Source organism: Canis aureus, chromosome 23, assembly GCF_053574225.1.
Source record: "Canis aureus isolate CA01 chromosome 23, VMU_Caureus_v.1.0, whole genome shotgun sequence".
Classification (NCBI taxonomy): domain Eukaryota; kingdom Metazoa; phylum Chordata; class Mammalia; order Carnivora; family Canidae; genus Canis; species Canis aureus.
Genome location: NC_135633.1, coordinates 21,123,063 through 21,238,372, shown reverse-complemented (window position 1 = coordinate 21,238,372; position 115,310 = coordinate 21,123,063). Strand labels below are relative to the sequence as shown.

Below are 115,310 nucleotides of genomic sequence, written 5' to 3'. Positions count from 1 at the left end.
TTTCTTGCCTCAAACAAGGTTGATATGGGCTCAACATCTAGGTGTACCCTCAAGCTCTCATGCACCTGAGGAGCTCTGGGACCCAGTACAGGTGCTCCAATGCTTGTGAATAAGCTCGCTTTGGGGTTTGGGGCCAGGGTTACTTATCAGACTACTGGCCAATGTGAGGGAGCTCAGGTCTGTGTAACACTATTTCAAGCCTGAGGATGACTTTCCTCAACTTCAGATTTCTCCCACGCTACCAAACTCATGCTTGAAAAAGCTTTACAGCTCCCTTTCTCCTAAGGGCAGAAGTCCTTCATCATAAGCCTGAACAGCCCAGTGTGACCCAGGGCTGCCTCAGCTCTGTAGTCCTTCTCTAAGCCACTCCCCTTCCACTTTTCATTCCAAACTGAATTCCTCACAAGTCCTCTCAGGGCTTTCACAAATGCTGGCCTCTCTGCCTAGCTAGCTCTTCTCCCTATTCTTTGCCTGCCTGTGTCTACTTGCCATTCCTGTCTTGGTTTTCAGGGTGATAGCCCATCTCCACTCCAGTCTGGGCTAGATGCCCCTCCTCTGGATTCCCATAGCTCCCTGAACTTCTGTATCCTAGTACTCATCACTGCATTGTAGTTGCCTGGTTACTTGTCTCTATCCCCCACTAGGCCATAAGCAATGTGGGAAGGGACTGTGTTTTATTCACGGATGTATCCCCAGGGTCTAGAGCAGTGCCTGGCAAATAAAAGCACTCAGTAAATATTTGCTGTATGAATGAATGGATGATGAAGGTCAGGGGGCCCAACCCCCTCCAGGTCCTGGGCTCTTAAGATCATAGCTATCTCGGTGCTGGCCTAAAGAGCAAATAAGCTTTGGCTCCAGCTGGGGCTGGGGGAGGAGCAGGCTCTCAGACTGCTCCTGAAACCTGTAACTTTGGTTATCTGGCCTCTGCTTTTCTGGCTTGATAGGATTTGGGTGTATGATTAGACTGAGCATTTCTCCACCCAGCCCACCCTCCTAGAGCCCCCCACAAATTGACCTCACTGGGCCTGCTTTTATGAAAGGTTTATTCCTAGTGCTAGGTCCCAATCTTCCAGGGCTCTAAGCACAATTAAACTGGGTGGGTAGGAGAGGGGAAGCCCATTCAGATGCAGGGCCAGAAATGGGGCTCCCCATTCTCCCCACCCCTTTGGTCCCAGTCCCCCCTTCTCTGCAATGGGGACGCATAGAGGAGGGACAAAGGGTACTGGAGGCAACGTCATTGGCCCAGGGGAGCCCGAGAAGAGCTGCCATTGGCTGACAGGGCCTTTGAGGCTCTGCCATTGGTCAGGGGGCACACCCCAGGAGCTGGGGACAGGCCTGAGGAGTGATGCCATTGGCCAAGGAGTGGTTTTGTCATAGCCTTTGGCTGTGGAGTGGAAGGAAAAGATCTGGGAATGAAGCCCAGAGGCCAGGAAGATAAAGGACAGGGCAACAGCTGCTGGCCCTGCAAGCCCCCTCCCTACCCACAGCAGTGTGGGCAAAACTGGGTGTCAGGCCCCAGCCAGGGAAACGGAACCCAAGCCAGAGGGCAGGTGGCAAGGGAGGTCCCATGTCCAATCTCCCCCACCCTGGGACTGCCTCTCCCAATGTCCTTCTTGATAGCCAGGGTTGGTTAGAAGCAGCTCACTGCTCCTCTAGCCAGGAGGGTTTCTCAGCTCCTGGAGGCCGCAGCTTGATGTTGAACTGCTGCAGGGTCTGCTCCAGTTGTTTCTGATTCCCAGCAAAGTAGGCTGACACGGCATTGTGGAAGAGCAGCAGCTGCTTGTGCATCACCTTGATCTGGGGGTCCAGCAGGGTCAGCTGAGACTGAACTCAGATGCCCTTCTTGAGCCTGAGCCCAGACCAGGGGTAAATGGACTCTGCTCTGATGGTGCTTTAAGGGTGGGGGCTGACCTCCACTAAGGGAGTCAAAGGATAAGGGTAAATCTGATGGGAGAAACCTGATTTGATTTGCCCAGGCCTGGGGTTCTGGTACCTCAGCTCAAGGGACGATTTTTCCCCAGTTATGTTCCTGGGACCAGCAGTCAAATCCTCCAACAGAAAAGGGCCAGGGACTAGAGGGTGGGTAACTAGAAAGGTCCAGGAATTAAAGGGGTTGGGGGAAGATCCCACCCGTAAGCCAGGCTGCATTTCCCCATCCAGTGATGGGGAGGGTCTTAGGGGTAGGTCAGTGTTACAAATGGGAAGGCGGGCTAGGGTCAAAGGGGTGGGGTTGGCACCTTGTTTTCTTCCAGGAACTTGAGCTTGATGGCCACATCTCCCCGCAGCTTCTCATATTTGTCCCGATGGGCCTGGAAAGTGGCCTGGGCACTCTCGAGTCGACCACGCGTCCCTGCATCCCGGGGGCCTAGGCTCAGCTCCTCTAAGTCTGTTCGGTAGGCATCATATTCCAGCCTGGGGAAGGGGTGATACAGGCTGGTCTCCACCCCTGTGTCCTCCACACATACTCTCCTTTCCTTCCACAATTTTTATGACCTCAAACTTCCACCCATGCCAGCCAACTCCCAAAACCCTGGGCCCTGCTGGTGCCCACACCTGGCAGCCTCATACTGTTTGACAGTCATGAGAGTGTCTTCCATGGTCTTGGTGACCAAAGTGTTGATGCTAGAGACAAAGAAGTTCACAGCCCCTAGCAGTGTCTCTCCATTCTTGCACAGCAGCTTCTGTGTCTCTGCATTGTAGCCAAATTCCTCCTGAGGGCAGAAGGGGAGGATAGGCCTTGAGCAACAATTCCTACCTAACTAAAGCTATAGGGCCCTCATTCCCCTCCTCCCCCAGAAGGAAAAAGCCATCAAAACTGGAACAACCAAGGACTGCTCCAGCAAGGCTCTCTTAGCCAGAAAGTTATTGGGGCCACCCCGGGGATGGCTGGGGTAGGAGTATGGGAGTGGGTTCTCAGATAAGTTCACAGGACGAGAACAGGGAAAGCTAGTGCAGCAGGCAAGGGGCGGGGAGGGGGGCTCTGATTAGGCCGAGCACCGATGCAGAGAAGGGTTACTTGTGAGGCATCTAGTGTGCCGCCTCCCCCACCCCTCCAACTTCTGAACCTCTGTACAAACCCTTAGGCTGCCTCCACAGGTGAGTGCTGCTGGGGGTAGGGCTGGGCCTACCCTGGAGGGGTTCTCCCTCTGGGCTGCAGGAGGGAGGGAGGGAGGCTGAGGGCTGACTGCCTGGGAGGGCCCGGGCCCAGTCCCCCCACCCTCTTTGGCCTGACCAAGGCACCTGAAGCTCTGGGGACTTCTGGCTGAGGTCAGCAAAGGCGTCACCTAGTGCATGCTGGGTCTGCAGCAGGCTGTAGAGGTGGGCTGTCAGTGCCCGGCCCAGCTGCAGGACACTCTCATACTTGCGCTTCGTCTCACGCAGCAACTCAATCTGCAGCTCTAGCTCCAGGTCCACAGTCCGGGAGCCTCGGCCAAATCGCTCTGATAACAGCTGCTTTGTGCACTGATTGGGAAGTGGGGGAATAGGTCAGAGACCCTAGCACCCTGCCCCCCCAACAGGTATCTACCCTAGCATCCCAAGGCTCCTCGTCTCAGACAAGGATGGGAGAGTGGAATCTGGAAGATGGGGAAAAGGTACCCAGGGGAAGTCTGGGGAAAGGGAAAGGTGCTTAAATCCCACCTTATATGTGTTGATGCCCCATTTCTTGACGATGTCAAACTTTTCTCCAGCGATGCCCCGAGCCACCTCATCTCCCGGGCCAGCAGGAGTGGTACTGTGAGATGGATGGCGGCCAGACCCTAAAGAACCAAGTTCTTTGACACCAGCCTCTCTGATATAACCAGACATCTCTGTGGCTCCACCCATACTTCCCACCGACCCCACCATGAAATGACTTTCCACCGACTTCCCACCATGAAAATGACTTCTCTGAAGTAGCAGAAACTAGAAATTCTCCTACTCACTAGGAAGAACTCATACCTTGTGCCCTGAAACCCAAATCCCAATATATATCTGGCCTCCTCCTGAGATGGTGATGGGGGCTGGAGTGGGGGGAGGGAGGGAGTTGCTGATGTACAGGGGCAGAGAAAACAGAAGAAAATATGCTGAGTATTGGGCGGGAGGTCAAGGATGGTGGGTTCCTGACAATAGGAAATCTCATTGACGTTCTCATGTGGAATCCTAGTCAGTGTGAAATTCAGGGCTATTTGCTTCTCTAAACTTGAGAGTCTGAAGCAAAACTTTGAGAAGCTTCAGAGTTCCAAATAAGTCTCAAGCTCCAAAGCAGGAGAACTTCTGCAAAACAGTTCGTAATGTGATTCAGGTGGTGGCAGCAAAGAAAGGACAAATGGACACATCTCAGGGCTAAATGGCAAGCGGGAGCAGTTGGACAGCCCTAGGCTCTAGCCTTGGGCTGAGTAGAGTCCATTGGGCTTGTACTAGCAAGAGTTCCCAAAATCTCCAGACATAGTTCAAGCTATCTTAGGCATATCCTATACTCCCCAGAACCATTCCACTCCCTCTGTCCATTCAAGCTTCCTGTCCTGTTCTGATCATTCATACCTGTGGGGATGAGTCCATCACCAGAGCCCCCATAGCCACCAGACACAATGCTGGTTTCATTGAGGTTGGGTCCTGACACCATCACCTGCTGGAGGTCCTATAGGCCAGAGAAGAGGGGGGCTTCAGGAACATTGGGGCAGCTGAAGCATTTGGGGGGTGAGAACAAGCTTGGATTGAAGCATCACAGAGAGAGCACACAAGGGAAGTCTGCATAGAATCAGAATGAAGATATGTAAAGATTGGAGGGAGTTAGATAAGTTAGGGGAAAACTCCTGGAATGGGGTGAGAGCCCAGGGCTTATGATTTTGGACTCCTAAATTGAAACAATATGGAGAAGAATCAAACAGAAGCACCTGCTCCAGCCCATCATCCTCAGGAAGCTGCCCGGCTTCACCGTTCCCGTGGATGGGGATCTCCATTGTGGCTGCCTTCCCTAGGATCCCGTCCGTCATGGCTAGGGAAGGGATTGGAGTCAAAGTCTCCACCCCAGCGCCCTGCAAAGCCCAACACAGACAGTTCTGGAAACTAGCCAGTACTCCCGAAAGAAAAGTCTCCCCCACCATTTCAGAGATTTTAGAGGTTGTCCCAAGACTTGAGTATCCTGGGGTTCGGCCACCACTCCTTTCTTCTCGTAGATATGTATTTCTCCCCTCCAGGGTGTGTATCTTTCCACATGCACACCCAGGTCCCCAGTATCTTCTCACGGACCCCCAACCCCACCAGGACTCAGGTGATCACTCATGCGTTCAACCATTCAACAGACTACTATTTGAGGTCACAGCAGTGGCCAAGGGAGAGAAAGTCTGTGCTGTTTTGGAACTTACCCCCATGCAGCTGTTTCCTCCCATCAGATTAACCCCTTTCCAGGGCTCAGGAGCCTACTCCTCCCGCTCTGGTATGTTCTCCATTGCTTGGCCTCTCACACTCCCTTAGGGTTGCTTCCCCTTTCCTTCAGGTGGTCTCTCCCTCCTCCATCCCATGCACCCCCTCCTCCTGCAGCCCTCCCCCTGCAGGCCCTAGTTGAATCAGTTGGTGTCCGTTCTTGGCCTCTGGGAAAAGCCACATTTTCCCAGCACATAGTGATCCCTTCCAAAGTCAGTTATGTCCCCCAGGTGTGTTAGTCCCCGCCCCCCCCCACCCCACACCTGGGCATCAGGTGTGTCCTCATCCTTCCCCAGGGCTCTGTAGCATCTTTCCCTCGGGGCAGGCTCGTGCATTCAACTTCCCCTTGCCCAAGTATGTCCTTCTCACCTCGGGCCGGGCCGCTCTTCCCCTCAGGGCGCCAGGCCCGGGCCGCGCGGGGACCTCGGGCTCCAGTTCCCGTCGCGATCCTAGCAGCAGGTCAGGGACTCGGCGGAAGTGACGTCCCCTCCCGGGCAGAAGAAGCCGGCCACGTCGCAGACTATAAGGGCGGAGATGACGTTAAAGCCAGGGGCGGGGCGATCCTTGAGGCAACCCCTCAGTCCCCGGGGAGCCAGGAGAGGTCACTTCCGGGGCGTTACCAAGAGGCTGTGCGGAAGTGACGTGCGTGCGCCGGTGGCGCGATGGAGCCGCAGCAGCAGCAGCTGCAGCAGCAGCAGCAGCTGAGGAACGTGAGTGGGTGCTAAGTCGCGACGGGGCCATCAGTTCAGCTGGCATCTTCGTCCGTTTGGCTGGAGGGCGGAGGGTTGGGAACGTCGCGCTCTGGCGCGCCGTCCTGGGAAACCTCGAGGGCGCGGCCTCGAGGTGCCCCCTTATCGCTGGGCTCTTTGTCCCCTTCTCTCCTAGTTGCGGGACTTCCTGTTGGTCTACAATCGGATGACGGAACTCTGCTTCCAGCGCTGCGTGCCCAGCTTGCACCACCGAGCTCTGGACGCTGAAGAGGTTAGGTGGGGTTCGCCGTAGACTGTCCCCAACCTCCACCGCCCCTACCTCTGGCCCGGGCCTTTCCATGACCCTTGTCCCTTGGCTAGGGATGGGACGGACACCAGTGGACACCAATGCTTCACCCTGTCTTCCTTCCAGGAGGCCTGTCTGCACAGCTGTGCTGGGAAGCTGATCCATTCCAACCACCGCCTCATGGCCGCTTACGTGCAGCTCATGCCGGCTCTGGTACAGCGCCGCATCGCAGACTACGAGGCTGCCTCAGCTGGGCCAGGTGTTGCTGCAGAACAGCCCGGAACCTCACCATCAGGCAGCTAGGAAGGGAGGCGCTGGATGGACCCTCAAACTGAAGGAGCCAGTGGACCTTGGGCTGGATGCAGCCCATATATAGAGTGAGGGGTTGTCTGACAGCTGGGTAGTATTGCTCCTTTTCTTGGAGCCAATAAACCCACTTTTGCACTGTTTGATTTATGTTCTGGGCAGGGAAGCTTTGCTCGCTTTATTGGCCCCATCCTTTATCCTGTCAGCGCATATCTGTTGGCTTCAGCCCTGGCAGTGGAGAAATTGGCTTCTATGTGTAGAAGGAAAACCTCAACATTTCCTGGCACCTGGTTAAAACAAGGCCTGGGGGTACAATTTTTTCTTTTGTAAAGAGTTTATTTATTCACGAGACACACAGAGAGCGGCAGAGACATAGGCAGAGGGAGAAGCAGAGGCTCCCTGTGGGGAGCCCGATGCTGGACTTGATCCCAGAACCCCAGGATCCTACCCTGAGCCAAAAGCAGACGCTCAATGGCTGAGCCACCCAGGTGCATCTAACTTAATTCTTTCTTTTTTTAAAGATTTTGTTTATTTATTTATTTGAGAGAGAGAGAGAGAATGAGCAGGGGGAGGGGCAGAGGGAGAAGCAGACTCCGGGCCTAGCAGGGAGCCAGATGCGGGGCTTGATCCCAGGGCCCTGGGATTATGACTTGAGCCAAAGACAGACACTTAACCAACTGCACCCAGGCACCCCTGTGGTACGATTTTAATGTTAGTAATAGCAATAGGAAGTTGGTTCCTGCCCAGATGGCAGAGAAAATAAGAGCTCTTCTTGTTGTCCTTCACTTAAATCTGACTTAATGGTTTATTTGTGAGCTGGGTGTGCATTCATTTATAACTCTTTTCATGGGCTCTAAAGAATTCTCCTAAATTCAGGGGAAGGAGGAGATACCTAAGAATAACAGATCAAGAAATCACAGGGTTTTTGTATGCAGTGCCTTCTGGAAAGTCAGTAGCCCCGTAACTGAAATGAAACCTGTAAGATTTCGGGGTGTTCTGGAACTTCAGCCATTTTCCCAAGTTGTTATTTTCTTATTATTTTCTGTCTTCCCCAGGATGAGCAGTAAAGCTTTTACACAAAGAAGGTCTGTGTGCTTGTCTTCAGGAGCAGTCAGAAAGGGGGAACTTGGAGGACCATATTCTACAATATAGCCAGACCCAAGGAACAAAAGCTCAGGGGAGAAATAGATGATGATGGTTATGGGGAAAAAGATAAAACAAATCCTTGGGACCTCTTTATCGTTATCTCCAAGTCTATAATCTAATTCCAGCTCTTCTGTCCTCTACCCATCATTGTTTTCATTGTCCCGGTTTTGTTATTTCCATGCTGAGCCTCTCTATCTTTCTCTCATTTATTGCCCTCATAAAATTTACTTGTGCCACCATTCTAAATGGCCTATCACCCCATCACCGCATTTTCTTGCCTCCCTTGTGTCCTTTTTGTATCATTCCAGCTGTTTTACCTTTTCTGTTCTTCTGTTCAGACTGCTAGACAAAAACACAGCTGTGTAATGAGTGGCACTAACCATTCAAGGTCTCCAGCGTCAACCAACAAGCAACCCTTTGTGGCTTCCTGGTATATTTTTGTCTCCAAATCACCAAGGCAGTTAGTTTACACCTTTACTGCTCTTATCCCCCATTTCACGTTCAGCTATCCTCCATCAGGGGACCATGTTTCATTTTTTACGGAGGAAATGGAAGCTCTTAGACATTGGCTCCCATAAAACTCCTTACAACTACCCACAAAGCAGACATTTTTTCCCCTATGTGGATCAGGAAGTTGAAATTCTCTAGTAGCAGACTTTATTAAGATACAGATTAAGATATTAATCTGTATCTTAATATTAAGATATTAATATCTTATTAAGATACAGATACAGATCTGGCTTTAAAATCCATGCACTTTTGGGCAGCCCCAGGGGCTCAGTGGTTTAGTGCCACCTTCAGTCCAGGGCGTGATCCTGGAGACTGAGGATCGAGTCCTGCGTCAGGCTCCCTGCGTGGAGCCTGCTTCTCCCTCTGCCTGTGTCTCTGCCTCTCTCTCTCTTTGTCTCTCATGAATAAATAAATAAATAAATAAATAAATAAATAATCTTTTTTTAAAAAATAAAATCCATGTACTTTTTATTACACCAGGCTGCCTCTCAAAATATCCATTGAGCCATCTGATTTGTATGGGTTCCAGTGCTGGTATATGTCCTGCTTTATCTCAGCCTTTTTTTTTTTTTTTTTTTAGATTTTATTTATTCATGAGAGATGTAGAGACAGAAGAGAAGCAGGCTCCCTAGGCTGCTGCAGGACTCGATCCCAGGACCCTGGGGTCACACCCTGAGCTGAAGGCAAATGCTCAACCACTGAGTCACCCAGGCATCCCTATTTTAATCTATAGCAAAACTACAAGTAAGAGATATTATTCCCCACTTAATGGATGAGGAAGCAAGAATCCAGAATGTATCAGAGCCCCATGTTTACGTAGTTACCTCTTGAGAAAAGTTGCTCCAAATAGCTTTTCATCTCTTTAGTTCCTATATCTTCAACAGATGGTTGCTAGGAATGTACAAGCTGCTGACCAGGAAATTCCCTACTGAATGGGTTTGTGTCTACTCATTAAAATTTTCTCCTTGGAACGTAAAACTTCAGCTAAAGCAGCTTGTGAACTTAACCAGTTCCAAGACAGGAATGGAGACCTTGAATACTGTGCTGCTGGTGGGAGGACTCTTCCGTGGACATTTGCGTGTACCCTTGCAGTAAATTTCCATTGCGAATCATCTGTTTCCATGTCACATAATTACTACTTGCTGGAGAAGGGCTGAGAAAGATCTGTCTTGACTCTAGAGGCTATGTTCTTTGAATTTCCAGAATTTATATTTGTTTGCTCATGTGCACCCAGCCTGTCCCTAGGGATGAAAAAACAAGTATCCATCCCTTAAGTTTTTAACCTCTTCTTCCCTCTCTGTTTATAAATACGTTCAGTACGTAGAAGAACTCTACTGTTGCTACCTATCTCCTGTAGTCACTGACATCTTCCTCAGGTCTCATCATAAAGTGACGTCCATTGGCGTAATGAAAGCAGTGTGATGTTTCAAGCACGACACAAGAATTTTTTTTTTTTTTAAGATTTTATTTATTTATTATGAGAGACACAGAGAGGGAGAGGCAGAGACACAGGCAGAGGGAGAAACAGACTCCATGCAGGGAGCCCGACATGGGACTTGATCTCGGGTCTCCAGGATCAGGCCCTGGGCTGAAGGCAGCGCTAAACTGCTGAGCCACCTGGGTTGCCCACGACACAAGAATGTTAACAAAGCTTTATCCCTTATCACATCATTTTGGAGACAGAGTTGATGTTCTTGCCATTGTGACTTCAGAACTTAACTGCCTATTCCTTTGCAAAATCAGATTCCTTTGGGCCTATTGAACTATACTACCCTTCCTCATTACTGGTCCTTAGGAACCACTGCTCTCCTACTTTCCTCGAAATGGCTAGCCCTTGGTTTTCCTATCAACCCCTTGGTACTTTAATGTTACTGGATAGTCCATTCAGTATTTTGGTTTCTCAGTCCCTTTTCTCATTCTTCAATAATTTCCACTCTGTCTTATCCACCCACTCCCTTAGCTATGTCCTAGCCATTGTCATTTCCCCCAAACTGCTCCATCTTTAATACACTATTTACTGACTATTCCTTCCACTTTGTTTATTGATTTATTCCTTTACTATTATTCTTTGGTTTTGCTGGAGCATTCAAACCATTGATTCTACCTTCATTCCATTAACACCTCTGTCTTTAGATTCCTATCCAGCTTAAATTCCAGTCATTCTCTTGGAACAGGCTACTCCTGTTTTTTGTCATCTCTTTGTTGGACTCAGATAAAATGAGGTATTTGTCTGCCTGCATTTGGACAGCTAAAAGCTGAAGGAAATCACTACAGAGCAGATTTATATCACTGAATTTGTGGTTACCAGCATCAAATGGAGTCTCAACCCCTATAATCCCACTAGATTTTTCCAGTCTCCGATGCTCTCTGCAATGACTTTTTTGAATCAATATTCTTAAGCCTGTTATTACCCTAACTATTCTCTTCAATTTTGTGCAGGTAACTTTATTTTTTAATATATAGGTAAAAAAAAAAAAAAAAAAAGCTGACAGTTGGGAGCTACCACAAAATCTCACAACAAAACTTGGTCACCCACCTGTATCTGCATCTTTCTCTCATTCCCTCCATCTAAGCAGGGCAAACATGCCAATGCCTATTCCTGCTCTGAATTCTAGTCCTTCTTTGGGAATCTCTGACTTTTTCCTATTTCACTCTATTCTCACCATCGTTCAAACATGCTAGAAACTCCCCTGTTACAACAAACAAACCACTTCCTTTATTCCTCTCTAGGTACTATTATTTTCCACCTTACAGCTTAACTTCTTAAAACAGTTGGATACTGTGGCTCTTCCCATTCCCGTTCCTCCACCCAGTCTATTTTGACATCAATCTTTATTCTATTGAAATTGTTCTTGATGAGGTCACCCTGGCCCACCAAATGACTTTCATATCCCTGAATTCAGTGATGATTTCCCAGTCCTCACTTACTTCATTTCTCAGTAGCATCTGGTAAAATGGACTAGTTCCATTGTCAGTCTTTCACTGGTGTCTGATTCCACTCATGGTTCTACTACTTTCACCACAGCTTCATAGCCTCCTTTGAGGATCACCTGCTTCCAGCCTTTACATCTAAAGGTTTCTCTAGGGCCTGTTAGACATTTTTCTAGGACAGTGTCCTCCCCACTCAGCTTCAGTTATTCATGCCTCCCAGATCTCTCCTCTGAGCAACTTGATTGACATTCCCACTTAGATATCTCAAAAACATCCCCAACTCAAAGGTTTTCCTCATCAGCTTTCCTCCAATACCTAGTACTTTTCCAGTTGCAGAAGGTAGAAACCTCACTCAGTTGCCAAATTCCATCTGTTTACATTTTACATTTCTAAATATCCCCCTTAATTCGGTCTGCTTCTCCCCATTTTTGTAATCTTCCAACAGGGTCACTGCAATTGCTACTTTACCTCACATCCACTTCTGTGTCTCTCCAATCTATTCTCCAAACATAGGTCAGAAAACTGATGCTTAAAACCTCACAGTAGCTTCCCATTCTTTTTTTTTTTTTTTTTTTTTTTTTTTTATTTATGATAGGCACACAGTGAGAGAGAGAGAGAGGCAGAGACACAGGCAGAGGGAGAATAAGCAGGCTCCATGCACCGGGAGCCCGACGTGGGATTCGATCCCGGGTCTCCAGGATCGCGCCCTGGGCCAAAGGCAGGCGCCAAACCGCTGCGCCACCCAGGGATCCCTAGCTTCCCATTCTTAAGATAAAAATACATTCTACACATGATCTTTGAGACCCTGCATGATCTGGCCCCTGCCCACCTCAGCTTTATCTCATCATTGATTATCAAACACGAGACTCTCAGTACTGTTTGTTGTACTGAATTGCACCACACCTCACTTGCTCCCTCCCTCTCTGCTCTAAGCACATTGCCTCCAAAGTTCTTCTGTCACGTACTATTCATTCTCAGGGCCTTCGCACCATTTCCTGGCTTGCGGTGCTTTCCCCTCACTTTACCTACTTAACTTCTAACGCATTCTTCATGAGTACTTAGTGTGAATGCTCTTTCCTCAAATAACTTCTCAGACTCCAGATCCCATAATTCCTCATGTTTGTGGCAGGTAGCAGTTCTAACAGTTGATAGTTCCTCATGAGGTCACAGTTCATGGCTGAATTGCTCACTGTTGTATCCTTATCACAGTGGCAGCACATAATATGTGCTTGGTAAATATTTATTGAATGAACATCTTTCAGTTTCCTCCCAGCTCAGTCTGGGAGGAAGAGAACGGCTTTATATCAGAAGAGACAGAAATGATTCTGCATTTAACTTTTGACCGTTTGCCAATGATTTAGAAGTTTTTCATTCCTAGTCTTACTGGTTGGTATCTTGTCCTTAATATTCACAGATCACTCAAAGAAAGGGATATTACCTGGGTTGGTCTGACCTAACCACATGAACTTAAAAGCAGAGAGATTTCTCTGGCTGGTTGCAGAAAAGAGTCCAAGCTTGAGGGGCACCTGGGTGGGTGGCTCAGTCAGTTAAGTATCTGCCTTCAGCTCAGGTCATGATCCCAGTGTCCTGGGATTGAGTCCCATATTAGGCTCCCTCTTCCTGGAGAGCCTGCCTCTCCCTCTCCTTCCCACTTGTGCTCTCTCATGATCTCTCTTTCAAATAAATAAATCAAATCTAAAAAAAATATATTCCAAGCTTGAGAAGGTTTTGAGGCACTGTTGATGGCCTGAGGATGAATGTGCCATATGGCCAGGAAGGTGGGTGGCTTCTAGGACCTGAACATGGTGCCCAGTTGATGGCCAGGAAAGAAACCAGGACCTAGTCCTACAACTGCAATGGCTCCAATCCTGCCATCAAGAATAATCTTGGAAGAGGACTCTTCTCCAGGGTCTCCCAATAAGAACTCAACCCAGCCAACACCTTGATTTCAGGTTTATGATACCCTGAGCAGAGAACCCAACCAAGCCATGCTGGACATCGATCTACAGAACTGTGATAAATTGGTGTTTGTTTTTAAGCTGCTTTGTTTATGGTAATTTGTTACACAAGCACAGAAAACTTGTATGTGTCCAACTTTGGCTTTTATATGAGGGAATGAGATGTAAGGCATTAGTGAGTTTTGAGCAGAGGAGTGACAAGAGCTGCCTATATTTGAAAAGGGTCACTGGCTGCTCTGGAAAGAGCAGATAGGAGGGGCAAGGGTGGAAGGAAGGAGTTCAGTTAGAAGGCTATGGAATAATCCAGGTGAGAAGTGACAGTGACAGGCAAAGGTGATGAGAAATAGTTGGATTCCACATAGATTTTGAAGCTATAAGCCAACAGAATTTGCTAAAGGATTCAACATGGGATATAGGGTAAAGTGGGAAGGAAGAGAGGGAGAGAGAAATCTAAGATGACTCCAAGGTTTGACCCCAGTAACTAGAAAAATAGACTTGTCATTTTGGGGGATGCAGTAAAAGAAGCAGATTTCATTTGCCCTGGGGAGAGGGGTGGTAATTAGGAGGCTGGTTTGGATATTTTAAGATTTTAAGTTTGAGATATTTATCAGATATCCAAGTAGAGCCAATAACCAGGCAGATGGATATACAAATCTGAATTGCATGGGGATCCCGGGGTGGCTCAGTGGCTTAGCGCCTGCCTTCAGACCAGGTCATGGTCCTGGAGTCCCGGGATCGAGTCCCACATTGGGTTCCAGTCCCACATTGGGCTCCCTGCATGGAACCTCCTTTTCCCTCTGCCTGTGTCTCTGTCTCTCATGAATAAGTAAATAAAATCTTAAAAAAACAAAAAAACAAAAAAACAAAAAAAAACAAGGCTGGATTGCAAAACAGAGGTAAAACCCTATCATACATACACTGAATTTTTTTCCCTTTTTCTTTACCTCCCTCCCTCCCTTTCTCCCTTCCTCCCTTCCTCTTTCTTTTCCTTGTTTCATCATTCAGACCTTCCCACCCCCGATTTTGGCTTCCTATGATCAAGGATTTTGTCTTATTGTGGGTTTTCTTGAGGGGGACAGTGAGGTGGGGTTGGTGGATATGTGGATGGCGTTTGGGTAGGGTCCCAAAGACTTAGCTTGTTGGTACCTGGTGCTAGTGTAGGCGCTCAATGAATAGATAGGCACATGGATTATACCTTCCCACGATGCCCTCAGGATTGTTACTTCCCCAAATCAACCGTGTCATTCGTTTTCATACCCAGCCAGGCTGATCGCCTATGCCCAAGTTGAGTGGGCAGCCAGCGGGTTTGGCCGCGACGCCGCCCTTCCCTGCCTCCGCCCTAGCCCCTCGCCCCGCCTGTGTGTGACCCCGGCCAACAAGGATGCCGACCCCTCCCCTTTCCGGCTCCTCGGGTGTCCCAGCCGCATTCTGCTGTTCGTGGGTAGAGGCTCGGGCCTTTCCGGACCAGACCGGACGTCTAACCGTTCTAACAGCCATAAAGGGATGATGGAGCTGCGGGTGAGTCCACAGCTTGCAATCCACTTCTCTTTGCCTGGAGACCACCCTTGCCACCGCCGCCAGAAGATCCTCTCCTCCCACACTCCCATGCCCCCCCTGTCCTCCTCCCGTTCCTCCTACCCTACCTCCTCCTCCTCTCAGTTTTGTTTGTCCTTTGCCATTTTTTCCTCTGGCCACTCCCCCCAACCTCATCTCCACCAAGTAGTCCTCAACAGCCCCCCACAGCCCATGGGCAGATGGGACAGGGCTTTGTTGCCTCTGAGTGATGACCTGTTTCTCCCCTTCAGGCCATTGCCAGGCTCCACTCCCAGTGATGGTTCCCTGCTGTTACAAGGTTGTTTGAGTGAGCCCTTTCTGGGTGCTTGTCACTTTGTCTCTGCAAGTGATCACTCCTATGAATGCCAGTCTCTGTGTGGGCAGCTGTGAGTAGAGTGAGCCTCTGCTGGGGACCCAAGTCCCGGTTCACCAATTTCTCCAACAGGCAATTGGGATGAAACCTCACCAGCACCTCAGTCTCTCTTCCCTTCCATTGCCTACTGTTCCCCTTAGGCCAGGTGAGAGGGATTGTATCCTGGGTGGCGGGAAGGAACTCTTGCGCAAAGTGGGCTGCCACCTCTGCCCTGGGCCTGCTTCTTGCCAGTCTTTGGGGAAGCTGTAGGGAGAGTTGTCTTCTGCTGTTCTGGCTCTGCCTGCAGCTCCATCCATTTTCCCGTCCTAAGTCACTCCCTCCCTCTTTCACCTTCCCCCTAACCCCTTAAACCCTGACCATCCCTGGTCCAGAGCCTAAGGCCCCTTCTCTTACTCCTCTCCTGGGCTGGGCCAAGCAGGTGAGACCCAGCAGCCAGGAGCCTGGAACTGGCAATCAGAGCCTGAGCAGTGGGCAAGGTCAGTTCGACAGCAGTTGAATGCCCAGCTCCTCTTGGCCTCAGAGCCAAAGAGAGGTTCATCTCCTGAAGAGGCATTATCTGAAGACCTTGAATCCCAGCATTCCATCTATGTTCCAGACGAAGAAAAGCAGCCCTGGGACGGTCAGAGGAAACAGAGGCAGTTCTTAAAGGCAGTGACCCAGTCACAGCAGCCCACAGTGCTGGAGCTCCTGGTAGCTGAGCTCCAAAATCTGTTCTCAGCTGTGCTGAAGGATGGCAGTCCTGCAGCTTGGCACTACCTGCATGCAGTGTTGCGTCTACTGCCTCCATATCGTGCATTACTTGTTGGTCGCCTTGATTTGCTGCCCTTCCTGGAACAGTTGTCCCACTGGGCCCCCTGGGTCCAATCCCAGCTCCAGCTAGACCTGCTAGATGCCATAGAGCAGGCCTTTCCCCCAGATACCTCTTTGCTAGAAAGTGCCTCTCATATTGAGTGCTGTCCCCAGAAGCAGAAGTTCCATCATGGGCCCCCACACCCAGCCTGCCCTTTTGTACAGGCCCGGTGGGGTGGGCAGCAAGTAGGGGAGGAATTGGCTACATGGCTGCGACCATTGACACTGCCTGAGCTACAGCACAGCCTGGGTATTGTTGGTGCTCAGGTGGCCCTGACAGAGACCTGGTGGGTAGATGGCCTAAGCCTTCTGCCCTTGGCACTGGCAACAGACATCCCTGTACAGTATGAAAGCCAAGGCACTGACAACACAGCGGAGGAACCTGTTGGAAGAAAAGAGACTAAGTAAGTGAGGGGCCCAGACTGGGGCTTTAAGCAGAGGAGAAAAAGAAGTCAGTGTATGGGTGTTTCTAGGACTTGGATGTCCAGAACCAGCTCAGCTCCCTGTTGATTTTAAGCATTAGCCTGACCACAAGCCATGCTGGTTGAAGCTGCTTCTCTCTTCCTTTTTGTCTGCTAATAAACCAAGTGATCTTAGTGTTCATCCTCATTGGGCAATGCAGAAATTTGTGAAAATCAAAAGTCAGCAATAAGGAAGCCAAGCTTCAGAAAACAGCTTGAGTTTCCAGAGTGTCATTCTTTCTCAGATGGTGCTAGAAGCTTCCTGAGTTCTTTCTCTTACTTATTCATAAACACTGAGCCTTGTCTCTGGGCCTACCTAATGTTGGGTGCTGGCTTTTGGGTACAGGTCCTTCTCTCAGGGTGCCTTTAGGTGAGTGGTGATCTAAGGGCCTTCCCACTCATGTCTATGTGAGGTAAGCCAGCCCCAAAGCAGATTAGAGTTGGCAACACTGCCAAATGGGACTTTCATTCTGACCCTTCCAGAGTCTTCCTCCTGTGCTAGTGTAGGTATCCTGGCCCCTTGAATTCTGATTGTTTCCCCCAGTCTGGCTCTTGTCACTCCTTTCAGAATTTCAGAATGCCTGCAGAGACCTCCTCTTCTGAGAGTTCTAAACTCTAGCATGAGAATTTCCCCCCATCCTCTGGCCTGATTGTCTAAGTGCTTTCCAGCTTGTCTAGGACACTCATTGTCTGGGAAGAATGGTAGCTTTACCTTTAAACTAGGTTGGCTTCCTCAGTTTTTGCTTTAAGTTTATGGATGGGTCAAAGTTTTCCTAAAGACTTGGAGCCATAATGGTAGACAGATAGATAGGCTCCTGAGGCCCTGATGGAACAATTTATCTCTTCAATACTATCAGCAGACTCTTTAAAAAGACCTGCCATGTGCTCTGAGTATGATTCCTTTCCTGGGAGAATGTAACTAAAATGATAATGGGCTGAGATGTTGAGAGGGGTTAAGTTCTAAGCCTTCTCTTTGGACTTGGTGATAAGCCTCTGAGGCCCAGCTAATGTGGCTTAATTTGCACAAAGTTCTCCAGGCCTGTTCCCCTAGGCATCTGTTCATTCAATAAGTATTATTGGATCCCCAGTATATTTCAGGAACCGCAAGATGCTGGAGATACAGAATTGAACAAGACAGACTCAATCTCTTTCTTTGGGGGTTTTACAGTTTAGTTAGGGGAACAGATATTAAGTTGGTACCAGTAAAATATAATTACAAATTGTAATAAGTGCTATAAAACAGGGAACACTGCCTTTCCCCTGGCTACTCCTCTGGGTGCATGCATGTGTATATGTGTGTGTGTGTGTGTGTGTGTGTGTGTGTGTACAGGTAGGGGAAAGCACATCAGAAGGGTTTGAGTTTAGATTGGAGTTGTTAACAAAATATTATGCAGGTTATAAGGTGAAATAAGAGGAAAGTTTCAAGGAAAAGGAAGCAGTCAGTAGTATTAAATGCTACTGAGGCAAGTAAGACAAATCTGAAAAATGTTCATTTGTTTTAGTAACAAGAAGTTGATGAGAGTGATTTATTTCAGGGGAGTTTTTTGAGGCAGAAGCCAGATTTTAGTGTATTCAGGAGCAAATGAGAGATGAGGAAGTAGAAATCACATATTATTATTCTTTCATGAAGCTTGGCTTGAAAGGGAGAGAGATAATAGGATAATAGTGGTGTCTGGATAGGACTCTTAAAAAAAATGGAGAGATGTTCATAGCCCTTCAAGCAGTGCTTGAGAAGTGGGTGTTCAATCAATATTTGTACAGTGAATGAGTAAATATAAGCTAATAGTAAGAAAAGGAAGAGATTGAAAATACATCATGAAGAGGTGATCAGAGATCCATAGCACGAATGGAGGAATAAGTCTTGGAGATAATAAAGGACATTGCTTCCTCTCAGGTTGATTAGGATGGGATTAGGATGGGAGTCTGTGCAGATAAATGTGTGGGAAGGCAGCTGAATTGAAGGAAGTTAGTTCATGGCCAAGAGCCTCAGTTTTCTCTGTGCAGAGAAGGAGGCAGAGAAGGGGATAGAAAGAGGCCTGGCAGGGCTGGGCATGAGGGTAGGTAGAAGCCTGGAATAGCAGCCGAGGAGTCTGAAAGAGAAAGCTGCCTGAGGACTCATATGAAGACATCAGAGCAGAGTAAGCCCATAGTTGAGATTAGATACCAGGAATCCATAGAGGCGCTGATATTTCTGGTTCCTCAGTCTTCTGAGCCAATTTAGACCATGTAGCACTTTAATTGTTGAGGAAATGAAGCTTTAGTAGCTATTATACCATTAAAATATCCTGATCTAACATCAAAGGTACAAACCCTATCGTTGATATGAATTTTAAAATACGATTACACTGTTATCCCTGGGGTTACTTGTTCTGTTGCTCTAAGTTTGAGTCAATTAGTGACATTGGTATACTTGACTAGTTAATTCTAAGTTTAATTATTCAGATTTTTTGTTTGTTTGTTTTGTGCTCTGAGGTGACTCCAACCAAAATTATTAGTCCAGGTGATTGGTTTTTGGTTTCTTGGATAATTAATTTTCATACCAGTTTTGTTGGCTGGTATTGTGGAAAGGTGAGAAGATCGAGAGTACTGGTGCAGGCTTGAAAGGGTCAAAGGATGCATCATTGGATTCTAGCTAGAAAGGAAAAGATGTGAAACTAGAAGTTAGGTGGTGATGAGGGAAGAGCAAGAGTCACAAGCATGGGGATCATGCAGAATTGGAAAGCAGGCATAATGGGGGCAAAGATAGATCTAGAAGGTTAGGAAGGTTGCCACTGAGGAGAAATCCAGAACTGTGGGCTTGGAAGGTAAGGAGTTGGGAAAACAAAGTATTCCCATTACTTTTACTCAGTATTAAGTAATACTGACTTCATAGTTATTACAATAAATCCAGAATGATTATTCACTTATCAGAAAGGGAAGGGTTGCTCATATATAGGTCTGTGTGAATGTAGCTGTTTGACTATATTTGCTCAGTATGTGAATACCTTTGGGTATAGATGGTAGACAGGCTCTGAGAATACCACATCATATCCTCTTAGGTACCTGATCTAGCTCCTCTTTTCACCACTAACAGTGGCAACTTGGTCTCTTTTCTCCTGATTTTTTATTGTACAGGTCTCAGCTTGATCCAGAAGTTCCTGGGAAGAAGACCTTCCAGAAGAGAAGCACTGTCTTCTCACTTCAGACTTCCCTCCTGGGTAGCCAGGTGATGACCATTCTGAAGACTGAGAGATACCTGAAGAAGATCCACTTCCTCTATCTCAATGTAGCTCCCAGCCGGTACTTTAGGTAAGAGCCTATGTCAGACCCTTTCTTCTCTGGCCACTCCCTGGTTTCTGCCTGTGCTCTCTTCCCACACATTTATCTGCACAGACTCCCATCCTAATCAACCTGAGAGGAAGCAATGTCCTCCTCTCCATACGAATTCCTCTCTGGCTGCTTCTCTGTCTTCCAGTTTCCTTCTTTCTTCCCTTCTCAGCCTCCTCCTTTCCATTCTGCACCTCTGCTTTGCTCCCCTTTGCCTTCACAGTCTTTGGTCTTAGTCATCCTCTTCTACTTTTGGCTCTGTCTTCTTTATTCTGTCCTAAAATGATAGAAACATTTGGTCATAGCCTCCGAAGGGAGTTTAATGGTGCTCTCTTCCAACTCCAATGCAGGAATCAGGTGTTTGAATCTTTACAGTGAGGGGAAGCTTTGAGGTTGCCAAGGTATCTCATTCCTTAGACTGAACCAAAATCTGCTTTCTTTTAACTTCTATCTACTGGTCCTAGTTTTATCTCTAGGACTATAAAAACAAGTCTCCTTCCATATGACTCAGGAGGCATTAATTTTCTTCTGTTAGTTCTAAAATTTACATATTTTAAAAAGCCCTATTCAAGTCCCATCTCTTCCCAGGAATAATAATAATAATAATTACCATTAAGTAAGTTTTTCCAGGCATTGTGCTAATAAATACATGATGTATTGTTTAACCTTCACCTACCAGGTAGATGCTATTATTATTTCCATGCATGAGATGAGTACCCTGATGCATCAAGAGGTTAAATAACTTGTCACATAGTAAGTGGTAGAAACAGGCAAACCTAGGACTATCTTAACCCAAAAGTCCATGGTCTTTTTTTTTTTTAATAATAAATTTATTTTTTATTGGTGTTCAATTTGCCAACATACAGAATAACACCCAGTGCTCATCCCATCAAGTGCCCCCCTCAGTGCCTGCCACCCAGTCACCCCCACCCCCCGCCCTCCTCCCCTTCCACCACCCCTAGTTCGTTTCCCAGAGTTAGGAGTCTTTATGTTCTGTCTCCCTTTATGATATTTCCTACCCATTTCTTCTCCCTTCCCCTCTATTCCCTTTCACTATTATTTATATTCCCCAGATGCATGAGACCATATACTGTTTGTCCTTCTCCAATTGACTTATTTCACTCAGCATAATACCTCCAGTTCCATCCACGTTGAAGCAAATGGTGGGTATTTGTCATTTCTAATGGCTGAGTAATATTCCATTGTATACATAAACCACATCTTCTTTATCCATTCATCTTTCGATGGACACCGAGGCTCCTTCCACAGTTTGGCTATTGTGGACATTGCTGCTAGAAACATCGGGGTGCAGGTGTCCTGGCGTTTCATTGCATCTGTATCTTTGGGGTAAATCCCCATTAGTGCAATTGCTGGGTCATAGGGCAGATCTATTTTTAACTTTTTGAGGAACCTCCACACAGTTTTCCAGAGTGGCTGCACCAGTTCACATTCCCACCAACAGTGTAAGAGGGTTCCCTTTTCTCCGCATCCTCTCCAATATTTGTTGTTTCCTGCCTTGTTAATTTTCCCCATTCTCACTGGTGTGAGGTGGTATCTCATTGTGGTTTTGATTTGTATTTCCCTGATGGCAAGTGATGCAGAGCATTTTCTTATGTGTTTGTTGGCCATGTCTGTGTCTTCCTCTGTGAGATTTCTCTTCATGTCTTTTGCCCATTTCATGATTGGATTGTTTCTTTGGTGTTGAGTTTAATAAGTTCTTTATTGATCTTGGAAACTAGCCCTTTATCTGATAGGTCATTTGCAAATATCTTCTCCCATTCTGTAGGTTGTCTTTTAGTTTTGTTGAAAAGTCCACGGTCTTAAGCAGTATGTCATATATCCTCCCAGAAAGCTTTATTTCCTGCATACACTGCTCTCTTTCTCCTGAGCATTTATTAATGTAGCACTAATGATCCATATCATCCATGCATTTACTGATCAATTAATTAACACATTTTCACTGAGAGCATTGTGCCAGTTATTAATCAATTGTCTTTTGGCTCTAACTCTCCTCTCTCTGCATGGTATTGGGGCTGAGACTTTTTGGTCTGACCTCCTATTAGATTTGATTAGTAGGGGGTGCTAGAAGGAGACTGGGCAGCACGATAAAAGAAGGACATTTCTCTTCCCCTTTCTTCCTCTGTCAGCATTGGTCCTTTACCTTGGCGGCTGCAGGCACCTTCTGAATTAGCTTCTTCATGATTCTGAGCTGGCTGGCACCTTCCCATCAGAGTTCTGCATCTTGACTACACGGCCCTTCCTCCAAACTAAGTAGCAGCCTAGCTGTGTCTCTTAAAAAGTCCAGGTCCACACTCTACAAGCCCTTTCTCCAGGCTCAGAGCTTCTGAGAATCCAGTTACCTTCCCTTTGTTTCTTTAGTTCTGGGACTGGCATCCATTATTGTATGTGTGCTGTCTTAGTGTTCCCTTTTAGTTTTTCATTTCTTTGACATCTTAAAAATATATATATATATATATACTCTCTATTAAATTCACTTTGTTGAAATGCCCAGTTTGGTTTCTGTTTTCCTGACTGGACCCTTACTGGTATCATGAAAGAAATTGAGCCTCAAATATGGGATTCTGATATTGATTTGGTAATGTCATTGGCTTTGAACAGTACTGAGCTCTCTGCTGATGGGATATAGGATACTAGTAATCCATGACACATACTGACATAACGATTAATTTTTTAAATATATTTTTTATTTATTTATGAGAGACACAGAGACAGAGAGGTAGAGACCCCGGCAGAGGGAGAAGCAGGCCCCACGCAGGGAGCCTGATGCAGGACTTGATCCTGGGTCCCCAGGATCAGGCCCTGGGCCGAAGGCGGTGCTAAACAGCCGAGCCACTGGGGCTGCCCGACATAACGATTAATTTGTGGCTGAATGTGATGAACTACCTACTGATACCCAGTGGCCACCACACTTGATTGACTGGCAGGAATGGCAGTAATGGTGGCAGTGTGGGATGGGACAATTACTGACTGTGGCAGAGAGCTTACACAAAGAAAATTAGAATCTTAGAACTTTAAACTATCAGCTCAGAGAAGCAGCACAAACAAAAATAATTAGGCACATAGAGAGACAAGAAGCCATAATCAAGAGAACTAAAAAGGCAGTGAATAATTATAGGATCAACATCTGCCAAAGAAGGGAACTGACTGAAGTGAGCTTAGCATTTGGTGGTGCCTTTCCCCAAACAGAGATGCATGTCAATTCCAGTATCAGCAATTGTGTGTCAGTCTTACTATCTGTTCCTAAAACACTGAGAAGAGGAGCTGAGCTTTTGGGGCACACACCCAGGAGGGACATGTTTTCTGCTTCAACCTATAATGTGGCCAGGGTCCCAACTCAGAGCCTGGGGCATTTAACTTTTAGTTCTCTGATGTGTTCATACAGATTATTTTCCTATATTATCCACTTATTTTGCCTTTTTCTAGTTGTCCTCAAGTAAGAGTGTTACTTCCAAATTTCTAGTGCACCATCAATAAAAGTAGAACTCTGGCATTTATTGTTTCATTTTGTTTATTTGTCATGTAACAGGTTTTTTTTTTTCCAATGGTTTGAATTTATCAAATTTTTCTTGCACTTATCCTAGAATTTTTAAAATTCTAATATTTAAGATACAGTGTTATATGGGTTTTTGTCCTAAGTGTTGATTCATACTCAGAAAGGAATTTATTCCTTCACTTCCTTAGAGCCTTTGCTCAATTGTCACTTCTTCACCCTTTGTCCTCCCCTGGCACTGCCAATCTCCTTTTCCTGTGCTTTTCTTCCCCTCTCATTTATTGCATTTATCATTTTTCTTCTTTAGTATAATGAAAGCTCTATCATGGCAGAGATGTTTGTTTGTTTTGTTTAACAATGTATCCCAAGGGTGTAGAACAGTTTGGTGTAGAGACTCAATGTTTGTTGAATGAATGAATGAATCAATTATCCAGAGTAGGAACAGATTTAGAGGCAGTAAATTATGAGTTCAGTATAGAACTTGCTATGTTTCATTAAGGCATAGAGTTTGAGATGTTTTGGAAGTAGCTAAATACTCTCTAGCATCATTTAATACTCTGATCCAAGCCCTTTGAGAGCAAAAATTATGAAGTAGTTATTTCTATGTCCTCATCTCCAATCACAGTACTTGGACAGAAGGGAAACATGATCAATGGTTTAACTAAACTCCATGAAGGCATTAAAAAGGGGGAAGGAAAGGAACTTTTAAAGAAAGGAAAAAAGAAAGAGAAGCATTCATTAAGAAGGTCATAGGGGAAGGAATGACTCCTTGGGAGAGCCCGGGATCAGTTAGGATAGGAGGCTATTCTATGGGAAGCTAAGCAGCCCAGTGGTTAAAAGGGGTGGCTTCAATCAGATAGATTTTGCTTTAAATCCTATATTTTTCCCTTAACTACCTTAGGCGAAGTTATAACTACTCTTTGTTTAAGAAAAAATAGTTTGGGAGAAAGAATACTTGGGAAAATCAAGTCACTTTGTCAGAAAAGAAACAAAGTTTTTATATAACTTGATTTAGTGAGTTCATTCTGAAACCTATCTAAATGCTCTTTTTTTTTTTTTTGGCTTGTTTTAAAGATTTTATTTATTTTTATGAGAGAGAATGAGCAAGCATGAGGTAGGGGGAGCAGGAGAAGGAGAAGCAGACTCCCGGCTGATCAGGAAGCCCAATGCAGGACTCATCCCAGGACCCTAGGATCATGATCTGAGCAGAAGGCAGACGCTTGGGATCCCTGGGTGGCTCAGCAGTTTAGCATCTGCCTTCAGCCCAGGGCGTGGTCCTGGAGACCCGGGATTGAGTCCCACATTGGCTCCCTGAGTGGAGCCTGCTTCTCCCTCTGCCTGTGTCTCTGCCTCTCTCTCTCTCTCTCTCTCTCTCATGTGTGTGTCTCTCATGGATAAATAAATAAAATCTTAAAAAAAAAAAAAAGGCAGACACTTAACTGACTGAGCCAGGAGCCCTAAATGCTTTTTTTTTTTTTTTAATAGATTTTATTTATTTATTTTGGGAGAGAGAGAGGGTACATGAGAGAGTGTGAGCCAGGGGAGGCATAGAGGAAGAGGGAGAGAGAGGATCCTCAAGCAGACTCTCTGCTAAGCTGAGAGCCTGACATAGGGCTTGGTCACACAATTCTTGAGATCATGACCTGAGCTGAAATCAAGAATTGGATTCTTAACTGACTGAGCCACCCAAGCACCTCTCTAGTTCTCTTAAGTCATTTGCTTAATAATATATTCTAGAAAATTGAGAGAAGAGATAGAAGAGGGCCATTTTATCTCTTAGACATTATAGGTGTAGGACCTGGGACATAATAGCTTTTAAAGGATTCTAAAATATATTTAATGCTTAAAAATATTATTGGTTCCAAGTTATGAAAATAAAACTGTAAAATAAAAACTTATAAATGCTCTACTGAATGTGCCCAAACATAGCATTATGCTAACTAGTCTCCTGCAACTAGATACAACTATTGTGTAATTCCATATAAATGGCATTTAGTCTGGGATGTAGATGCATTGCACTGAAGTAAGAGAACTTAGTAGGATTTTAAGATGACTCTGGAGGTACTTGTCCAGTGCTCTAGGGTACAGTTTTCCTCTTAATTTGCGTGTGTCTAGTCTTCTAGTTGCCCCCTGCTTTTCCCCAGTTCCTCAGTTACTCCAAACAGCACCCCCTAATGATCTCTCTGTGTTATTTCAGTACCTAGAGATATACGTGTTTTATCATTTCTAGGATGTACTTTTTTTTCACATTTTAACATCTCTGAAGTTGTGATGCATCATACAAATTCATGAAGTATCACATTGGCAGCATTTTAAATTTTATTGTTTAATTTTTTTTAAATGCTGGAGCTTACAACTAATGGAATCTTAGATTTGATGGGATGTAAAGTATCTGGATCTGGAGATATGAACTCCTTAGAACTGGCTAGGTGCCTTTTTACTTTTTCTTCTCTATCTTTGGCTTCCATTTCTTCTTCTTCTTCTTCTTCTTTTTTAAAGAATTATTTATTTATTTGAGAGAGAAAGAAAGAGATCAGGCATGCACATGAGTGAATGAGCAAGGGGAGGGGTAGAGGGAAAGGGAGAGTGAAACTCAAGTGGTCTCCACATTGAGAAAAGAGCCCATGCTGAGGCTCGATGCTGGACTCCATCTCAACCCAGAGATCAGGACCTGAGCCAAAACCAAGAATCGGGCACTTAACCGACTCTGCCACCCAGGTGCCCTTGGCTTCCATTTATTCTTAATAATATTTGTTTCCTCTTTTTAGTTTGAACATCATTCTACTGTTTCCCCTCTTCCAACCTTCCTCTGCCTTCATTTCTGCTTCCATGTTTTCCATCTCCAACCTTCTTTTGTCCCTTCCTGAAGCCTCCACAAGTTCCCAGGGCTCCTGCTGATCAGAGCTCTTTTTAAAAGGCCCTATAACCTGGTCGTGGTGCCACCAAAGAAGGTGAACCCTGAGCACTACATCTTCTCTCCCTTTGGGATCCTGCACATACATCCTGTGGAGGGCAGTGAGACAATAACGCTGGGTACCTGGCACCGCCACTCCGTCCTCTGGCAGCAGCTCCAGTTCATTCCATTCTTCAAATATTGCCTCTTATACAAGGCCTTGGCTCGGTAGGTGATGATGGTCTGGGATTTGGGGACCAGTGTTGCAGGGAGCAAGAGCATGTTATCACTGCCCTCTGATTTGTAGTTGGAAGAGGAGTGTGAAGTTACAGGGACTGCAGCGGTGCCGAACTTTCCTAGAGAAGCATCTGCTCTTGGCTGTGCCCCACTTTGGAGCTGGGCTTCTGCATATTAGCAGGTAAGGTCTGCAAACACAATGTCAATAAATGTTTTGAAATTATTTTTACAAAAAGTAGTAACATGGTTCTTGTAGAAATTTTGGAAAATACAAAAACACACAAAGGGACAAAATCTTTAATCTGACCACATATAAATAACCAAGACAAACATTTTGTTAGTCTTTTTTTCTATCACATATACAAATTTAGTCATACTTGACATATTGTTAAGTAACCAGTTTTTTTCTGAATAATGTATTCTAAGCATATCTTCATATAATTATGTATTCCTACATCAACTTGCCCCAGATCATACAATTATTAAGTATTGCATCTGGGGATATAACTCAGGTGTTTGAATTCAAATTCTTTGCTTTTTCCATACTCTCTTCTCTCTTGGATTCTTTCTTTCTTTTTCTTTTTCTTTTTTTTTAATTTTTATTTATTTATGATAGTCACACAGAGAGAGAGAGGGAGGCAGAGACACAGGCAGAGGGAGAAGCAGGCTCCATGCACCGGGAGCCCGATGTGGGATTCGATCCCGGGTCTCCAGAATCGCGCCCTGGGCCAAAGGCAGGCGCCAAACCGCTGCGCCACCCAGGGATCCCCTTTTACTTACTTTCTTTCTTTCTTTCTTTCTTTCTTTCTTTCTTTCTTTCTTTCTTTCTTTTTCTTTCTTTTTTGGAGTGGGGGGGACTTAGTGATTCCTATTTTCAGTACTTTTTTCTTTTTCCTGTACTTCTTAGCCACTTCTAATTATTTTCTGTGAGAGAAGTTGTAAATTCAAACATCTACAGGGCCCAAACAAAGGCTTTGGAAGAAAGGCAGTGTATTAGGTGCAAGACATTAGGGGGTGTGGGGAATGCAATCTGGAGACTACATCTAAATAGGACAATCACTACTCAGTTCCAGTTCACTGTTGCCTCTGAGAATATGGGTATAGCATGCCAGCCACCTTATCTTTTTTAGGATTTCCTGGAAATCCACATTTTGTTTTAAAGTGTCTTAATTTTACCTAATTAGCTCATATTTTTATTAAAACAGTGTGCTGGACAACTCTTAGTGGAATATATGAAAGCATGTTCAGTCTGAATTTGACCCATGGGCTACCAGTTTGCAACCTTTACTCTAGGAATCCTCTAGTCTAGCCTAATTATCATGGTATACTTAAAAGCATGATGGCTTGGAGGCTGGACAGATCTGAATTTAAATCTTGAATACTAGCAAGGGACTTTATTCTCTGAGCCTCATTTCCTGATATGAAAACTAGGGATGAAGATTTCTTCAATGCCTCTAAATAGGTTCTAAATAAAATGACACCCATTATGATCATCCTCTGCTTATTGGGTGCCTTTTGGCTTGAGGTATTTTTAGAGATGTGCAGTTTTGGGGGAGGGTGGGGAGAGTAGATAACAGAGGCAGATTTTTCTCAGGGATGCTCAGTCCATGTTAGATAAGTTGGAGGTTCATCACCTTTGATCCTAAAACTCATCTGTCCATCTAGACTTTTAGGGCCCTTAGCTTCCTCTATTCTAAGGAAGAAGCCTCTGTGGTTTCTCCTTCTAAGTCAGACCTTGGGATCTATTTGACCCTCTCCTAGCAGAAAGGTCACTTAGTACAAACATTTGCACAAATCCCAGACCTTTCCCAAAGAATTCCCTAGCCAGCAACTTCCTCAGCTTGAATTCTTCCAAAGAACAATCAAGAGGAAGGAAGCTGTTATTGTAGGTCACTAGGAATATTATAATCTTTCTAAACTTTTGCTTATTCTAAAGTGGGCTAGGCTGGAAAGAGGTCAAAGGTGTTCAAGGAAAGAGGGCTGAAGGGGGCAGCTGGGTGGCTCAGTGGTTGAGCATCTGCCTTTAGCTCAGGTTATGGTCCCAGAGTCCTGGGATCAAGGTCTGCATCAGGCTCCTTGCAGGGAGCCTGCTTCTCCCTCTGCCTATGTCTCTGCCTTTCTCTGTGTCTCTCATGAATAAATAAATAAAATCTTAAAAAAAAAAAAAAAAAAAAAAGGTAAGAGGGCTGAGATGCTGGCTCTGACCAGCTTAGCCCTTGATCCCAGGCTTCTGCAGGAGCTGCGCTCTGTACCGTGGCTTCCCCAAGAGCCCAATCGAAGCTACAAGCTGCTGGACCTACAGCGGGCTCTAGCCAAGGAGAACCACAAGGCTCTGCGGCTGCTCCATCGCTGCCTGCACCTCTGCACATCCATCTTTCAACTGGTAAGAGGCTCCAACTTACTGTGAACCTTTTCTCCAAGGTAAGCTTGTCAGAATTCCAGCATCGTCTTGGCTTAAGCTTCTCCTGGGATCCCATGTGTGGCCTGGATATTGCATTTGGCTCAGAGCCATTGTCCTGTCCAGCAGGACAGCGGAGTGGATGGATCAGTTATATAGATGGGCAGAGGCTTGGACTCAACCTTTTCCCTAAGGGTTGGTCATGGCCTTGAGCAGGAAGGGAGGGAACATAACAATAATTTTTCTTCAGTTGTTTGTGCCAGGGGCATTAGGGAATTTGAAAGTTGAAATCTGGATCTTTTGTGCTGCTGGGCTTATCTTTGAACCTATCTTGAACCTTTGGCAGGCCACTGTGGCTGTTAGTGGCTGTTAGAAGCACCCAGTGATGATGTCCTTCCTAATTATGCCTACTTTGCATTTCTGGGACATGCCCCCCGCTTAGGGTTCCTGGAGGTCCTGGTGTGTGTTTGTTTTCATCACTATAGTTTGTTGTCTGCCAGGTGGGCCTGGATATTTTCACAGTTCTCTGGTTGATCCCCACCTGCAGTTAGTCTAGTTCTGAGAGAAGGGGCCCACCCAGATTTTGTGAACATGGGAAATAATGGAAAGAAGGCCCCCTGTAGATTGATACAGGAAGATGGCTTTTAGCCTCCAGACAATAAAAGGCTGACCTCCCATTGCACTAAGCTCAAGGGGACAGAATATGGGGGTGAACTGTTCCATGGCCTTTCTCTATCTCCTGGTTCCTAAATCCCACCTTTGTTTTAATGTCACAAAACTATAATTTTTGTAATGGTCAGTAGTTTTTGTTAATTAAGGTATAATTTACATGCACTAAGGAAAACAAATTTTAAGTGTTCAGTTTGTTGAAATATTTGTATATATATATATATATATATATATATATATCCATGTAACCACCACCCAGATAAAGATATAGAATATTTCCAGCACCTCAGCAAGCTCCCTGGTACTTCTCCTGTCAATAACCCCACAAAGGTAACCACTACTCTCATTTCTGTCACCATAGATTCATTTAGTCTGATTTTGAGTTACATATAAATGAAATCAGCATGTCTGGCTTTTTTTTCCCAGTCAACATTTTGTTAGTGGGATTTATCCATAATCTTCTAGGTAACAGTGGTTCACTTTTTTGTATACTATGTAATATTTCCCTCTATGAATGTACCACAATTTATTCTTCTATTGATGGACATTGGAGTTTGTTCCAGTTTTTGCCATCATGGGTAATGCTGATAAGAACATTCTTGGACATGTCTTGATGGACATAAGCATCCATTAGTTTGGAGTATGTATTATTCCAGGAGTAAAATTTCTGGAATAATATATATGTTTTGCCGTACCAGACAGTTTTCTAGAATGGTTTTACCAGGTTTATATTCACCAATGTAGGAGATTTCCAGTTGCCCTATGTTCTCATAAACATTTGGTATTGCCAGGGGTTTTGATTTTAGCCATACTGTCATACAGTGGTATCTCACAGTAGTTTTAATTTGTATTTCTATGATCACCAAGGTTGTTAAGCGTCTTTTCATGTATATTGGTTGTTTTGGTACCCACTTCTGTGAAGTGTCTTAATTCTCTTGCTCATTTTTAATTGGGTTATCTTTTTTCCTATTAATATGTAGGAGTTCTTAATATATTCTAGATGAGTCCCATATCAAATATATGTATTATAGATATTTTCTCCCAGTCTGTGGCTTGCTCTTTTCCTACTTTAATGTTATCTTTTGATTAACAGTTCTTAATTTATTTGAAGTTCATTTTATCAATCTTTTCTGAGTGGTGCTTTTGAGTCCTGGTTTAAGGAATCTTTGCCCACTCCAAAGTCATGTAGATATTTTCCTGTTTTCTTCTAGAACTTTTATTATCTTTTCTTTCACATTAGGTTTTTGGTACATTTCAAATTAATTTTTATGTATGGTGTGAGGTAAGAATCAAGTTTTATTTTTCCCATTTATTGAAAAAACTATCCTTTACTCACTTAATTACAATAGTGTCTTCTTAAATAAAAGACTGTATGTGTGGATCTGTTTCTAGACTCTCTTCTGTCCCATTAATCTATTTATCTGTCTTTTTTTTTATCTGTCTTTTTAAAACTTATTTCAATTTAAATTCAATTTAGTTAACATACACTTATTAATAATTTCAGGGGTAAAATTTAGTGATTCATCAGTTGCATATAGCACACAGTACTCATTACATCACATGCCCTCCCTAATGTCCATCACCCAGTTACCCCATCCCCCCCACCCATCTCTCCTCCAGCAACTCTGTTTATTTTCTAGAGTTAAGAGACTCTTATGGTTTACCTCCCTCTCTCTTTTCATCTTATTTCATTTTTCCTTCCCTTCTCCTATGATCTCTTTCTGTTTCTTAAATTCCACATGATTGGAATCATATGGTACTTGTCTTTCTCTGACTTATTTCGCTTAGCATAATTCCCTCTAGTTCCATCCACATTGTTGCAGATGTCTTTTTGTCAGTGTCACATCATCTTAATTATTGTAGCTTTATGGTATGTCTTGATATCTGGTATTATAAGTCCTATTACTTTTTATTACACAAGATTTCCCTGGCTATGCTAGGTTCTTTAAATTTCCATATAAAGTTAGAATCGGCTTATTAATTTCCACAAAATAATTTTGCTGGGATTTTTTTATTGCCTTGCTTTTTTTTTTAAGATTTTATTTATTTATTTGACAGAACACACACACACAAGTAGAGGGAGTGGTGGGCAGAGGGAGAAGCAGGCTCGCTGATAAACAGGAAGCCCGAGTGGGGCTCTATCTTGGGACCCTGGGATCATGACTTGAGCCGAAGGCAGCCGCTTCACCCACTGAGCCACCTTGGTGCCCCTATTACTTTGCTTTAAATTTGTAGGTCAATTTGAAGGAGAATTGATATCTTAATAATATTTTGATTTCCAAGTCATAAACACGGATTTCTTCATTTATTTTGATTTCTTTAGTTTCTTCTACTAAGGTTTTATAGGTTTCCTGTAGAGGTCTTGAATATATCTCATTAAATTTATTACTAGATATTTGATATTTTTTGTTGCTATTATGAATGTTTTAAAATATTATTGTTTCTGGGATCTCTGGGTGGCTCAGTGGTTTGGTGCCTGCCTTTGGCCCAGGGCGCGATCCTGGAGTCCTGGGATCAAGTCTCACGTCGGGCTCCCGGCATGGAGCCTGCTTCTCCCTCCTCCTGTGTTTCTCCTCTCTCTCTCTTTCTCTCTCTCTCGTCTATCATAAATAAATAAATAAAGTGTTTAAAAAATATATTATTGTTTCTAATAGTTGCTACACCATACACAAAAATTGATTCATGATGGATAAAAGACATAAGCGTGAAAAGAAAATCCAGAAAGCCTTCAGGGATCCCTGGGTGGCTCAGCAGTTTGGCACCTGCCTTCAGCCCGGGGCGTGATCCTGGAGTCCCGGGATCGAGTCCCACATCAGGCTCCCTGCATGGAGCCTGCTTCTCCCTCTGCCTGTGTCTCTGCCTCTCTCTCTCTCTCTCTCAATCTCATTCTCTCTCTCTCTCTCTGTCTCTCATAAATAGATAAATAAAATATTTTTTTAAAAAGCCTTAAGAAGGCAATGTAACATTTTTATTATCTCAGGGCTTCTTAAACAAAATATAAAAATGTAAACCATAAAAGAGTCAAGATATTTGTCTATATTAAAATTAACTTTTTAAAAAGCACCATAGAAAGAATGAAAAGACGAGCAAAGGTAGAATGTAGAGCCACTTCCTATGCTGCTGTGTGGAATGGAGTGGAACTTGTCCCTGTTGGCAGTCACCCCAGAAAGGGGAGGTGATATAGCGGAAGAGAGGATGGGTCATCATCCCAACTGGTAACTGAATTGTTACAGAAGCAGGCTTGTACTCTGTGCTCAATAAAAGCATGCTGCTGCCCATTAAATTGTAGCATTACTAAATAGCTAAAATAGATTTGAAACATTAAATAAATAATGATATAAAATGTGAGCATTTGGTGGATAACCTTTATCAATTTTTAAGGATGTTTCCATCAATTTTTTGTGTGCTAAGAGGTTTTATCATGAATAGATCTTAAAATTTGTCCAGTGATTGTTTTTCTGCTTCTATTTAAATGATGAGAATTATTCTCCTTTAGTCTAATATGGTGAACTGTCAGTGTTAGACAACCTCTGTATTATCGGGATAAACCCATTTTCTTTCTCTCCTATATAACTTTTTATTTCGATGTAAATTCAAATATATTAGGAGAGTTGCAAGGATAGTATAATAAACTCTCATCTACTTTTTACCTAGATAGTTTGTCTCATTTATCATTTATGCTTTTTCTTTCTCTCTGAATGAATACATTGTTTTCCTGAACCATTTGAGAGTTTTAGGTTGGAGATACTGAGTTCCTCTACCCTTAAATATGCCAGTGTGTTTCTCTGAAGAGCAAGGACATTTTTTTTCCATAACTCTAGTCTAATGCTCAAAAAATTCACTTTGATACAATTTTGTTATCTAACCCACAGTCCTTGTTAAAAATCTGCAAATTCTTCCAAGAATGTCCTTTATTACTATTTTTTTTTCTTGCTTCAGGATTCAGAATCATTGCATTTAGTGGTCATTCCTCCTTAGCCTGTTTCATACGTTACAATTTCTCTGCCTGCTTTTTGGTTCCTTGTCTCTTAGTGGGACAGCTCTTCAATAGGGTCTTCATTCCAAAGCTGCTTCTCTCACCACATCAGACCAAGAAAAGCCTTAGCCTTTTTCTGGGCAATTTCCCCTTTTCTGTTTTGCTTCCCTCTCTCCCTTAGATGTTTGTTTCCTGAAGATCATTCCTCCAATAAACCACATTTTCCTAAATTCCTGATCTGGGGAACCTAGTCTAAGAAAATTATATTAGATCAAGTTCATTCATCCTTTTATGCAAATATTCTACAGCCACAATAACTTTTCTTATCTACTTTATCTTTCAGTTTCAGAGAAATACATGTTAAAACGCCCTCCTGTAACTATAGATTTGTTAATTACTCCTTGATATTCTTTCGCTTTGCAACATGTATTTCAAAATCATGTTATTGTGCATGCAGGTTCATAAAGATATTTTTTGGTGACTTTATTGTTATGAAAAGGTCTTCATTCTTGTTATTTCTTTTCTAGTAGAGTTCTCTTTTGTTTGATGTTAGCAGTATCAAGTTTTTGCTACATCTCTTTGTTTCAACCTTTGTTATTTTATGTGGATCTTTTAAAAATAGTTGGAAAACATTTAGTCTGAGAGTCTATGTCTTGCAATAGGTTTATCTCATTTATTATGATTACTGATAGGCTTGACTTATTTTTCCCATCTTTTTTTTTTAAGATTTTATTTATTTATTCATGAGAGACACGCAGAGAGAGGCAGAGACACAGGCAGAGGGAGAAGCAGGCTCCATGCAGGGAGCCTGATGTGGAACTTGATCCTGGGCCTCCAGGATCAGGCCCTTGGCCTCCAGGATCAGGCCTTTGGTTGGAGGTGGCGCTAAACTGCTGAGCTACCCGGGCTGCCCTATTTTTCCCCATCTTATTTTGGTGTTTTCTACTTTCTATGATTTCTGGTTAATTCTTCCTTATGTTTCTTGTCGTTTGTTGGATTGCTTATGTTTTTGTTGTCATCTAATTGTTTCAATGTTAGACGTTTCATTTCTCTCATGGTCACCCAGGAACCCCTCAATGCCTATTGATTCTCCTTAGTTTTAGAATCTCGACTTTGTTTCTTTTTGTAGACTGGTAGCTGGAGGAAGCCATGTAACTCAGTTCTGGGCAATGAAACATAAGTGAAAGTCACCGTGAAAACTTTTAAAAAGAGGCAGATATCTAATTGGAATGTCTTTTTGGGCATTTACTTTTGTCTTATTGCCTGACCCTTGGATGAAATTTCTGGTGTTAGAGAAGCTATGAAACTCACACCACAAAAGGACAAAAGTCATATTTAAAAAGATGGAGGAGAAGGACCATAAAAAGAGCTTTGTTCTGATTGATACTGTTGGGCCAATATGCCATCCACGGATTTCTTATTGCATTAAATAAATCAATAAATCAATAAATCTTTTACTTGCTTAAACTATACTGCATATATAAGATATTTAAACTAATGCATATGTACGATGTTTATACACCTGCCCAACAGGTGTAGCTGTTCCACTTACATTTTTTTTAAAGATCTTATTTATTTACTCATGAGACAGACACAGAGAGAGGCAGAAACATAGGCAGAGAAGCAGGCTCCCTGTGGGGATCCTGATGTGGGACTGGATCCCAGAACCCGGGGATCATGACCTGAGCCAAAGGCAGACGCTCAACCCCTGAGTAACCCAGGTGACCTTGCTCCACTTACATTTTTATAACAATGTTTTTTTCATCTCTTTTTCTAAAAACTCTTAATTGTAAACGCCCACTATGACCAACATACCTGATCTCTTTTCCCTACTCTGTGTTTTTTTTTCCCTATAGCCCTTATCATCTTTTTACATACAATATACATTACTTATTAAGTTTATTGTATTTCTCCCACCCCACCCCCACCTCCAAAAGTATAGGGATTTTTATTTGTTTCATTCACTGCTCTACCTCTAGTGCTTATTACAAGTTATGCCATATAGTAGGAGCTCAGTGAGTGTTTTGAGTGAATGAATGTCAAGTGTAGATTTGCGTCCATGTCTTTCTCCCAAGCAAAATAAGAACCTTACCCCTCTTCTGGCTTCCTTTCTCACCTCTCTTCCTTTCCTCAGCCTCCACCTCTCCTAGTATGCTTATGTTAAGATTTCCTAGAATTTAATTCTGAATTGTTGTGAACATTCTTGTTTCCCAGCCTACTCATTTAGACTTGAAAATATGTTTTACAAATGTCTTTGCTCATCAAAGCTTCTTGTACTTCTGGTATTCATTTTCCTTTCTCAGAAATACACTGTTGATGGTTTTTTTTTTTTGTTGTTTTTTTTGTTTTGTTTGTTTTTTTTTGTTTTTTTTTTTACAGAGAGAATCTGTGTATGCTAAATTTTTGGAGTCTTGGTATATCTTAAAATGTCTTTATTCATCTCCAAAACTTCTATAATATACTGTGGCTAGATACAGAATTCCAGGTTTAAAAAATTTCCTCAGAACTTTGAAGATATTGCCCCTTCGTGGTGAGGTTTTAAAAATGTATACTGATTATATCCTGGTGTAGTAATTATTGTTGTTGTTTGTATGGTTTTATCCTAACTGGCACTCATAAGCCCTTTCAGTGTGAGTGATACATTCTTTTTATAAACAGTTGCTGTGGAACTACCTGTACCAGACACTGTGTTAAGCAAAGAGAAATGAAAGAACATGTGCCAGAGGCCTCTTCCTCAAAGAATTTACAGTGTAGTGGAAGAGTCACATGAGTAAGCAGATAGTGGTGATGCACTGGACTAAGGGCTATGAAGTGGGAAGCACTGAGTATGGAGGGTATTTCTAGAGCATGGAAGCAAGTCAGAGGGCAAGTTTGTGCATGATGTATAGTGTAGTCCTCAAGTGCCTTATGTATGGATTTCAGAAGACTAGGATTTGAACTCAGAGTGAGTAGAATATAATCCACGTGCCCCAGTTCTAATCACAGGCTCTACCAAACATCAGAAAGGACAGGAGAGCATCAGGGACAGTAGGTCCATCTGGCCAACCATATCTTCCTGGTGTCTCCCCTCTGTTGTTGTTGTTGTTGTTGTTGTTGTTGTTGTTGTTGTTGTTCTTCTTCTTCTTCTTCTTCTTCTTCTTCTTCTTCTTCTTCTTCTTTTTAAGATTTTATTTATTTATTCATGAGAGACACAGAGAGAGAGGCAGAGACACAGGCAAAGGGAGATGCAGGCTCCTTGTGGGGAGCTCAGTATGGGACTCAATCTCAGGACCCTGGGTTCATGACCTGAGCCAAAGGCAGACGCTCAACCCCTGAGCCACCCAGGTACCCTCCTCTCTGTTCTTCAACAGGACAAGTCCAGAGAGGTGGCAACTCTTAGCAGCCCATGTAGGCTCAGAAGCCTCCCAGATGTGAGAAGGACCCACAAAGAGGCTCTTAGACTTTTATCCCACATTCCCCACCCCTGATAGAAAGTGTCAGTGCCGAGACAGCTTCCACTGTCACATATGGAGTATTATGCTAGTCAGCAGGCCATGCCTCCCAGGCCTACTGATTGGAATCCATGTCCTGGAATTATTGCTGGGCCTTACTTAGCCAATCCTTCTCTTTCTCTGTGTGATTTCTGCATTGTGAACCTCTCCGTTGACACATGCATAAATTTTCTATTTGAGTTCTACCCTGGGGGCTTTTGATACACAGGCCTGGCTTATCAAATTAGCAGTGTAGCCTCTCAATGTGTGTTCTCCATTTTACATCTTCTCTAGGCACTAAAAGATTTCAGGGGCTGATCTAAAAAACATCCCTCCACGTGTATATCTAGGTACTAGATTTCAGGCTCTGAGATCTGAGAGTTTTACACAGGCCAGTGGGTGGCCAGTTTGTTCTCCATCCCCCTTCAGTTAGTTGTCCATTCTCTGTTCTGACAGGTTCACGAGGATACGTATCACATGCAACAGGGCCTACAGGAGCGAGTGAAAAACTGCAAGAGGATCAGGACAGACCAGCGCTCCGTATATCTTCAGAGGGTACAGTGCCAGCAGCTGGAGCAGAAGCTGAAGCAGGCAGAGTCCTGGTTGCTGCGGCTGGGACATTTGGCCCGCCTAGTAGACTACATGATTTGCCAGAGCCTTGTGTCTATCATAGAGGAGGAGATAACCTCCTTTGTGGCCAACATCCTACAAGTGAGGTGGTGGGTGGCATGTGTGGAGGTGGGCAGGCAGTCAAAGCCAGGTGGCCGGCAGCAGATACTGACATGTAGCCCCACGACCTCTCCTGACCCTTCTTTACAGGCCCCAAGGCAGAAACCTTTTCTCTCAGCCCAGCTGGTCTTTGACAATTGTGGCCAGCTGTCCCATGAGCCATGTATTGAAAATATGATCCAGATTCTAACTGGGGGCCTGCAATCTGTCAAGGCCTCTGTCCTGAAGGTATTCTGGATTGGGCAGGGGGCTAGATGTAGGAATTCCCAGTTCCTATCTGTGTAATTAGACATTCTCAATCTGGTCTGAACCCTCACTGGTTTCCATTTCTGCCTCCTCTACATACCTTGGCCTGAAGGTAATGCAGTCTACAGACCTGAAGACCCCCTGGGACTCCTTGTATTCTGAAGGTATTTAAGTAAGGAGACTTAGGCAGGGGGGTAGGAAGAGTGGAAGGAGGGGGAAGGGCATGTGCAGAGTGCCAATGGCATGGGCCATCAAGTCAAGCCTTGGGTATAGATGGAACAGCTGTAACCTGGGTAGTACACACAGGTATTGGGGGCGGGGGTTAGAAGTGTGGATATGTGTCTTTGCTCACTCATGCATGTGTCAGTGTGTATGTGTATGCATGCAACTGAGTGGAATGAGAGGTTTATGAAAGAATGTGAGTGAGTGCATTGTCCTTCCTCTGGTTCATCCAGGCTCTGTGAGGCTTTTCTCTAATGTAATGGCATTTTGTTCCTGTTAAATTTGATTTCTAAGTTAATTTTGTACTTGGTTGAAGAACTCTGCTCATTTGATATTTGGTTTATTTCATACAACTCTTTTTCATTTCATATAGGATAATCCATTAATATTATTGAGCCATTATGGTTACCAGTTATTACTGGTTATCAGTCCTCAAACTTGTTAACCATCAGGAAGGAAATACATCTTCACATTTCCTTTATTTGGAATACTAACTCAGTTATAAACAAAATCATTATATGTATTCAGTCACATCTGACATGTAGGTACTCCCCCTGCCCCTTGATTCAACTAGCGTTTTCATTAAGATGATTAAAAGACATGAAGTCAATTTTAGGAAATAGATGACAAGGGAGAAAAAGGTTCATTGAAAGGAGCCCATGTCTTTTACAGAATACACCAGTTGGGGCACATTATTTTCTCACATGAATCTATGTTAATTAATACAGACTACTGATATTTGTTTTACATGGTACAATGGAAAGAGAAAGGGCTCTGGAACCAAACACATTAGTTTGCTAACCTGTAAAATGGGAATAACAAAGTCACTTAACTTGCAGGATTAAAAGAGGTAAATTGTCTAGTATAGTGCTCAGCACATAGTGATACATGCAACAGATAGTAACTTCTTATTGTTACTAGTATTAAAGACGAGACGAATGAGATATTTCACATTATTCTCTAATTTTATACTAATTTATATCTTGGTATGCTGTAGTATTTTCTTTTGATCGGCAAAATAAACAAAAACCTTAAAACTTTTATTCTAAATTCTAATGAAAGTAAAAAATGTTTACCTGCAGTGTCTTGGGTTGTCCCTTCTACTTTTAAAAGAGCACCATGACTGATGTATTTGAGGTAAAATGTCCTGATGCTTGTAATCTTATTTTCAAATGTTTTGGGGGATAGAGAGAAGGAAAAACAAAGTAATGTGGCAAAATGCCAATAATTATTGAATCAAAGTGGATGGATAAAGGAGTTTGTAATACTTTTAAACTTTTCTACATATTTGAGTTTTTTCAATATCAAAATTTGAAGGGAAAAAAAAGATTAGCACAGAAAATCAGAGTAATGGTTCATGGAAGAACCAGAACCAAAGTTCTGATTTAATGTTTTTCATAAGTTTTTTTTAAATGAAAACGGTATAGTATTTAATAAAAGCAAATATCTAGCAGTTAAAACACAACTAATAATTTTTACGAAATGTACATCTATCTGAGAAATCCTATATGAGGCAAAATTTGTATGGCATTTTAACCAAATTACAAAACAATTTCAGTGCCTTTATATATACACAAAAATATGAGAAATCAGCCCCTTACAGTAGAAACTTACACACTGACTAGATTTTGGTCCCTAGAAGAAGACCCAATCTATTACTAACAAAACAGTTGCAGCATATTCTGCAGTCTTAGGCTGCATTCTCCAACATTTTCCAGAGAACGGTCTTAGTACTAGAACATTTTCTACCCAAAAAGAGATGATCAGTATTGTTACCTGATGGCCTTACAATCTTATCAGGGATTTTCTGCAGTTTAAAACTGGGAAATCACAATCAGATAATGATTTTTCTCATCTGGCAGGCGTCAAGTTCAGGAATTTAAAGGTCTTACATTAACTTTACCAAGATCAGTGTATCTTTTTGATATTTGTATTACATTGAGAAGGAACAAAGGATTGCCCCATAAACTCTTTTGTGTATATTTTGGTTGAGATGGTGTTGAAGTTATCTGAGAGATATAATGCAGAGAAGGAAACTGTCATTACTATTTTTTTTTTTGCCAGGGGGCTGCATGTGGCAGGGAGGGTGTATTGGCAGTGTGAGGTATGAGCAGTATGACCAACAAGAGAAAGAATAGAGGTAAGCAGTATAACAGTGAGCGGATTCATAGATGAAGGAGAAGAAAGACTTTTTCTTGCCGTCCTGTGAATAAGAAATTCTCAAGAGATGAAAAGTTGTATAAATATGTCTGACAAGAAACTTTGCTACTCTAGGTAAAATGTCTGAGCAACCCATTCAAGGAAACCTACAGTAAAGGTCTATATTATTTGGTTTTTCACAGTTAGGTCAGTACTTAAAAATGCAGCTCCAGGGACGCCTGGGTGGCTCAGTGGTTTAGCGCCTGCCTTCAGCCCAGGATGTTATCCTGGAGACCCGGGATCAAGTCCTGCATCGGGCTCCCTGCATGGAGCCTGCTTCTCCCTCTGCCTGTGTCTCTGCCTCTCTCTCTCTCTCTCTCTCTCTGTTTCTCATGAATAAATAGATAAATAAATCTTTTAAAAAATGCAGCTCCAGTTGACTTTTATGTTTCTTTGATTTAGTTGATACCAAACTTCTTATCATAAGCAAGCTTTACTTTACTCTTACGTTGGCTATGAAGTTAATTAGTGATTTCTGTTTTGCTTTGTTGGGATATTACAGTCACCAAGTTGCATTAAAAATATACCAGGTTAAAAAATGCATATACCAGGTTTTCTTTCCATTGCTCAGAATCACACATAAATCGACTGTACTGCACCATATTGCTTGAGTGTTCCTGTAGGTCTTGGCACCTTGAATCACAGTTCTTCAACCTCATCTTGTGTTTAGGAGCTCACAAACCAGAAAGTTACCAAATTCAAAGGCAGCAAAGATGTAGCAGCACCACGCTTCACTGAAATGGAAACTAGAAAGTCAGGAGCCTTGCGTCTCAAATTGCTGCCTATCCTTTTATCTCTACTTCTCTCTCTGTTGCTTCCCAGTTTCCCTAATTCACTAAACTAGTGAATTAGGGAATTCCCTAAAACTAGCTATCTCTGTTTCCTTTGATCTTTCTGCTCCCTTATAACTTGCTTCCAAATGACTCTCTATGGTACCAACTCCATCCTTGACTCTATGTGATCTTTTAGTTAAGTTTTCCTATATATGTGACTGACTTATTTCAAATTTTTGAGATGAGGAGTATGATTGATTCAGCCTGTCCTCTAGAGAGAACCACATATCCATAAGCTCTGGCAAGGGGAATGGGTGATGGTACAGATTAATTGGTTTTAGCCATAGGTAAAAGCAGATCCTCTTAGAAGGTCATGTGTGGTGGAGGAGGCTCTAATCTTCAGTTATGCTTGTATTGGCTATAAACATTATATAAGCCTAAGTGTGCAAGTTGGCTTTGGATAACATTTCTAACTCAGAACTAGCAAGCAAAAGTGGGAACTGACTGACTCTCATAACTAAGGAACACATGGATGCAGATGGATTTAGGGTTAGCTGATTTAAGGCTCAGGAAGTGTCTGTCATCAAGGCCTTATTACTCTTTCGTAGTCTTTTGACCTTGCCTGTGTATTTGAATTCTGAGTCACTGAGAATGCTTTCAGCTGGAAGTAAGAAGACCTAAGAGTAGCCTAACAACAACAACAACAACAACAACAACAAAACAATTATCTCCCATAACAAGAAGTTTCCAGATAGACGCTCCCAGGGTTCATTCAGTGGCTCAAAAATGTCATCAAGTACCAGGCTCCTTACATACTTCCCCAAATCCTTTCTGGGTTTAGCTGTAGGTAAGGGCAGATTCTCTTAGAGGTATGTATATGGTAGGGGGGGCTGAATAGAAAGTTTTTTTTCATCCCAAGGCTTATTGCCTCATACTTGTAAGACAGGCTCTGGCTCCAAGCATCCAATTCTTAAGCAAGATCAAGGAAAAGGGGAGGAACATTGGAGGGAGCTCTCTCCTTGCCTGACTCTTACATTTTATCAGGAAAGGAAATCTTCCAGAAACTCTCCCAGCAGACTCACTTTTACATCTCATTGTAGAAATCTAGGTCATGTGGCTACCTCCAGAAGCAAGAAGGGCTTGGAAATCAAATGGCAAACATTTCTAGTTTCTCACAGAAGATGGGCTCTACCACTGAGAAGAAGGGAGAAGGGAATAGCTATTGAGTAGTCAGCAATACGCCTTCCCTGGTGCCTTCTTCCATTCTCAAAACCTGGCAAGCAAGAGAATTACCAGCATTCTTTACAGCATCATTTCACACTATATTCTTTCCCTTCTAAAAATTTATATTAAAAAAACCTTATTTAATTATAGTTCTACAAATAACAATATATTTAAGCTAACCAGCAGTCTTTATGTTGATCAGTCTCTCAGCAATTTTGTCTGAAGCTCATTCTCTATTTAGATTCTTTAGGAAGGGCTTGTGGAAGCAAAATTTTATTTCCCTTTTTTCCTGGATGACTGAAACATTTTTTTTCTTTTTTTCTTAAATTCAGTAATTTCAGTAGACTATGTCTTGTTATTGAACACTGTGAGCAGTATTCTCAAGTATGCTGTCTCAAAATGTAGTTTTTGTCTTTTAAAGATTGTTTGAGAGAGAGAGCTTGCACATGAGTAGGGGGAGGGAAAGAGGGAGAGAATCTCAAGCAGGCTCCCCGCTGAGCTCAGAGCCAAATGCAGGGCTCCATCCCAGGACTCCGAGATCATGACCTGAGCTGAAATCAAGAGTCAGCTGCTTAACTGACTGTGCTACCCAGGCACTCCTCAAAATGTAGTTTTATGTCTTTTATTGCAGGAAAGTTTTCTTTAATTGAAGTTTTTTTAGTATTGATCTCTTCCCTTGTCTTGGATTTTTCTTCAGGGATTCCTGTTATATGTATACATCCTTACCATCTATACCAAATATTCATCCCTTAATCTTGAAAGTTTAAAAAAAATCCCTTTTTCCTTTTTATTTAATAGTTTTACTTTTTTTGCCTTTTATTTCTATTAAGGCATTAACTGTTAAATTTATTTGCTCTTAAATTCCTTTTTAGTTACGTTTCATTCTGAAATGATTTTTTTTCTTTTATTTCTAATTCCTCCCTGAATTCTATCAAAAGATTTCTGAATTTTTCTAATTTTCTAATGTGTTCTACTTTCATGACTTCCATAATTTTTCTAGTGTCTTTTACCTTGTTTTGCAGTGGGCTTGTTTTGATCTTGTTTCTTGACATGATCTCATTGTCCCTAACGGTGTTATTCTGTCCTTATTCTTTTTCCTTACAAAGATTTCCTATGGGTTTGATGTTGGTACTTTTCTGTTTCTCACCTTTGGAAAACACGTGAGCTTTTCTAAACTTTTCTAAAATAAAAAGTTTGAACTTTTTAAAACTTTTCTACACTTTTAGAAGGAGGTGAGGTTCAAAATGACTTTCTAACCTCTCAGATTCCTTTTCAATTGTTTTTTTTTTTTAAGATTTATTTGTTTATTCATGAGAGACAGAGAGAGAGAGAGAGGCAGAGACACAGGCAGAGGGAGAAGCAGGCTCCATGCAGGGAGCCTGACGTGGGACTTGATCCCATCCCAGGAGTCCAGGATCACGCCCTGGGCTGAAGGCGGTGCTAAACCACTGAACCACCTGGGCTGCCCCTCCTTTTTAATTGTTTTTCGGTAGTGTTCAAAAACTAGTGGCCAGCTTTCTTTCTTTTTAAAGATTTTATTTATTTATTTATTTATTTATTTATTTATTTATTTACTTACTTACTTACTTATTTGAGGGAGAAAGAGAGAGAGAACAGCAGAGGGAGAAGGAGATGCAGACTCCCCTCTAAGCAGGAAGCCTGATGCAGGGACTTGATCCCAGGACCCTGAGATCATGACCCAAGCCAAAGGCAGACACTTTACCAACTGAGCCACCCAGGCACCCAGTGGCCAGCTTTCAGATTTCCTGGTTCCTGTTTTGCTCTCCCACTTTTGTCTGAACTCTTCTTTTTCTCTCTTGCTTCCATTCTGCTCAGTTGTAATTTCACCCCCAGCAGTTTTTTCTTAGCGTCAAGCTCTGTCCCAGAAGGGAGCCCTGGCCAGTTGGTTTCAGGAGTTTCGGGCATAGACTGCTTCAGCTCCTATAGACTTTACATCACCAGCTCTTGGAGTGGACACATTCCCTCCACTCTTACCTTCTGTTCTCAGACTGGCCTTCTGCCTTCCAGGAAATGCCCATGGAGTATTCCAATACAAACTGTTTTCCTAGTCTTAGTTCTGTCAGTTGTCTCATTGCTCCCCTCTGCTTCCTTCCCTACAAACAGCGATGCCATGTAAGTCTTGAGTGTGTAGGTGCTTTGTCCCCACTTACTTGTGTTTTGGGATTTGTAAAGATCTCCTGCTTCCATTTTCACTAAAATGTTGTTGGGTCTGGGATTTTACTGTCTAATTGTCACTTTTATGTCGTTTTACATAGGAACTTGGGAAAGATTTCAAAACAACACTGTCACTTCCACCATTTCTCCAGAATCTCTCTCTTTTTTTTTTTTAATTTCTTTTATTGGAGTTCAATTTGCTAACATATAGCCTAACACCCAGTGCTCATCCCATCATGTGCCCCCCTCAGTGCCCGCACCCAGTCACCCACACCTCCCTTTCCACCACCCCTTGTTCGTTTCCCAGTGTTAGGAGTCTCTTGTGTTTCCAGAATCTCTTCTGGCATTATTTATTTTATTTTATTTTTTATCTTTTTTTTAAAGATTTTATTTATTTATTCATGAGACCTCTGTCAAACGAAGAGAGAGAGAGAGAGGCAGAGACATAGGCAGAGGGAGAAGCAGGCTCCATGCAGGGAGCCTGACACGGGACTCGATCCAGGGTCTCCAGGATCAGGCCCTGGGCTGAAGGCAGACGCTCAACCGCTGCGCCTCCTGGGTGCCCCTCTGGCATTATTTTTAAAGGATCATTCTTGATGTTATGTGGGGCAGAGACTATAAAGCTTTGGAGGCAAGAGCCCAAAGCAGGGAGACAAGTCAGAAGCATATTGCAGCAATGCAGCGAGATCTGCTGATAGCTTGGAGTAGAGCAAGGGGGTAGGTGATGGTGGAGGTGATGAGAGGTGGTTGGATTCTGGATATGTTTTGAATATAGACTCGATGGATTTTGTGTTGTGTGTGGGGGGGTAAGAGTCAAAGATAACTCAAGTTTTTGACTGGAACAACTGGAAAGATTCAGTTTGCATTTGCTGAAGTTGGAAGACTGTAGGAGGAGCAGTTTGGGGTAAGGGAGAAATCAGAGCTCTTTTTGAGGTGCATGTTAGACATCCAAGTAGAGATATGGAATAGGCAGTTGTTTAAATGAGATTGGAATTCAGGGAGAGATGCAAACCAAATATAAATTTGAGAGCAAATAGATGGTATTTAAAAACACGAAACTGGATGAGTTCTACTAGAAAGTAAATACAGATGGAGAAGAGATGAGATCTGAGGACTGAGCCTTGGTGGGGGAGCACTTTATTTTTAGGTGTTGGTACTGTGCATCTAATTTCTGAACATTTCGATGCTTTTCCCCCATTTTGCACAAAGTTTTAACACAAATAGTGAAATTGGCAATTAACCAGTTTCTAAGGAGTTAAAGGGGGGAAGCCAGCCTCAAAGATATTCCTTGAGGCAGATACTGAGGACTGCCATGCGCACCATCTTTGTTATCTCCTCTGTTCTGCAGAGGCTAGAGTTCTATGAACTACATTTCCCAGACCTCCTTGCAGCTAAGTGTTGTTTGTGATTTAGATCTGAATGAGACTTCAATTCAGAACTAAGGTAAGAATGGGAAAGAGACAGCATATATGCCAACCATTCTGCTGGAGGAGATCGTAGCAGAGGTAGTATGCTTTTGTAGCTGGTAGTGTGGCAGTGACATCCCAATTGCCAGGCAGCACAGAGCCATAGATGCTCAGCCTAGAGTATTTTTGTTTTTCAGTTCTTCCAACTATTTGCAAACCATTTAATATTCTATAATAATTCCCTACTGCTTATACTAACTAAAGTAAATTCTGTTTTCTGAACTTGAACCCTAAATAATAAATTCCCTCAGTGGGTCTGTGTTTGTGATATGGATGTATGTGTAGACTCAGGAGCAAGGAGTGTGTGTGCATGTGTGTGTGTATGTGTTTATGTGTGTGTGTGTAATGTATACACTCACATAGAGAGAGAGGTTGTGTGGAGGCCCTGCAGGGTACTCATGGACGATTATGGCATGTGCCCCACTAGAAAAAGAAGAGGAAGAGGAAGAGGAAGAGGAAGAGGAAGAGGAAGAAGAAGAAGAAGAAGAAGAAGGGAACACAGAATTCGTGATGCCCAAACTTCAGGGCCAGCCCAGCGAGGCTGTGCACATCTTCTGTGGCCCAAATATAGGATTGGTGTGGCCCTGGAAGTCTCACACAGTTACTCAAGCCTTGGAGGTCCGTGGGTACCAGCTGGGGGGCCAGTTCTTGCCCTTCAACTTTAAGCAGCTGCAAGAGGACCTGGACAACAGTCCCCGAATCCAGCAGGCACTGACTATGCAACAGACCTTGCTGGAGGTGAGAACAGAGGTTTAAGGAGGGCAGTGATAGGCACCCACCTCTGCCCTAAGCACCTTGTCTGTGCCTAGGGCATGCTGCGGGAGGTGAAGGAATTCTGCAGGGAGCATCACTGGATGACAGGCATTCACGAGTTCCTGCAAGCCTGGGGGCCTCAGAAGCTGGAGTCCTTGAGAGGTTGTCCTATCAAGAACTACGTAATGCTGGTGAGCTGCCTGAACGTTTGGCAGACCCGTGTCTCCAATATACCTAACAAGTTAGTCACAAAAGGCAGATTGATGCTGCTGAGCTGCCATCATGTACAGTTAGAGATGGGTGAGTGCTTTTTATCTTCTTTCCTTCCACCTTCCTTATCTTATCCACATGGCCCTCCTTGGGCTTGGAATGTCCTCCAAGGACTTTTGGTGAAGGCCCCTCATTGGACCTATAGAACCTCCAAAGAGCCAGGTCTCAGGCCCTTCCCTTTGCAATTAAAGGTATGATTATTACAGAAGATAGGCTCTGCTCATTCCCCATACTTTTTAGGAGTTACATTTCTGTCACCTGACACCTTCTATTTTTTTGGCATGGAAGTAGTTCAAACCAAATATGACTAAGAAAATCTTAACCTACTCCTTAGGCTAGTGTGCTCAGTTTCTTTGCAGATATTCTTGGGAATCAAGAGTGCCCCTCTCCACATGGAGCAGTCAGAATTGACACTATAATCTGCACGTATAAAAAGTTATTCTCTTTAACTGTTATTGTCCTACTCTGTAGTCCCAACTTCTGCAGATGACGGAAGAATGTATTCCAATTGAAAGTGAATTCAGGCTATTTTGGGTATTTGGTCAATTCAAAATTCATTCTAAAAAAAAAAATTCATTCTACAGATCTAGGTTGTTTTTATTCTCAAGTGCGCTCTGCTCCTCTTCCCCTGCAAGGTGGCATCTGGCATTGGAGAGAGCTGCTGGACTGTAGGCTTTTCTTTGCTGGCTTCTGTCAACCGTCGCTGAGATGTAGTACATCCTGCCTGGTCTCTGGCCTCCTTTTAACATTGCTGCTTCTGGTGCGGCTGTGACCTAAGCTGGTGTAACTATGTGTGTTCTCTTGGCTAGTAGGAGCCCAGAGTGTCTGCTTTGGTGACTTTGCCCTGCATTGGCTCCTGATGGCTTTGCAGATCCTTGTGATTTTAGTGAACCCTTCACCTAGTCTTCATCTTAGGCTGGCCGGCCCCATAGCTTCTGCTTCAGGAACCTACATAGGAACCCATCACTCCTCTACATAGGAACTCATCAGGCCCACTGGTTATTAACTCTCCTTGTCTTCTGTATCCCCTCCCATTTGGGAATTGTGGAGGACTTGGGAGCAGCATTGTATTTGGTCCTCTTTTTGCCACAATGCATTAACACACAGACACTCTGAAAAGTGGTATCTTCCCAAACTTCCACATGGAAAGTGGAGCTCAAGCCCACTGTGCCATCTGTTTCCTCTTCAACCCATCTCAGTTTCCCTCTTGTCTCTATGTACCCATGCTAGGCTAGAGCCCAGTTGTTGGTCTCCCTGGGTTTCTGAGAAATCTGGTTTAAGACCTAGTTTCATTCCTTTGTTTTTTTCCTTCCTTCCCAAAGGAAGGCTGTCTCAGGCTACTAGTAAAGTGTCTCATTGCTTACTAGTAAAGTGTCTCTGCCTAGAAGCTGGACTTAGAAAGTCTCACAGTAGGGTAGATTGGGAGGCCATTGATTTGTTCTTCTAGAAAATATTGATTTGTTTTCTCACCTAGCTCGCAATGACCAATAGTGTTGGCTTCCTGCAAAGAGTAGATGCTATCAAACCCATGGCCCATGCTTACTTTCCTTATGAAGGTGGGTGGCCTTGGGTGGCCCCGAAAGAGCTTGCTTGAAAATGCTTGCCTGCCTTGCCCTCCTTGTCTTTGCTCTTCAGCAGATGAAAGCACATGCCTAATTATACATCGTTTAGGCCGAAGAAATTCCCCATACTTCCCTCCACCCCACCTAAATGTACAGGGGGTTCGGGCTGGCATGGCAGGAATAGAGAGGGCCTATGACTGGCCTACTTGGCTTCTGACCCTGTTTTGGGCAGGCTTTGCTCCAGCGTTATTTAGGAAGTCTCTGTTCTTTCTAGTTTGTTAGATTCTTGGTCCTTAAGTCCAAGATCAACTGGCCTCTTCAAGAAGAACAGATGGAGAGAGAGCAAGATGGGGTTCAGAATCCTGGGTCTGCTTTTCACTGGTTTATGTGACCTCAGATCACTGAGCTTCCGTTCATTTGTTTGTAACATGGAGATAATAATGTCGTCACTCACAGGATTATGACAAGGAAGAGTAAATGAGGTGTTATTTGCAATGTTTCTAGCATTGAAACAGGCATGCAGTAGGTGCTTCATTTTTTCACACTTAACCTTATTCCCCTCTGCCAACCTCATCCTTCTTGTGATCTAATCTTGTCTGCTTATCCTCCAACGCTGTTCCTCTTCTGTCTGGACTTCCTTAACTGTGAATGACATAATTATTCACTTTTGTGAGTTAGTGTTCATCCTTTAGTCTTCCCTCTTCCTTACTCCACCACATCCCACCTGTCACCAAATTCCTTCCTTCCTTCTGCTTCCTAAATACCACTCAAATCTGCTTTTCCATCCATCTCCAATTTCTGCCCCCCAGCAGCCCTGGTATTTTCGATCTAGTGCTGACTTATACCATACGATGTCGCTGTTGAGCTCCTCTCTGCCGTCACCTGCCCTGACACTGCTGGTGATAGCAATAGCCTAGCTACCGTGATAGGCCACAGGGCTAGTTTGGAAAGGGATAAGTTCTCTTCCTTGTGTTCTACTCAACCTCAGGTGCCCCTCTAGGGGCTCCCTCTCTCTCGGTTTTCTCAGTCTCAGCTCTTGGTATTGAGTCCCATTGGTTATTTCCTTCAAGGCTCCAGAGGGTCATGCCCAGTGTATTTCCATAATCCGTGGAACCAGGCTGTCTGAGTTTGGATCTTTGCTCTGCCACTGTGTGATTTTTTTTAAAAGATTTTATTTATTTATTTGAGAGAGACAGAGACAGAGCATGAGCAGAGGAGAGGAGACAGAGGGAGAAGGAGAAGCAGACACTCCAGCAATTGGGGAGCCCAGTGTGGGGCTCGATCCCAGGACTTTGAGATCATGACCTGAGCCAAAGGCAGATGCTTAACCTACTGAGCCACCCAGGAGCCCCACTTTTTTAAGCTATTATTTAAATCCCAGTTAGTTAACATACAGTGTACTATTAGTTTCAGGTATACAATATAGTGATTCATCACTTACATACATCACCCGGTGTTCATCACTACAACTGTGCTCTTTCATCCCCATCACCTGTTTCACCCATCCCCCACCCCCCACCCACCTCCCTCTGGTAACCATCAGTTTGCTCTCTATAGTTAAGAGCCTGTTTCTTGGTTTGCCTCTCTCTGTCTTTTTTCCCCTTTGCTCAGTTGTTTTGTTTCTTAAATTCTACATATGAGTGAAAGCATATAGTATTTGTCTGTCTCTGTCTGACTTATTTTGCTTAGCATAATACTCTCTAGCTCCATCAGTTTTGCAAATGACAAGATTTAATTCTTTTTATGGCTGAATAATATTCCATTGTGTATATATACTACAGCTTCTTTGTCCATTCATCAGTCAGTGGATACTTGGGTTGCTTCCATAATTTGGCTATTGTAGATAATTCTGCTATAAACATTTGGGTGCATGTATCCCTTTGAATTAGTATTTTTTGTATTCTGTGGGTAAATACCTAGTAGTGCAATTGCTGGATCATAGGGTAGTTCTATTTTTAACTTTTTGAGAAATTCCATATTGTTTTCCAGAGGCTGTACAGTCTGTATTCCCACCAACGATGCAAGAGGTTCCTCTTTTTCCACATCCTTGCCAAGACTTGTTTCTTTTTTTTTTAATATTTTATTTATTTATTCATGAGAAACACAGAGAGAGAGAGTCAGAGACATAGGCAGAGGGAGAAGCAGGCTCCCCTCAGAGAGCCCGATGTGGGACTCAATCTCAGGACCCCAGGATCACAATCTAAGCTAAAGGCAGATGCTCAACCACTTGAGCCATCCAGGTGTCCCAAGACTTGTTGTTTTTAATGTTATTAATTTTAACCATTCTGACATGTGTGAGGTGATATGTTATTACAGTTTCGCTGATGATGAGTGATATTGAGCATCTTTTCATGTGCTATCTATATGTCTTATTTGGAAAAGTATTCCTGTCATCTGCCCATTTCCTTTTTTTAAAAGATTTTATTTATTTATTCATGAGAGACAGAGAGAGAAAGAGGCAGAGACACCGGCAGAGGGCGAAGCAGGCTCCATGCAGGAAGCCCGATGCGGGACTCGATCCCGGGATCCGGGGGTCACGCCCTGGGCCAAAGGCAGGTGCCAAACCGCTGAGCCACCCAGGGATCCCCATCTGAACTTTTTTTTCTTTTTAAGAGTTTTATTTATTTATTCATGAGAGACACACACACACACAGAGAGAGAGAGAGAGAGAGAGGCAGAGACACAGGCCCCATCTGCCCATTTCTTAATTGGATTATTCATTTTTGGAGTGTTGAGTTTTATAAGCTCTTTATATATTTCCGATACTAATCCTTTATCAGATATATCACATGCAGATATCTTCTTCCATTCTGTAGGTTGCCTTTTAGTTTTGCTTATTGTATCCTTTACTGTGCAGAAGCTTTTTATTTTGATGAAGTCCCAATAGTTCATTTTTGTTTTTGTTTCTCTTGCCTCAGGAGACATTTTTAGAAAGAAGTTGCTATGGCCAATGTCAAAGAGGTTATACTGCCTGAGTTCTCTTCTAGGATTTTTATGGTTTCAGTTCTCACATTTAGGTCTTTAATCCATTTTGAATCCTTTTGTGGGTATGGTATAAAAAAGTAGCCCAGTTTCATTCTTTTGCATGTGGCTGTCTAGTTTTCCCAATACTATTTGTTGAAGAAACATGTAGAATGAATTTAAAAGTTTTCCTTCCTTTTCTATTTCTTGGAATAGTTTGAGAAGAATAGGTATTTTTTTAAAGACTTTATTTATTTATTCATGAGAGGCACAGAGAGAGAGAGAGAGAGGCAGAGACATAGGCAAAGAGAGAAGCAGGGAACCTGATGTGGGACTCGATCCCGGGCCTCCAGGATCACACCCCAGGCTGAAGGCAGGCACTAAACCACTGAGCCACCCAGGGATCCCCAAGAAGAATCGGTATTGACTCTTCTTTAAATGCTTGGTAGAATTTGCCTGTGAAGCCAACTGGTCCTGGACTTTTGTTGCCACTATTTGATATTGATAATATTGTTGAACCTCCCTGAGGCTCAGTTTGCTTATCTATAAAAAACATGGCCAAAAATATTATCTACCTCGAAGGGTTTTTGTGAGAACAGTTCTGGAACTCTGTATTAAAAGGGTTAATACAGGCAAAGTAGTTGACATTCTTTTTTTTTTTTTTTAGTAGTTGACATTCTATATGGAATGCAGTAAGCAAACATACTATACTGTATTTCATGCTATACTCCATATCATACTACTTTTTTTTTCTTTTTTTGTAAGTAAGCTCTATGCTGGACGCAGGGCTTGTACTCATGATCCTGAGATCAAGACCTGAGACCTGAGCTGAGATCAAGAATTGGACACTTAACTGATTGGGTCAAGCAGGCACCCCTGCATATCATATTTCTATATTGTATTTTGCTGTTCTTTGCATATTTTAACATCTCTGAACTTAAAAGGTGTGTTATAATTGATGGCATGCTAGAGTTTAGATGGCATTGCTTTTTTCTTTTGGTGTGGTGCTTCTTTTTTTTAATCTTTTTTTTAAAGATTTTATTTTTATTTTATTTACTCATGAGAAATACAGAGCGAGAGAGAGAGAGAGAGGCAGAGACACAGGCAGAGAGAGAAGTAGGCTCCATGCAGGGAGCCTGACATGGGACTCAATCCCAGGTCTCCAGGATCACACCCTGGGCTGCAGGTGGCGCTAAACCACTGCGCCACTGGGGCTGCCCAGGTGTGGTACTTCTTATAATCAATAATATCTTAGTGGTGTCAGTGATTTGGTGTTATTCCTGCCCTTAGAAATAGTGGAGATGTTCGTATCACCAAAGGCAGCCTCCAAGATAACCTTCTAGCCCCATATGCACCTGACAGCTTCTTTCTGTTAACCCTTAAAAACAAAAAAGGCAGATTACACATTGTCCTTGGTATCTCTTCTCTCAGAGTAGAGCCACTAAGACTCCTCAAACAGAAAACTTTGATCCCAATAGGGCATTCTGCCATTCATGAACATGTCATTCCCATGCCTTTGCAAGGTGTGCTATTTCATCTGCTTGATGTGCCTTTGCTCTTTGGAGCATTACCTACTTGACACACTCAACTCCATTGTTTCCTCCCAGAGGAGGCCTTTCCCAGCCTCCTCAGGCCTCCTCTCCTTTCACTATGTCAGGCTGAGGGCTCCTGAGCCCTCACAGAGCCTTTATCACACGGTTTGTGATTGTTCATTTGTCTGTCTCTGCCACCATACTGTCAACTTCTGAGGGTGGGAACACTTCCTGTCTCACCCACTCACCCTGATCTCCTGGTGCCCAGCACAGCCTTTAGTAGGTGTGGAGAGCTGTGGACAGCACCAGTGAATAGCAGCCCTGACCGGACACTAGGCAGGGGTCCAGTAAGTGCTCACTGAGTGAGGGAATGAGTTCATGGTCTGACTTCCCTTTCCCCCTTCCCCACTCTGGACCCACAGCACTTCCCCAGCACCCCTTCCCTTTCAATAAACCCCAAAGACCTAACTCTCTCTTTTCTTCAGAATCCAAGCTGGATAGCATCAGGAGGGACATTCTTACACATGTGCAGAATGAGTGCCGGACCCGCAGTCAGCAACTAATAACAGAGCTCAGGGATTTCATGGAGGTCTTCCAGGGCATCAATTCAGACATTCATGCCATTGCACGGTGCTCCCAAAAGGTAGGCTCCTCGTATCTTCCTTTTCCATCTTGCTCACCTGCTCAGCACACTTTCTTCAGGTCTCTGGTGAGCTCCCAGTGGGCCCCGATACTCATGTATGTGATCTGCCCTTACTAACCCTCACCCTGTTCTCATGGCCGTCAGTTTCCTCAAGTCAGGCAGAGGCCCTGGCATAATGAGAGACGTGGTTCTGCTCTCTGTGATGGTCAGCAAGAGATCTATTGCCCTGTCAACAGAGTAATGATTTGGTTGGGAAGAGCTGTGCTGTCTTGACAGAGACCTGGGTCAGATGGGATCTGATCCCATTGTGCCCCTGATCCCAGTTGGGTAAAAGGAGGCTGCTAGGGTCTGGAGCCTCTAGAAGGCAGGAGTGCCCTCAGGGATAAGCCCAAACTGGTGTGCAGGGTTGTGGGGGTCCTGGTCTCATGCTGTAGCCCCTGCAGTTAAACGAAGCCAACGAGCAGTACAACATGCTGGAGGAGCGCATGGAATACATACAGTCACTCCACGAAGTCATCCGCAACCACTTTAGCCTCTTTAGTGATGAGAATGAGGCCCTGGACATCTCGGTGAGAAGGCAATTCCTGAAGTCACCCATGCCTCCCACCCTCCTCCCCGATGCTCGCTTCTTGACTGCACTCTGCTTGCCCCACAGCTCCTGGATGTGTGGGAGGCATTTCAATTCGAGAAAAGCCAGGCCTCAGAGTTCCTGCTCAGCAAGCGATATGCTATCGTGCCCAAGCTGCAGCAGCTGATAGCAGCAGCATTGGTGGAGCTGGAAGGCCTGATTGACAAGGCCCTATCTGGCCCCTTCATGGACCCAACACAAGAGCAGAGGAGCACTGAGCGCCAGCTCATCTCCCTGGAGCGTCAGTTCCAGAACACAGCCAGCCACCTCAGTGAGCTGCACCATGCCTATGCCACCTTCACTGGTACTGAGGATCCCTGCCCTGCCCCCACCACTCTGTGATAGACCCTCCAACTGAGATAAGGGTCCTGTGTCCTGAGAGTCCCTAGGAAAGTCTTGGGAATCACATAGCTTCATTTTATTTAGTCTCACTTATAAATGAAAGTTGCAGGACAAAATCTTCATACATTGGCTTTGTCGAGGGTTGTACATAGGGCAGGGGATCAGGGTGCTTACAGTCTGGTAGGGGAGGCAAATAAGTGAACATTCCATTAGAATGTGATGGGGTTAGAGGGCTAGAAGCCTGAGCAAGAGAAATGTAAATGTGCCCTCGCTGTAGTTCTTAGCCTATTCAGCCCAGTTCTGTATTAGCTGGCAGGGTCTAGAAAAAAGGGTCTTAATAAGCCATAGCCACTGTTTCCAGCCAATGTGGTGTAGAGGGGCAGCTGCTGAGATTCTCGCCCATAGGAAGAGACCAGGACAGAACTATTGGTCTTAGCCCTCTGCACAATGATTCCCTAGACTAGTTCCCTTCTGCACATAAAGAACTTCGTGGGCTTGAGTTTCTTTTCTTAGGTGCAGTCACTTTGATCAGTTACTTTTATCCCCTGGAAGGTCACATTGCTTCTGAGTTGCCTCTTGGCCAACTACCAACTATTATCAACTCTGCCTGTGGGCATCCCCAGCCCCAGGGCCATTAGGCCAAATGTAAAGTAGAGGACACCCTGAACCATCCTCAAGCAAAGGGCATCTTCTTTGGCCAAGTATGGAGAGTATCCCCTGGTCCCATACTCTAATTGACATAGACCCCAGACCTTGAACTTTCCTCTAGGGACTGGGGATGTTGGTGAAAAAGCAGAGTGGGGGCTCAGGCCTTGTGATGCCAGGCCCAGGAAACCCCACAGGACTGCTGTTAGTTCCTTTTTCCATCCCTGGCTCTTCACCAAACTCTCAGTTTTTGTTAAAAGAATCCAGGATCTTAGAGCTAGGTTATTAATACTACTCATTATTTTCCATTATGTATGTTTTATTTTACTCAAACCTTTGACCTTTGCTTAGTTTGATAACAAAGCTAACAACTATTTTGACATCTAAGGTTTACTGGTTTTGTTTACCCACTACCATTTTTGTTTTAATTGAAGTATAGTTGACAACCAATGTTACAGTAGTTTCAGGGGTACAATATAATGATTTGAGAAGTGATTCTGTACATTATGCTGTGATGACCACAAGTGTAGCTACCATCTGTCACCATACAATTCTATTACAGTACCATTGTTTATACCCCTATGCTGTCCCTTTCATCCCCGTGACTTCTTCATTCCATAACTAGAGCTGAATCTTCCACTCTCTGTCACCCATTTTGCCCAGCCCCTTACCCCCTCCCTTCTGGCAACTCTCAGTTTGTTCTCTATATTTATGGGTCTATTTCTGCTTTTTGTTTGATTATTCATTGGTTTTGGTTTTTTAGAGTCCATATATAAGTGAAATATGGTATTTGTCTTTATCTGACTTATTTCACTTAGCATAATACCCTCTAAGTCCATTCATGTTGTCACATTACTATTTTTAGAAATATCACATCTTTTCATTATTTTCATTCTTAAGTGGCTGTAATATTTCTTTTGAGTATTTTTTCTAAGAAGGAAGTTTTAGGTGTTAAAAATTTTAAGCTCTTTATGCCTAGAATGACTTTATAAGGTCCTTATATCACAGCTTAACTAAATATTGCATTCTGGAGTCACAAAATTTTTTCTCCAAACTGCATCATTGCCTTCTGATAGTTGGCACTATGGGTAAATATGATACCAATCTAATTTTTTTCCTGGCTAGGTAATCTGTTTATCAGTTATTTGATAATGGTTCTTATTATATTTTCTGTGGTTTCCTTCCAGAATTCATACTTATATGTTGGATTTTCTGGATCTCTTCTCCATTTCTTTAATCTTCATCATTATTCATTCCTTTATTCTGAATTCTGGAGAAAAATCATGAGCTGGTCTTATAAACTTCTACTCTCTGTAATTTCCATTGCATTTAAAAATGTGCACATGTATGTATTTAAGATTTTATTTATTTATTCGTGAAAGACACAGAGACAGAGGCAGAGAGAGAAGCAGGCTTCCTATGGGAGCCTGATGTGGGACTCAATCCCAGGACTCCAGGATCGTGTCCTGAGCCGGAAGGCAGACACTAAACCACTGAGCCACCTAGGCGTCCCATGCACACATATTGTTTGTGTATGCATGCTTATATGCATGTGTATATGTACATGAATGTGTGTATATGTGTATATAAACCTGAGTAGAAAAAAAAACCTGAGTAGATCTTAGTTGCTAAGATAATTGCTTACTAGGGCTCCTCAGAGAGTGGATGATTCCAGGGCTACCACAGGATAGATATAAGATAAGCCTAGGATATTTTTTTAATCCAGAAAGTAAGAGAGTAATAAATTCCTTTAATAAGTGATGGGAACATGTCACAAGGACACAGAAGGATGTCAACTGGCCAAATCTGGGACAGTTTGAGCACCAAAGTACAAAGTAAACTATTGGAAAAATAGGAATATATGAATGTATTATCCATGCTAATAATAAATAAATACATAAATCAATGAGGGAGAAATGAGGACTTGCACTTAGAGTAGAATGGCAGGAGTCAGCTGGTAAATGGGGAAGGAGAAAATCTGGAGGGAAAAATCATCATTTTGTAAACATTCTGGTAAATATTGAATCAGGTAAGGATCATCAGTGGATGTCAAATCTGAGGGCAGATTTGATGAGGAGTAGAACATTTGCACATTCTTAGAGATTTCCTACAGAGACTACTTATTAGTTGGAAGGGAGGAGAAAAAAAACTAGCAATTATTTAGTGGAGAAATTGGGCAACATTTTGACCAGGTGATCAAAGGTTAACATCACCAATGAGGGAGAGATGGAAATCATGTTCCTCCAAGACATGGTACCCAGAAGACACAATACTTATTCAGTAGTCTAGCTGAGAATGTATAACTTCAGTTGTGAAGAAAATCAGGAAAGTTCAACATTATGAACTTTCTGCTAACAAAAAAAGGAGAAGGGGGTCGATATACTTAAAAAATATCTATTAGAAAATATAAAGGATGTGAAGATTGTTCTAGATGAAAGACGTTAAAGAGACATGACAAGTGAATGTGGTACTTGATCTTGGACGGACACTATACTTGAGGGGAAAAAATGCTATATAGGACATTATTAGGTCAACTGATAACATTGGAAAGGACTGTATTAAAGTATATCAATGTAATATATATTCCTGTTCTTAGTAAATACACATCTGAGTGTTTGGGGATAAACAGGGCCATGAAATATGTAATTTACCTTTAAATAGTTCAGAAAAGAATTATGTGTTTGTGTATACATATGCCCATACACACACAGAGCATGTAAACACAAATGATAAAGAGAATGGGCAAAATGTTAGCAAAAGGTGAATCTGAAGAAATGGTATGTAGATATTCTTTTTACTGCTTTTGCTTGCAACTTAAAAAAATTTGAAATCACGTAGTGTCTGGGTGGCTCAGTCAGTTAAGTGTTGGACTCTTGATTTTTGGCTCGAATCATGATCTCAGGGTTGTGAGACTGATCTCTTTGTCAGGTTCTGCATTCAGTGTGGAATTTACTTAAGATTCTCTCCCTCTGCCACTCCCCTCGTCCCCTCCACTCCCATGGTCTCTCTCTCAAAAAAAAAAAAAAAAATTGAAATCACTTCCAAATAAAAAGTTTTAAAATGCAGTGGAATTTACTGTGTAGATACCACAGCAAATGTCTGTCAGAGGATATTTGCTATTAATCCTCAAGACTGTCTTTCTCATGTGTCTGGAGATAATAGTGCCTGTTCTTTCTTACAAAGGAAGTTCTTCACTTGTCCAGTATTTGATGTTGAGACAACTGCTATCAAAGATTATTTGAGTTTAGACAAAGGAAGATTGGAAGAGTTTAAAATTACTATCTTTCTTTTTTTTTTTTTTTGGTCAGATGAGAGCTCTGATAGCCTGATAGTGATTCTAAGCCTCTCAGTATTCTGATCTCCACAATGGATGATGCTTACACATGTAAGATGCATAATTCCCAGCATTTGGGTGTTATTTTATCATTTTTTCTCTCAAGAAAGTATATTAGAATTCAAATGAATGAGAATGACAATTTTACTGCAATATCCTTGAATCTTGTCTGATGTCTCTTAAGTTACAAACCTCAGTACTATCATAATTATGATTATTTTAAAAGATTTATTTGAGAGGGAGAGCATGTAACTGTGTGGGGGTGGGGTGGGAGCAGAGGGAGAAATTCCCCAAGCAGACTCCCCACTGAGTGCGGAGCTGACACAGAGCTCCATCTCACTACTGATGAAATCATGACCTGAGCCAAAACCAAGAGTTGGACACCCAACCAACTGAGCCACCTAGGTGCCTCCTCAGTACTATAATTATTAACTGCAAATTACCTTTGACACCTGTCTCACAACTGAATATAAATTATTGGTCAAGAATTAATGCAGCAGCTTATGAGATGAAGGGAGGGAATAATGACAAGAAATACACAAAATAGGAAAGTGTCACCATTTATCCTTTATGGTCCTCTATGGGACAAATCATTTTCATATGCCTCTCACTGGACTTATTCATCTGTCTAACATATTATATTTGTTGAGTGCCTATACTGTGCACTGGGCTTGCAGTATATCAATGGGCAGATAACAAATCACCTGCCCTCACATTGTAGCTGGAAGAGAAAGACAACAAATAGTAAATGTAAAATACAACCAAATTATGGAGTATTTTAGAAAGTGACAGGTGGCATAGAAAAAAAGAATAGAGCAGGTGAGAGGTGTTGACAATGGAATATTACTCAGCTATTAGAAATGACAAATACCCACCATTTGCTTCAACGTGGATGGAACTGGAGGGTATTATGCTGAATGAAGTAAGTCAGTTGGAGAAAGACAAACATTATATGTTTTCATTCATGTGGGGAATATAAATAATAGTGAAAGGGAATATAAGGGAAGGGAGAAGAAATGTGTGGGAAATATCAGAAAGGGAGACAGAACGTAAAGACTGCTAACTCTGGGAAACGAACTAGGGGTGGTAGAAGGGGAGGAGGGCAGGGGATGGGAGTGAATGGGTGACGGGCACTGGGGATTATTCTGTATGTTGGTAAATTGAACACCAATAAAAAAAAAAAAAGAAAGAAAGAAAGAAAATGCCAGAGAGGGTAGATAGTTTGTAAAGGCTTGGGCTACACAGGCCTCAAGCAGAAGGACTTGAATTTGGTGAGGGAATGAAGTATATGATTCTCTGAGGAAGAGTGTTCCAGAAATAATGAACTGCAAGTCAGAGGCCCTCAGCAGGAGGGAGCATGCCTGGTGCACCGAGAAACTGGAGAGAGCCTGGTGTGGCTGGAGCGGAGTCAGTGAGATGGAGGCTAACAGAAGAAGAACCCTTCTCTTTTGCTGCCATCACATTTTCCCAGATAGTCTTTCCTTGGAAAACCTGTATTTGGATGGTCCCCACCTACATTGGACTGAACAATTTTGGCTACCCCACCCCTGGCATTTTCAAGACCTTCATTTTGGCCATTAGGAGCTCTTGACTGACCACTCCCCATCATGCCCCTTCTCCACACACAGCCCAGGCCTCAACCAACCCTATCCCACAGGGGACGAGAGTCCTGTGCCCTTGCCAGTCTGTGGGACCCGTCCGATTGTGCAGCAGCAGCGCATCTGGCACCTGTACCGAGTCATCTCGGAAAACATCAGCGAATGGAAGTGCATGGCTTTTGCCAAGGTGCTGATGCCCTTCCTTGGAGTTCCTGCCTGAGGGTGGAGTCTGTGGGGATAGGTGGGGAAGGGTCTCCAGCTGACAGTGAGCCTTTCTCCCTACAGTTCAGCATGACTATGGCCCAGGAGAAGACCGATGGCTGGCTGACAGAGGCAGCCCGGATGAGTACAACCCTGGGACTGCACAGCCCAGTTCTGCAGCACTGCATGCGCATGCTGGAGGAGTTTCGCAGCTACCTGCCATTACTGACCAAGCTCGGCAGCCTCCAACTCCAGAACTTTCAAGCCCTTCTTCAAGGTGTGTTTTGGGTAGAGTCAGGGAGGGGAAGGGAAGGACTTGGGGATTAGAACAGTGTAGCACCTGGATTCCCTGCTGCTGCTGGAGGCAACACCTGTCCTCCCTGGATTCCTCCTTGTCTTACCCCCACAGGGACTAACATTTCTAGTCTCCTGCACCATCATGTGGGTCCTCTCTGCTGACTTGGACTAGACTAAGGCTAGAGTCTTTGCTCTGGTCTCTGTGTTGTGCTCTGGACCCTACGTTCTGGATTCTTAGCTCTATGTTGTACTTTCAGATCTGCTATCTAGGAGCTGGGCTGGGCTGGGCTGGGCTCAGGGCTGCAGATCTGGGACTCTGGGATATAGACTGTACTCTGCCATACACTGGGTGTTGCTCTGACTTCTCCCCTTTACCTCCAGCCCTAGGGCTAGGCAGTCTCCACAACATGGAACTCCTAACACTGGGCCAGCTGCTCAGTTGTCCGCTGCTGGAATTTGCAGATCGAATCAATCAGGTGGGGCCCTAAGGAATTGGTCAAAGCCCAGGACCTATTTGCTAAGCTCTAATAGATCCAGTTAAGTCCCAGCAGCCCCTTGTGACAGGGGACCGAGGATACTGGGTTATGGGTGGGAACGTGGGAGGTTGAGTTTGCTGTCCTGTTTGGAGGGTGTGGGCAATCTGATGGGTGGTTTCAGACGCTGACTGAGTGTGTGCCCCACCCCCAGAAAGAACTGAGTGGCAGCCCCAAAGTTGTGGGCACACAGGATAGCAGATGTTCCCTGAACACCTGCCCTGTTCCAACTTGAACTGGTTAAGGTAGTGTCTCCTTAGCTCAAACCTTGCAAAAGAGTGAGTTTCAAGGCAGCAGCTTTAGGTCAAAGTATGCTGCTGCTGACCTGCCTGAAGCCAAGCGGGCCTGCTCTCCATCTCTGACACTTCCACTACCCTGAGCCTTGGCCTTTGAGTCCCAGCTTCAAGACTAGCCCCTGAGCCATTATCAGCCAGGGCTGGTTCCTGAGACCCAGCTGTTCCAGATCTGGCAGTGTGAAAATGAAAGAGTCCATGCCCAAGAAATCCTCCGGCAGCTGCAGCAGGGCTGGGAGACACGCCAGCTGCGACTGATCAACTTCATCCTGCACGTGCCCTATGAGCCCCCAGCATCGGAGCACTCCAAGAAGCACGAGGTCCGCAGCCCCCAGTGGGAGGTGGTGAGCCAGGACAGCGGCACCTTCGTCCTCTCAGGTGAGAGCCAGCCGTTGGGGCCCAGGGATAGCCCACTGCCAGGGGCCAAATTCATCCACCATGTCCACCAAGCTCTGTGGAGCTTCTCCAGCTAGCTGCCCATCCTTATCGGGCAGCAGGAGACCTCAGTCTGTCCTGAGACAGTGTCTTCCATGGAGCTTCTTTTAAGTCTTGATCTAGGGAGCTCCCTGCTCCCTCCCTCCTGCCCAACACCTGGCCTCTTCAGCAAAGGTCCTCCCCTTTCTGGGTGTACTGAGCAGTACCTCATGGTCACGTCTTTCCATTTTCTAGTGCTCTTTCCTCTAGATTGCATCCTGATGTGATCTTTTTGCCCCACTCATTCACTCTTCTGTCATTCCTATATCAAGTTTCCCTGCCTTCTCTGAGCCAAACGCAGGAGATGCTGAGGTCCACAGGCAAAAGTCCCCAGTCCAGTGAGAGAGGACAATGGAATAGAGATGAGTGCATGATGGAGAATCTACTAAAGGCAGTAGAATCTCAGGAAGAGGACCACCTTCAAAGGACCAAGGAGAGTCAAGAGGAATCTTCCCTTCCCATAGGCAAAGTCCTCATGTTGACTCCCAAACTCCCAAAGGAGTTTGCCAAACTTACAGGGAGAGGAGGGCATTCCAGGCAGAGGGAACAGCACAAGCCCAGCCACTTGAGATGGTACAGTTAGGGAATTGCCAGTAGAGGAGAAATTCTCTCACCCAACTCACTTGAAACCCGACTGGCAAATTCAAAGTTAGTTAATAGGGAGATCATAAAATATGATATATATATATATATATATATATATATATATATATATATATATATATTACTTTAGCTTAAAACATACAAACATACATTTATTTACTAAACTTTTAGCCTAAAGACAAGAGCTTTACTTTGATTTGCAGGCAACTAATACAAGTTCCTCGCTGCTTTTCTTGCATTAATGCAATGTCTACTGTTTCCGCTTTCAGTTTCTATAAAGTCGAGCAGTGATGAAGACACTTGTGATGTTGCTGGAGTCCAGAATTTTTCTAGATTTTATTATAATTTCCCATTTTTTAAAATTGGCCGGCTTATACCTAATTTAATACCATGTTTTTATCACTCACCTTTACTGAAGGCTTTCCATTGTTTCCATAGAATCAGCAACTCTTGAGGTGCCTGGGTGGCTCAGTTGCCTAAGCATCTGCTTTCAGCTCAGATTGTGATCTCAGGGTCCTGGGATCAAGCCCTGCATCATCGGCTTCCCTGCTCAGTGGGCATTCTGCTTCTCCCTCTCCCTCTGCCCCTCTCCTCTGCTCATGCTCACTCTCTCTCTCTGTTTCAAATAAATAAAATATTTTAAAATATTTTTTAAAAGAACTAGCAACATATTTCAGTGGTTAACATTAGATTAAATTGTGTAATTACGATTATAACTTACTGAATAGGCTTGTAAACACACTCTGATTCTAGGTGAGCATATTTTTCAAGACTAGCCCCTGAGCCATTATCAGCCAGGGTCTTCTAGAGAATGCCTGGGAACTGTGAGTTTCAGTTTGGGTCTTCTAGAGAATACCTGGGAACTGTGAGTTTCAGTGTAATTTGGGTAATAGTAACCCCTGCCCTTGCCCCATCTGACTACTAGCTCAGGAATCCACTTCCTTAGATTACAGCAGCCTGCAGGATTCTATCCAGGAAAGTCTTCAGATGTTGTTCAAGATCCTGGCCATCCAAAAGTCAGGAGACTTAAACAAAATAGCTTTGGAGTGGGTGACCATCATGCATAGCTTGAGTGAGTATAGGCCTCTAAGCTGGGGGAATGGATGGGACCTGAGGTGGAATGGCCTGGAGGTTTGGGGTGAGAGGTGGGGGTTGGGTAGGGGAAGATCAGAACAGAGTGAAGATCTCCTTCAGAGCCACTTCCTGGGCTCAGATGACCAGGCGAAAGTTTATTCACGGTGAAAGTTTGCTGTTTTCCAAACAAGGTCCCTGGGTCCTACTGAGTATTTTTTTTGGGGGGGGTGGGCACCCTGAGAGGTCAGGCCCAGCTGGACTCCTTTTTAGAAGCTAGAACCCCAGTCTCCCTCCAGTGTTCCTCTGGCTGCTCATACAGGTGCTCTGCTGAAGGTGTGGGTGATTTTTCAGCAGAAGTGGATTTTTCTGAATAAAGTTCTGCACGAGATGAAGATTGAGTTTCCTAATCCTGACCTGGTAGGGAAGAAGGGTGAGGCAGGTGGACAAGGGCTACTGCATAATGGGGCTCGGGGTAAGGAGGGAGAGCTGACTTTACTCTTATCCCCTCTCTCACCGCAGAACTCCCGGTTCAAGGCCATGGATGATCAGTATCGGACCCTGATGTTGATCTCTGTAGGTGACCCCTTGGTTCTGTCACTTATAGTGCCGAGTGTCAAACGGAGCCCTCATTTCCAAGGCCAGCAGCTGCAACAACTGCTGCAAGCAGGCTCAGTGGAGCTGGAGGGCATCATTATGGCTCTGAAGAGCGTGCTCTATCGGGTGTGTACTCATTTCCCCCGCCTCTTCTTCCTTAGTGATAGTGAGCTGGTGGCACTGCTGGCTTCCCCACTGGAGTCGTGTGAGGCCCAGCTGTGGGTACGACGCTGCTTTCCTCATGTGCATGCTGTGAGCTTCAAGTCCAGCCCAACCGATAGAAACACAGGTGACCGAGAGTCAAGCCCAAACACATCCACTCAGATGGAGGCAGTGGCAGTGCTTGGGGCAGGTGGGGAGGAGGTGAAGCTGCCGGTGTCCATTCCTCTGCATCCAGATCTCCCCAAATGGCTGGCCTTTCTGGAGAATTGCCTGCGTTCGGCACTGGTGCACATGTTGCAGGACTGTGTGGCATCCCGTCTTGCTCTGGGCCCATCCCTAGATGAGACCTTCAAGCAGCTGCCCCAGAAAGGCCAGCTGCCCCCACAGCTATATGTCCACCACTGGCTCGACCTAGTCCAGGCCTTCCCATGGCAGTGTGTGCTGGTGGCAGAGGAAGTGGTATGGTGGGCGGAGATGGAGGAGGCTCTGCTTGAGGGGAGGACCCTGGCCATGGTCCCCATGCATGTGTGCAAGCTTGAGGCACTGGTACATTTTATACGGGCCCAGAGGGCCTCCCAGGGTGAGCAGTCCCTGCCTTCTGTCCGCCAGACCAGCCTGCTCAGTGCCCTGCTGGTCATGGCAGTGACTCACCGAGATATAGCACAGCTGCTGCAGGAGCACCAGGTCAGTGATCTGAGAGATTTCCACTGGGCTCGCCAACTCAAATACCACCTGGGTTCACCTGACGCCATCCCCCAGAGCCCTCTGCAGAGTCTCAAGACTATTGCATCTACTGAGACTTCTCCATCGCCAGCTGCATGTTGGATAGACGTGCTAGGCCGGTCCTTCCTGTACAATTATGAGTACCTCGGTCCCAGACTAGGGTCTCTGCCCAGCCTGCTGCCCGAGCGGCCAGCCCTGGTACTGTTATTAGCCTTGGAGGAGGTAGCCTGTGGAACTCTACTGGGTCCTGATGGAGTGGGCAAGGCAGCCATGGTGAAGAGCCTGGCACAGGCCCTGGGGCGCCAGCTGGTGACGATGCCTTGCCTGCCTCAGATAGAGGCCCAATGTCTGAGCAACTACCTGAATGGTGCCTTGCAGGGTGGTGCCTGGCTGCTGTTGGAAGCAGCTCAACGCCTGCCCCTTGGCTTGCTCTCTGCCCTGGGCCAGCGCCTAGCTGAACTGCAACACCTCTATGCTCCACTGTATCAGGAAGCCTCCAGAAGCACCAGCACTGTCGACCCCACGCAACCCCAGGTCCTCGGCAGTGGCTTATTTGAGAAACATCATGTATATATACGCCTTGGCTATGGTTCTCTCCTGACGCTGCGTTCCCTGAGCCCTGCTGTGCCTGCCAACCTGCACTTGCTACTGCGGCCTGTGGCATTGACACTGCCTGACCTGCAACAAGTGGCAGAGCTGACCCTACTGGGTGCAGGGATGCGGGATGCCTCCCGCATGGCTTCCCGCCTATCTAAATTCTTCTCCCTAGAGCGTGAGCTGGTGGCTGCACCTCTGCCTTGCCGCCTGCCGCTGCTCAAGCAGGTACTAGAAGACATGATACAGGATTTAAATGCAACCAAGGACGAGTCCAAGTCCCTAGCTGTGATTGAGGAAGCTGCCCTACTGCGAGCTCTGCTACGTTCACCACTGTTCAGCATCCTCAAGGGTACCCATCTGCACAACCTCCAAGAGTTGCTCTGTGGGCTCTTCCCTAATGCCAGACAGGTGCTGGCGGAGCCTGTAGCACATACACTGAAGAAGCCACTGCTGCTGGAGGAACTGCAGCAGATAGGCCTCCATCCCAGCCCTGAAATTTTGGGATCCTTGGAGCAGCTGAGACAGGCTCTGGGCCAAGCTCTGGGGGTTTTGCTCCTGGGCCCTGCAGGCAGTGGCAAGACCACTTGTTGGCACAGCTTATTTAAGATCCAGAATCGGCTGGCAGCCAGGGAGGACACCTCAACCCAGGGCTGCCAGCCTGTGGAGATCTCACACCTGTATCCCAATGTCCTCAGCCCCCAGGAATTCCTGGGATGGCTAGAAGGTCCCTGCTGGCACCATGGCATCTTCCCTAGGCTGCTTCGGACAGCCAGTCCATGTCAGACTGTGGGCCCAAAGGAGCCACCACAGGAATCAGGTGGGATCCAGCACTGGATAATATGTGACGGGGTTGCCAGTGCCACTTGGATGGACTCCATCACTTGCCTCCTGGGCGAAGTCCCCCAGCTCAGCCTCCCCAATGGTCAACAGATAGCACGACCCCCAGGTACTTTTCTCCTGATGGAGGTGGGAGATGTAACAGGCATGTCTCCCGCAGTGGTGGGCCAGTGTGCCCTAGTCTGGTGTGGTGGGGAGCAGACTTGGAAGGATATGCTTAGTGTCCTGATGGCAGCCCTGCCCCATGAGTACCACCTGCAGCTCCAGACAGTCACTGAGCTCAACCACCTTGCTGAAGTGCTGGTGCCAGCAACATTCGGATTCCTCACCCACCAGGGTGCCAGCTCCCTGCTGCAGGTACATGGGCAGCAGGCCATTTGCCCAGGCGTGGCTGAAGTCACCAGCCTGGCCCGTGTCTTACGTTGTCTTCTTGACCCCCACCTGCGCATAGATGAGAAGGAGAAGGCACATATCTCAGGTGAAGGGAAGGGAAAATAAGGGATGGTTTGGAGAGAAGGGGCTTTAAAGACAGCTGGCATATAGCCAGCACCTACAGCATGGCTTCTTTGGTGGACTTGGGCCTGGGGATCGAAAGTTGACAGTGACAGAGCCAGTCTCTATGTCTTCCCTCACCCCCATCCCACTTTTTCCTACCTCGGCTCCTATTCTGACCATCGTGACCTTTGCAGAGGACCTCAGCTTTAGCGATCCTATGGCCCAAAGCTGCAAGTCCTCCAAAAGCAGCTCTCTGAACCTGCCTCAGGTTGACAGTGATGATGTACCTAATCAGCGCAAGGAGCACTTGCTGGCTGTCAGCAGCTTTCTTTTTGCATTGATCTGGGGCTTTGGAGCCCACCTTCCCTCCAGGTATCTGCGGGGGTGGGGGTGGGTGATACAGGAGGGCTGAGATGGACTGGCACATAGAAGTTAAAAGCCAGGTGACATCACTGTCGGGGGAGGATGGAATTGTGTGAGTGCGTCACAAATGGAACTGTTGTAACTGTCTGACATTTTTGCCTGTACGTCCATCTGAACAGGCTCTGGCCCCTCTTTGATACCTTCTTGAGAGATTCTATTAGTTGCCTCTCCGACTACCCTGAGCCACCATCTTCAGCCTTGGTGTTTGATCTACATGTATGCCCTGAGACTGGGACTCTGGTCCCCTTCACTGGCCATTACCTGGGCAGCCGCATCAGGGGAACTCTGGGCACGTTTAGCCCTTCTCCACAGGTGTGAAGACAGCGGGGCAGCAGATGGGGTCAGGGCTCAAGGAGGTATCCTGGGGAAATCCATGTTCTAGGCCCACCTGAGGCCCACCTGCTCCCGTTCTTTGATATGTTTTCACAATCACAAGAATATGTGAAGCGCTCTGCAAGTGCAGCTCTAAAACAAAACCCCTAGACTTTGCTTTCAGCTAGATTACTGTCCTAAACTGGCACTGCCCCAGTAAGCCCTGCTCCTGTCCTACAGACTGAACGGCTCTTATATGTGGTGGACCTGCTTCTGTCAGAGGGACATCCAGTGATGCTGGCTGGAGAGGCAGCAACAGGGAAGTCCACCTTTGTGGAGATGCTAGTGGAGCCACACCATTCTTACACGTGCAGCCCCATCCACTCTGCCTTCACTCCCCTCCACCTTCGCCTGCTGCTGAGTCAAGGGGTCCAGGGCCAACCACAAGCTGCCTCACGGCCTGGGCAGCACCCAGATTCTAAAGGCTCCCTCCTCTTCCTGCTGGAGGATCTGCACCTGGCCGCTTCTGGTAAGGAGCTGAATAGAGGGAAAGACAGAGTCATTGTGATCTCTTGAGACTGTAAAATCTCAAGCAATATTTACTGACTCCCAATTAGACACCTACAGACCAAATCTCAGCATCCCATTCTTAATATCTTTTTATTGTACATATGCTCCTGAACAATCCTACTCCTCTCATGGCCTTATCCACCATCTCTGTGCTTTGACTGCTAAATCTTTATCCCCAGGTCAAGCTTTTCTTCTAAGCACTAGACCTGCTTATCCAACTCCTTACTGTATATCTCTACCTTGTTGTCCCATTGGCACTTCAGATTCAACTGTGAACTCATCATCTTACCCCTAAACCCTGCTCCTGTCCTCTGAGTCACTAGTACAACCATCTATCCAGTCACTTAAGCCAGAAATCTTGTTGACATCTCCCCATTTCTTACCAAAGTCCTTTCACCATGTCTCTCAATTTGGCATTCCAAATCTCTCTCAAATCTTTCCACTTATTTCCATTCCATCTTCCCTGGTTCAGACAGTCATTAACTGGAACATCAGTGAATTCTCTTGCAAGGTTCCTTGCAGTGAGGCTTTCTTCTCTAGGCTCTTACACTCTGTACTCTAACTGAACTCAACTATGTACAGGCATTCAGTAAGTCAAGCTCTCTCTAGCTTCTGGGATTGCTGTCCTCTCTGTCTTCCCTACTCTACTAATCTGGCAAAGTCTTTGTTCTTTACAAATAATCTTAGTGTCTTCTCCAGAAAACCTGAGCCTTAGGTTAGATACTCATCTTGTGTTCTGTACAAAAATCTGTGACAACCATGGTTCTACTATTATATATTTGTTGATCCTTTCCATGATACTCTGAGCTTCATGAGAAGAGAGATTTGTCTTATTCATTTTGATTGACTCAACAGGAAGTAAGTGCTCAGTAAGAGTTTGTAGAAGCAAAAATTAGAAAGGAAAGGAGAAGTTGTGATAAAAGTTTGGGATATTGAAGTTTAAAGTTTCTCAAGTGGTGGGCTTCTAGATAATGACAGGTTTGAATATGGCCATGGGAATGGGCAGAAATGAAGTATAGGTACAGGATAATGGAGTCAAGGAAGTCAGTGGATTAAAGCATTAGCTGGATTGTCCAGTTAAACACAAGTCTTTTATGGGATGTAGAAAACTTGAATCAGGATATACGTACTTAATAATAGTAGGTACAATTAATTGAGGACTATGTTCTACATGCTTTATCTAGGTCATCTTTAGTGTTCATAAAAGCCTAGTAAGATGGAGATTTGTTATGATCATTTCAGAGATGAAGAAATGAAATATTTTATAACTTGTCCAAGACACTTTAGTCAGTAAAGTGTCAGAACCAAGATTAAAATTTAGGTCTGCTTAGCACCAAAACATGTAATTTTCTACAACTATATGATTTGGGCCTTTCAGTGAATTTGCACAAATAATCAGATTGTCAGTGGAAAATAGAAAGGGTGAATTCAGATCTGTGAATAGCAGCTGAGAAGAGATTTCAACAGGAAGGTTGCAAACATTGTAAGCAGTGTTGTGAAATGGCAGTGTTACACAGCTGGCAGTGTAAAAGATATCCCAGGGTGACAGCCACCAAAACATCTAGTATAAAATTAAAAATTAATAAACATACAACAAAACAAAAAACTGTGACCCACTATCTAGAGAAAACAGTCAAATAAAAACTGACTTTGAAATGTTTTAGAAGTAGAATCTAGCAAATATTTACAGCAGCTATTACAGCTAATTATAAAAGTACTAAGCTACTTAAAGAAAAATATGATCTTAATGAATAAACACATAGTAATCTCTGCAAAGAAATGAAAACTATTAAAAATAACTAAACAGAAATTTTAGAACTGGAAAATGTAATAACTGAAATGAAAAATTCACTGCATGGTTTAATAGATTGAAGATAACAAAAGAGTCAGTGAATCCTGAAGAACAGAAATATACTGAATATTAATAGAGCTTCATACACACACACACACACACACACACACACACACCAGGAGTTCCAAAAGAAAAGGAGAGAGAATAGGGCAGATCCACCCTTGGGGAGCAGTGAGTAAAAATTATACTATTATAAGGTTCTTACACTCATGAAATGTGAAATAGGAAGTGGGAAAGGTCAGGTATTAAGTGTGAAGTGGCACAATATTACTTATAATTATCAATATATTGAGGAGGCATATTATAATCCTAGAAAAATCACTAAATAATATTAAAGTATAATTTTAAAAATATATTTTAAATGTAAAAATACTTGTTATATAAAAGGAATCAGAAAATGAACAATAGAGGAATTAAAAATAAAAGACGATTAGAAGACAAATGGCAACATGATGTGGGGACATCTGGGTGGCTCAGCGGTTGAGCGTTTGCTTTCAGCTCAGGGTGTGATCCTGGAGTCCCGAGATTGAGTCCCACATCAGGCTCCCTGCATGGAGACTGCTTCTCCCTCTGCCTACGTCTCTGCCTCTCTGTGTCTCTCATGAATAAATAAATAAAATCTAAAAACAAAACAAAACAAAACAACCCGGCAATATGATGGACTTTATTTTTTTTTAAGATTTTTGAGCTAATTTGAGAGAGAGAGCATGCACAAGTGGGGGGAGGGGCAGAGAGAGAAGCAAACTCCCCAATGAGCAGGGAACCTGATTTGAGGCTCCATCCCATGACTCTGAGATCATGACTAAGCCAAAGGCAGACATTTCTGACAGCCAAACCAGGTGCCCAGAATGATGAGTTTTAAACCAACCATATGAATAATGACATTAAATGGAAAGTCCTAAGCACTCCAAAAAGTCCTTCAAGACAAAGGGTATTACCAGAGATAGAGAACTAGACATCTCCTAATTAAAAGATTTAATTGAAAAAACCCGCAAAAGTCCTAAATGTGTATGTACCTGAAACAGCTTAAAACTATATAAAGAAAAAAATGGATAGAAATTAGAAATAGCAAGACCAAAAATCATAGTAGGAGATTGAACATTCCTCTCAATAATTGATAGGAGAGAGGAAATAAGGCTATAGATCTACATACTACTATCAACTGTTACAGAACATCATAGTCACCAACTACAAAATGCACTTTCTTTTCAGGTGTACATGGAACATTCTCTAAGACTGATGATATGCTGGGCTATAAAATAGTCTCAAGAAATTGCAAAGGGTTAAAATTTATAGAATATTTTCTCTGACAACAATAAAACTCAACGACAATAAACCTAGAAAATTCCCAAATTCTTTGAAATCAACACACTTCTAGAGGTGCCTGGATGCCTTAGTTAAGTGTCCAACTCTTGATTTCAGGTCATGATCTCAGGGTCCTGAGATTGAGCCCTCATTAGGCTTTGTGCTGGGCATGGAGACCGCGTAAGATTTTCTCTCTCCCTCTCCCTTTGTGCCCTACACCCACTCTCACTCACTCTAAAAAATAAAGTAAAATACACTTCTAAATAACTCAACCATTCCAGAAACTACATGATAAATTTAAAAATATTTTGAGCTTAATAATAATGAAAACAAAATGTTATCAAAATCTGTGGACTGTAGCTTAAGCAGTATATCCCCAGAATGCAAAGTTGACTCAACATTCAAAAATCACTATAATTCATGACATTAACAGAATAAATGAGGAAAAGTGTAGGATCATCTAAGTAGATAAGAGAAAGCACTTGATAAAATTCAACACTATTCATGGTAACGTTCAACAAACTAGGAATAGAAGGGAGCTTTCAGTTTGATGAAGAACATCTATTAAAACCTACAGCTAAAAAATAAATAAATAAATAAATAAATTAATTAATTAATTAATAAACCTACAGCTACTTACTTAATTGGTGAAATATCACACATTTTCAAAGATCAGTCACAAGGCAACAATGTCCACTTTCACTGCTTCTATTCAATATTGCAGCAGAGACCCACATCAGTGCAATAAGAAAAAGAAATAAAAGCCTTTAAAATTGGAAAAGACAAAGTAATACTGTCTCTACTGGCGTACAACATGATTTTCTACATAGAGAATCCTAAGGTAACAACAATAACAAAAAACAACCCTACAAAACTGCTAAAAGTGAATTTAATTTAGCAGGGTCAGGGTATCTGGGTGGCTCAGTCAGTTAAGCATCTGCTTTCGGCTCAGGTCATGATCCTGGGGTCCTGGAATTGAGCCCTGCATTGGGCTCGCTGCTCAGTGGGGAGTCTATTTCTCCCTCTCACTCTGCCCCTTCCCCACCTCATGTGCTCTCTCTCTTTCTCAAATAAATAAAATCTTTAAAAAATAATTTAGCAGGGTCATAGGATGCAAAGTCAATCTATGAAATCATTGGTATTTCTATAACCTAGTAACAACATTTTATTTTTATTTTTTAAAGATTTTATTTATTTATTCATGAGAGGCACATAGGGAGAGAGGCAGAGACTTAGGGAGAGAGCCTGATGTGGGACTCAATCCCAGGACCCAGGATCATCTCCAGAGTCACAGGCGGATGCTCAACTGCTGAGCCACCCAAGCATTCCCTAGTAACACAATTTTAAAATACAGTTTAAGATATCATCTGAAAGCTTAGAATATTTAGGAATAAACTTATTAGAGATATACACTGAAAATTACTAAATTTTGCTAAGATAAAGGAGACTCAAATTAATGGAGAGATATACCATGTTCATGGATCAGAGGAGTCAATATCATTAAGGTGCTTACTCTCCCCAACTGATGTATAGATTCAATGCAATGTCAATCTAAACCTGAGCAGGTTGGTTTTTGTTTATTTTGTAGAAAATGACAGGATTGATAAACTCATTATGAGACTTATGGAAACACAAAAGGCCTAGAAGAGCCAAGACAACTTTGAAAAAGAAGAACAACGTGGAAGGGCTTACAGTAGTTATTTTAAAGGCTTATTATACAGCTATAGTAATCAAGAGAGTGGGGTATTGGTATAAGGACATAGATATAGACAGACTAATGGAAAAGAGAACCTGATATATGATATATGATGATATATGGTCAATTGGTTTTCAACAGTTGTGTCAAGATAATTCAATGGGGGAAAGGATAGTCCTTTCAGTGAATGGTGTTGAAACAACTACCTATCTATGGGGAAAAAAAGGGAACCTTGAATTCTACCCCATGATATACACAAAAATTAATTATAAATTAATTAAAGGCCTAAATGTAAAATCTAAAATTATAAAACTTAACAACAAATGTTACAGAAAAATCCGTGTGACCTTAGTTAAAAGCAATGATTTCTTAGGACACAAAAATTGGATTTTAGGAAAATTAAAAACCTATGCCCTTCAAAAGACACTGTTAAGGAAATGAAAAAATAAGCCACAGACAGAAATATGATACACATATCTATCTGACAAAGGACTTATACCCAGATTGCATTAAAAAGCTCTTAACTCAATAATAAACTCCATTTTTAAAAATGGATAAAAGAATTGATACTTCACAAAAGAAAGATTTGTGAGTGGCCAATAGCATATGTTGAACAGTATTATTCTGCATAGTCAAAACCTGGAAACAACCTAAATTCCCATCAGTATGTCAGTGGATCTACAAATTGTGGTATTTTTATAATGGAATATCACTCCAATAAAATGAAACACACTGATGCACACAAAACATGGGTGAATCTCAAAATCATGCCAAGTAAGAGAAGCTAGACGTGGTAAACTACATACTATATAATGCCCTTTATGTGAAGCTCTAGAACAGGCTATGGGGCACCTGGGTGACTCAGTTGGTTGAGCATCCAACTCTTAGTTTTAGCTCAGGTCACGGTCTTGGGGTCATTGGATCAAGCCCTGCTGTCTAGCTCTGGGCTCAGCTCAGCTTGGAGTTGGCTTGGGATTCTCCCTCTCCCTCTGCCCCAACCCCTGCTCATGCTTTTTCTCTAAAATAAATAAAATAAGATGCACCTGGGTGGCTCAGTCTGTTAAACATCTGCCTTTGGCTCAGGTCATGATCCCAGGTCCTGGGGTTGAACTCCTGCCTTGCATTGGGCTCCCTGCTCAGCAGAGAGTCTGCTTCTCCCTCTCCCTTTGCCCCTCCCCTTGCTTGTGGTGTCTCTCTCTCTCTGTCAAATAAATCCTTTTATAAAATAAAAACTTAAAAAAACAGGCAAAGGTAATTGATAGTGATAGACATCAGATCAGATAGAAGTTCCTGAGACAATGTAGTGGGGGGCATTGACCGCAAAGGGTCACGAGGAAACTTTCTGAGATGATGAAAATGTTCTAAGTATCATGAGAGGAGCAGTTACATAGGTGTATACATTTGTCAAAACTCACTGAACTGGAGATCCCTAGGTGGCTCAGCAGTTTAGTGCCGCCTTCAGCCCAGGGCGTGATCCTGGAGTCCCAGGATCGACTCCCACATCAGGCTCCCTGCATGGAGCCTGCTTCTTCCTCTGCCTGTGTCTCTGCCTCTCCCTGTCTCTATGTCTCTCATGAATAAGTAAAATCTTTAAAAAAAAAAAACTCACTGAACTAATACATTTAAAATGTGTACATTTTATTTTATATCAGTCATATCTTAACATCGACTTTATAGAAGTACACATGTCATAACTCCTCCCTCTGATTATGATGACTTCACTTTCCCCCTATTGTGGTCAGATCAGGTTTCCATCCATCTCAGCTTCCAAACCCTTCTTCTGTTGATAAATAATTAGTCACAGAGGTGGGATTTGTGGGGAGAAGAAAGAAGAAATTACTCACTTTTAGGGAGAGTGTGGGGGAAAGAGATCAATTTACTCAGACATGACCACGTCCCAACACATCAGGTGTACAGAATTCATGTAGAAGCCTGTGTGTGCCAGAAGTAAAGCCAGTGGAGCAGGGATAGGAGGAACAGAGTAACACTGTCACATGCACCCCTGTGTGTCCTTACTGTTGGTCTTCGTGTCCCACAGACCCACAGAAGAGCTGCCAGCCAGTGTTGGAGACTCTGCGCCAGGCCATAGATGGCACGGTCTATGCCCACCACACCCTGGAATTGCAGACTCTGCAGCCCACAGTCAACTTCCTTGCCACTGCCACAGTGCCAGGCTTCTGTGAGCGCCCGCTGTGCCCACGTCTGTTTAGACTCTTCACAGTGCTGGCCCTGGGTAGCATGACCCAGGCCATGCTGCTGAGCAGGCACACACCTAGCATCCAGGCCTGGCTTGAGCGCTTTCCGTCTGTGGAACGGGAGGGGGTTCTAGCAAAAGCTCTGGTCCGGGCCTCCGTGGAGGCCTGGGAGGCTGTGCACAACTGCTTTCTGCCTTCCCCCCTCCACCCACATTACCGCTTCTCCCTGCACTCTGTGAGCCAACTACTGGGCAGCTTGCAGCTGCTACCAACCAGGATGGGTTCCCGGGGATTTCTGGACTGTCCCAACCATCAGGAGCACTTGCGCCGGGTGTCAGGCTTGCGTGGCACCCGCCTGACAATTATGATGGCCATGCGCAACATGGTACGTCTTTGGTTGCATGAGGCACAGAGAACTTTTTGTGACCGGCTGGACAGCCCTAGGGAACGCTCCTACTGTGCCAACCTGCTCCTAGAAGTAGCTCAGAGTGTCTTCTGCTGCAGGCCGGCACCCCAGAACAGGGGCAAAGGCTATGAGGAGGAGGATGAAGAAGAGGAGGAGGAGAAGGTACCTGAAGTGGAATCTGAGGGGGAGTTGGCCCAGTGGGAAGACTTAAGCAACAGCGGCAGTGAGACAGAGGAGGAGGAGGACCCTTATGGCCTTCAGGTCACCACGGGCTCCCCCTCCAATGATCCAGGTCTAGCACCTTCCATAGCACCAGTAAAGAGAGAGACCACAGAAGGTATAAACCAGGAGGAAGACACAAAGTCTTCTGGCTACAAACTACAGTTAAACAGAAACAAGAATTGGTGGCAGAAAACATCCCAGATAGACCTGGCCTCACCCCTTTTGCTACCAGTGCTGCTACTACGCCCCCAGGAAAAGCCCTCAGACCTAGTCTTCAGTCAGGAGCTGATACTAGGATCCAACTCTGAGAGCCCCAGCTTGTACCTGGAACGGCAGTGGGAGAGCCTGGAGGAGCAGCTGTCCACTGCAGCAGCTCAGCTGAAGCTGAGCGCCCACCTTGCCCGATGCCACTCCATGGCCGAGCACGTGGCCCGCCTGGTCCGGGTGCTGGCCAGGCCCCGGCAGCATGGCCTATTGCTCTCAAGGGCTCTGGGTACTGGGCGCCATACTGCCATCACTCTGGCAGCTAGCATTTATCAGGCCCGCCTCTTCCATCTGCCGTCTGGCTCAGAGGAGGCCATTCTCCAGTGTCTACGGGATGCCAGCTGGCATGCTGGCATGTTAGGCCAGCCAGTGGCCCTGCTGGTACCCAAGGGTGTGGATATTACTACCCTTCATCGTCTGCTGGCCCTGGCAACCTCAGGCAGTTTCCCTGACCAGTATACAGAGGCAGATCTGGACAGCATTGAAGAACATCTCCCCAGGGAGAACCTTAGTGTCAAGCAGAACATCAAGAAGGAAATGCTGTTGCAGAGGTGAGGCCAAGAACGCCATGCTAGGGGCTGTTCTGCTCTTGCTCTATGCTGGCCAAAAGGCCAAGATGAAATCTAAGAGCTGCTGTGAGGGCTCAGAAGATCAGGGCTAAAGGGGTCAGGTTTGGGACTGGGGCCTAGATGGGCAAATCAGGATAAAAAGGGAGGACAGTATCTGAACCCTTGGCCCACAGGTTCTATCAGCAAGTCTGCAACCACCTGCACATGTTCATCCTGATTGGAGATGACCAGGCCCATAAACAGCTGCCCTCCACCCTTTTCCTGAGGCTTCTTCAATTGGCCATTGCTAGCATTGACCGCTATGAACCCTGGGACCAAGACTCCCTGATCAGTGTGGTCCAGCACTACCTGGAGAGTGATCATAATCTATCCGTTGATGGTGGTGAGCCCTTTTTACCTGTTCTCACTACTCCTGTCAACCAGGTTTTATTGAAGATTCAGGTCAGTCTCTCTCTCTCTCTTCCAAGAACCTAGTGATCCCCTTCACCTTTTCTGCCCACCTTCCTGAATCAAAAAAGGGTCCCTTTTCTTTCCCATTCTCCCACAAGTTCACAGCCTAAAACCATGCCCATTTCAGACTCCTTGAAGTACCCAGACCTCCAGGCATCAGTTCCCAGTGTGGCCAAAGCCATGGCTCTCATCCATCTCTCGGCTGCCAGCTACCATGGACACCTATGCCCTGAGTTGCCACTCGTCACCCCCAAGACCTTCCTAGACTTTCTGGACACCTTCATGCTGTTGCAGCAACAGATGACTCTGCAAATTAAGAACAAGGCCCAGCGGTGAGTGGCCCCATTTCCTGCACTGTACCTCCTGCTTCCTTGGGCCCACTTACATTGTAGGTACATTGTATCTCCAGGATCCAGAATGCCTTGGACAATCTGAGAATGCTGATTGAAAAGCACAATGCCTACACCAACTATGTCTTCAACTTGGAACAGTTGCTGAAAGGCTCCCACAAGGTAAAGGGGGAGAAGATTATGAGGTATGCACACTAGGGTCAAAGCAGGAGCCCAGCGGGGGACTTTGGAGGAGCCAACCAGCCTGAACCTTAGTTCTTATCTCCCGAGAGTACCCCTTTCCCCAGGGAATCTCTTTAAACCCTGCTACCTCTTCCTTTAGAGCTTAGGCTCAAAGTTCCCCGTGGCACAGCTGAGACCAGACTGATTCTTCTAAACACATGAAATCCCAGTGTCTGCTTCTGCTGTCCTTAGTATGTACTTTGACTATGGGAAGTCCAATATACTTCCCAAGATCTCCACAGGTTCCCATCAGGGACAGGGCAGAGATTACACTCTGGTGGTTGCCTCTACACTTACCCATTTTTCTCCTGGATTCTCTATCATGGCTCATTGGCACACCTCTTATAGTCATCCTCTTCGCCCGTACAGCTTTATCCTTGTACCTCTTCCTACCACAAAAGCAACAACTATACAAGGCCCACATATGCACTGGGGAAATGTGGATGGGTGATGGAAGTCAGGCAATTTTTATTTTAGACCAAAACCAGAAAGATGTTGGAATGGTACACTAGACCTCAATGTCCTGAACTTCATTAGTCACCCTCCTCTACAGGGCATTCCCTAGCAGCCAGTTCTCTTTTTCTCACCTCTTCCTGTGCCCACTCCACCGTATTATTCAGCTACCCCACCTTTTCTTTAGAGCTCCTCCAATACAGTTCTCATGTAACAAGAGAGAATTTTTTTAGTCTAAATCTAAGTCCCATTTTGTTTTTAATAAGAGGAATTCTGAAATAGCTCTTCTTTTTCTTCCTGCTACATAAGGCTTTGATGAAGATTCAGGGCTAACTTCAGAGAACTGAACTAGTGGGCAACTCATACACAGACAAATGCTTCCCTTCTGCTGGGCTTTCAGGCCATAGAGCTCCCAATGCCTAGACTGTCAGGGCTATCACCTAGTACTGCACAACTCTAGAAGCATGGCTTCCATTGTATCTACATGCATGGCTGTCATCGTGTTCTCTGTAAATGCTGTTCCCTAGAGTTCTCATAGTAATGGTGCCCTCCCACCATTCACCACCAAGGATCATTAGCTTAGACGGAACCTCAAGACTCACTTGAGGTTAAAAAAAAAAGTTCACAGAGGGACAGGATTGCCCTCTCCCGTGTTTTCCAAATTCCAGTTTCTTGTCTTGGGTCCTACTATTTCCCAGGATAATTAATAACAGGAATTATTTATCTGGTTTAAAGATGCTATTATTTTTTTTAAATGCTATTATTATTTGATCCCACGGTCAGTTATATCAAAGGACAACATAAAAAGCCCAAAATCTAGATAAGAGATGTTCATAGTAGGGGCACTTGGCTGGCTCAGTAGGAAGAGCATGTGACTCTTGACCTTGGGGTTGTGAGTTCAAGCCCTGTGTTGGGTTTTAGAGATAACTTAAAAATAAAATCTTAAGAAAAAAATGAGAAAGAGATGTTTATAGTGTCAGAGGCATTCAGTGTCAGATCCCTTGGCTGTTCATTCAACGGCCATAATAGTGTATACTTCTTTCAGTGTTCCCCACTCCAGGAAATGGCATCACCACCCACTTAGTTAAGCTAAATCCCAGGAGTCGTTCTGGAGTCATCCATCTCTCGTTTCTCTCATATTCAACTGGTTCATTTATTCATTACTGTACTCTACAAAAATTAATTGAACTCCACTCTTTTTGTCTACTCACTCATTAGTATTTATGTCCATGCCTACATCTAGAGAGATAGATAGGTTGATAGAATCCTTGCTACAACTTTCTGAGGTGGCTCTCCTTTTCCTCATTTTGCAGATGAGAAGACTAAGATCCAGAGAGATTAGGATGAGGATTAAATGAAATCTTACATGGACAGCATTTAAAAGTGTTAGAACATAGTAAGAGCTCAATAATGATAGTTCCTTCTAATAAGAAAGATAAGGCACTGTACTTGCCTTCATGGTACCTAGTTTACTGGAACATATAGCCTCATCCAGGCAATTACAAAACAGTACGTTACGACAGAGAAAGTCCAGGGCACTCTGAATTATCAAGACTTTCTGGAGAAAGCAAAGTGCCACAATGAGTAATGTGTAGAATATGGCAAGCACTAAAAAAACATTCCTTAAATATGGAAACAAAATGTAGTGCACCAAAGTTGATACCTGGAGGTTAGCGAAGATTTGGCATAAAAGGGGGGTGGGTCTGGGGAGGGTGTCACAGGCTGAAGTAAAAGCACGGACAAAGGCCCAGAAGCATGGGAACATGTGCCACATTGGAGGAGCTAGAAGTCAGGAATGGCTGGAGAGTAGGGTGTTGGGGGAGGAGAGAAATGAGGTTGGAAAGTGGAGTCCAGGCCTCCTGGGCACAAAGGCCTCATAAAGCAACTGGGAGAATGGCGAGTGTTCAGGAACATGATGATGATGGTATTTGGCTGGGGCATGGAGAACGGAGTGGAGGAAGGGGCTTACAGGCAGAAGTTGAGACAGCCATGAGGGAGCACAGGCTCAGGCAGAGGAGCAGACAGGACAGACATGTTGGAAGTAGAACTGAAAGGCCTTGAAGACGGGATGGGTTCAGGGGAATAGAAGGGATGGAGTCATGGTAATAATAGGTTTTCTTCTTTGGGAAACTTAGGTGTGTTTTGCCACAGTTCTCTGAGACGAACAGGTGAGGAGGTGAAGAAGATTGCAAGAGATCTGATGGGGCATAGCCAAGACACTGTTCATTTGTGGACATGTGAAGTCCAAGAGGTCTGTGAGGCATCAAAGAGGAGATTGCCACTAAGTAGATGGATATATGGACATGGAGCTCAGGAAAAAAAATCTGACTTGAGATAGCAATTTGAGAGTTGTTAAAATACAAGTAGTAATCAAAGCCATGAGATTAGGGAGAGCATGTAGATGTGCAGAATGAGAAGATGAGGAGGCCCTGAAACATTGCTGAGGAATATTTAAGGGATGGTAGAGGAAGAAAGAGCAGCCACAGTAGTTGGAGAAAGCCAAAGGATAACATGGGGTAATGAAAGTCAAGGGAAGGGGCGCCTGGGTGTCTCAGTGGTTGAGTGTCTGCCTTCGGCTCAGGGCATGATCCCAGGGTCCTGGAATCGAGTCCTGCATCGGGATCCCTGGAGGGACCCTGCTTCTCTGCGTATGTCTCTGCCTCTCTGTCTCTGTCTCTGTCTCTGTCTCTCTCTCTCTTTGTGTGTCTCTCATGAATAAATAAATAAAATCTTTAAAAAAGAAGAAGGAAAGTCAAAGGAAGACAGTGCTTCAGGAGGTGGGGAACTGTCTTCTGTGACAAATGCCACTAATGGGTTAAGTAAGAGTATACCAAATAGTTGAGCACATAGGCCTTGGAGTCAGACTGCCTGGGCCTGTGTGGCAGATCAGGAGAAGCAATCATCCCCTTGGAGCTGCATTGCCAGGTATGTAACTTATAGACCAGTAAGGGACTTATAGTCCCAGGGCTGTCTTTATCTGGGGCATATATGGAGTTCAACTTGGTCATCCTGCCTATCAAATGAGGAGTATGCTGGAGCCCCAAGTCCTCAGGGCTCCCTTTGGGGTATTTCCACCTGGCCCAGGAACTGGAGCTGCATAACCTGGATCTCTATTTACAGAACCTCCGAATACTTCAGCAGCAGCTAGACAAAGGCAAGCTGCTATTCAGGCAGCAGCTGGCAGAGTGTCAGCAGCAGGAGAACCTCATTGAGAACCTGACCAAGCAGCGGGATGCCCTCCGGGATCAGTATGAGGCTTTCCTGGAGCAGGTGGGCTCTTCCTGCTGCCTGCCCTGCACTGCTCCTCCCTTTGGGTGGGGACCACCTTTCACAGGATGATACCCAGAGGAGGGAAGGGGATGACTTGTCATGGCGTCTCCTGGGGGAGGGGACATAGGTAGTAAGATGGTTTGGGGAATTGTCCCTCATGGGAACTCCTGGGAAGAAGTGATCCCTCCTGGCAACACCTTGAAGGAAGAAGACACTCTGGGAACTCACTTCAAGAGTGCACATCTCCTCATTTAGATGGGCAAGGCATTCCTGGGTCCTCTGAGCCAGCTGCAGGTGGCTGACTTTGAGGAGATACGGAGCTATCGAGCACCACCAGAATCTGTGGTCCAAGTGACAGATGCACTGTGTGACCTGTTCCACTGTGAAACAGGCTGGGCCAGCGCCAAGCAGCTCTTGTGCAGTGAGGATTTTTATCAGGTAGGGAATGTGGAGCACAATGGAAGAGGAGAGTGGAGGCCAAAAGGGGAGACTCAGCAGAGGGAGGCTGTTGGGGCAAGGTCCATAACACCTGTGTCTGCCCTTACCCCTCGTAACACTTCTCCAGGAGCTGGTGTTCTTCCCCAAGGAGAAGATGACGGACTCAGAGATGATCAAGTTAACCCAAGCTCTGAAGGCTCCAGGTATGACTGATGCAGCTCTGCGGGCAGTAAGCGTACCTGCGGCCAGGCTGGCAGCCTGGCTCTGGGCTGTTCTGCGCTATGGGCTGGCACAGCGCCGAGGACTGCCCACGGGCCTGCTGCTGCGGCAGATAGAGGCCACCCTGGCTCGGGAGCAGACCCGCCTGGGCCACTACCAGTTCCAGGCCCAGGAGATCATAGAGCACAATTTGGATCTGGCCAAAAAGCTAGAAGATACCCAGACTTCACACAACCATTTGATGGAGAAGCTCAGTCAGGCTCAGTGTGACCAGTATCGCAAGTGGCCCATCAAGGCTGCCCTGCTCACACCCATGCATTCTTGGACTACAGAGCTCCAGGTAAGGAGCCCCTTCTGGATTTCCCTCCAGAGTCCATGTCTGTACCACTGTCCTCAAACCCTCTGATCCTCCCTGGGCCCTCCCTGCCATGCTTTCTTGCATGCCCTGCCTTGCTCCCTCTCTGCCTGTATCCTCCTCGCTGGCCTCCATGCTCTCTGCTCTCCCTTTCCATGCTAGAAGTTGAAGGGGCACTGTGCCACTGTGTCTGGAGACGCCCTTCTGTGTTCGGCTGCCATCGTCTACCTGGGTCCTTTCCCGCCACTGCGGCGCCAGGAGCTACTAGACAAGTGGCTGGCTCTGTGTAGGGGCTCTCAGGAGCCCCTGAACCCAGATGATGTGGCCCAGGTACTGAAGCAGAAGCAGAGATCAGTTGTCATGCCACCAAAGAACCCCCTGCTCTCCACACGCTCTCCCTTCAGCCTTCTGTCCTTGCTGAGCTCCGGATCTGAACAGTGCCAGTGGGACCGGGACCTGAAGCCCCAGGCGAAGTCCGCCCGCTTGGCAGGCCTGCTTCTGCGGAGTCGCACCCACTACTCCAGTTGTCGTTGGCCTCTGCTGCTTGACCCCAGCAACCAGGCCCTCATCTGGCTGAACCCACTACCTCTGCAGGAGACCAGATGCTTGGCCCCAGGTCCCACTGAGTGCAGAGGTAAAGCCAGAGATAACGTACACAATATTTCTCGGGCATCTGAACTGCAAGCACTCTCAGCCGCATGTGGTCTTCTCTTTCCTAATGAAGACACTAAGTTTTTGTGGCCAGGGTATCCTAGACTTCCATTGGCCTGTGTGATATTAATAAATTAGGTCACATTTACACCTTGGGGCCTATATTGCAATGATTCTGAATCTACATGGCTGATGTAGATGTCCACGATCTTCCACTTCCCTGGTCTGCCTAGCACTCTTAGAAACTTGGCCTACAACTCAGAGCCTTCCTTACTATCCAAATTTATCCTCAGTTCAAGAATTCTGAGGAAATTTTTTTTAAGATTTTATTTATTTATTCATGAGAGACATGGAGAGAGAGAGGCAGAGACACAGGCAGAGGGAGAAGCAGACTCTGCTGGGAGCCTGATGTGGGACTCCATCCCGGTACTCCGGGATCACACCCTGAGCTGAAGACAGATGCTCAACTGCTGAGCCACCCAGGTGTCCCGAGGGGAAATATTTCTGTTAGCTCTGTCTGGAGCAGAGACCCACTTGGGTAGAGTGTCAGAAAGAGGTGTTTCTTAGGGGAAGGAAGCAAGTGTGGCGTGTAGGGGAGGGGGAAACAGGTGTTTATTTCCCAGAAGGAGGGGTTGAGAGTTTCCCTGGGGAGAATAATAGACATCTACAATGGAAGGTATATAACATGGCCTCTTAAATCAGACTCTTTGGGTCAAATATCTGTTCTTTACTAGCTGTGCAAAATGAGGCAAAGTACTTAATCTCTCTAAGCCTAAATTTATTTGCCAATAAAATAAGCCATCTTAATTATATTAATCTCATAAAACATTGTATTAAGTAAGATAATTCCTGTACAAGGGGTTCACAGAGTGCCTAAAAATAATAATTCCTCAAAAATGTTAGTATCACTAATATATTACTACATCCATTATTCCATTCCATCCCTTGGCTAGCAAAACTCTCCATTTTGGCATACCCCATTACAAAAATGCCCACTATACAACTATCACATGTGTAACTATAAGTGAATTTACCCCCTCTCTAGTAAGAGACACTCTGAAGAAACATCCAGCTGCAACATCCAATTCTGAGTCTACAAACTTTGAACGATGTTCATGTTCTTGATCAGATCTACATGTGGCTCTTTGTGATTCTATAACCTAAGACAGAGTACATGCTAAATCTCATCCTAGTAACTCACCTGCTATGCAAAGTGAAGCAAAATCAAATGGAGATAACTACAGTAAACTTCCTGTGTAGAAACTGGGTAAGGGTGAGAAACCCATACTTGTATATTAGCTTTAAGCTTGTACTGTGTAATGCCAGACAGCGATAGTAAGGTAAATGATTAGCATCACTTCATTGGCTATAGAGTAAGTTCTTGGACAGCCACTTTGTCCTGGGTTCTGATGAACAGCATAATTTTCCTTGTCATTGTCCCCAGGGCTATCTACAAAAGGAATATTGGGCAAGAGTCCCCTATTTGTAGCTGTTCTGCCTTACATATCCACTTCCTATTGGAATGAGATGGGGGCTTAGGATTTGCCTTAAAATTAAGCGAATGTTGATCACTTGTTACCAGATGGTGGGTTTTCTAGCTAATTTCTTTAAATCTCTTATCTTTTCCCTTCAGATTTCATTTATAAGGATTTTATTAGCTATTAACCAATGCCGAAATCTTGGTATATTCGCATTCTTGAATTTAAGCCCCATTTTTTTGACTTCTCTCTTAACACTGGTTCTGGGGGCTCTAAGAATGCCACTGAGTCTTGATGTAATTGTCATCTATCTAAACCTTGGCCTTCACCTCAGAGCTGTAGTAATAAAATAGTCTAAGTAGTGAGCTTAGGCTAATCGGCCATGGAATATAACCCCTATTACTAGGAGCTGTATCCAAATCAAAAGGGAGAGGGATACTATTATGTTTGTCAAGCAAGGAATGCAAAGAGAAAAGTGCTTGGGATGGACCTGGAGAATTAGGCTTCCCTGATTTTCCAGGCTCTTCCAATAGCCAATAATTTCCTATTCCATGCAATATAATGTAGAAAATCATTTTTATAAATCAGTAAGATTCATGAGTATCTGATAATCGGTGTCTGAAATTGCTTGATATAATCAGAAAGGAATTTTCTTTAAGTATTTTTTTTTTCTGGAGATTGTTCCTCTCATCTAAGTGGAGAAGTAGCCAGCATGCGTTCTACTAAATCCACTGAAGTGGATATGGTCCAAATCCCATGAGATAAACCAACTTCTTACCTACCACATAGTCTAGTGAGGAGAAGAAAAATCCTCATTGTCCCTCGCCACCACTAACTCACTGTATCAGTTAGGAATGCTATCACTATCAGTAACAAAAGCCCAACTTACCATGGCTTAAGAAATAAAGAGTTTAGGGACACCTGGGTGACTCAGTGGATGAGCAGCTAGCTGCCTTTGGCTCAGGGTGTGATCCTAGAGTCCTGGGATCGAGTCCCATATCGGGCTCCCTGTGAGGAGCCTGCTTCTTTCTTTGTGTCTCATGAATAAATAAATAAAATCTTTTTTTTAAAACAAAGAAAGATTTATTGGGGCACCTCGGTGGCTCAATTAGTTAAGCGGTCAACTCTTGATCTCAGCTCAGGTCTGGATCTCAGGGTTGTGAATTCAGGCCCCACACTGGGCTCCACACTGGGTGTGGAGCCTATTTTTAAAAAAGACAAAGAAGAAAAGAAAGAAGGATTTATTTATCTCACGTTGAGATAAGCAGGCACAAGGCTTCAGTGTTGACTTCAGGTCCCAGATTGTTCTTTCTGCTCAACGATCCTTAGCATGCTAGCTTATCAAATTATAGTTGGTTGAATGTAGTGGGTTGACTCCTAACCCGCAGAACTTATTAATATGAACTTATTTGGAAATAAGTTCGTAGGTGTAATAAGTTCAATAGGTATAATTAAGAGCCTTGAAATGAGGTCACCCTAGATTATCTGGGTTGGCCCTAAATCCAATGACAATTTTCCTTATAAGAGAAAAAAAGAGAAGGCACAGGTACACAGAGGGAAGGCCTCATGAAGATGGAGACAGATAGTGCTGTTATGTGGCCACAAACCAAGAAACTTCTGGAACCACCAGAAGCTGGAGAAGCCAAGGAAGGAGTCTCCCATAAAGCCATCAGAGGGAGTGCAGCTTTCCCAACACCTTGATTTTGGACTTCTGGCCTCCAGAACTCTGCAGAAATAAGTTTCTGGTTTTTCTAGCCACCATATTTGTGGTAATTTGCTGCCATATTGGCTGCTATGCCTATCATCGTGTCAGAGTTGCTGCTAGCCATTTCTGTCCCTTTTATCAGGAAAACAAAAGATCTTCCAGAAATCTGAATAGTCAAATGCAGTGGGCAGAGTTTTGGCCCCCATTACCTTTGTCGTCTGTTGCTACTCCTGTAATTATGTTCCATGACATGAAAGACTCTGCAGAGGTAATTAATATTACTAGACTGTTGACCTTAAGATAGAGAGATGTCCTGGATTATCTGGGTGGGCCCAGTGTGATCACATGTGCCCTTCAAAGACACAAGAAGGAAAGAAGAGGCAGGAAGATTTCAATCATGAGAATTCAAGGAACTGTTGCTGGCTTTGAAGATGGAGTGGACTACTGGGAAAGTGTGAGATGGAAATGAGTTCTGTCAAAAACCAGTAAACCTGAAAGAAGACCCGAGTCCCAGATGAAAACTACAGCCCCAGTTGATGCCTTGATTAGCTCCGTGTAACCCTGAGCAGAGCTTCCAGTCCTGCTGTCCTGGGCTTTTAACCACCTGAACTCAGACATTATAAGTGGATGTTGTTTTAAGCTGCTAAGTGGTAATTTGTTAAGCAATAGGAAACGAATCTACCAAACTGTGGACCTGGGAACCTCCACTTGCCTACTTCTTAATGCTCTCTCCCTGTCAAATAAATATATAAAATCTTTTTTTTTAAGTATTAAGCTTTAAGAAGGGGGCAGGGCAGGGGGAGAGGGAGAAGCAGACTCCCTGCTGAGCAGGGAGCCAAACATGGGGCTCCATCCCAGGACCCTAGGATCACGACCTGAGCCGGAGGCAGACACTTAACTGCATTGGTGCCCCAATGCTTAATACTTTTTAAAAACTTCTTAAAATTCTTGAATTTCTTAATACTTAAAAAAATGTTTACCTTTCCCAGTTGCTTCAGGACAGGAGGCAAAGGAGAAAGGGCCTGGGGAGGCAGCCATCTGTGTCCACCATACCACTGTGGCTTGGCTAATTCTAGTTGATGGCCTTTCACTTACAAGTTGCTACTTCCAGGCACTGATTTCCATATTAGTAACAATTCTTTTTGTTATGATAGAATTAGCTTAGGCAAAAAGAGAAATACACAGACTCTTCTAACCAATCTGCTGAGAAGCAGAAATGGAGCTGATTTCAGGGATACCTAGAACATCTCCCTGGAGGTTTAGAGAAATAATAGTGACAGCTAACATTTGGTGAGTGCTTACGAGGGCCAGTGGAATGCTTTCTATATATCATTTCATGTCATCCTCAACAGTAACCCTGTGTGGTACCCACTAATATCAATCCCATGTTGCAGATAAGGAAATTGAGTCAGAAAGCACTTAAGTCACTTTCCTAAGATGTCTTCCTGTGGGCCTTCCATCATGAGATGGAGCTCTTGGGTGAATAGTGCTCCCTAGGAGCCTGGTTCATCCTCTGAGAGGAGCTCCTCTGCATCTTCCTGCCACAGGGGAGAGCTTTGTGAGAAATCAAGAAAAAGAAGAGGCTATGGAAGAAGATGATGATGACAGTAGTGAAGAGTCTAATGAGGCTGAGGACAAGGCAAAAGAGCAGAAGACTGAGGACAAGGCAAATGAGGACGAAGAGGGAAAAAAGGAACAGGAGCAAGAGCACAAGGAGGAGGAGGAGACAGAGAGGGAGGAGTCAAGGCCAGCCTCTGAGACTGGGTCTCTGCCTCTTCCCTGCCTTCATGTGCTCTCGGGCACTGACCCAGAGTTGGGTCCTCAGCTTCAGGAGGCAGCTGCCAGTGGTGAGAACTGGTCCCCATGGTCCCCACCATGCCCCCCTTCTGTGGCCTCTCACCACCAGCCTGACTTCAGCTCCCATCCTTAAGCCAGGCACTAACTGTGTGGAAGAGCCCTGAGGAAATCTCCTAATGGCCAGTGTGGAGCTGGTCAGAGCCAGATTTTGTGCGGGGGAGGGGTGGAGTGCTGGCATGGTGGGTAGGGTGTCCTTGTCTCCCCCTTGCAGGCCTGCCCGTGCTACTGACCAACGTGGAGCTGGGCCTAGGCTGCCAGGAACTGCAATGGCTACTTCGGCGGGAGAAGCTGAGTGCTCCTGAGGTGCAGCCTGGCTTCTGTCTCTATCTGAGCACTACTCTCCCCCTCAGTGCCTTGGGAAAAGGTGAGCCCCAGTTGGTAAGTTGCCACCACAGCCTTGTGGACACACTAGGCCTCCCGCTTCACTCAGTCTGGCCCAGAGCAGGCTCAGGACTGTGGTCGGGAGCCATACACCCTGTGCGGCCCACCCACTGGCTTTGCCAAGGGGAAAGCATTAAGCGTCTCCCATATGACCCCCAAGTGCTAGGTTACGAAGTGTTGAAGGGGCTGAATGTGCTGGATCTGAGCCTGAACATGGATATCCTAGAAGAACAGATGCTGCATGAAATCTTGTGCATAGAGTGTCCCGAGCTCAAGAACCGCTGGCAGGACCTAAAGACCAGAATCCTAGACAGCTGTGAAGCTGTGGAGGCTGCTGAGGTGCCTGGGGGTCCTGGCCCTGGTGGGCGGCTGAGCTTTGGAGGGCCCGGGTTTGGGGGCAGAGATGAGTGTGGATGGTTGAGGGCTGTGTGGGAAAGGGTCAGACCATGGAACAAGTGACTGTTTGTAGGAGCGGCTGCTGCTGCTGCTGCTCCAGAACCCAAATCATCAGAAACCAGCTAAATTCCTGCGGGGCTTGGTGAGGGCCCAGGCAGAGCTGTGTCAGTTACGTGCCCACTCAGAGGACCTAGAAGACATGAGACTGCAGGAGGTGGCATTGTGGGTACCCTATCGCCGTGTGGTCTGGCATGGAATGGCCATTATAAAGGCCCTTAGCCCACTGCAGAACCTGCTGCCACCTTTCCGTATGAGCCAAGACAACTGGCTGGCAGCCACCAAGCGGGCTCTGAACAGCATGAAGCAGCATGAGACTCATCAGGGGGAGGACTTGCCCAGCCATCTGCTGCATCTGAGAAAGCAGCTGACCCGCCAGCTACTGGGCAGTGCTGTGGCTGCACTGGGCCTGACCCAAGTACCGCTGGTGGGTGCCTTGGGTGCTTTGGCTCTGCTGCAAGTGACAAGGAAAGCACCAGAGCTGGAGAGGCTGGCATTTTGGCCTGGCCTGGCAGCCTCTCCTAGCACAGGCTGCAGCAAGCCAGGTGTGGCACGGCCAGCCTGGCTAGGACTGAGAGCCTGGCATGAATGCAGGATGCTGGAGCTGCTGCCCCCATTTGCTGGGCTGTGTGCATCGCTGGCAAGCCACTCCAGTGTCTGGAAGACCTACCTGTCACTGTCATCCACAGTGCTGGGTCCTGCGCCTGGGCCTGGGCCTGATCCACTCAGCCTCTTCCAGAAGCTGGTTCTGTGGCGTGTGCTACGACCTGAGTGCCTGGCAAGGGCCCTGGCCGACTTTACCACCAGCCTCCTGGGGCGGCGCCTGGATGGAAACCTGGGTGCCTCCAGCATACCCTTCGAACACAGCCAGGCTACTCAGCCCATGCTGATCTTGTTGCCGCCACCTGGCCACCCCACAGCCACCTTGCATCCCCTCACTGTCCTCCAGAGGCTGGCTGCCAAGCATGAGCAGGTTTGAGCCTAGTCTCGTGGCCACGGAGATACCAGATCCCTGTGGGCTAAGATGGGGTGTGGTGCTCTTCCCCCAGCATTCTCATAGATCTTTCTGGCTTACTTAGGGCTTTCTGGGGTCATTTGTGCCATTATGTTGGGTCCTCTGGGTCACCCTAGGCTCACACTAAGTTCTCTGCTACCTCTCTGTTGGTCTTCAGGGGCAGAAGCATCTGGAGGTGATTGCCCTGGGCTCTGAAGCCTGGGACCCGGTCTCAGTAGTGGTCAGCACTCTCTGCCAGGCCATGCATAAAGGGCACTGGCTGGTGCTGGAGAACTGTCATCTGATGCCTCACTGGCCGAAGGAGCTGCTACAGCCCTTGCTGGGGCTGTTGGATGGAGCCAGGGGTGCGTTTGCTATCCAAAGACGGCTTCTATGACTGTCTGGTACTGGGCCTGAGCTTGAACTCTCAGGCCTCATGGCTGATCTCCTCACTCCAAGTCTGTCCCTTGTATCTCACTCCTGACCCCTGAGTCTCAAGTCTGATCCCTGAACTGGTGTCTGACCCTTTACCCAGTGATTGATCTTAGCCCCATATCTAACCCCACCCCTAGTGGTCTCGGACCTGGAGTTAGAACTGCTTCCAGCCCAGCTGGCAAGCAGAAGTGTGACGACCGTCCACAGAGACTTCCGTCTTTGGCTTATCTTATCTGCAGAGGCTGTTGGTTCCATACCAGGTGAGGAGCTTCACACTATAGGCTCTCAGATTGGGGGAGGAGGGCAACTGTGCTTTGTTGACCCAGAGCTCTCCTTCTGCTCCAGCTGTGCTGACTCACCACTCCATGCCTGTGTTCTGGGATCAGTCCCTGGAGCTGGGCCACGTCTTGATTGACAGTCTGGAGCTAGCCCAGCAAGGACTCTCTGTGCAACCCCCCACCAGGACCCTGCCTCTGCTCCTCTTACACGGCCTCCTGCTACACAGGCAGCTCTACGGAATGAAGCTGCAGGCACACAGGGGGCGCTGGTAGGGGACCCATAACCATCTTGCTCAGTCAGTCGCTCAGCACTGAGCATTTTCCACATCCTGGAGGAATAGGGCTAATTCTTGTTTGGGCAGCACCAAAGTGTGAGGGGAAGGGGAAGTCAAGAAAGGCTCCTCCAAGGACTTTGAGATCTTGCCTCGAATTGAGTCTTGGAAGCAGAGGCAGATCAGGTGGAGATGCAGCTTTTCTGGGCAGAGGGAACTAAACTCAGCAGGAGGAGATTTCAGTGTGGCTGAGGTGGACATGCTGGGAGGTGAGTGGGGAGAGGAGGTAAGGTACTTTTAAGACCATGGCAAGGGGCCTGATTTTATCCAGAGGACAGCGGGAAGCCACTGGAAGGTTTTAGGTAGAAGAAATGTGATCCTGATTTGTTGGAAAGATCACTCTGGCTGCAGTGTAGAGAATGGATTAGATGGGACAGGGCTGGAGGCAAGCAGAGCCATTTTAGAAGGCTCTGGCAGTCTCAGGGGACAAGACCATGGCATGTGTGGAAGGGACTAGGGTAGTCCCAGTAGGGATAGAATGTACATATGGAGTGAGGAAGAAGGAGTCCAGGGTGGCTCCCAGATTTTCTCCTAGGACAACTGGGTGGTTTATATGGAAGGAAACGATGATTTCCGTTGAAAGCAAGTTGAATTTGAAGTGCTAAGTGGCGATGACTAGTGAGCCCTCATGAGTCAGGAGCTTGGGAGCTTGGGCCAGAAAGATCAGAGTCCTCAGCATACAGAGGTTCTGAAACCCTACTTCCTGTTCCCTTCCTCCAGGAGTCAAGTGACCCTGACCCAGGTCCTTCAGATTCAAGACCAGCTGTGGGCCAGCCTTAGCAATCCCAGTGTTGCCATGCAGGAGCTGGCTGGTGAGACCCTTCCTGTCCCCATGTAGTCATCAGCCCCCAAGGGAGCCCTGAAAGGGGTGAGAGTGGGAGTACTTGGGACAGGGACGTAATTCCCAGCTTTGGGTTTGGTTTGGGAGGTGGTGGGAACTGGAGCGGCAAGAATTGAGGGGCCTCTGACCTTGTTCTCAGCTTCAGTTTTCTATGGGGGTCCTGTGGGAGACAAGAAGGACAGGGAGGCCTTGATTAGCCTCACACGAGCTTGCCTGGACCCCAGCAACAGGAGCCGGGCTCATCCACACACACCCCAGTATCTGCTGTCTACTCTGTTGCCCAGCCCAGGTAAGTTGCAGCCAGGTCACTGTGTGGGGGTGGGGAGGGGCAGTCTGAGTAAGCACCCGCCTCAGGAATGAGAACACCGGTACTAAGGTGTAGCAGGGGGCAGTATTCACAGTTGTGGGTGGGGGCTTCAAGTGTCACCCTCCCCTCCGCCTCCCAGAGCTCGGGGAGCTGGATGCTTTGGCAGAGTGCAAGGCCCAGATGCACCTGCTGCCCACCCCTCCGGAGCCCCAGAGCTGCGGACTGAGCGCCGGCCCCGAGGCCTGGCTGTTGCGACGCCGGAGTCACGCTCTCTGGAGCGCGCTGCAGCGGACTTCACCGGCCTGGGTTCCTGCGCCTCGCGGAGGCGCCCGACGCGCGGACAGGCGGCTGCGGCAGCGCCTAGCGCAGGCCAAGCGGCGGCTGGAGGCCCTGCAGGCTGTGCTGACCGAGACCGCCCGGCGGAAAGAGTCGGCGGCGGGGCGGGCGGTGCTGGGGCTGAGCTCGCGGCTGCCGGTGCAGGCCTTCCTCCAGGCCGAGGTGCTGGGGCTGAGCCGGCTGGCGGGCGCGCTGCTGCGGGACCTCGGCTGCCTGGCTCGGCAGCTCAAGGGCGCGCCCCCCTGCGCCTCCCCGCGCTGTGCCGCGGTGGCCCACGCTCTCGGGACTGGCCGCCTACCCCCGCCGTGGCGTCCCCACGCGCCTGCCGGCCCGCAGCCGCCCTGGCACTGGCTGCGACAGCTGTCGCGCCGTGGGCAGCTGTTGGTTCGCTACCTGGGCGTGGACGCCAGAGTACCAGAGCGCATCTTTCACCTGTCGGCCTTTGGCCACCCACGCCGCCTGCTGCTGTCACTGCGCTGGGAGGCCACCCTTGCCACGGCCGCCCGAAACCAGCGTGCGCCTAGTTCGAATGTCCCTGCTTGCCAAGGGTCTAGCTCCAATGAGCTCCCCGCAAAACGTCCGGAGCTGAACAGCAGCCCTTTGCACCTCCAGGTATCTTCATGCCGTCCCTCCGTCTACGCCTCGCCCCCTCAAATGCCTGATTACACCTTACAGTTACCCCCATCTTGCCTCTTCGTGATCTGGCCCCCTCAGGAACCCCATCTCCCCTGATCCCCCTCCACCGTCCTAGCCTTGCCTGATCAGCTTCTGGCGCCCCCAGGTGGTGAACGGTCCAAATCCTACTGTTCCAGAGATGGGGCTGCTGCTGATTGGGCTCCAGCTTCGCAACGCAGAGTGGGACCCCTTAACAGGGGCCCTGCAGGACAGCACCTCCAGCCAGCCCAGCCCTCTGCCTCCCGTCAGCGTCAGCGCCCAGGTCCGGGGCCCCAGTGACTTGGCACCCCCAGCCGGCCTGGCTGTGTATTCCTGTCCTGTGTATATGGAAGGGGCCCTAGGTATCACCAGGCTGCACAGCAGAAACATCCTGATGCACCTGCCCCTGCCCACAAAGCTCAGCCCCGCCACTTGTGACCAACGGAGAGTCCATGTGTGTAGCCCACCCTTGCTGTGAGCCCTCAAGCAAAATAAAGTTGGGGTGATTCGATGAAGGATTTCTGAGATTTAGTAGTGCAGGGTGTCTGCACATGGAGAACTGACATGCTGAGGGGAAAACCCGGTGTGTACCAACCGAGAGGGGAATGTTGTATCCTGTGGGGAGATGGGCCTGGTGTTGGTGGTCATGCATCCAAGGGGCTTGGCAGATGGGGATGGCGAATACACCGGATCCTGAAAGCTGTGTCCAGCTTTCTACTGTGTTCTCAGTACTTGTGTTAAACCCACAAAATATACATACATATATATATTTTTTTCACAACGGATATTTTTAAAGAGAGAGTATTAGAACTGAAAATGATTTTTCAAAGCCTTAATTGTATATCAAGAATGCCTCAGTCGGGGATCCCTGGATGGCTCAGCGGTTTAGCGCCTGCCTTTGGCCGGGGGCGCAGTCCTGGGGTCCCGGGATCGAGTCCCGCGTCGGGCTCCCTGCATGGAGCCTGCTTCTCCCTCTGCTTATGTCTCTGCCTCTCTCTCTCTCTCTCTCTCTCTCTGTCTATCATGAATGGATAAAAAAAATCTTTAAAAAAAAAAAAAGAATGCCTCAGTCTTTCCCTACCAGTCATCCTTTCCCCTCTGATGGATTCTCCAAGTGAGTCATATACATGAAAAACAAAAGCCAAATAAGATACAAGGTTTTATGTGCATTCAACGATTATTATTTTAAAGATTTTTTTTTTTTGAGAGAGAGAGAGAGAGTGCACGTGCAAGTGGAGGAAGGGGCAGAGGGAGATGGAGAAGCAGACTCTCCGCTGAGCATGGAGTCCAATGTGGGGCTGGATCCCAGGACCCCAGGATCATGAACTGAGCCAAAGGCAGATGCTTAACGGACTCAGCCACCCAGGCACCTGGGAGAGAGAACCTCAAGCAGACTCCCCACTGAGTGGGAGCCCCACACTGGGCTTGACAAACTCACCACCCTGAGATCATGACTTGAGCCAAAATCATGAGTTAGACACTTAAACTGACTGAGCCCCTCAGCAATTATTTATTGAGCACTCCTTTGAACCAGGTGCTTTTCCTGGCACCGATGACGTTGTTCCAGAGCAGGGAGACAGACAAGAAAAGGTCAACATATGGGTAAGTTAAATTTGATTTTATGTGCTATAAAGAAAATAAAGAGGCTGATGTGTTAGAGCATGACCAGAAGGGAGCAGTTACTATCTTTTAGGTGGTCAGGTGATGCTTCCTGAATATTATTAGAAAGAGAGCTATTTGAAGATCTAGGAGGAGTGTTTCTGGGTGGAGCCCTCAGTAGGCTCAAAGTTCTTGAGGCAGGACAGAAAATGTAGCGGGAGGGACACCTGGGTGGCTCAGCAGTTGGGCATCTGCCTTCAGCCCAGGGCGTGATCCTGGAGACCCGGGATCGAGTCCCACATCAGGCTTCCTGCATGGAGCCAGCCTCTCCCTCTGCCTATGTCTCTGCCTCTCTCTCTTTCTCTGTCTTTCATGAATAAATAAAATCTTAAAAAAATAAAAAAGAAAGAAAATGTAGTGAGAGTATGGTGAATAAGAGGTAGGATGATACAAAATGATTTAAGGGTATAGACAGGGGTAGATTGCATAGAGCCTTTTCATGATAATGATCTTGTATTTTATTTTTAAAAGCAAAAGGAGGAATCTAGTGCAGAGTATTAGGTATGAGAGGACATGATCTAATTTGCATTTTGCAAAGATCACTCTGGCTGTTCTATGGTGGACAGGTGGAAGAAAATCCAGAGTAACAGAAGGAAAATTTGTTTGGGGCCTTGAAGTAATTCTAGAGGGAGATGATGGAGTTCAGATGAGGGTCCTAACAGCGGGCATGGAGAATTGATGGATTTAGGAAATATTTTGGAGGTAAAGCCAAGAGGACTAGCTGATGGGTTGCATGTCAAGTGCGAAGGAAGAGAACAAATCTAAGATGACTCCAAGATTTTACGCTTGAACAACTGAGTCATCATGGTGTCATTAACCAAGATGGGAAATTTGAGGGAGAGACAAGCTGGGGAAGGGGAATCAAGAGTTCTGCCTTGATATGTTGTTGTTATTAACTGAACTGCATGCTATGCCATGACAAACCTCTCTGATAAGTGCTGGGTTCGTGTGTAGCTGAGCTCAAGGCCTACACAGGCTCTTCTCCTTGCCCTGAACCACCAACACCTACTATGTATAACCTACTTCCTTCACTGTACAGCCAGGTGTAAGCTCTGTGGTGAGATTGGTAACGCAAGTGGCAGGGTATACTGAATGCTGGCAAACGACCTCTTCAGTCACCCCCCCACCAGTGACTGTGGCATAGATGTCCTTTAACAGAAGGCTGAGAGGAGGTGCAAAACTCCACTTTCTCAGAAGCCCTTTCCTTCTCTTTGCCACGGTCAATCAGTGACATGGCTGTTTCTTTAGGAGAGGAGATTAGCAGAGTATTAAAGAAGTCCTTTTGGATAAAGGAGCTCTACCCTCTATCCGCATACACCATCACGGCTTTCTAACCTCCAGTGGTGGAAGCAGGGAGGAACAGTGCGGTACCCGCAGTAAAACCACCTAAAACTGGCTAGAACAGAACATTTTCTACAAATCCATGCACACCACTTTTTGGAGCAAAATTCATTCTTTTTCTCTCTCTTTCTTTAAAGATTTTATTTATTTATTCATGAGAGACACAGTGAGAGAGAGAGAGGCAGAGACACAGGCAGAGGGAGAAGCAGGCTCCATGCAGGGAGCATGATGTGGGACTTGCTTTTGAGACTCCAGGATCACGCCCTGGGCCGAAGGCAGGCACTAAACCACTGAGCCACCCGAGGATCCCCTTCTTTTTCTCTTTTATGTAGGATTTTCTTCTTTTTTATTGTTGTAATTTCAGCCTTTTTAAGGTATAACTGACCAAAATTCATTCTTGAATTATGTCCAGCTGTTATTAAACTTAATCAATTAGAGATGATAAGCTCAACTACAATGACTGACACATAAAAGTGTTCCAGACCAGACAATTTCACTACTGTCTATCAGATAAATTAAAATCCCAACAGGGAAATCAGAGTCCCAAACAATGAAAGGAAAGAAGTAAGACACATGACAAAAGGGAAAACAGGGATTCCTGGGTGGCTCAGCGGTTTAGTGCCTGCCTTTGGCCCAGGGTGTGATCCTGCAGTCCCGGGATCAAGTCCCATGTCGGGCTCCCTGCATGAGGCCTGCTTCTCATTCTGCCTGTGTCTCTGCCTCTGAGTTTCTCATGAATAAATAAAATCTTTTAAAAAAAGGGATGAACAAGTCACATCCAGTCCTGATGGATGGGGGTAAATGAAGTAGAGATAAGAGGGACCTGTATGACAATATCAACCTCATCTGGGGCTTTGGGATGAAGCAGTAAACTGAGGTACTGTGGGCAAAGCAGCTTTTCCCCTTTCCCCTACTAAGACTTTAAAAGGAAACTGCTGGGATCCCTGGGTGGCGCAGTGGTTTAGCGCCTGCCTTTGGCCCAGGGCGCGATCCTGGAGACCCGGGATCGAATCCCACGTCGGGCCCCCGGTGCATGGAGCCTGCTTCTCCCTCTGCCTATGTCTCTGCCTCTCTCTCTGTGTGTGTGACTATCATAAATAAATAAAAATTTAAAAAAAAATAAAAGGAAACTGCTCTGCAGCATGGACCTCCTGTGGTCCCCAAAGCATTAAGAGGACAGAATGGCATAGTCAGGAGGAAGTGTCCCTTGATCCCTTATATGGTATGGCTACTGAACAGAAACCCTTTTGGCTCCATGGACTACTCAGCAGAGAATCACTGGAGGCTGCAGTACCAAATGGTTGCCGAGAGGCCAAGTTGACAGGGAAGGGCACAAGGGTCTGACAGCAGAGAGAGACAAGACCACCAATTCATCAGCTTTAGAAGCAAATGTTGGCAGAATCCCTAGGGCCAGCCATACCCAGAAGATTCCAGCTCGGGCACACCCAAGAACCAGTATTAAGCCAGGGGATCCCTTCCTTCTGATATCGAAATGCCATATACATCCTCCCATCTATACCCAGAGGCCACTCTGGAGAGGAGCAAAGGTAGAATGCTCAGAATTTTCTGAGCGTCTATTTCAAAAAGAGTAAATGAAACCTGAAGAGACTGAATTTATTTCTAGACTCGACTACTATCCAGTGGAGTGGAGGAGGGAGTGAGACTTGGGAGGAAAATCAGAACAGTAATTGAGAAAGGAGCTAAATTGTATTTGCGTAAGGAAATCTGTGATCCTGCTCTGTATTACTGTATGCACTAATAACCCAAAGGCCAAAAATCTCCTTGATTTCTGTAACTCATTTACTTTTGTAGCTTTTCAGTCTAATTTAAAATCCTCATTCAGGGCAGCCCAGGTGGCTCAGTGGTTTAGCACCACCTTCAGCCCAGGGCCTGATCCTGGAGACCCCGGATCGAGTCCCACACAGGACTCCCTAAATGGAGCCTGCTTCTCCCTCTGCCTGTGTCTCTGCCTCTCTCTCTCTCTGTGTCTTTCATGAATAAATAAAATCTTAAAAAATAAAATCCTCATTCAGAAATAGGATATATAGGGGGAAATGTCTGAAATAGAAAGAATAGTTGCTAGTTTCACCCATTAATGCCTAAGAAGCTCTGGTATCTAAAAGATAGGGACTGTTACTATTGTTTTACAGATTCAGTAAATTAGCCAAGGTCATGAAATCAGAAAATGGTGGAGCCAGTTTTTGAATCCAGACATTTGTCCCCAGAATCTATTCTCCTTACAGCTTTCTCTTTCCTCTTCCATACCAAATGTTGAGGATATAGTGGAAAACAAGCATTCTCATGCACTGTTGGTAGATGGCTATCCTGGTGTAGTTATTCTGGGGAGCAATCTGGCAGCACTTGGTGAAATTAATTAAATATCCTATGTTCTGCTCCCAGGTTTATGTATTAGTGGGTCACATACAAAATGAGTTGGCATGTGCTCTCCTACTCTACTTTCTAAAAGAATTTGTGTTGGATTAACATTTCTCTCTTCCTTAAATGATTGACAGAATTTGCCAGTAAAACCATCTGGGCCTGGAATTTTTAGTTTTGTTTTTGTAGGGGAAGTCTTAAATTACAAATTCAATTTATTTAATAGATTGAAGGCTAGTAGGTTTTTTACTCCTGAATTTTGAGAGTTCTTTATATATTCTAGCTACTAATCCTTTGTCAGATATGTAGTTTGCAAATATGGCCTCCTAGTCTAAAGCATTCTCTTAATCAGATCTTTCAGAGCAAAAGTTCTTAGCTTGGATGAAGTCCAATTTATCAGTTTTCTTTCATGGATCATGCTTTGATGTCATGTTTAAAACTTTGTCTCACTATAAATAGTAAAGATTTTTCTCCTGTGTTTCTTTTCTAAAGTTCTTTTATGGTCTTGTACTTTACATTTAAGCCAATGATCTATTTTGAGTTAATTTTTATCTAAGGTGTGAAACTAGGTCAAGGTTTATTTTTTGCGTAAGGATGTCCAATTCTCCAGCTCCATTTGTTTTTCAGGCTTTCTCACACCCAATTGCTTTTGCGCCTTTGTCAAAAATCAGCTTGGCATAGTTGTGTTAGTCTATTTCTGAGTTTTCTATTCTGTTCTACTGATTTATATACCTAGCCCACCTTCCACCAATACCACACTTTTTTTTTTAAAACGATTTTATTTATTTATTCATGAGACACACACACACACACACACACACACACAGAGAGGCAGAGACAGAAGCAGGCTCCATGCAGGGAGCCCAACGTGGGACTAGATCCCGGGTCTCCAGGATCACGCCCTGGGCTGAAGGCGGCGCTAAACCGCTGAGCCACCCGGGCTGCCCAATACTACAGTCTTGATTATTGTAGTTATATAGTAAGTCTTGAAACTGGGTAGGTTTATTCCTCCTACTTTAAGTTTACTGTTTAGCTTCTGAATGTTTGGAGATTTTTCTGCTACTGATTTCTAGTTTGACTTTGTTATGGCTAGAAAACACACTCTATATGATTTCAGTTCTTCTAAATTTTTCAAAATTTATTTTATGGCCCAAGATAGAACTTTTCTTCATATATGTTCCATGAGTACTTGAAGATAATTTCCTTGGGTATTCTAATTTCCTTGGATATTCTATAAATGTCAATTAGACCCTATTGGTTGAAGATGTTGTTGAGTCCTTTTTTTTTTTTTTTATAATAAATTTATTTTTTATTGGTGTTCAATTTGCCAACATACAGAATAACACCCAGTGCTCTGTAGACTTGTTGATTTTCTGTCTTAGTTGTTTGAGAGGGGTGTTGAAGTCTCCAACTGCAATTGAGGTTTGGTTTTATTTCTCCTTTCTGTTACATCAGTTTTACTTCACATATTTTGCACAAGGTTGTTATATACACATGTAAGACTGTTATGTCTTCTTGCTGCATTCTTTTTTTTTTTTTTAAGATTTTATTTATTTATTCATGAGAGTCACAGAAAGAGAGAAGCAGGCTTCATGCAGGGAGCCCGATGCAAGACTTGATCCTGGGACTTCAGGAGCACACCTGGGCCGAAGGCTGGTGCTAAACCGCTGAGCCACCCAGGGATCCCTGCATTCTTTTATCAATATATAATGTCCCTCTCTGTCTTTGTCAAATTCCCCTTTGAAGTCTACCTTATTTGATATTAGTATCACCACTCCTGCTTTAATTTTTGCAAGATAAATCGTTTTCATCCTCTTTTAATTTGCCTGTACTGTTACATTTAAAGTGAGTTTGTCACAAAGTATAGTTGAGTCATTTTCTTTTTTTTTTTTTTTTACCACACTGCCCATCTCTGCTGTTTAATTGGTGTATTCAGTTCATTAATATATAACGTAATTATTGATGTTACGGAGTAAAGTTGCCACTTTTTTTTCAGATTGCTTCTGTTTTTGTTTTTGTTTTTTTTTTTTTGCCTGTTTTCTTTTATATGGCTTCCATGGGTTCACTGGGTACTTTTTAGAGTTCCATTTTGCGCGATCTATAGGGATTTTGAGCTTGTATCTTTGTATAACTTCTCAGTTGTTGCTGTACGTATTGCAATTTAAATGTGTTACTTGACATGGTCTACCGGTGTTGTGATTTTACCAGTTCAAGTGAAGTATTGAAACTTTACCTCCCTTTATACTTTCCTGTTTATAATTATCTTAAATATTTCTCCCACATATGAACATTAGTTCTCCCACATTACAGCACCAGACAGCATCATAATTTTTGCTTCTACCATTACAAAAAAATTCAGAGAACTCAAGAGAAGGAAAGCTAGTTCAACTGGCACATATTTACCATGATCTTTCATCTTTCTCGATGTTCCCAGATTTCTTCTTTTATCATTTCCTTTCTGTTCAAGTAACTTCTTTTAACCATTCTTTTAGGGTAGGTCTGCTGGTGACAAATTCTCATTTTCCTTCCTCTGAGAATGTCCATATTTCTCCTTCATTCCATAAGAATATTTTTACTGGGTATATTGAGTTAATGGTTCTTTTCTTTCAACCTGAAAAATATACTACTCCCTATAGCTTCCATGGTTAATGAGAAATCTACTGTTATTCAAACTGTTTTCCCCCTTTAGATGTCACTTTCAATATCTTAATTTTTTTAAATTTAGTTTTCAGAAGTTTAATTATGATATGTTTGATAACTGGTTTTTTTTTTCATGTTTATCCTGTTTGGGGTTCACTCTGTCTCGCCAAATTTTGGGGAGTTTTCAGCTATTTTTCATCAAGTACTTTCTTAGCTCCTTCTAGGATTTTGATGACACAATGTTGGATCTTTTGTTATCATCCCACAGTTTCCTGAGGCCCTGTCCATTTCTTTCAGTCTATTTTCTGTGTTACTCAAACTGAGTTATTTGTATTATCTTTTCCTTCCTCTCTTTTAGTTATTTATACTTTTCAGTTCTAGAATTTCAATTTGGTTCCTTTTTGTAGTTTCTGTCTCTGGCAAGGTTCCCCATCTGTATATTTACTGAGGCCATACTTTCCTTTAGTTTCTTATACGTATTTTCCTGTCATTGTTTGAACACACTAATAACAGCTACTTTGAAGTATTTGACAGCTAAATCCAGTATCTAAGCTCCCTAGAGTCAATTTCTATCAAGTGTCTTTTACTCTGAGTATAAATTACTGTTTATAATTTCATGCTTTTATAACAGGGTTATAATTTCTTGTTTATTTGTATGCCTGGTAATTTTGGTTGAAAGCTGGTTGTTGTGGATAATATGTTGTATGTAGTAAGTTTTCCTTCTGTCATATTCTGAAGATGTGTTGTTGGTGTTCTAGCAGGCATTTTGGGGTGAGGGTGGGCTTAAATTGCAAATATTTTATTTCCTGTGTTATGCAACAGCAGATATTTGTTTATTTCTTCCAGCTTCTAGCAACAGCTTGCCTTTTTTTTTTTTTTTTTTTTTTTAAGAGCCTGGTCTCAGGGCATCTCTGCATTTTACAGAGTTTAGTCACTGGCCAAGGATCTGAGCAGATTTTGGCTCAGATTTTGGGGCTCACCTCTTCTACAGTGCTTTTGCTTCTGGGGTTTTCTTTTTAAATTTCCAGCTGCTTTCCATTACCAAACCCGTCCCCTGACACTTCCTTCAGTTGCCACCTAAGCTGGACATGAATTGAGGAAGGCACTGTCAAAAAAGCAGCAAAATGGGACACCTGGGTGGCTCAGTGGCTGAACGTCTGCCTTTGGCTCAGAGTATGATCCTGGAGTCCTGGGATCGAGTCCCATATCGGGCTTCCTGCATGGAGCCTGCTTCTCCCTCTGCCTATGTCTCTGCCTCTCTCATAAATAAATAAATAAAATCTTAAAAAAAAAAAAAAAAGCAGCAAATTTGCACATCTCAGCCAGTGCACTTCTGTCATTCAAAGGCAGATTCTTCACTGGACTGTCAGCTTTATTTGCTAGGCCCACCGAGTCTCCTCTGTGCATGTGTATACTTTAGCAGTCATGCAAAGATTTGGGCAGTTCATGTTAGTATTTTGGTTTCACACCTCATGCCACTTCCAGGATTTCTGCTCTTAAATTTCCAGCTGCTTTACCATCCTGAACTATGTCTTCTGCTATTCTGGGCCAGTGAGGCTGTGGTTTTCTGCCTTTAGAACTGGTGGATAGGGTGGGGCTGGGAAGGACCTTCAGGCAAAGACCACAAAATCATAATTTTTATCCATTGCAGTTGAAGTCTTTTAAAGGTAAATTCTCCTCTAGTTTTTGCCTGCTTTTGTTTACTTTTAGGTGTCTTCAAATAATTGCCTTTTGGTTTACATTTTAGTTAGATTTTTATTGTTAATTTTGTTATATTTTATAGGGGAATAAATGGCCTCACAAATTGACTTAAAATCTGGAAAAAACACCCTCACATATATTTTTAAGAGAATATTTATTTATTTATTTATTTATTTATATTTATTTATTTTTTTAAAGATTTCTTATTTATTTATTCATAGAAACAGAGAGAATGAGAGGCAGAGACACAGGCAGAGGTAGAAGCAGGCTCCATGCAGAGAGCCCGACGTGGGACTCGATCCAGGGTCTCCAGGATCACGCCCTGGGCTGCGGGCGGCACTAAACCGCTGCACCACTGGGGCTGCCCTAAGAGAACATTTATAAGAAAATTCTTTACTTAGTTTTTTGTGGTGACAAAGATTTATATAATCTAAATTCCTTAACTAGGAGAATGGATATGTTCAATGTTCTAAATAGGCACTCTGGGTGGCTCGATCAGTTAAGAGTCTTCAGCACATGTCACGATCCTGGGGTTCTGGGATGGAGCCCCACATCAGACTCCCTGCTCATTGGGGAACCTACATTTTCCTCTGCCTCTCCCCTCTGCTGATGCTTTCTTATTCTGTCTCAAATAAATAAATAAATGGAAACTCTAGAAAACTAAAGACATTGGAGGCAAGTAAGTCTTAGATCCTAGGGGTACAGTATTGAATAAAATAGATCAAGTCCCTGTTGTCTTGGAATTTATATTTTGGTGTGGAGAAATACACAATAATCATATAAACAAAAATGCAATTGGAAAGGTGATAAGTTCCTTGAAGAAAAATTAAGCATGGATGGCAGTAGAGAGGAGGGGACTACAAAAATTGACGTGAAAAGAGACCTGAATGAAGTGCATAAGTGAGTCATGTAGATATCATGGAAATAACAATCTACATAGATGGAATAATAAGTACAGTGACCTGCAGCAGGGGTATGCCTAGACTTTTCAATAAATAGCATGGACCATGTAGCTGAAAAAACATGAGTAAAAGGAGTGAATGTTAGATAACTGGAATCCAGAAAATACAGAACCTTTTAGGTCACTGTAAGAAATCTAGATTATGCTATGAGAGAGATGGGAGGCCAATAGAGCATTTGAAGATAAAGAAACATGAGTTAAAAGTACACATAGCAACAGGTATAGCACTCAAAAGCACTGTGTTGAGAAAAGGAAGATTTGTAGGAAAATATTTATGTTCATTCGTGAGCACAGCTGCAAAAGTCCTATGCAAAATATTACCAAATTGATTTCAGCAATATATGAAAAAGGATAATAATCAACTAAAGTGATTATATTCTAAAAATTCAAGGTTGATTATACATATGGAAGTGAATCTATTACTTGCTACACTGACAGAACTTTTTTTTTTCAAGATGTTATTTATTCATGAGAGACACAGAAAGAGAGAGGCAGAAACACAGGCAGACGGAGAAGCAGGCTCCATGCAGGATGCCTGATGTGGGACTTGATCTTGGAACTCTGGGATCACTCCCTGAGTCAAAGGCAGACGCTCAACCACTGAGCCACCCAGGTGTCCCGACAGAACTTTTTAAAAAATATTTTTATTTGAGAGAGAGAGAGAGAGAGCATGTGCGCACAAGCGCAGGAAAGGGAGAGAGAGAGAGGGAGAGTCTCAAGATGCAGGGCTCAATCTCACAACCCTGAGATCGCAACCTGAGCCAAAACCAAGAGTCAGATGCTCAAGAGACTGCACCACCCAGACATGCCTACACTGACAGAACTCTTAAAAATATATATGATCATCTCAATTCAAAGCATTTGACAAAATTTGAAATCCAATTCACGATAAAAGTAATAGCAAACAGAAAGGTACCTCATTAATCTGACGACCATTAATCAGAGCCTTGCTGCAAATATCATACCCAATGATGAAATACTAAGCACTATTTTTTCAAGCTTGAGAATGAGACAAGGACTTTCACCAACATCACTTCTCTTGAACACAAAGATCTGGCCGGGTGTTCAAAGCAGCCACCTGGGTGGCTCAGTGGCTGAGCTTTCAAGGTCATGTGTGCAAATGCATTAAGTTGGCCATTGTGGATACAACCGCTACCATCTAACTGGCTAGGTTCAATCCTGTGGCCATACTAAGGGGTCAGGGAAGCTGGGAAAGAGTCCAGCTGATTTCCCAGGAAGGAGAAAATGGGTGTGAGGAGCAGCTGGTGAGTCTCTTCCACAACATATATATATACCCAAACCATACGTGTGGCCAAAGATTCATATATATCTAGGGACACACAACAACATGTTGTGGGGGTGATGAACAGAAGAGCAAGAATCAGGAATAAAGGAAACAAAGAACAAGAGGGAGCTTTCGTGGGCCAATCCTAAAACAGGGCCATAAATGTAGGAGGCTTAACTCAATTCTTAACATCAATCTATGCAGCAATAAAGAAAAAGTCCAGCAGCCATGCTAACGAGACTGACTCTGACGTGTGACCTTAGTTTTTATAGCTATCCATCCTCTCTTGGTCCAGGTGTTTTCTAAGCCTCACTGCTTGGACTTCTCATAAGTTTTGTGAATTACTTATTGACATCTTTCCAGTACCTTCACTTCTTAACCACACTTTGTTATAGCAAAACTCAAAGTGTCACAGAGTAGATGGTACTTTACCTGTTGAACCTCCATCCCATGTGGAGCTCCAGCCATTACAGTAGGCATCCTTACTTCATCCTTGGTGTTAGTGGGAATGCAGCTGCAGAAAGCCAAACATCTAGGTAAACCTGCTTTCCAGTAGCAACAGCCAAGCACAGGAAGAGGACCCTTGCCTCCCAAATCTCATGACTGAATCTAATTGATGTAACAGTTTTTACTGAGGATCCTAGCTCCAAGGATTTTAATTTCTCCAGGTGGCAAAGAATTTGAAGCAACCAGGTAAATGGATATATTTACTATGGTGGATGTATACCCTGGAACACTGCATGGCTGACAGAAGCAACAAAGTACCTGTATAAGTAGCTACACAGATGATATCCCTTATTTACCTATTTGGGCTCCTAGCCACCAGACTATCTCCCTCTGCAGCACAACCTCCCACTCCACCCTACTCCCCACCCCCTTACACACACTCCGGTTGTCTTGCTGCAGCAGAGATTCTGCAAACTCTATTTCCCAGAATCTACTGCCAGCTGGTTCCATCAGATCCTTCCTATCAATGGGACTTCCTAAAGGGAAACTCAAAATGAAAGACAGCAGGAAGGCCCTTCATTCCTGTTCTCCAGCTGCTGTCACACTACTTCAGCTGCAGGCAACTGTCTCCAGCTACTAGCTGCTTCTGCATTTAGCAGCACCTTTGCCTCCCTTGTTATAGAGATTTTAGCAGTAGACAGGCAGTCATGCCCTTGCTCAGAAGTCTAAGCCCTAGGTACGAGGAAGAAGCTTCCCCTACAGAGCTCCAAGAACCAGTCAAAAGGGGCTCATTCTCTGAGCAACTAGTTTCCGGTGATTATATCACTTCTTCCTGTTTGTTTTCCCAGGACTTGGGATGTTCTGATTTCTCCAGTTACTAATTTTTGAATTACATCAGCAACTTCTTCCTATTCTTCCAGCCTTCTAACATATGCAATTAATTCTCTGAGTTAAATGCTGTCACTTAAGTACTTAGTGTGGTTTGCATTTTCCTGACAGGGCCCTGATATGTGAATGGATATTAAAAACACAGCTGAGTGAGGGAGAGGGATGGCAAAGTAAAAATAAATTGTCAGTAACACTCTATATAAAAGCACATGCACACAAACAGCTCACATTCTCTAAGAATATGAACATAAGAAAGAGGATGTTAGGGATCCCTGGGTGGCGCAGCGGTTTGGCGCCTGCCTTTGGCCCAGGGCACGATCCTGGAGACCCGGGATCGAATCCCACGTCGGGCTCCCGGTACATGGAGCCTGCTTTTCCCTCTGCCTGTGTCTCTGCCTCTCTCTCTCTCTCTCTGTGTGTGACTATCATAGATAAATAAAAAAATTAAAAAAAAAAAAAAAAAAGAAAGAGGATGTTAAATGAGTTTTTCAGTTGTAGAAGATCTTTGGAAAATACACCAAAACTGAACACAATAGGTAACAGGAACTGACACATTCTAAATAAAGATGCTGGATATATCCAAAGAGAATTTACTCTAAGATAATAAAGCTGATCCAGAGACTCTCAACTCAACTTTCTACTATATAAGAAGGGGGAAATGAAAGATGCATTGATGGAAATTTTTAAGAAGAGAACTTTTCCTCCTTGCAAGGCAAAGGAGCAGTGCTGTTCCCTCCATCCTAAACCAAGTAAGGAAGGCTCCAACAGAACCATTTATAGTCCTTTTGTGTTCCCACAAGGGACAGGCTTTATATTCACTCAGATTACATTCTCTAGCTAGAGGCTTGCCACACTCAGGAATGGTAAGAGAGCCATCTCCATACGACCACTGAGGTGGAGCCTGGTGCAGAGGCTTCTTGGGAGAATAGAACCTGAATTACTTATGAGGGTTTGGAGTCATGTGATATACAAGTTGGTGCTTATTTCTCACATGGAGAAGTCCATTGGGTTTGCTGGGGCAAGCAAGGGGAGAGGAATCAGCTGCTGGCTGTCCTGCACTTTTAGTGTTTGGTGGGACAAAAACATGCATGGGTTTCTGGTGGGCTTCATAAAAGGGAACCAGTCTTGAGGTGTTTGTTGGGACCTCTCCCAGAAGGGCTGCCCAGGGGAAGTGCAGGCTGTGTATCATAAAGAGAGAAGCAAAGCCAGTCAGTGCACAAGTCCCCATGGGGCCTCCAGAGAGAGCCAATACCCCACATGAGAGCCAATATTTAAATGTCTTGGTAGAGCACACTGATGGAGTTTAGCTTTTTCTCCTCCAATGTGCCCTCCTCACCCCAATCCTAAGTAACAGAGAAGGTAAAGAAGGAATGAAAGAAACAATGTGTCCCCCATCCCACTGAGCTGGAGGAAGAATAGCTTTGAATTTGATAGGTTGCTGACAGGTCACTGAGGTATGGGAAAGGGTAGGGGAGACAAACATATTTAAAATGTTAATATTTTAGATTGGCCTCAGTTATGTTGTAGGGAATAATGGAAGAGGGATGCCTGGGTGGCTCAGCAGTTGAGCAAATGCCTTCGGGTCAGGGCATGATCCTGGGGTCCTGGGATCGAGTCCCACATTGGGCTCCCCACAGGGAGTCTGCTTCTCCCTCTGCCTATGTCTCTCATGAATAAATAAAATCTTAAAAAAAAAATAATGGAACATATTTACAGCAGGGTATTAACAATGCAGAAGGACCCTTGAAGTAAGGCCAAAAAGGTAGGGGCTGTGGTAATCACCAAGACTCCAAAAAGAAAAACAGTTAAGTAGGGCATCCCTGCTTAATCAAGAACACATCCATCATCTTGCGACCATCAGAATCAAGAGACCAAGGAATAACAAACAGCCTAACGGTTAACATCCTTGAGTTCCTAAACCAACACGAACAGCCCCTACCTTCAGGTTTCTAATTACACTAGAAAAAAAATCTAATGTGTTTAGGACATTCTTCAATGAGTATTTTCTTCTGATCACAATCAAAACACAACTGATAAAATGAGTATTTCAACTTCCTCATGTGATTGTTTTTCTCTCCATTAAAAGTTATAGAACAGGCAGGAGTGTTGACTGGCACCTGGTAAAAATCTACGTTTGAAGCACCCTGAAGGAAACAGAAAGGGTTTTGTGATCTAGAGTGAGGTCAACAGGATGCCCAGAAAAGATATATTAACCAGGTATATAATGCTGGTTTCTTTCTTTCTTTTCTTTTCTTTTTTTTTTTTTTTAGATTTTATTTTATTTAATCATGAGAGATACAGAGCAGGAGAGAGAGAGGCAGAGACACAGGCAGAGGGAGAAGCAGGCTCCATGCAGGGAGCCTGATGTGGAACTCGATCCCGGATCTCCAGGATCACGCCCTGGGCTGTAGGCGGCGCTAAACCACTGCGCCACCCGGGCTGCCCTGTAATGCTAGTTTCTGTAACCTTCCTAAAGCTCAGGAACTTAATGTAATAGATGTTTATTTTTGTTTAAAGTCCGGTGTGGATGTTCTTGGTCAAAGAGCTTTCCTCTAAGCAGTGACTCAGACTCTATGTTCTAGGTCTTCAAAACATGTGCTTCAAGGTTACTGAGGAAGGCAAGAGTAGGTGGAAGAATGTGGAGAAGGCTGATCCACTCTTTAATTGTCTTGGTCTGGTAGTAAAACATCATTTCTACTTACTTTCCAGTGGTGAGGCCTATTCACATAGGAGCTGGGAAATGGAATTTAACTGTGTGTCCATGAGATGGACATTTTTTTTTTAAGATTTTATTTATTTATTCATGAGAGACACACACAGAGAGAGAGAGGCAGAGACACAGGCAAGCGAGAAGCAGGCTCCATGCAGGGAGCCCGACGCAGGACTTGATCCTGGGTCTCCAGGATCACACCTCGGGCCAAAGGCGGCGCCAAACCGCTGAGCCACCGGGGCTGCCTGAAATGAACATTTTGGTAAGCATCTAGCCAGTTTCTTCTACAGAAGAAACAGGGATATTGATGTGAAGACCTGGAAGATGAAAATGAGCTCATCATAAAAAAAGTATTGTAGGAAGATGAACCAGCATGTCTGAAAACCCAGCAGAACAGGTTGGGATGTGTAAGGAATGACAAGAAAGCCCATGTGGCTGGAGCCTCATGAAGAAGGAGTGTGTTAAGATGCATTTGGGAGAGCGAGGCCTGGGGCAAGATCACAGAGGGCCTGGGAACGGGTCTGTCTTTTGTCTCAAAGCACTGAGAACCCATTGAAAGATTTTAAAAAAAGAAATGACATATCTGATTTACATTTTAAAAACATCACTTGGCTGTGTAGAAATGAATCGCTTTGGGGGCAGAAGTGGAAATAGTTAAACCAGTAAGGCAGTTGCTACAGTGGTTGACCGTCCTAGAACCAGGTGGCCATCCTAGAACAAGGTGGCTGGTCTGAGAAATCACCTGGGAAGGAGGATGACCTGTGGATACAAAGCTCTAATTGCAGGTCTCCGCCTGTGAAAAGCTGTAAAGGGCTTTGTGCAAATATGTAAATGGCTGAGTGTTTGGAGCTGAGCTGTGTCTCTGCCAAGACCATGTTGTTTCCTTTGGAACTATGTTCCCATACGGCTGTGTTACAGGAACAAAGGCTGGAGCACACCAAACACTGCAGCAGCAAGAGACCTCTCAAAGCGCGCTGAACAAGCACAAGGCACAGGCTGCCATCCAAACCCAACCGGATTCTTGTCTCTCACTAACCCTGCAGGCTTTTTTCATTTGGGGGCACTCTTCCCCTGCTGTGGAGAGAAACTGCAGCAAGCCTGGGACGTTTCAGCTCATTCTTAGTTAATAGTCCTAAGCAACCACAAGCAATTAGAATAACCCTACGTAACAGTAAATAATCTGTACTTACTGTAGCTCTAATTACTTCCCCTCCCAGCCCTGCCCCACTTAAGTCTAGTCTCCAGGAGCCTGAGCTGGGGAGGGGAAGAATAATCTGAGTGCTCTTTGTTCTTCTTACCTCCAAACTACCTAACAGCTGCTGACTGCTCTGGGCCCAGCTGCATAGGAGTAAGGGGGTAAGAGTGGACAGAAGGTTCTTGCTAGACTGGATGGTTTTGTGCCCTATGGGCCTGGCAGATACTTAAAGGGGATATCCCTGCTGTCCCCTTGACCCTGGTAGAGGCAGCATTAGTGTGTGGTCTCTTGCAACTCCCTCCTCAGCCCACATGGCACATTCCTAGCTTCTTTGTGCTAAGGTCTCCTTGCTTCCTCAAATGGTCCTACTGGACAGGACCCAAGACCACCTCATGCTTCCCTCTCTCCTGCAAGATGCACAGGATACGTGACACCTGCATCACTTGCCACAGCCAATTCTGTGAATGCAGGTCTATGCAAAAGCAGCAGCACTCCCCCAGCTCCACCACTGAAACAGTTAGTGAGCCTCTGCTTGCCCTCTACATTCCCAGGGCAGGAGTCAGACTCCAGCCTCATCATTCCTCAGCTGTAGGAATAAATACTTCAAGCTTCCTGAATGGTCCCAGTGGAGTCCGCAGTTAGGTTTGAGGTGAAGGGGGTGGGTCCCCACAGTCCAGCTGTGCCGTCTCACAACAGCAGGCTCTCTACAAAGCCATCCTGCACAGCCTCTTCCCATGCATCCTCTTTCTGACCTTGAACCTCAAGCATGCTATTAATACCACCAGCAATCATACTCAATTTTCCTTATTTATTCATTCCGTCTTACTCTCTTGAGGATATTCACGTTCTCCTTGCCTTAAAACTCCAACCCCTTCTCTGCTACTCTCTCAACCCTGCTTCCTACTTCACTGTGAAAAACCAAAGCAACCAGAATAAAACTTCTCAAACCCTATCCTGATCTCCTGAATCAGAAACTGGGGGAGGGCTTGGTAATCACCAGGTGATTCTAATGCACTGCCTTGCACAGTAGAGCAACCTCCTCCCACTTACCTTTTACTACTCTTGCCCTTCCTTCAACCTGTTCTCAAATTGTTCTTCAAACTAGTTTGCTTAGCTGTCATGCTGTTATTTCTTAAGGAAATATACTGTTCTCTCTCCAACCTAGGCTCTCAACATTAAACACGGAGGTCTAGGAACTTCGGCTTGCCCAAGAGTTTATCTGGAGCCGGGAGGCCCCAGATCAGGCTCAGAGGAGTCCTGCTTTCAGAATCAGAGCAACTGATGGAGACACCAGTGAGCCTGAGCTGAGTCCAAGCCAGAGAAATATTTATTTGGGTGGACTGAGCCAGAACAGGTAAAGGAAGAATCCAAATGGTAAGTAAGGAGAACAAAAAAAAAAAGAAAGGCAGATCCTAGCTGTCCTGCTGAAAATTAAAAAAAAAAAAAAAGGGAAAATTAACTAAGATCTAGGAATATAAACATCTGTGAAAGAACAGAAACAGGAACCTATCAAAGGTAAAGTGTGTCCCACAATGAGATGCCTGCTACTCCAACACCTCCCTTGGACTTTGTGGCCTGCCTCCTCCCCTTACTCCTGGAGGCTCCTGTCCCATGCAACTGCCATAATAATTTCCCCAGCGAATCCTGACAAGCTGGAGAGGACTGTGAGGGTGTTTTATCCCAGTAGCCAGCTCCACTCATCAGCCTCACATTGCTCCCAAAATGGCAGTCTCTCTAGTAGGCAGCCCAGACCCCTTGCACTTCTGAAATTCGTGCCATCTAGCTTCCCTGTCACTTTGTCTGCATATCTCCTGGATCAGCCTCCTCCCTCAAGAGGTTGGCACCTGTTCTGTGCCAACTTCTATCATCATCCTGTAGAACTTCAAAATCCAGTCAGACAAGACCTCCCCATAATACCAGAGCCCTCAGTCCATTATCCAGCGTACGGGCACCTCCCTCACACGCCTCTCAGGGACTGACCCCTGTGGCTTCACTCTAGGCTCAGCCATTGCCTGGAGCTGCTATGCTTCCAACGCTAAGAATTCAGGCACTCTAATTTCTGACCACCAGTTCTCATCTGTCCAGGTTGCTTGTTTAATGATTCCCAGTGCAACAACCCATTCCTCGTCTTCACTCTCCTACCACTTCTACAACATTGCCCAATCCCACATGGTGATGTTACTTCTAAATGGTGTGAAATGCCTTTGTTTGCTTTCCTTTCATTTCCATCGCATGGCAAGATTTCAGCTCTGGATGATCCTTTACTATTCATTTTCCCCACAGCTACACCTAGATTCCTGAATAGGCAGAGATAACCACACCACTGGGCTGGCTGGTGTAACCATAAAGTCATGAGTGATACCAATATAAATTCAAAGAAGCCCTCAACGTTATTTAGCAATTTTTACCTTACTGCAATCTGACTTCACTCTAAAATTTAACAGACCTTGCAACAGCATTTGACAGCTGACGACTTCCCCATCCCTTCCTTCCATATTGAAAGCACTCATTCTCTTGGTTTTACTCCTCCATTTCTTGCCCAACCTTCTCATATCGTCACCCTGATGGGTCCATTTGCTTTTCCTTATCCATTACATGCTCCTCAGAATTTTATTGAGCCGTTTTCTCTAAATATATTATTCTGGATACCTTCTCTGTTCCCATGACTTGAATTACCACCTCTAGATGGCTTATTCCCAAATCCCAGCACAGATCTCTCCTGGCATTTTTACATCCCTCTTCCAAATGAACATCAAACAGGTACCTAAAACCCAACATTCTCAACGACAGCACCAGCCCAACCTGTTGCTCAAGCAAGAAGCCACTTACTTCAGATTCCTTCCTCTCACCAACCTTCAATATCCCACCTGCTCAACTTCTCCCATCTGCTTACTTCTTGCATTGTCCCTTGTCCTTGGTGCTCACATCTTGAACTGTGAACCTGGATTCCTGCAACACCCTCCTCTCATCAGTCCCATTCAACTAGACCCTGTTTTTCCACCACCTCAGCGACAAGCTCTGAGAATATGAAGATAAATACGAGTCGAAAAGACCGCAGCCTAGGGATCCCTGGGTGGTTCAGTGGTGTAGTGCTTGCCTTCGGCCCAGGGCATGATCCTGGAGTGCTGGGATTGATTCCCACATCGGGCTCCCTATATGAAGACTGCTTCTCCCTCTGCCTGTGTCTCTGCTTCTCTCTCTCTCTCTCTCATGAATAAATGAATAAAATCTTTAAAAAAAAAAAAGAAAAGAAAAGACCGCAGCCTAATGCACAAAGCAATCACAATGCAATTTGAAGAAAGCAGATGAAGAAGTTAATTCTGCTTTGGGAGGGGTGCAGCAGGGAACAACTAAGCTATGTGGAAGGATGAATAAGACTCTATCAGTCAGTATTCAGCAGACAGAAGAGCACATGCGAAGACACTGGGGGACACAGCCTAGCCTCCAAACATGCTCTCTGGCCTACAGCATACCTCAAAGCCTCCATCTCCTCACTGGAGGTATCTGACTGGCTTAGAGCCCTGGAAGCTGTGTCCCAGTGGGCACTGTCAGTTTTTGCCCTTCACAACAGGTAAGAGGCTGCATCTTTATACCTAGACCCATAGCAGATACCTTCAAAGAGAGGGCAAGGGTCTATTATCCCAGTTCATCTTTTTCCAATACCAGCCTTCCTTTCCCATAACTTTCCTAGGCATGCTGATCTGGGCCCATTGCAAGGTGAAAACAACGCAGACCCTTGTGCCAACGGACAGCCCAATGCTCCACACTACCATGGCATCAAGTAGTTATTTATGAAGGACCCAGCTCCCTTACCACCCTCCTCCAAGAACTTATCAACAATCTCCGAATACCCTGTGAAATGAAGCCCATTAGAAGGCCTACCTTGAACTCTCTCTCAGTCTTCCCCAGTCAACAAATCCATTCTTTACTCTTCAACCTCCAACCCTAAGGAAGGGCTTTAGAAAATAGTAAGGCTTACAACACATCACAGCCATAGCTGAAGTTTATTGTGCACCTCTTATGTACCCGGCCTTGGCTGTAGATTTCCTCAGCAGATGGAAATCAGAAGAGAGTAGAGATGACAGGACAGAAAGTCCATGTGGCTCCTGAGAGATGGAAAGAAGAGCCAAACCCAGAGATGCCTGGAATTCCAAACCAGCTAGTTCCCACATCTGGAAGACTCATAATTCCCCGATACACTTGTATTTTAACAATAAACTCCTTATTCTTTAGCTAGCCCAAGTGACTTTATGCCTCTCACAACCAAGAAGCCTCCCTTAGAGTTGGGCTGAGTCAGGGGGTTTCATTACACTTTAGTCTTGGGACAGAGGAAGGGATGTACCAGTTCCTGAGTCAGAGCTTGGCTGGATACAGTCTTCAGAGTTCTGAGCCTGGAGTTCAAGACTTGCTTCCCCTTTCAAGGTGGGCCCAGAGGTCACCTGCGCTTGTAGAGACATGGCTGAAGCTTCAGGCCTGTGAGCTGAGCCTTGGGCCCTACCCGCGGAGGCCCAGTCTTTTCAAAGTCAAACAAGAAGAAGTGGCTGTTGGTAAGGTCCTAGGGATGGAAAAGACCTAGTGAGCTCCAAATCCTCACCCCAGGTCCTCAAAACACTTCTGTCCATGTTCCGCCTTTGCTCAGAAAGCTTCCCAGGGCTCTCCCATGCATCCTGCCTTCAAAGAGCAAATGTCGGTGTCTGTGCCT

The 115,310-nt window shown here is 44.8% G+C and overlaps 4 protein-coding genes across 6 annotated transcripts in view; 2 read left to right on the top strand and 2 right to left on the bottom strand.

The window, feature by feature from the left end:
* Positions 1-1,026: 1,026 nt before the first annotated feature.
* ARFIP2 (ARF interacting protein 2) lies at positions 1,027-5,931 on the bottom strand. Of its 2 annotated transcripts, XM_077866683.1 has the most exons (8): positions 5,773-5,931; positions 4,875-5,015; positions 4,522-4,618; positions 3,640-3,758; positions 3,241-3,462; positions 2,554-2,711; positions 2,238-2,412; positions 1,027-1,797 (listed from the first exon to the last, which is right to left on the bottom strand). In XM_077866683.1, exons 2-8 carry the CDS (start codon positions 4,971-4,973, stop codon positions 1,642-1,644), a joined length of 1,026 nt encoding a protein of 341 aa, XP_077722809.1. In that variant the 5' UTR covers positions 4,974-5,015; positions 5,773-5,931; the 3' UTR covers positions 1,027-1,641. The 2 variants fall into 2 exon arrangements, with proteins under 2 accessions (XP_077722809.1, XP_077722810.1); XM_077866684.1 differs by lacking the exon at positions 3,241-3,462.
* Positions 5,932-5,961: 30 nt separating this feature from the next.
* On the top strand, positions 5,962-7,789 carry TIMM10B (translocase of inner mitochondrial membrane 10B). The gene is made up of 3 exons (XM_077866686.1): positions 5,962-6,113; positions 6,289-6,384; positions 6,526-7,789. Exons 1-3 carry the CDS (start codon positions 6,066-6,068, stop codon positions 6,700-6,702), a joined length of 321 nt encoding a protein of 106 aa, XP_077722812.1. The 5' UTR covers positions 5,962-6,065; the 3' UTR covers positions 6,703-7,789.
* A 6,655-nt stretch (positions 7,790-14,444) lies between these two features.
* Positions 14,445-93,916, top strand: DNHD1 (dynein heavy chain domain 1). The gene is given in 44 exon segments (XM_077866672.1): positions 14,445-14,768; positions 15,056-15,322; positions 15,596-16,430; positions 19,602-19,775; positions 26,222-26,425; positions 26,505-26,615; positions 28,661-28,817; positions 37,404-37,658; positions 37,767-37,904; positions 38,035-38,086; positions 46,409-46,719; positions 46,791-47,034; positions 53,545-53,702; positions 54,146-54,305; positions 54,308-54,634; positions 60,309-60,436; positions 60,535-60,727; positions 61,129-61,223; positions 61,744-61,951; positions 63,597-63,722; positions 64,044-64,141; positions 64,244-67,115; positions 67,327-67,504; positions 67,675-67,867; positions 68,108-68,396; positions 75,329-76,928; positions 77,120-77,328; positions 77,524-77,728; positions 77,806-77,908; positions 81,542-81,691; positions 81,947-82,129; positions 82,257-82,688; positions 82,866-83,337; positions 88,085-88,384; positions 88,606-88,758; positions 88,936-89,114; positions 89,245-90,201; positions 90,401-90,587; positions 90,795-90,917; positions 91,003-91,204; positions 91,988-92,079; positions 92,248-92,397; positions 92,555-93,363; positions 93,533-93,916. Coding segments are annotated over 43 exon segments (14,427 nt in total). The 5' UTR covers positions 14,445-14,768; positions 15,056-15,258; the 3' UTR covers positions 93,884-93,916.
* A 20,677-nt stretch (positions 93,917-114,593) lies between these two features.
* RRP8 (ribosomal RNA processing 8) overlaps positions 114,594-115,310 on the bottom strand; it is a 10,501-nt gene continuing 9,784 nt past the window's right edge. For both annotated transcript variants that reach the window (XM_077866676.1, XM_077866675.1), the window contains exon 7: positions 114,594-115,163. In XM_077866676.1, the coding sequence (XP_077722802.1) occupies positions 115,044-115,163 (120 nt within the window). In that variant the 3' untranslated portion in view covers positions 114,594-115,043. The remainder of the gene's footprint in view (positions 115,164-115,310) is intronic.

Excerpts from the sequence above, each read along its gene's own strand:
- ARFIP2 (XM_077866683.1), bottom strand. The coding sequence starts at position 4,973 with ATGACGGACGGGATCCTAGGGAAGGCAGCCACAATGGAGATCCCCATC. Across the intron at positions 3,759-4,521 it reads TGATGGACTCATCCCCACAG|GGTCTGGCCGCCATCCATCT; the intron begins GTATGAATGATC and ends TTGGTTCTTTAG. Across the intron at positions 3,463-3,639 it reads GGGGCATCAACACATATAAG|TGCACAAAGCAGCTGTTATC; the intron begins GTGGGATTTAAG and ends CTTCCCAATCAG.
- TIMM10B (XM_077866686.1), top strand. The coding sequence starts at position 6,066 with ATGGAGCCGCAGCAGCAGCAGCTGCAGCAGCAGCAGCAGCTGAGGAAC. Across the intron at positions 6,114-6,288 it reads AGCAGCAGCAGCTGAGGAAC|TTGCGGGACTTCCTGTTGGT; the intron begins GTGAGTGGGTGC and ends CTTCTCTCCTAG. Across the intron at positions 6,385-6,525 it reads GAGCTCTGGACGCTGAAGAG|GAGGCCTGTCTGCACAGCTG; the intron begins GTTAGGTGGGGT and ends TCTTCCTTCCAG.